Here is a 105,539-nt window from a genome sequence, read left to right on the forward strand (position 1 = left end):
ATAGTAAGCTTAGTGATCAGTGATTGCAGGAAACATAGGAATTGGCCCCTCCTCCCTTTAAGATAGATGGAACCCATATATTTGTGAATGACTTCTACCCTATATTTTGAGGTCACGTGACTTCAATAAACATGTTCTCACAGCCTCTACAGTGCATGGATGGGTTATATTTAGGTATTATTTTGGTAAAGTGACATATGTGGAAATGGGAAATATATGAAAACATTACATGTACATATAGGATTTGTAATAAAAGGTTTATATGAGGTAGGTGTAGAGCCAAGGATTTTTCACTTCCTGTGACAGGGGCTGTGACGTCACTATGGGGCCTTTAGCATTGAATCTATTTATAACCTGTGTGAAAGCGAGGCTTGGTTTTCATCTATAAGCGGTAACATAGGCTGAGCTTGCACACTGAGTTGTATCTGGCCAACTTCAAGAACTTGAAGATAACGTGGCCAACGCGATAACACGCGTAACACATATGAAAACATACCCGTTGAAGAGAGAGTTTGCCCGATGTGATCCAGTAATTGTGTTGGAAACATTATGGTTTCGGGGTATATTATTAGTATATACTTACTCCTTCATCAATTGTGTTTCTCATAATAAAGAAGTTGACATCCCTAAAGTCTCTTCCTTATGTGTATCACTTCTAAGTTCCCTTCAAAGATTTGTACTGAAGATGAGCTTCAAGCTTTTCTTGACTGTCCTATGTATTGAGATCAACGTTTAAGCAAGCACTATATTTCAACGACAAATATGGTATTTTATCTGATGTACAAAAGTACTGTTTTAATGTCAGACTGGGATATAACGGCGAATGCATAACGGTTATAACGAACTGAAAGGGACCACTAATTTTAGTTCGCAATAACCGTTGTTTGTTATAAGCGTACATACAGTATATGCAACAAATGGCCGGGACTAAAAAATAAGTTCGTTATATCAGTCAGTTCGTTTTAAACGATCTTGTTCGTTATAAACGTAGTTTACTGTACCTTAATAAAATATCTGTTTGTCTGTCTGTCTGAGAAAGCGATGCCACGATGCGAGAAAACGATAACACGAGACGGGAACGCGATAACACGATACGAGAAAGCGATGCCACGATGCGAGAAAACGATGACACGAGACGAGAAAGCGTCACAAGGACAAAGCAGTGATTGATATTTTAAGCACCGTGACTCGCGGACGGGGTTCAGAGCTTGACCGCCCGATCAGAATTAGTCTTGGTACCTTTTCTAACCCGGATGGAGGTAACAATGTGGCTTGTTTGAAACAAGATATATGCATGGTGAAGAGACAGAGTGCGATTAAATTGATGACAAAGATGTGTATCTTCTCTGAAGCTCAACACCTGCATTCCCCAGGTTAATTCACAGTAATCGTTCTTGTGCCATATTCAATTAAACCAAGCTCTTATCAGTTATCATAAATACATGTTGATCAGTTTACATGCAAACATACATATTTAACCACGCTTGGGAAAGTGAATAGGATTTAGGTGCGCGCCGTTTCACCAATAAAGAGAACAGTCTGCAAGATAACGGGACGCTCATCTTCACTTTACTCGGTTAAATGAGAGCCATAATCCTAGAGAACAATCGTCGCGAATGGCTGGACGATTGGTAATGCGGCGTTAAACAATTATCACTCAATCACTCCAAATAAATAGATATGTTTATATATTGCAACATCATAAACAAAACACATATAAAACTTGTCATAATTATTTATTCTGTTGTTTGCAATGTATCCAATATTACTACACATAGGAATAAAAAACATTATTAAGGTATGTGGTGTAGCGTAATTCGTTTATTATTTTTCCTTAAGCTAACATAAAGTTGTCATTTGTAGTGAATTCAAAATAAAATCGGTTATTAACTCAATGTGTCAAACAGAGAGGGTCACGCACAGTGAACACATCGTTAAAGCGAACGGAGTGTTTCGATTTATGAAGTATGATCTATATATCAGTACAGAAAAGTACGGTTATAACGAACTCAAAGGGACTACTAATTTTAGTTCGTTATAACCGTAGTTCGTTATAAGCATATATACAGCATAATACAGCAAAATTATCGGGACCAAAAAAGTAGTTCGTTATATCCGTCAGTTCGTTATAAGCGTGTTCGTTATAACCGTAGTTTACTGTAGTTGTAAGGAGACACATGTTATATTTGATGTACCAGACAACAGGTTAAAAAGATGTGCAATTTCGGGAATTCTGATAGTTATTTTTACTGTGGTGTAACATGTTATTTACACGTCAGTGTACGTTTACAAAATCCTTCTAATGATCGTAAGTAGGTAAACCTACAACAGTAAAACATCACCAAATGCAGTCCTTAAGTTCCCCCATAGAGCACATCTATCACATATTCGGGATATGTGTACGCCGACGTCAAAGGTCACCTGCGACGTTGGCCGAACTGGGCCAGGCGTTGCAAGAGATCTGGGCATTCGTCACCACTCGCCCCTTTCCGTAACCTGCAAGAAGACTCGTCCCCCTATCGATGAATGTCATGTGCGAAAATACGACAAACCAATCAGAATGCGCGTATGATTTCAAGTACTTCGTCAAAGAATCCCTCAGAAATAATTTTTGATTTTTCATATGTCTTGCATCTAAAAATATAGCCAAGACACAGTTAAATGTGTTCAATCATACTGTATACTTTCGCACGTCTCGATGTGCTTTAAATGACATCTGAAATATATATAATATATGGGGAAATATATGTGAACCATTACGCAACGAATTGACAATTGTTTTAGTTATGCCCGTTTGCGCTAAGACGGAACCCGGTCGCACAAATGTCCACGAGAGGGGCACGAGTCGCTATTCGCCTTTTCCCGGAATCACGCGAGTTGGTCACGAATCGAGAACTGGGAGATTGATTTGAACTGTGCCTCTCTGTATTAGCAAAAGTTTGACCAATCGTGCGGGCATGATTAAGACATCTCAAAAGTTGATTTTGTTACTGGACACCCCTATAGTCTTTCTAGGTTGTTTGCTTCCTTACAATACACCGTCAACATTTTATGTTGATTGTAAGGTTACACTTCGCTTTTAACCGTATTACAGTTATATTGCAGCTTGTTAGCTTAGGAAAGCCCGAAGTGGTGAAGGTCTCAGACGTTTACCACTTCGGTGAAACCCACGAGCACGGGCATGGTGCTGACAAATCTAGTAACATACTCGGGGTGAACCGGGATTCGAACCCACAATCATAGGTTTCTGGTGTGCCCAAGGGACGCAACAGCGAATCGCGGCGCCTCAGACGACTGGGCCACCCGTGCCCCTTATTATAGATGTATTGTATTTATGGTTCGAGCTTATAGTAGGATCTATTATCGAGCAAAATTATTGTCATTGCCGACCGCCTCCGTGGTCTAGTGGTAGAACGTCCGCCCCTAGAGCGGAAGGTCCGTGGTTCGATCCCCGACCGCGTCGTACCAAAAGACGTTAAAAGATGGTACTTGTTGTTACCCTGCCTGTCAGTCAGTCAGTATACTGTGTCTGAGTGGGGTATTCCCACGTTAAACCCAATTTCACCTCACCTCACCTCATTGCCAAGTCGGTCTAAATAATCCATACGCTGTTGATATGGGTTAACTAATAATATCATGCATCATTTATGAAACAATTTGTAATTATCAATATGATATTAATGATATGAAATTAAAGCTGTAAAGGATACATATATTCGATTATGCAGAAATGGTACGAATATGATATTGACGATGATTATTTATGCAGTTAATACCGGATGTGACAGATGAAATGTATATTTGCAGAATAATTTATTTAAGTTCTATATCATTGAAATATCCAAATGGCTGTACTCATCTAAGCAGATTGTATCGAGTGACTTATATATTTACCGTTGGTGTTCAAGTTCCAAGAAACGTGTATGTTTTAAACATTCACAATGCCGAAAAGCCTTTGAAGAGTTGTAATTGATACGATTTTGTCAATATATAAGTACTTATATATATGCTTTTATTCCGTTATGGAACACTCTCCCAATGTATTATCATATATTTAAATAAAAACAGTTTACCTTATTACTATATTCATAACAACTTGCAAAGAATATGTTTTCAGCAATATCGTTGACAGTTCCACGTGAACTCTGTCCTGTCTTAGTTTAGCAGGTCGGGGCATTGCCATCAACTGATGAGGTGTGAGTGAGTGAGTTGGGTTTAACGCCGCTTTTAACATTATTCCAGTTATATCACGGCGTGTCAGCTTAATGTGGGAGGAAAGCCCGAAGTGATGCAGGTCTCAGACATTTACCACTTCGGTGAAACCCACGAGCACGGGTATAATGCTGACAAACCTAGAAACATAATTGGGGCGAACCGGGATTCGAACCCACAATCATAGGTTTCTGGCGAGCCCAAGGGACGCAACTCTGCACAGCGAATCGCGGCGCCTTAGACGACTGGGCCACCCGTGCCCCCTCAACTGATGAGGAGGTGGACCAAGAGGACACTTTGATAACGTCGATTATTTGCCATTTATAACATGAAATTCTCATCTACAGTTTTGGTTGGGCTTGTCATAGCTATTGTTTGGTTGTTTGTTGTTTAGCGCCGCACTCAGCAACATTCAAACTATATGACGGCGGTCTGTAAATAATCGAGTCTGGACCAGACAGTCCAGTGATTGACATCATGAATATCGATCCACGCAATTCGGATACGATGACATGCATCAACCAAGTCTGCGAGCCTGACCACCCGATCCCGTTAGTCGCCTCTTAGGACAATATAGCTATTGTAGTCTCTGCAGTGCTAGCTGAAGAGAAGATACGTTAACTTTTACATATGTAAGTTTACTGTTACATAAGTGGTGCTTTTGCCTCGTGTTGTTAAAGGGGTGGCCGGGTAGCCTAGTGGTTAAAGCGTTCGCTCGTCACACCGAAGACCCGGGTTCGATTCCCGACATGGGTAATACCGTATAATGAGTGAAGCCCATTTTTTGTGTCCCCCGCCGTGATATTGCTGGAATATTGTTAAAAGCGGCGTAAAACCATACTCACTCACTCACTCATGGTGTTAAACATCTGTTTGTGGGAATTTCGATTCCCCACCTTATTCAACTTACGTTTAGGTATTTACATGTATCTGGTTGCAATGAATGTAACAGGACAAGGTCAGTGTCTGCACTACCTATCGATATTCCAAACCAACAAATATAAAGCTTACAGCATGTATAGGGGAAGTTCTTACGTAAAATTGAAGGAAGATATTAATTGACAAACTGTCTGTCTATACGTTTAAAATTACTATATCCCGTATGCGTACCGTACCTTCGAGTAAATTGAACATGCGACCAAAGGCCTATGTGAGGGTCATGAATGGTATTTGCAATCATTCCGAGTCAAATTGTTATATCAACCTGTATATTGTGTATAATTTTTATTATATACTTCAATTTCGAAGACTGAGTTTTCTGAAGTTGGGAAATGTGATATTTTCATTGCAGTGAACATAACACTTGATATTTCTCGGCAGTGAACATAACACTTGATGTTTCACTGCAGTGAACATTACACTTGATATTTCACTGCAGTGAACATTACACTTGATATTTCACTGCAGTGAACATAACACTTGATGTTTCACTGCAGTGAACATAACACTTGATGTTTCACTGCAGTGAACATAACACTTGATGTTTCTCGGCAGTGAACATAACACTTGATATTTCACTGCAGTGAACATAACACTTGATATTCCACTGCAGTGAACATAACACTTGATATTCCACTGCAGTGAACATAACACTTGATATTCCACTGCAGTGAACATAACACTTGATATTTCTCGGCAGTGAACATAACACTTGATATTTCACTGCAGTGAACATAACACTTGATATTTCTCGGCAGTGAACATAACACTTGATGTTTCACTGCAGTGAACATAACACTTGATGTTTCACTGCAGTGAACATAACACTTGATGTTTCACTGCAGTGAACATAACACTTGATGTTTCTCGGCAGTGAACATAACACTTGATATTTCACTGCAGTGAACATAACACTTGATATTCCACTGCAGTGAACATAACACTTGATATTCCACTGCAGTGAACATAACACTTGATATTCCACTGCAGTGAACATAACACTTGATATTCCACTGCAGTGAACATAACACTTGATATTCCACTGCAGTGAACATAACACTTGATATTTCACTGCAGTGAACATAACACTTGATGTTTCACTGCAGTGAACATAACACTTGATGTTTCTCGGCAGTGAACATAACACTTGATATTCCACTGCAGTGAACATAACACTTGATATTTCACTGCAGTGAACATAACACTTGATGTTTCTCGGCAGTGAACATAACACTTGATATTTCACTGCAGTGAACATAACACTTGATATTCCACTGCAGTGAACATAACACTTGATATTCCACTGCAGTGAACATAACACTTGATATTCCACTGCAGTGAACATAACACTTGATATTTCTCGGCAGTGAACATAACACTTGATATTCCACTGCAGTGAACATAACACTTGATATTCCACTGCAGTGAACATAACACTTGATGTTTCACTGCAGTGAACATAACACTTGATATTTCTCGGCAGTGAACATAACACTTGATATTTCTCGGCAGTGAACATAACACTTGATATTCCACTGCAGTGAACATAACACTTGATATTCCACTGCAGTGAACATAACACTTGATATTCCACTGCAGTGAACATAACACTTGATATTTCTCGGCAGTGAACATAACACTTGATATTCCACTGCAGTGAACATAACACTTGATATTCCACTGCAGTGAACATAACACTTGATGTTTCACTGCAGTGAACATAACACTTGATATTTCTCGGCAGTGAACATAACACTTGATATTTCTCGGCAGTGAACATAACACTTGATATTCCACTGCAGTGAACATAACACTTGATATTCCACTGCAGTGAACATAACACTTGATGTTTCACTGCAGTGAACATAACACTTGATATTCCACTGCAGTGAACATAACACTTGATATTCCACTGCAGTGAACATAACACTTGATATTCCACTGCAGTGAACATAACACTTGATATTCCACTGCAGTGAACATAACACTTGATATTCCACTGCAGTGAACATAACACTTGATATTCCACTGCAGTGAACATAACACTTGATATTCCACTGCAGTGAACATAACACTTGATATTTCTCGGCAGTGAACATAACACTTGATATTCCACTGCAGTGAACATAACACTTGATGTTTCACTGCAGTGAACATAACACTTGATGTTTCTCGGCAGTGAACATAACACTTGATATTCCACTGCAGTGAACATAACACTTGATATTTCACTGCAGTGAACATAACACTTGATGTTTCTCGGCAGTGAACATAACACTTGATATTCCACTGCAGTGAACATAACACTTGATATTCCACTGCAGTGAACATAACACTTGATATTTCACTGCAGTGAACATAACACTTGATGTTTCTCGGCAGTGAACATAACACTTGATATTTCACTGCAGTGAACATAACACTTGATATTCCACTGCAGTGAACATAACACTTGATATTCCACTGCAGTGAACATAACACTTGATATTCCACTGCAGTGAACATAACACTTGATATTTCTCGGCAGTGAACATAACACTTGATATTCCACTGCAGTGAACATAACACTTGATGTTTCACTGCAGTGAACATAACACTTGATGTTTCTCGGCAGTGAACATAACACTTGATATTCCACTGCAGTGAACATAACACTTGATATTTCTCGGCAGTGAACATAACACTTGATGTTTCACTGCAGTGAACATAACACTTGATGTTTCACTGCAGTGAACATAACACTTGATATTTCACTGCAGTGAACATAACACTTGATATTCCACTGCAGTGAACATAACACTTGATATTTCTCGGCAGTGAACATAACACTTGATATTCCACTGCAGTGAACATAACACTTGATGTTTCACTGCAGTGAACATAACACTTGATGTTTCTCGGCAGTGAACATAACACTTGATATTCCACTGCAGTGAACATAACACTTGATATTTCACTGCAGTGAACATAACACTTGATGTTTCTCGGCAGTGAACATAACACTTGATATTTCACTGCAGTGAACATAACACTTGATATTCCACTGCAGTGAACATAACACTTGATATTCCACTGCAGTGAACATAACACTTGATATTCCACTGCAGTGAACATAACACTTGATATTTCTCGGCAGTGAACATAACACTTGATATTCCACTGCAGTGAACATAACACTTGATGTTTCACTGCAGTGAACATAACACTTGATATTCCACTGCAGTGAACATAACACTTGATATTTCTCGGCAGTGAACATAACACTTGATATTCCACTGCAGTGAACATAACACTTGATATTCCACTGCAGTGAACATAACACTTGATATTCCACTACAGTGAACATAACACTTGATATTTCACTGCAGTGAACATAACACTTGATGTTTCTCGGCAGTGAACATAACACTTGATATTCCACTGCAGTGAACATAACACTTGATATTCCACTGCAGTGAACATAACACTTGATATTTCTCGGCAGTGAACATAACACTTGATATTCCACTGCAGTGAACATAACACTTGATATTCCACTGCAGTGAACATAACACTTGATGTTTCACTGCAGTGAACATAACACTTGATATTTCTCGGCAGTGAACATAACACTTGATATTTCTCGGCAGTGAACATAACACTTGATATTCCACTGCAGTGAACATAACACTTGATATTCCACTGCAGTGAACATAACACTTGATATTCCACTGCAGTGAACATAACACTTGATATTTCTCGGCAGTGAACATAACACTTGATATTCCACTGCAGTGAACATAACACTTGATATTCCACTGCAGTGAACATAACACTTGATGTTTCACTGCAGTGAACATAACACTTGATATTTCTCGGCAGTGAACATAACACTTGATATTTCTCGGCAGTGAACATAACACTTGATATTCCACTGCAGTGAACATAACACTTGATATTCCACTGCAGTGAACATAACACTTGATGTTTCACTGCAGTGAACATAACACTTGATATTCCACTGCAGTGAACATAACACTTGATATTCCACTGCAGTGAACATAACACTTGATATTCCACTGCAGTGAACATAACACTTGATATTCCACTGCAGTGAACATAACACTTGATATTCCACTGCAGTGAACATAACACTTGATATTCCACTGCAGTGAACATAACACTTGATATTCCACTGCAGTGAACATAACACTTGATATTTCTCGGCAGTGAACATAACACTTGATATTCCACTGCAGTGAACATAACACTTGATGTTTCACTGCAGTGAACATAACACTTGATGTTTCTCGGCAGTGAACATAACACTTGATATTCCACTGCAGTGAACATAACACTTGATATTTCACTGCAGTGAACATAACACTTGATGTTTCTCGGCAGTGAACATAACACTTGATATTCCACTGCAGTGAACATAACACTTGATATTCCACTGCAGTGAACATAACACTTGATATTTCACTGCAGTGAACATAACACTTGATGTTTCTCGGCAGTGAACATAACACTTGATATTTCACTGCAGTGAACATAACACTTGATATTCCACTGCAGTGAACATAACACTTGATATTCCACTGCAGTGAACATAACACTTGATATTCCACTGCAGTGAACATAACACTTGATATTTCTCGGCAGTGAACATAACACTTGATATTCCACTGCAGTGAACATAACACTTGATGTTTCACTGCAGTGAACATAACACTTGATGTTTCTCGGCAGTGAACATAACACTTGATATTCCACTGCAGTGAACATAACACTTGATATTTCTCGGCAGTGAACATAACACTTGATGTTTCACTGCAGTGAACATAACACTTGATGTTTCACTGCAGTGAACATAACACTTGATATTCCACTGCAGTGAACATAACACTTGATATTCCACTGCAGTGAACATAACACTTGATATTTCACTGCAGTGAACATAACACTTGATATTCCACTGCAGTGAACATAACACTTGATGTTTCTCGGCAGTGAACATAACACTTGATATTTCACTGCAGTGAACATAACACTTGATATTCCACTGCAGTGAACATAACACTTGATATTCCACTGCAGTGAACATAACACTTGATATTCCACTGCAGTGAACATAACACTTGATATTTCTCGGCAGTGAACATAACACTTGATATTCCACTGCAGTGAACATAACACTTGATGTTTCACTGCAGTGAACATAACACTTGATATTCCACTGCAGTGAACATAACACTTGATATTTCTCGGCAGTGAACATAACACTTGATATTCCACTGCAGTGAACATAACACTTGATATTCCACTGCAGTGAACATAACACTTGATATTCCACTACAGTGAACATAACACTTGATATTTCACTGCAGTGAACATAACACTTGATGTTTCTCGGCAGTGAACATAACACTTGATATTTCACTGCAGTGAACATAACACTTGATATTCCACTGCAGTGAACATAACACTTGATATTCCACTGCAGTGAACATAACACTTGATATTCCACTGCAGTGAACATAACACTTGATATTCCACTGCAGTGAACATAACACTTGATATTCCACTGCAGTGAACATAACACTTGATATTCCACTGCAGTGAACATAACACTTGATATTCCACTGCAGTGAACATAACACTTGATATTCCACTGCAGTGAACATAACACTTGATATTCCACTGCAGTGAACATAACACTTGATATTCCACTGCAGTGAACATAACACTTGATATTTCACTGCAGTGAACATAACACTTGATATTCCACTGCAGTGAACATAACACTTGATATTTCACTGCAGTATATTTACAATATGTTCTCACCAATTCGTGAACCGCCCCCGTGGTCTAGTGGTAGAGCGTTCGCCCGCGTCATACCAAAAGACTTTAAATGGTGGTACTTGTTGTTACCCTGCCTGTCGCTCGACTTTAAGGGGCTAAAACAAGGACTGGTCGACTCGGGGTCAGTATACTGTGGGCTAGCGCTATAAATCGGCATTAGTCCGGACTAAAACAAGCAGCCACACACACGTGCATGCACGTCGCCATAAAAGTGCAATAATCTTGGACGCGACGTTAAACCCCATCTCACCTTGTTAAATATTAGGTTTTCTTTGATAAATTCTGAGGGTAAACAGAAGTCGTTCATGTAATGTTATTAGTGGTTCGGAAAACATTGTTACGTAACGCACGTGCAATACGTGCTCGGGCTTGGCTATCGATTGTCACTTGTCGTCTGATGAATAAACGAAGTGGGAAGTTGGCAGGTTTTCTCTTGGCTATTGAAAGAACACAACACGCCTCACTCATCAATTCGTAAGTTCAGCTTTATAATGCTTCATGTCTGCTATATTAGTGATTGTGTGACGCATTGCAATGTCCAATGATCTAAATGTTTCAAAACTTCAATGCACAAACGAGGGATCGTTCCATCCTTGTTTCATGTGTACCTAACCAGTATTTGCATTTGCATGCTATATACACAACACACATAGATGTGGAAACATTTTCACTTAAAATAAACACATGATATACTATTCCTTTGCCCAACACAGACTGATAGCTGTGCTAAACATCTCATACTTCACTTAATGCATGGACCCTATTTAACAAGGCTGACAAGAACAATTTGCTAATGGTGTTTGGTTTGTTGTTTTACGCCGCACTCAGCAATATTCCAGCGAGATGACGGCGGTCTGTAAATAATCGAGTCTGGACCAGACAATCCAGTGATTGATATCCTTTCATGTAGGAGAGCAAAGGTCACTTTGTACAATAAGCTAATTATTTTTAAATAGCCAGGCTTGAAACGATTAATATCAAGTAATATTCATTCCCCCAAAAACATATCTTCACGGACATACAGTGTGGGATGAATTTTAAAATAGTATTTCTTATGTTTCAGGTTCATATAATCTTGTCTGGACAATATTGTGCAAATCCCAGGTTTTTTCTTGTGCTGTATAAGAAGCAAATTGAAAGTGTATTGTTTTTCGAACGAAAATAAATTGCAAAATATTTTTATGTATGTACTTTATATTTGATTACTATGAGTACCTTATTCGTTGTATCAAATCTTTTAACCTGTATCATCCGTAGACTAACATCTAGTCATGCTAAATGCACAAACCCATATTGTAAAATGTGTCAACAAGATCACGTTTTCTTGTTTAATGCCAAGTATACTGGGACTTGCATTTCTCGGTCTCAGTGGTGTCTTTGTGTTGATGAGCTGGTGCACCAACATTTCACGCTTTGAAGACAAGATGTTCTGAGAAAGTTTGGAATGCTTGAGGGTGTTTTTTATATATATCTGGTTCTTCAGATTTCATACTGACTAGAGCTTTCAAAGAGGCAGGTACATACTGTTTATGGCAGTCAGAAGGAAATGTCACCTGAAAATTTGTTCCAACCTTAAGTCAATTCTGCGTTGTGCGTTTAGTTAGCCTTAATGATTCAGAATCAAAATGGCATGTTTCAGCGAAGGTTCAATATCCTTATCAAATTCCAAGTTCAGTTACAGAATTTAAACCAACTTCATGCAGTCTAATATATTCCCCAGATCTGCCTCACGGATTACAGATCTTGCTTCAAATGAATGAATTTTAGTACCAAAAGCTTATACATTCTGTAAAGCATTACGAAAACTGACCAAATAATTATGATATATTGAATATAAATTTACATCAAAAGAAATTTTAACCATTTTGGCGGCCATCTTTGATTTTCTACCACCAGGTGGCATTGCTTAGGTGGATCCATATCCAGAAATGTTTAGAATGGTTCAATGTATAAGTGGGCCAAGTTTGGTGCTTTTAAGCCAAAGTGCACAATTTTTGCCTCAACCGCCCTACTATAAACCAAACTCAATCCCATGTAACTCACAGTGACAATTGGCTCTGTGGTAATATCGAAGAAATGAACTATTTACAGCAATTATTAAAAATAACTAACTAAATGTTTATTCATAAGAACATGAAATAAATACCTCAGGGATCTCTGGTGTTAATCGGTGAACGTATTTCAACATATATATCTCTGTACATTACTCCTTTACATAAACTGATGGTATTGCATTGGCAGTACAATTTTATATCGCAAGCGGTTTAATACTGGTATAGGCATACAGATTGACTGTGACGTGGTTGCATAACCAAACTCATGCACTTTGACATATTTTATGTGTAGTATTATTACTTTAATTAATCAGAATGTGTGCGCGCAAATATAACGTATCCACCACTGTTGAAAAACAAATTCGAGAAGGTGTTAGATCATATGTTCGGGAAGCCGCTAGGTTAACAAAGACACTCTATGTCACATTGTCTTTTGTGATATATATCTCGAAAGGAACATGGCGAGTCTGAAGAAATCTAGACTTGCATGGGATCGTTTGGATAGATGTACTTCACGATTAGACTTACGATTAGTCTATGAAAATATATTATTTTGATAAAAACGATCAATTATATTTGAATAGAAAAGGAGCCCCAGTGAGATGGAAAATTCAGCCTGAACCTGTGGAAAACATGGGCTTGCTTCATTTGGGGCTATTGCATTACAATTAGGGCTGGGCGGAAAGGAACGTGGGACTAACTACTTCACGGTCTGTATTGGAGTTGTGATTTGAGCCATCTGAGACAGCGACTCGACACCTGTTTGCACCCAGCAGATACCTAAAGCTGTAAACATACGATTTTAAAGTTAAAACATGTATCTCGTGTACAAATATGTATTATTTATATATGTGATGATGTAACAGTGTGTCGCCATTGTGTAGCAACTGCAGAAGACGAAAGGTTCTTTTAAAAAATAAAATACAATTTTAAAGAAATGTTTTCAAAGAGTGTAAGTGATAGTCTATATGACTTCACTTGTTCGTGTGCTCTTGTTCTATTCAGCAAACAGTCCAAAGCCCAGACTTAGCAATCTATCCGGTTACACTGGCCCGGGAGTGCCCTGTCGGAATTCTCCTAGACTTGCACAAGTCTTTAAGGCAATAGTTATTACTTTAAATCTAGATCTTAAAGTTCTAGATTATGTAAATAAGAAGAACAAGTTTTCCTTATGAGAGACTGGAGTTATAAGACTTGCCTATTAGGAGGATATAAGTACTACAAATCCATGGACTTCTCTTACAGTACAGCCTTGGAGCAAGGCTAAGAGTCTTCCTTCACGTCGGTTCTCCATGCGATACTGACCCCCTAGTATGCCTCCCGGACCATAGAGAATAAATTTGAAAAGGATGTCCTCTGTTGGAGATGAGTTCCACGATGTCTTGAGATGTGAAGCTCTTCACCAACTGAGGTTATTGAAATATCACCAAGGATTGAATATATCCGCACTTATTGAAATATTCAACGTCCAAATCTGAATAATCTGAAAAACAAAACCAACTCGAAGTTTGCTTAATATTTATTGAACCAAACTAACCATTACATAATAGAAAACATGTGTAACTGTTTCTTCAGCTGTGTATATATTTGCCATTGCAATTACATAATTATACAATTGCCTATGTCCTCTGTTGATGGGTTTGTTGTATAAGAAATTAATGCATCTTGAATCTTGAAGGTTGTACCTTATACATTTCTAAGCGGAGGAATCAATCTCTTATACCCCACCACAACCAAATCAGGCTGACCGTGGATTTCTCAGAGGCAGAATAAATTCCGTATACCCCGTTTCAAAGCAAAAAGCCGGACATAACATAACCTCAGCCCAATCGAACAGCTGTTTTCTATCAATTTTGAATTTGTCTTAATTCTTTTACAATGTCACACTAAAACATGTCCGTAAGATATATTCGTTGTAGCAGGATCACTCGGGGTACATGGGGTTTTATGTGTCCCTCGTTATGTTTAATACCACGAGCCGGAGGCGAGACGCATAGAAAGTACCCCTCGTCACAGGGCCATGGATAGCCATACTATACTGACTGTTCTGATTACATTAAAAATGTAATCAGTACAGTCAGTATAGTATGGCTATCCGTGGCCCTGTGCCCCTCGTGATAGTATATCACATGCGGTTTACATAGACTAACATATAGTCTCTGAAATGAACATATCATACAGAAAAAACAGTTGTTCAGTTATCTTAATAAAAATCTAATAAAAAGGGAGCCCAGTGATTCTCTTCATCTTCGTACTGCAGTAATCTAGACTTGCCAAACATTATAGACTTGCATGGGCTGTAGTTGATATAAATGTATCAGGGTCTGTAAGACAGACTAGCGGTTTACAGTATGTCGCGAGCTCGGCGCCAGGCAGTGGCACACATTTCCTCGCCCTCTCCTCGCCCTCTGGGGATGTAACGAGGTCACAGGTCAGGCATGCACTCGTCAGTTGTCTTATACGGTCAAGAGTAAGATCACTACACTAGAGGCAAGTGGATTGTTTGTTGACCACTGCACTAGAGACATGTGGATTGTTTGTTGACCACTGCACTAGAGGCATGTGGATTGTTTGTTGACCACTGCACTAGAGGCAGGTGGGTTGTTTGTTGACCACTGCATTAGAGGCATGTGGATTGTTTGTTGACCACTGCATTAGAGGCATGTGGATTGTTTGTTGACCACTGCATTAGAGGCATGTGGATTGTTTGTTGACCACTGCACTAGAGGCAGGTGGGTTGTTTGTTGATCACTGCATTAGAGGCATGTGGATTGTTTGTTGACCACTGCATTAGAGGCATGTGGATTGTTTGTTGACCACTGCATTAGAGGCATGTGGATTGTTTGTTGACCACTGCATTAGAGGCATGTGGATTGTTTGTTGACCACTGCACTAGAGGCATGTGGATTGTTTGTTGACCACTGCACTAGAGGCATGTGCATTGTTTGTTGAGGTACTACGTGGTCTGGCCTTATTATTTTTTTATGGAATATGATCAACGCTTTTATGCCTGTAAACCAGCGCGAGCAACAAGCGCCTATAGAAAAGAACTCCCAATAAAACGTTATGGACCTGCAGACGGACTTGTGTTTTCAATTAAAAAAACACAAATAAAAACACCAACTGTTATATATAAGGTGGTTACCGCTTCCTAACTAACACTAACTTAACACATGTCAATTACATGTTCTCAACGCACATGCATTCATAATATTACGGGTGGCACGGGTGGCCCAGTCGTCTAAGGCGCCGCGATTCGCTGTACAGAGTTGCGTCCCTTGGCCTCGCCAGAAACCTATGATTGTGGGTTTGAATCCCGGTTCACCCCGATTATGTTTTTAGATTTGTCAGCACCATACCCGTGCTCGTGGGTTTCACCGAAGTGGTAAACGTCTAAGACCTGCACCACTTCGGGCTTTCCTCCCACATTAAGCTGACACGCCGTGATATAACTGGAATACTGTTAAAAGTGGCGTTAAACCCAACTCACTCACTCACTCACTCTCAACCCACATGCATTTATAATATTACATGAAAATTACGTTTTTGTATTTTCCTGTGATCTGTAATTCCGTGCAAACAAAACCGAGTTATTAAAAAGGAATCCTAACATGCCTCTTATAAACCCATCACCGCTTTACCCTGTATTACATTAGGTTCCTGACAACCTCGTGTCAACCTGGAACCAGATCATCTTCCAAACCCAGGTTTGAAATGGGTCACTTTTTAACTTGCTTTGAGGTTTATCATTTCGATTGTAATACCCAACTGTTACAGTTAACGTTTTATAAACTTGCTTCTTGATATGAACACATTAGTGTTTGATGATTGTTTATAAGTCATAATTTATTTTATATGAAAATTCCGTAACGTGAATCGAACCTGCACCCTCGTATATAAAGTTTTGTAACCCATTTTCCTGGACCATGCATGCACGTGTTTTTTCGCACGCTTTGATCGAATTCCTTTTATACCGCGACACACTGTATTGTTTCACTATAAGGTATGTCGATGTGTTCTTATTTTATTTCTGGTATTTCTTGCATTAAGACGGTTCATAAGTTGGATAAAACACCTTCCTCCGTTTTGGTTGAAAATGTAAAACCTAGATCTCGGGGGATATTATATTTTATGGTTCTTCAAGAAAGATTATCAATAATGGATGGGTGACAACTTCAGCTGCGTGCCGATGTGAGAGTCTAAAGTTCTAATTGACAATAATGCTCCGAGTCAATACATTTTGTTTCACATGTCATTTTCTGTCTTCATGGTTTGGATATTTACAATAACATTACTAAGTAAGGATAAGAATTTATGGATGAACAACTTCTTTATTACAAGCAAGTGCTTGATAACGGTGTTAGAACCTACACCAAAACGACGCTCTTAATTGTAACAAGAGTTTGCCACTAACGTGGCTATATCCCCCGCCCCTGTTGCAGAATTTATGACATAATTAAATCTAAACAAACCATAACCTTTTTTAACCGAGGTGTAAAAAAAAGAAGAGTTTGGAACCTAAGTCCAACTTGCTGCCATGGAAACAATCAGTCTACAGTCTACAATGTTACTGAAGGGGAAAACTTGAATAACAAAAATCTTGGTGCATGAATTTGTTTTGATAACACTGAAGACTAACCGCGCTGTTGACGCATACAGTTGTGCGTAAAGTTGTTTTGATAACACGGTAACCTTCGAACTGCACTGGACCCGTGAAGATTCCGGGGTAGAATAGGTCTTCAGCAACCCATACTTGCCGTAAAAGGCGACTATGCTTGTCGTAAAAGGCGACTAACGGGATCGGGTGGTCAGGCTCGCTGACTTGGTTGATACATGTCATCGATCTTATTTGCGTGGAACGATGCTCATGATATTAATCACTGGATTGTCTGGTCCAGACTCGATTATTTACAGACCGCCGTCATATAGCTGGAATATTGCAGAGTGCGGCGTTAAACAACAAACCAGCCAACCAACCGAACTGCACTGTTGTCGTCTGATAAGAATGTTGATATTATTCTTTAAGAAAATGTTTAAAATATTTTAAATGAAACTCGCTTTTCCTAAATTTGGTCAAATCAAAGTTTTCCAAATGCAAACTGGCTTTAAAATAATGTAAAGTTGTGTTAACTGATCAATTTAGACAATCCTGGCTTAACTCAATTAACAAATCTTCAAAAAGAAAATATTATCGGTGTAAAGAAAACTTGAAAACTGAACCCTATCTGCTGCATTTACCCTTTAATCTACGAAGGTGTTAACAAAAATTAAAACTATAAATCATAGACTCCAAATGGTCGCTGGCAAAATATCCCTATTGAAAATAGAGTCTGTCCTTTATGTAACTTAAACGCTTTCATTTTTTTGCTTGTCCTATTCTAAACGAAGATTGTGTCTTGTACATTCAAAATTATTTCATCACATATCCAAGTATTGAAATGTTTTTCAAATAAACTAATGTCTGAGTACGTCCCCTTATGTAAGAATGCTAAATTTTTATAAAAATGTCAACCCATGTCTCAACACATGTATATAGAAAATGTAAATAGCTGTATGTTTACTATATCACTTAGGATGTTTTTTGTGAATAAACTTTCTGTTCTGTTCTGGCGAAAATACACGACGTCATCTGTATGGTTCCTCTGTCCACAATTGGGAAATTAGGCTTTTTTCAATTACGCACTTCAACGTCTGGAACAACTGACGAATGCAGCATGTCACGTGGGTCAGGGGGGCCACACTTTATCACATGAAGATCCACACCTTATCACGTGAAGATCCACTAATTATCACATGAAGATCAACTAACCCATCACATAAAGATCCACAACTTTTTACATGAAGATCCACACTTTATCACATGAAGATCCATAACTTATCACATGAAGATCCACTAATTATCACATAGAGATTCACAACTTTTCACATGAAGATCCAATAAATATCACATGAAGATCAACAACTTATCACATGAAGATCCATACCTAATCACATGAAAATTCACTAATTATCATATGAAGATCCACTAATTCTCACTTAAAAATCCACAACTTATCACATGAAGATAAACACCTTATGACATGAAGATCCACAACTTACTACACGAAGATCCACAACTTATCACATGGAGATCAACAAATTATCACATAAAGATCCATAACTTATCACATGAAGATCCACATGAGGAAAGCCCGAAGTGATGCAGGTCTGAGACGTTTACCACTTCGGTGAAACCGACGAGCACGGGTATGGTGCTGACAAACCTAGAAAAATAATCGGGGTGAACCGGGATTCGAACCCACAATCATAGGTTTCTGGCGAGCCCAAGGGACGCAACTCTGCACAGCGAATTGCAGCCCCGCCGCCGTTCACTAACAATAGTTTCATCTGTCTCTATGCCAACATTGAGACTATTTATATCACAGGAAAGTTCAATGAAGCTGACAAAGAAACAACCATTGTTCATTGTTTATTGTTCATTGAGCTCCTTGAGCCGGGACCTAAATATACCATAAGCATGACTGAACTGAACTGAACTGAACTGAACTTTATTTCATTCAGGCCACTATCAGCGGTATTAGAGGTACAGCACTGATCAACATATACATCACTATATACAAATGTACTATTGATAGATTACCTAGAAAATGTTACAATATGATGTTATTGTATGAAAAACATGGAATCCGCAATTGGGTATATGATGTAAAGTCGTTATTAAATGATTGCGGCTATGGGTATGTTTGGCATAACCAATGTGTACCAAACAATCCAGATTAATTTTAAGTATCTTTACGCCAAAGACTGAAGGATATATACTTGCAAAAATGGGCATCGCATGTTTTAAGTTCAGAAAAATACAATTATTACAAGCTTTTCAAGACAACAATTTCCCCAGAATACTATTTGTTTGACATCAACTTTAAAAGGTTTAGAATAAGTTTAGCACAATTTAGATGCAGCTCTAATAGACTTAGGATCGAAGTAGGCAGGCATAGAAACATAGACAGAGAATTGAGAATATGTGAGCAATGTGATTTAAATGCGATTGAAGATGAGTTTCATTTTCTGTTAGTTTGTCCAAAATACGACCACCTTAGAAGAAAATATATTGATCTGCCTGGTTATGTACATCCCACTCTACAAAAATTTACAACGATTATGTCAACAACTGATAAAGATACTCTAAAAAATCTATCAATGTTCATTTATCATGCTATGTTAATTAGAATATGACCTGTTAAACGGATCTGTAACCACTCCCGAAAACAGAATTGTACTATGGGACTGAGGCCTTTCAGTATGGAATAAAACTTATCCTATCCTATCCTACCAATACACAATATGTATCAACAGATTTACCGAGCAGTGGCTTCGGTAAATAAAGAAAGGAAATACAGGAAAGGGTTCAGTTTGGATAACTTTCTAAGTGTTCCTAATCGTTTGCTATTAAAAAGCAAATTCATTTTGTACACATTTGGTGTATGTGAAATATTTTCTAATTAGATGTTTTCTCTCATTTTAAAATAGTGGACAGATAAATAGATAGTGGAACTCACCCCTAAATCAAATGATTTACATAATGGACATTTTGACACACAGTGATCAACCAGTGCAGGCAACAGCCACAGATACATCAGGATGGATTCGTTAAAGTATTACAGAGAATGGGCTCACAGTTACTGAAGCAGAGAAAAGGTTAAAAATATTGTATGTGAATTCATCAGTACCAAAGAGTTTTGACTGATGAAGTTAACGAACCCAAATGTTTTTTGTTTGTTTGTTATTGTTTAGATAATAATCATTTTAAACAATTATGATATAAAAAAATCGGTTAATGTAAAGAATAAAACAGCGAGATTTTGCTTGACAACGTAAACACGAGCTCGAGGAAATATTCCCGACAATGAGTGTTTACATTTTCAACCAAAATCATGAAGTGTTGTCCAACTTAGGGTTAGTGAAATTCCAGAATGAATAAAACAAAGTCATTGGGACATATAATAGTGAAACAATAGCGTAGTCGCGATATAAAACGAATTCGATGACAGCTGGCGCTAGAAAGGCAACGTGTTGCATGCAGACAACTGAAGTCAAGAAGAAGTATTTTATTTGTGCTAAGGCCACTGGCCAAAATACAATCCATACATTTGAAATAGTCAGTAACGTTAGATTGAACACTTTAGCATCACCCACACCAGGGTTTGACCTTTTTATCCAAACCCGAGTGTTTTATCTCTCTTTTGAGCCGAAAGAAAAGTCTGACACAACATTTATCAATAATTTTATGTTTCCATCACACGTTCCATGAATCTTAGGAAACGGACGTAAAATATCTCTTACCGGCGTACATGAACTTGTAAAAGAGATTCATAAAAGAACTATGACGTACCAGCGCCTCTGTTGTCTCGTGGTTCAATCAATCAAATGCTACAGGTTAGAACCGAAATATAAGTAATTTAATTTTACATCATTCCGCTATTTCCTTAAGTCAGCATTGTAATGTGTGTGATATGGATTGTGTGTTCATGCACAATAAATCTCTGAGATAGAGGGACTTTCTGTAGAATATCCCTGGGTGAGGGACACTTTCTGTAGAATATCCCTGGGTGAAGCCTACTTTCTGTAGAATATCCCTGGGTGAGGGACACTTTCTGTAGAGTATCCCTGGGTGAAGCCTACTTTCTGTAGAATATCACTGGGTGAGGGACACTTTCTGTAGAATATCCCTGGGTGAAGCCTACTTTCTGTAGAATATCACTGGGCGAGGGGCACTTTCCGTAGAATATCCCTGGGTGAGGGACACTTTCTGTAGAATATCCCTGGGTGAAGCCTACTTTCCGTAGAATATCACTGGGCGAGGGGCACTTTCTGTAGAACATCCCTGGGTGAGGGGCACTTTCCGTAGAATATCCCTGGGTGAGGCCTACTTTCTGTAGAATATCCCTGGGTGAGGCCTACTTTCTGTAGAATATCCCTGGGTGAGGCCTACTTTCTGTAGAATATCCCTGGGTGAGGCCTACTTTCTGTAGAATATCCCTGGGTGAGGGACACTTTCTGTAGAATATCCCTGGGTGAGGCCTACTTTCTGTAGAATATCCCTGGGTGAGGCCTACTTTCTGTAGAATATCCCTGGGTGAGGGGCACTTTCTGTAGAATATCCCTGGGTGAGGCCTACTTTCTGTAGAATATCCCTGGGTGAGGGACAATTCTGTAGAATATCCCAGGGTGAGGGACACCTTCTGTAGAATATCACTGGGTGAGGCCTACTTTCTGTAGAATATCCCTGGGTGAGGCCTACTTCCTGTAGAATATCCCTGGGCGAGGGGCACTTTCTGTAGAATATCCCTGGGTGAGGCCTACTTTCTGTAGAATATCCCTGGGCGAGGGGCACTTTCTGTAGAATATCCCTGGGTGAAGCCTACTTTCTGTGGAATATCCCTGGGTGAGGCCTACTTTCTGTAGAATATCCTTGGGTGAAGCCTACTTTCTGTAGAATATCCCTGGGCGATGGGCACTTTCTGTAGAATATCACTGGGTGAGGCCTACTTTCTATAGAACATCCCTGGGTGAGGGACACTTTCTGTATAATATCACTGGGTGAGGCCTACTTTCTGTAGAATATCCCTGGGTGAGGCCTACTTTCTGTAGAATATCACTGGGCGAGGGGCACTTTCCGTAGAATATCCCCTGGGCGAGGGGCACTTTCTGTAGAATATCCCTGGGTGAAGCCTACTTTCTGTAGAATATCCCTGGGTGAGGCCTACTTTCTGTAGAATATCCCTGGGCGAGGGGCACTTTCTGTAGAATATCCCTGGGCGAGGGGCACTTTCTGTAGAATATCCCTGGGTGAGGCCTACTTTCTGTAGAATATCCCTGGGCGAGGGGCACTTTCCGTAGAATATCCCTGGGCGAGGGGCACTTTCTGTAGAATATCCCTGGGTGAAGCCTACTTTCTGTAGAATATCCCTGGGTGAGGCCTACTTTCTGTAGAATATCACTGGGTGAGGCCTACTTTCTATAGAATATCCCTGGGTGAGGCCTACTTTCTGTAGAATATCACTGGGCGAGGGGCACTTTCTGTAGAATATCACTGGGTGAGGGGCACTTTCTGTAGAATATCCCTGGGTGAGGCCTACATTCTGTAGAATATCACTGGGCGAGGGGCACTTTCCGTAGAATATCCCTGGGCGAGGGGCACTTTCTGTAGAATATCCCTGGGTGAAGCCTACTTTCTGTAGAATATCCCTGGGTGAGGCCTACTTTCTGTAGAATATCCCTGGGTGAGGGGCACTTTCTGTAGAATATCCCTGGGTGAGGCCTACTTTCTGTAGAATATCCCTGGGTGAGGCCTACTTTCTGTAGAATATCCCTGGGTGAGGGACACTTTCTGTAGAATATCACTGGGTGAGGCCTACTTTCTGTAGAATATCCCTGGGTGAGGCCTACTTTCTGTAGAATATCACTGGGCGAGGGGCACTTTCCGTAGAATATCCCTGGGCGAGGGGCACTTTCTGTAGAATATCCCTGGGTGAAGCCTACTTTCTGTAGAATATCCCTGGGTGAGGCCTACTTTCTGTAGAATATCCCTGGGAAGGGGCACTTTCTGTAGAATATCACTGGGTGAGGCCTACTTTCTATAGAATATCCCTGGGTGAGGCCTACTTTCTGTAGAATATCACTGGGCGAGGGGCACTTTCCGTAGAATATCACTGGGTGAGGGGCACTTTCTGTAGAATATCCCTGGGTGAGGCCTACATTCTGTAGAATATCACTGGGCGAGGGGCACTTTCCGTAGAATATCCCTGGGCGAGGGGCACTTTCTGTAGAATATCCCTGGGTGAAGCCTACTTTTTGTAGAATATCCCTGGGTGAGGCCTACTTTCTGTAGAATATCCCTGGGTGAGGGGCACTTTCTGTAGAATATCCCTGGGTGAGGCCTACTTTCTGTAGAATATCCCTGGGTGAGGCCTACTTTCTGTAGAATATCCCTGGGTGAGGGACACTTTCTGTAGAATATCACTGGGTGAGGGCTACTTTCTGTAGAATATCCCTGGGTGAGGCCTACTTTCTGTAGAATATCACTGGGCGAGGGGCACTTTCCGTAGAATATCCCTGGGCGAGGGGCACTTTCTGTAGAATATCCCTGCGTGAAGCCTACTTTCTATAGAATATCCCTGGGTGAGGCCTACTTTCTGTAGAATATCCCTGGGAAGGGGCACTTTCTGTAGAATATCCCTGGGTGAGGGGCACTTTCTGTAGAATACCCCTGGGTGAGGCCTACTTTCTGTAGAATATCACTGGGCGAGGGGCACTTTCCGTAGAATATCCCTGGGCGAGGGGCACTTTCTGTAGAATATCCCTGGGTGAAGCCTACTTTCTGTAGAATATCCCTGGGTGAGGCCTACTTTCTGTAGAATATCCCTGGGTGAGGGGCACTTTCTGTAGAATATCCCTGGCTGAGGGGCACTTTCTGTAGAATATCCCTGGGTGAGGCCTACTTTCTGTAGAATATCACTGGGCGAGGGGCACTTTCCGTAGAATATCCCTGGGCGAGGGGCACTTTCTGTAGAATATCCCTGGGTGAAGCCTACTTTCTGTAGAATATCACTGGGTGAGGGACACTTTCTATAGAATATCCCTGGGTGAAGCCTACTTTCTGTAGAATATCACTGGGTGAGGGGCACTTTCTGTAGAATATCCCTGGGTGAGGCCTACTTTCTGTAGAATATCCCTGGGTGAAGCCTACTTTTTGTAGAATATCCCTGGGTGAGGCCTACTTTCTGTAGAATATCCCTGGGTGAGGGGCACTTTCTGTAGAATATCCCTGGGTGAGGCCTACTTTCTGTAGAATATCCCTGGGTGAGGCCTACTTTCTGTAGAATATCCCTGGGTGAGGGACACTTTCTGTAGAATATCACTGGGTGAGGCCTACTTTCTGTAGAATATCCCTGGGTGAGGCCTACTTTCTGTAGAATATCACTGGGCGAGGGGCACTTTCCGTAGAATATCCCTGGGCGAGGGGCACTTTCTGTAGAATATCCCTGCGTGAAGCCTACTTTCTATAGAATATCCCTGGGTGAGGCCTACTTTCTGTAGAATATCCCTGGGAAGGGGCACTTTCTGTAGAATATCCCTGGGTGAGGGGCACTTTCTGTAGAATACCCCTGGGTGAGGCCTACTTTCTGTAGAATATCACTGGGCGAGGGGCACTTTCCGTAGAATATCCCTGGGCGAGGGGCACTTTCTGTAGAATATCCCTGGGTGAAGCCTACTTTCTGTAGAATATCCCTGGGTGAGGCCTACTTTCTGTAGAATATCCCTGGGTGAGGGGCACTTTCTGTAGAATATCCCTGGCTGAGGGGCACTTTCTGTAGAATATCCCTGGGTGAGGCCTACTTTCTGTAGAATATCACTGGGCGAGGGGCACTTTCCGTAGAATATCCCTGGGCGAGGGGCACTTTCTGTAGAATATCCCTGGGTGAAGCCTACTTTCTGTAGAATATCACTGGGTGAGGGACACTTTCTATAGAATATCCCTGGGTGAAGCCTACTTTCTGTAGAATATCACTGGGTGAGGGGCACTTTCTGTAGAATATCCCTGGGTGAGGCCTACTTTCTGTAGAATATCCCTGGGTGAGGGGCACTTTCTGTAGAATATCCCTGGGTGAGGCCTACTTTCTGTAGAATATCCCTGGGTGAGGGACACTTTCTGTAGAATATCACTGGGTGAGGCCTACTTTCTGTAGAATATCCCTGGGTGAGGCCTACTTTCTGTAGAATATCACTGGGCGAGGGGCACTTTCCGTAGAATATCCCTGGGCGAGGGGCACTTTCTGTAGAATATCCCTGGGTGAAGCCTACTTTCTGTAGAATATCCCTGGGTGAGGCCTACTTTCTGTAGAATATCCCTGGGAAGGGGCACTTTCTGTAGAATATCCCTGGGTGAGGGGCACTTTCTGTAGAATATCCCTGGGTGAGGCCTACTTTCTGTAGAATATCCCTGGGCGAGGGGCACTTTCCGTAGAATATCCCTGGGCGAGGGGCACTTTCTGTAGAATATCCCTGGGTGAAGCCTACTTTCTGTAGAATATCACTGGGTGAGGGACACTTTCTATAGAATATCCCTGGGTGAAGCCTACTTTCTGTAGAATATCACTGGGTGAGGGGTACTTTCTGTAGAATATCACTGGGTGAGGCCTACTTTCTGTAGAATATCCCTGGGTGAGGCCTACTTCCTGTAGAATATCCCTGGGTGAGGGCTACTTTCTGTAGAATATCCCTGGGTGAGGGCTACCTTCTGTAGAATATCCCTGGGTGAGGCCTACTTTCTGTAGAGTATCCCTGGGTGAGGCCTACTTTCTGTAGAATATCACTGGGTGAGGCCTACTTTCTGTAGAATATCCCTGGGTGAGGCCTACTTTCTGTAGAGTATCCCTGGGTGAGGCCTACTTTCTGTAGAATATCCCTGGGTGAGGGACACTTTCTGTAGAATATCCCTGGGTGAGGCCTACTTTCTGTAGAATATCACTGGGCGAGGGGCACTTTCTGTAGAATATCCCTGGGTGAGGGGCACTTTCTGTAGAATATCCCTTGGTGAGGCCTACTTTCTGTAGAATATCACTGGGCGAGGGGCACTTTCCGTAGAATATCCCTGGGCGAGGGGCACTTTCTGTAGAATATCCCTGGGTGAAGCCTACTTTCTGTAGAATATCCCTGGGTGAGGCCTACTTTCTGTTGAATATCCCTGGGTGAGGGACACTTTCTGTAGAATATCCCTGGGTGAGGCCTACTTTCTGTAGAATATCCCTGGGCGAGGGGCACTTTCCGTAGAATATCCCTGGCTGAGGGGCACTTTCTGTAGAATATCCCTGGGTGAGGCCTACTTTCTGTAGAATATCACTGGGCGAGGGGCACTTTCTGTAGAATATCCCTGGGCGAGGGGCACTTTCTGTAGAATATCCCTGGGTGAAGCCTACTTTCTGTAGAATATCACTGGGTGAGGGACACTTTCTATAGAATATCCCTGGGTGAAGCCTACTTTCTGTAGAATATCACTGGGTGAGGGGCACTTTCTGTAGAATATCACTGGGTTAGGCCTACTTTCTGTAGAATATCCCTGGGTGAGGCCTACTTCCTGTAGAATATCACTGGGTGAGGGCTACTTTCTGTAGAATATCCCTGGGTGAGGGCTACTTTCTGTAGAATATCCCTGGGTGAGGCCTACTTTCTGTAGAATATCCATGGGTGAGGCCTACTTTCTGTAGAATATCCCTGGGTGAGGGGCACTTTCCGTAGAATATCCCTAGGTGAGGGTAACTTTCTGTAGAATATCCCTGGGTGAGGCCTACTTTCTGTAGAATATCCCTGGGTGAGGCCTACTTCCTGTAGAATATCCCTGGGTGAGGCCTACTTTCTGTAGAATATCCCTGGGTGAGGCCTACTTTCTGTAGAATATCCCTGGGTGAGGCCTACTTTCTGTAGAATATCCCTGGGTGAGGGTAACTTTCTGTAGAATATCCCTGGGTGAGGGGCACTTTCCGTAGAATATCCCTGGGTGAGGGTAACTTTCTGTAGAATATCCCAGGGTGAGGCCTACTTTCTGTAGAATATCCCTGGGTGAGGCCTACTTTCTGTAGAATATCCCTGGGTGAGGCCTACTTTCTGTAGAATATCCCTGGGTGAGGCCTACTTTCTGTAGAATATCCCTGGGTGAGGCCTACTTTCTGAAGACTATCCCTGGGTGAGGGTAACTTTCTGTAGAATATCCCTGGGTGAGGCCTACTTTCTGTAGAATATCCCTGGGTGAGGCCTACTTTCTGTAGAATATCCCTTGGTGAGGCCTACTTTCTTTAGAATATCACTGGGTGAGGCCTACTTTCTGTAGAGTATCCCTGGGTGAGGCCTACTTTCTGTAGAATATCCCTGGGTGAGGCCTACCTCTGTAGAATATCCCTGGGTGAGGCCTACTTTCTGAAGACTATCCCTGGGTGAGGGTAACTTTCTGTAGAATATCCTGGGTGAGGCCTACTTTCTGTAGAGTATCCCTGGGTGAGGCCTACTTTCTGTAGAATATCCCTGGGTGAGGCCTACTTTCTGTAGAATATCCCCTGGGTGAGGCCTACTTTCTGAAGACTATCCCTGCGTGAGGGTAACTTTCTGTAGAATATCCCTTGGTGAGGCCTACTTTCTGTAGAGTATCCCTGGGTGAGGCCTACTTTCTGTAGAGTATCCCTGGGTGAGGCCTACTTTCTGTAGAATATCCCTGGGTGAGGCCTACTTTCTGTAGAGTATCCCTGGGTGAGGCCTACTTTCTGTAGAATATCCCTGGGTGAGGCCTACTTTCTGTAGAGTATCCCTGGGTGAGGCCTACTTTCTGTAGAATATCCCTGGGTGAGGCCTACTTTCTGTAGAGTATCCCTGGGTGAGGCCTACTTTCTGTAGAATATCCCTGGGTGAGGCCTACTTTCTGAAGACTATCCCTGGGTGAGGGTAACTTTCTGTAGAATATCCCTGGGTGAGGCCTACTTTCTGTAGAGTATCCCTTGGTGAGGCCTACTTTCTGAAGACTATCCCTGGGACAGAGGTGTATTCTATTTCAAGTACCTGCTGATACCTGTCAAACTTCGTATTCCCTGTTTCAACCTTCTTAACCCTATGTCAACCTCCTAATCCACTACCAACCTTATTATCTCATATCAACCTCCTTATCCCCTGTGTCAACCTCCTTATCCCTTGTGTCTAGATTCGTGCCTTCTACGACTGCCTCTGTGTTCTAATGGTAGAGTGTCTGCCGATTCCAGGCCGCATCATAACAAAATGCGTTAAAATGGTACTTGGTGTTACCCTGCCTGCATGCACGTTATTGAACGCGACGTTAAACCCCATTTCAACTCACCTCATATCTCCTGTCAACCTCCCTATCCCATCAACCTCTTTATCCGCCAACAGCCTCCTTATCCGCCATCAGCCTCCTTATCCGCCATCAACCTCCTTATTCTCTGTCTTCCTCCCTATCCCCTGTCTACCTCCTATCCCTTGTCAACCTCCTTATTCCCCGCCAACCTCCTTATTCTCTGTCTACCTCCTATCCCCTGTCAACCTCCTTATTCCCCGCCAACCTCCTTATTCTCTGTCTACCTCCTATCCCTTGTCACCCTCCTTATTCCCCGCCAACCTCCTTATTCTCTGTCTACCTCCCTATCACCCGTCAACCTCCTTATTCCCCGCCAACCTCCTTATTCTCTGTCTACCTCCTATCCCCTGTCAACTTCCTTATTCCCCGCCAACCTCCTTATTCTCTGTCTACCTCCCTATCACCCGTCAACCTCCTTATTCTCTGTCTACCTCCCTATCACCCGTCAACCTCCTTATTCTCTGTCTACCTCCCTATCACCCGTCAACCTCCTTATTCTCTGTCTACCTCCCTATCACCCGTCAACCTCCTTATTCTCTGTCTACCTCCCTATCACCCGTCAACCTCCTTATTCTCTGTCTACCTCCCTATCACCCGTCAACCTCCTTGTCCCTGTCAACCTCCTCATTCTCTGTCTACCTCCCTATCCCCTGTGTCAACCTCCTTATCCGCCATCAACCTCCTTATCAACTTCCCTATTCTCTGTCTATCTCCCTATCCCCTGTCAACCACCTTATCCCCCGTCAACCTCCTTATCCACTGTGTCAAACTATGTGTCTACCCACCCATATGTTCAAGTCAGAGAGACAGTGTGTACAGGTAATAAGGATCTACATGAAATTCTCAATACTCAATTAAGGAAAATGATAATTATATGTGCGTTTGTGCATATGAATCGGAAACGTCTGCTCGTATTGGTAAAATCAAAAGACAATTTGGCCAAGACAATTATCTTAAGCTTCAGATATATCGATGATCTGATATCATTGAATAACGGTCAAATAGCCAATTCCCTTCCACTGATTTACCCACCTAAACTAGAAATACAGGATACCAGTGAAACAGCCTTATCTGTTTCATATTCAGATCTAAGTATAAAGATTGACAAGACACTCTCCTCAAGACTGTATGGTAAGAGAGATGACTTCAACTTTCCAATAGCTAACTTCCCCTTTATGTCGAGAAGTATTCCAACAGCTGAAGCCTTTGGTGTCTACATTTCACGACTTTTGAGGTACAATCGAGCATGCTCTTTCTACCAAGATTTCATAGATGTCATACAACTCTTGATCCAAAGTTGTGTGCTCAAGGTTACAACATTCAAGACCTCAGTAATGCTTTCAAAAAGCAAACCTAAACCTAACATTACTTCGTTTTTGAAATTAGAACTATCAAAACAAATGATGCCAAAACACAAATATAACACTCACCATTATCGCCGTGTACTTGCAAGGAACAGCCTCAAGCAAGTCTGTGGTTATACTGGTTTTACCCCTTTGCCAGATACAACAGTTGCCAGACAGGTCTATAACAGTTGCCATACAGGTCTATAACAGTTGCCAGACAGATCTACAACAGTTGCCAGACAGGTCTATAACAGTTGCCAGACAGGTCTATAACAGTTGTCAGACAGGTCTACAACAGTTGTCAGACAGGTCTACAACAGTTGTCAGACAGGTCTACAACAGTTGCCAGACAGGTCTATAACAGTTGCCAGACAGGTCTATAAAAGTTGTCAGACAGGTCTACAACAGTTGTCAGACAGGTCTACAACAGTTGTCAGACAGGTCTACAACAGTTGCCAGACAGGTCTATAACAGTTGCCAGACAGGCCTATAACAGTTGCCAGACAGGCCTATAACAGTTGCCAGACAGGTCTACAACAGTTGCCAGACAGGTCTACAACAGTTGCCAGACAGGCCTATAACAGTTGCCAGACATGTCTATAACAGTTGCCAGACAGGTCTATAACAGTTGCCAGACAGATCTACAACAGTTGCCAGACAGGTCTATAACAGTTGCCAGACAGGTCTACAACAGTTGCCAGACAGGTCTACAACAGTTGCCAGACAGGTCTATAACAGTTGCCAGACAGGCCTATAACAGTTGCCAGACAGGTCTACAACAGTTGCCATACAGGTCTACAACAGTTGTCAGACAGGTCTACAACAGTTGTCAGACAGGTCTACAACAGTTGCCAGACAGGTCTATAAAAGAAGGCTCTGGTGATAAGCTTGGTCTTCCTGTTGATTGACCAGCCCAGAAATCTCAATTGATAAATAATCAACATAATAATTTATAAATTAAAATTTATTTCAACTTATGCTTGTTCTTATATAAAATTTATCTTTATTAGTGTACATGTACATAGATGGCTTTATATTATATTTTTAAATATGTAACGTTACATTTGTCCATGAGACATTTAGTTTCGTGTAATCTGTATGACACTCGCATTTACAGAGATCCAGACTCAACAATAGTGACGGATAGGCATGTACATACAGGGGGATAAAATGTGAACAGTTTGTAATCAAACACTATGCAGAGACATTGTTACTACAACTGGATGTAGTTTCTTGACAATTATTTTTGTGTGGATTCCGGGTCAGAATAGGTCCGTTGTTTGTCAGAATTGCCGTAAGAGAAGGGGATCGGGAGTTATCCATCTTTAAAAAACGTAGCCGAGAGTCAGTTTTGTTTAACGTCGCAGTTCGCAACTTTCTAGATGGATCATGGCAGACTGAAATCAAGACCAACGATCCACGCTGTCGGGGTCCTATGATACGCATTCAATCAGCGTCACACAGTCTGACCCTGCAGTCCTCACTGTAGTTGACAAGCATGAAACACAGTGACCTCAGAATACCCACAAGTCGCTTGAAGTGTTCATGTGGTCATAGCGTAAGATGAACCTTATCTTGGGCCAAACATGTCTTCTTTTAAAGCCTTTTTTATAATATACCGACCAATGTCAGCAAACATCCCTTCAGCTCTTTTAAGTCTCACCACACCCTCAAACTCGGAAGCCGGCTTCGGGTCGGTCACGTGCACAGCTAACGTGTCTTTCCGCCAATCAAAAGAGTTATTTCCCATATTTCCGGAACTGTCATGCAAATACCCAGACCGCCATGTTGGATGATACGTCGGTCCAAAGGTCAAGACTTGTAAATGAGGATCCACGTGGAGAGACTGGGGATATTTCTCATACACCTTATAGGGCACACACCCCCCGTTATAAATATACAGATAGGGTCGATAGTTCCTCCTATAAGCCCGGAGAAAGTTATACAGGAACTGCGTATTAGGTTTTGCAATGAAGACACCTATATTAAGGGTATCTGGCCAGTCCAATCTCTTCAGCCAGTCTTTGGACAACACGGCGTCATATGAAAGGATGTCATCAGGAATTCTATTGACCCAATACACATCAGGGTCTACGCTTATGCCGCCGTATTTGAGTAAGACGTAAAATTTAGTGATGTCCGATTTATGTTGTGGGAATTGAGTTATGTTTTGGCCGTAGATTTGGTTTGTTGGGTCGGTGTAAGAGAAAGTAACGTTCTCCTCAACCCTTAAATGCTTCCACCACTGACTTGATGGTTCCACATTGCCATGCAATACCACCCGTTCCAAGCCAGCAACATGGAGGCAACTAAGTACACTTAGGTAATGAGAGAACTCAAATTTTCTTGAGTCGTACATGACATAATGAGCAATTCTTGGTGCTAGAAAGGAATGATCTTGTTTTGCCCGTATGGTGTTTGAGACACCGTATGCTGTCTGTCTGACTAATCTTGCGGTCTGATTCGCCGAAGTCCAGACATCTTTAGGAAATATTTCTCCATCAACGCTGACACAGAGACAATGCGTGGGATCACCTTCATATCGGGTTTGAGAACAACAGCTGATTCCACTGATCGAATGCACAGAGTCTGTCAATGCGTGGCTATTCAAACGGTGAATGAAAATATCTTGAACCGTTTCTGTGTCTGACTTTGAGGGGATTTTCAAGATGTCATGCATTTTTGCAGTGACTATAACATTCTCTCCAACATACAACCCTCCCTTCACTGAGAGTGTATCATGTATTGTGTTCGTTCGGAGGCGCTGGCTTAAGGAGCATGGGTGGTTTTCACCCAAGTCATCAAGAACAATGTTTGGAAGGGCCTCGACTAGATCGCCAAGCCAAGTATAATACAAGGAAGTCCGGGGTTTTGATGAGTAATGGATAACGATTGATAACGGTTCGAGAGCTTTCACAACACTAAGCACACTCACATAATGCTGAAACTGAAACGTTTTCTTCTGGCACCAGAAATAATGAACCGTTTCTGCCACCGGATCAGATGTGAGGTCTTCTGCTTGCAAGAGTCCTCTGGAACGTGGAACACTGCTCTCAACACTTGGAATATCAGTCAGTTCGGATACAAACCCATTTTGCCAGAAGTTGAACACAGAAACTGATGCAAACGTCCTTGACTGCATTGTGGAATTATCACGATGCAAGTTAGTAGTTGGAATAAAGTAGATATTCCCCCTCTCCACAATACTTAGATAAGCAATTACCACCAGTCCTGATATGACTGCTAGTAGTAAACTGAATGATTTCAAGAAAAAAATCATGATTGTTCAGGTTGGAAAAACTGATACTTTCTTCATGTGATCTTACACAACTGATACCGTCAGATACAGAATATGCATTGTCTTCAGGTAGCTTGATTGACTAATGCTGATTTGCAGTCTCCTATAAGTGATGCAACAGTCAACTGTCACTATTGACATCCGCACATGCACTGGAGAGTTATATTGCAGCAGCATCTTGGATCACCATCAGCATCACCGGTTTTTACTATGCCTGATACAGATCATATATAATGTAACATCGATCTTCACCTTTTCTCTAATTAATCAATTGCAGGTGGGAGGGGTCAGGTGTGATTGTCACCTATTACACATTATTGATGTCGATTGATGTTAATATCGGAGCACATCTGGTTATCCGAGAAGAAATGGAGAATCCGAAATTGGATTTAGGACTGTGATAAATTGTATTGAATTGATTGTGGAGATTACCAGTTCATCTTCTGGCAGACAAATGACTCACGCATTCAGTGACGCACTGCCAGTCCTTCAACACGAAGACCCATCTTCTCCATGCACAGGTATGGGCCTTTCCGTTTGTTCTGTTATATGAATTCTGGCTAAATTCTTACAAGTACATGGGTCGGTGGGTAGGCTACTGGTTGCATCGTTAGCTTGTCACGCTGAAGGCCCGTGTTCGATTTCCCACATGTGTAAAATATGTCCTGACGTCCAGTTCGTGATATTGCTGAAATATTGCTAAAATATAGTAAAAAATACTCAGTCACTGTGATAGAAGCCAAGTGAAAGAAGCATTTTCCAGGTTTGATTCCTAAAATGAATACGGCGATTAACCAACTACTGCCATTATGCTGGATTAGCCAAAAAGTGGTCTTTGAACAAATTCACTTACTATACATGTTTCTTTCAGGGAATGGCGCATCTCCACATCTGACTCATCGCAAGGGGAACAGAATGAGGTCTTCATCTTATGGCTTCAGGACTGCATGTCTGGTCGTGACAAGCATCCTGCTAATTGCTCTATACATTCGACTACATCTACACTACTCCATGTCAGGATCCCCCATTCCAGTAATGATTGCGAACTCCCTCGATACCTCCGCCAAACCTCGAGACAAATTCCAGCCTCAATGGCACAGCCCCATATACACCGACATTGCTGACATTGATACCACTAGTCAAACATCGACAGAAGATGCAATGACGTCATCTATGACATATGCTTCTCTGTCAGACCATGGAACAATTGCTGATACAAATGCAGAGGTCAGTACGGCAGGAAACGACAGACCGCAGGAGCAGATTCCAAATGGGAACTACATGGCCGGCTCATCGTGGATGCTCGAGCAACCATACCCCGGTCCTCCGTACTTTAACAGTAATCCACGTGAGTTACGCAGTGATCTCGTCCCATCAACTGTCCATTACTTCTGGTGCAAGCAGGGTGTGTTCGAGTTCCAGAACTACTTGAGCGTCCTGAGCGTGGTGAAGGTGCTCCAGCCAATGATGATTATTTTTCATTATACGCATGCCCCGGTTGATGATAACTATTACACCTGGTTCAAAGAACTTCAGGACCACCTGCCAAACTTTGTGCTGGATAGTCTGGGGAAGGACCACATCTGTGTTAATGGATCTCTCAGGATGATCACAGTGTTCGCGACTCTTGTCAAACATGGAGGAATCTTTGTTGGAGAGAACACACTTATTAAGAGATTCACTGCTAACGATTGGGCTGCTCGATCTCTTAAGGCTTTAGTACGACGAGAGAGCTGGGAAGGTCTTCTTTCTGTTACTAAAGGGAAAGGTAATGACACTGACGGTGGCGATCTTGTCTGTTGCCTTAAGGATCAGTACGAAATGTCGTCGGATGATTGCTCGTGTCTTATTTTCACGAACAGTTTTTACCCTAAGGATATATTAATGACAACAAACAAATCAGCTGAACTTTCACGGTTGGTCGCATATGGAACAACGAAAGTGTTAAAACCGATTCAGGATTTCAAAAACCTTGCTCCGCGAATTTCCCATTTCATATGGTTTGGGAACAGGACCTTCGGTTTTTCATATATGCTCAGTGTCCTTGGTTCTCTATACATAGCAGGTATGGATCGAGCGTATTTCCACGGAGACACCAAGCCATCGGGCATATATTGGGATTATCTGGAGAAGGAGCACAACGTCAGCTTTATCTTCATGGATCTTGTCAACACCGTCTACAACCAACATATCCGTATCCCACAACATAGCGCCGACGTGGCCAAGGCATACGTGCTGCTCAAATATGGCGGGGTAACGCATGACCCGGATGTATACTGGGTATCACGAATCCCAGACAGACTATTGGCTTACGACACAGTCCTGAGCTACGATTGGCCAAAGAGAGATTCGTGGCCAGAATCCCTCAATTTAGGAATTGTTATAGCCAAAGCCAATTCAAAATACCTGGCTGCGTTTCTGAGGACATATCGCAGGAATTACTTTTCCTACTGGTGGGACTATAACCCGATACGCATGCCTTACAGAACGTATGAACGCTACCCTGAGACCGTGCATATCTCCCATCGCCTGCAAGTGATGTGCTGGGGAAGAACCTGCCACCCAACATGGGTCCCAGGCTATATACAACCTTTAGAAAATGACGCTATCGGCCACCCCTTTGACTGGAGGAATGATACACTTTCTGTACACATAACATGGCCCAAACCAGTACCACAGTACGCAGACTTTAGAACTATGGAAGAGAGCAGTGGGATGTATTCTGAAATTGGTAGGCTTATTTGTGAAGTCTCTGGGGTCGACAGTAGCACGTTCATGACGACAATTTGACAATACCGCTGCTTTGGTTTCGGGTTAATTATCATTGCCCTCATAGAGATGAACAGGGTAGCTTACAAATTTCTTTTTTGTTGTTTAACGTCGCATATTCCAACTATATGTAAATTTCGACACATCAGATGTGTCTTTAAACAAAAGCAAAGTGAGTAATGGAAATGAGATGATTAACCGATGCTTCATGGCATAGTCCATAATTAAAAACAACAAGTTACCACTATTTCGTTTCTAAAAAGGTAAGAACTCATTTAATAAAAAAGCAGATCAGACAAAAAAGGAAAACCGTCAAAATGGTTTTAAAATCTACACACAATATATGTATCAAATATTGCCGATGCCGCTGAATTCAATCATAAGTGTAATTAGAGAAATTGAGCTGTCCTTCTCAAGTGAAGTGAGGTGAGGTGAGGTGAGGTGAGGTGAGGTGAGGTGAGGTGAGGTGAGGTGAGGTAAGGTGAGGTGAGGTGAGGTGAGGTGAGGTGACTAACATGAATACCCCACTCAGACACAGTATACTGACTCCGAGCAGACCAGTCCTTGTTTTAGCCCCTTAATGCCGAGCACCAGACAGGGTAACAACAAGTACCATCTTTTAACGTCATTGGGTATGACGCAGCAGGGGGTCGAACCCCGGACCTTCCGCTCTCCGGGCGGACGCTCTACCACTGGACCACGGAGGCGGTCACGGGTGGCCCAGTCGTCTAAGGCGCCGCGATTCGCTGTGCAGAGTTGCGTCCCTTGGGCATGCCAGAAACCTATGATTGTGGGTTCGAATCCCGGTTCCCCACGATTATGTTTCTAGGTTTGTCAGCACCATACCCTTGCTCGTGGGTTTCACCGAAGTGGTAAACGTCTGAGACCTGTATCACTCCGGGCTTTCCTCCCACATTAATCTGACTATTATCGGAATATTAGCAGAGTGTGGCGTTAAACAACATACAAACAAACGCAATTGTTAACAATAAAGCATGCTTTTTGCAAGAAATAGTGTTTCTTTTCTATATTATAGTGAATTCGACGGGTGAGTGGATCCTCGTTCAAATGATGAAGAAATATAACCTACCTCAGTTATACAATATGAACGTAAGAAATGCAACATCCAATGTTTCCCCAATAATTGAGCAATGCCTCAAGGAGTGACGGGAGGTCGGAACCGAGTCGTTCATTGTATATCCAAAACACCCTACATGGTCTGGAGTGACATGTTAATATGTGCTAGTTGAGTTGATAACTTTTTAGACCGTTTTTTTATAAGAGATTCCTTCCTCATATCTCTAAAAAACATTCACATTTTTGTATTTGTCACGTTTTTATTTTTGAAGAGGCGACAAACGGGATCGAGTGGTTGATGACTTGGTTGATGCATGTCATCGTATCTCATTTGCGTAGATGGATGCTCATGATGTCAATCACTGGATTGTCTGGTCCAGACTGCATTTTTTACAGACCGCCGTCATATAGCTGGAATATTGTTGAGTGCAGCATTAAACAACAAACAAACAAACAAATCAAACAAAACAAAACGGGAAAAAATTTAACTGGTTTGGAGATTTTTGTTATTTTTGTTTGGTTTATATGTACGGTTTCAATTTATTTTGTTCAAAATGATTGATCTTTTGTAGATTTGTACAATCCAAGAAAATAGACCTTTCGTTTCAAAATGTACACTTATCATAATCAATTTTCCGAATGTTGTTCAGAAATGATATTGTGTTTCATATTCTATGGCTTACTTACTATGTCATATTTCATGCTATTTTATGTGAGTAGACCTGACTCACTGGAAAACACTAGCAAACAGAGTGACTGACTGACATGGATTGTTAAGTGGACGGGGAACGCTACCACCCGAGAACGTGTCAGCACATCAAACAATGTTCAACCATCTGTTGACTCCAGTGGAGGATCTGGACCAGTTCATCAATATCTGATTACCCTAAAGGCAAATTTCAATTTCCCAACAGCCACTCACCACGACGTCTAAACTTCGATTGGCACAGGCTGTGACATCAATAGATTTCAGTTGAAATGGGGCGAATATATTCATTCATATCACATATGGTATTGTTCAAGATGAGCGCGTTAACAAACTCCGTACGTAAACTGTAGGGCGAAAGAAACTCCCAGTTGATTTTATCATATGTTTGATTTTCAATTGAATATATCTTTAAATTAGCGATATTAAATAAAACAATGTACTGGCACTGAAGCAGCAGTCGGAAAATACTTTTATAATGTCTTTCTTTTTAAAAATATAATTGCTTCCGGGGTAGAATAGGTCTTCTGCAACCCATGCTTGCCATAAAAGGCGACTATGCTTATCACTGGATTGTCTGGTCGCGACTCGATTATTTTACAGACCGCCGTCATATAGCTGGAATATTGCTGAGTGCAATACAAACAAACAAACAAACCAAAAAAAAAAATATATATATATAATTGGATTTAAAACTAAAAAAAACAACACAAAAAACAAAACAAAAACAAAAACAACAATTCGGCATAATATACAACTGCTGATGGGTGTCTTGGACATCGTATCTTTGAAAATCTACGAATTTGCTTTTTTCGGCACAGATTTCCAACATTTCAAACAAGGTAGGGGTCATGTGGTTGCAAATTCATTTCTTACCCCAGTCTTCATTGAACCAATTTATTTTTACACAAAATTACCCAGCCACAGATTATTTATTCACAAAGTGTTGCAGGAATGAGCTCGAGTGATGGTTAAATGGACTCTATCAAATTCAACAACATTTGTATTTCTGTTTTCAATTACATAAATAAACAAACTTGCTATACTTTATTTTGCCCTCAGTTTATATAGCGACGAGATCTCCTCGGGAAACAAAAAAAATTCCCCATACTTATGTAAAAAAACAATCTATGTATATGTGTACAAACGGTTGACGACGTCAGTACTATCAACAAGCTTTAAACAAGGTCACCTAGAGTGAGTGAGTGAGTGAGTGAGTGAGTGAGTTGTATGCAGCATTACGTTTGCAATATTCCATCTACATCAGGGCGAGCTGTGAGTAATTAGGGCCTGCCAACTTAATGGTTTCTTAATGTCAAACGATCGAGGAACGCCGACACGCATCTTCCTAACATAGGCTTACGATCATTGTAGAGCTAAGGTGACCGTAACTCCCATACTTTAACATAGGCTTACGATCATCGTAGAGCTAAGGTGATCGTAGCTCTCATACTTTAACATAGGCTTACGATCATCGTAGAGCTAAGGTGATCGTAACTCCCATACTTTAACATAGGCTTACGATCATCGTAGAGCTAAGGTGGTCGTAACTCCCATACTTTAACTTAGGATCACGATCATCATAGAGCGAAGGTGATCGTAACTCCCATACTTTAACAACGGCTTACGATCATCGTAGAGCGAAGGTGATCGTAACTCTCATACTTTAACATAGGCTTACGATCATCGTAGAGCTAAGGTGATCGTAACTCTCATACTTTAACATAGGCTTACGATCATCGTAGAGCTAAGGCACTCTGCATCACAGCGTTCAGCCGATCTTACATTGGTTTGACGCAGTATTTTACCTGTACCTACTTGCTAGAAGAGAATGTATTTTAGACATTTCCTCTTATGAAAAAGCGGGTACATGGAGCTCCGTGTCACACAAACATCTCACAATCCCAGTTCCTTAACTTTACAAGGATCCGCTGGTCATAGGGATCAAATGGTCCCAGATATGACCCATTGATTCATATACTACTGATATAAACATTGTAAACCTGATATAAGATAGACGATGAAACGAAATTGAAGTGCTTTATTATGAAAAAAAGACTGACACTGAAATAGGTTATACTGTCGAGGTAGTGAGTGAGTGAGTGAGTTTGATTTTACGCCGCTTTTAGCAATATTCCAGCAATATCACGGCGGGGGATACCACAAATGGGCTTCACACATTGTACCCATGTCGGGAATCGAACCCGGGTCTTCGGCGTGACGAGCCAACGCTATAACCACTGGGCTACCCGACCGCCCCCTGTCGAGGTAGTAAACTCCACATGAAGAAACAAACACTAGCGAGACCAGGGCCCACTTGCACAAAGCGCTCTTAGCGCTAAGACTATCGTAAGCCTATGTTAAAGTATAAAAGTTGCGCTATCTTAGCGCTAAGATCGCTTTGTGCAGGTGGGCCCAGGACGGAGCTAGATTTAGGTGCTGTGGGGAGCAAACGACCCCTGTCTGCAAAGTACTCCAGACTAATGTAATATTACTGAGGATGAGTAACAGTTTTGAATTATTACTGAATTATTCGTATATGTACCATTTTTAATCTTTTTGGACTCTTAAATAGTCATTTATTCTACTTAGTTATCTTTTACGTTAATCTATTTATGTAAATAAATATATTTCACTTTTTTCCCCAAAAAAACCTGCATTTCATTTATCTACCACCATCTAAATTAACTGAAATAAAAAGTTTAAAAACAATTTCAAAGAAAACAAAACAATTCTTAACGAACAGAATATTTTTTCCGGAGGCAGGACATTGCTATCCGACGATGTGTTGTCACGGATTCAGCTAGCTAAATATGCTCGGAATGCAGGTCCATCTCGCAGTCATTCATTGTGGCTGAGTGAGCGAGCGAAAGGGTTTAACGCCGCCCTGAACAGTAATTTCGGTTATATCACGGCGTGTAATGTTTGATGTCGGAGGAGGGGGCGGTCGGGTAGCCTAGTGGTTAAAGCGTTCGCTCGTCACGCCGAAGACCCGGGTTCGATTCCCAACAAGGGTTCAACGTGCGAAGACCATTTCTGGTGTCCCCCGCACTGATATTGCTGGAATATTGCTAAAGGCGGCGTAAAACCATACTCACTCACTCACTGATGTCGGAGGAATGCCCGAACTTCATGCAAGGTTTAGACGTTTGCCATTGGTGAACGAGCAGGTGTTGTGCTTTACAACCGAGAACATTATCAGAACCAACCGGGATTATGTAGCGAATTGGGCGCGGCGCCACATACGACTGGCCCAGCTGTGACCACGGTTACTTGATGTTGACGTGTCTGCGATAAATCGGGATAGGACTATGCTCCATGTGATCTCGCACTGGGCAACAGAAAGTTGTGCTAGATCCAACAGCATGATTGTAGTAATTGTAAAGCAAGGGTGACGGATCTTCTAATTAAGATGAATTTTGCTACCTCCTTTATTGTTTCAAACAATGTGTTTCAATCAATACAACAATTTACGGTAACGTAGTTCAGAGACCGCACGCACTCACGCACGCACACGCACGCACGCACGCACGCACGCACGCACGCACACATATTTATGGTCTCTGCGTAGTTTAATCCAATGAGGATAAAATACAGACTGAAAAATTCGAATCAATTACCGAAAGCGTTTAATGTCTAAAGCGCACATAAAATGATCAAAGCAAGCTCTCAGTGAGTGAGTGTGTGAGTTTGGTTTTAAGCCGCTTTTAACAGTATTCCAGTTATATCACGGCGTGTCAGCTTAATGTGGGAGGAAAGCCCGAAGTGATGCAGGTCTCAGACGTTTACCACTTCGGTGAAACCCACGAGCAAGGGTAGGGCGCTGACAAACCTAGAAACATAATCGGGGCGAACCGGGATTCGAACCCACAATCATAGGTTTCTGGCGTGCCCAAGGGACGCAACTCTGCACAGCGAATCGCGGCGCCTTAGACGACTGGGCCACCCGTGCCCCCTCTCAGTGAGTGAGTTGATAACCACAGTCTGCTATCTTGTAGTGTTGTCATGGCCACACAGTGGTAAATGTATTTAAACAGCGCAAAAGTCGCAATTTGGACAAGAAGAGGGTCCCCGTGACCGTGAAAATGCACATGTTGCACGTGCATATAAAAATCACGTTGGTGTTACAACAAACATGTATGCACGTTTATAAGGCGCCAAATCCACACCCTACAACATGCTCAAAGCGCTACTTTGCCCCGGTCAACGGATCAGTGTGGGCTCATATTTTCCATTCTCAGCTCCCTGGGGAGAATACAACACAAGCTGCCTTGTGAGGCGCTAGAAGGTTAACAGTTCTCATCCTACCGAGTACCCATTCACTGCTGGGTGAACAGCCAGCCTACACGTTTCGCAGCTGATTTAATGAATGACACTTACATATTCCGGACAACCAATGCTTTTATCATATTACCTTTTTGAAATTGTCGTTTGATTTCCAGATAAACCTTTTGATCGGGAATACTGCATACATCATACCTATCACCCCTGGGGAAAAATGGACTGTTCCGCTAATACATATTCAGAGGAGTCAAATGTTTGGTCTGCGTGTTCTCTTCTGTGTCTAATTATATAAGAGTAAGAATGTCACAAAGCCCGCGCGAGTTCACAACTGTTTGAAAGAGTAGTTCAGTTATATCAAGTGACGATGTCTGAGACACAAGCAAAATAGAATGCATATTCGTGAAAATAGTATGTTTTTCTATCGAATTGTGAATGAGTGAGTTAAAATTTAACGACACATTGGCAATATTTCAGATATTTCACCTCTGATATAGTGAGTGAGTGAGTGAGTATGGTTTTACGCCGCTTTTAGCAATATTCCAGCAATATCACGGCGGGGGACACCAGAAATGGGCTTCACACATTGTACCCATGTCGGGAATCGAACCCGGGTCTTCGGCGTGACGAGCGAACGCTTTAACCACTAGGCTACCCGACCGCCCCCTCTGATATAGCCACTGGATACAAGGAACACGTATATAGAAAGAAACCAGAAAAACATCCAGGTTAGAATTAGTCTCCAGCAACCCATGCTTGTAAGAGGCAACTAGCGCTATCGGGTGGTCAGGCTCGCTGACTTGGTTGATTCATGTCATCGTATCCCATTTGCGTAGATCTATGCTCATGATGTCAATCACTGGATAGTCTGGTACAGACCGCCGTCATATAGCTGAAAATTGCTAACAAGGCGTTGAACAACAAACAAACAAAAAATAAAGAGGATATGTCAAAAGGTAACATTTCTATCCGTAATCGAAGAAAAGATGACGTTTAGGTAAATTAATGAATTTGCAATGTTTTACAAATATTTATTTCGATTTAAGAACATTGAGTTTATGCTACATACTTAAGTTCAGCTATATTTCAATAACCACTTCACAATTAGAAAATAGTATTAAGAAAGTTGGGTATTCATTGACATCTCACAGTGATAGAGAGCCTGCATTTCTAGTTTCAGTAAGTACGGTGATAAAACTGTCAACCTACAAATATACGCCCTACTTGAAATTAACTAAGGACGCCATAGAGTATGGGATTGTACAGCTGTTAAACAATACCCTACACGGGCAAACCTGTTAATTAAGAACCCATGGTCGGGGTAGAGTTGAAAACCCATGCAGCCCTGATACGGAATATTGTGTACGATAAACATATTGGCAAAGCTGCATTAAAATGTTTCTCGGGCCCATTTATTTCAAAAGTGAGGACAGAGGTCTGACTTTTTACAACATTTTTCATCGAAACAGGAGTAATGGGACCATTTCATTTTTTGTCAATCAACAATACCCAGAAGCAGAAGTGGGCACACATCGTCTCGGCTCTTAAATGCAATATCAGTTTGAAGACCGCCTCCGTGGTCCGGGGTTCGATCCCCGGCCGCGTCATACCAAAAGACGTTAAAAGCTGGTACTTGTTGTTACCCTGTCTGGCGCTCGGCATTAAGGGGCTAAAACAAGGACTGGTCGGCTCGGAGTCAGTATACTGTGTCTGAGTGGGGTATTCATGTTAAACTGCGGCATGGTATCTCAGTGAGCTAGCACTATAAATCGGCATCAGTCCGGACTAGTACAAGCAGCCACACACACACATACACACACGTGCATGCACGTCGCTATATAAGTGCAATAATCTTGGACGCGACGTTAAACCCCATTTCACCTCACCTCAAGTTTGAATAACAGTTGCTGCTTACATGACGCGGGAATTTGAAAACTCTTTATATTGGCAATAAGAATGACTGACGCGCCCCGAGAAACATTTCCTAACCTAAAGCAACTCATATTTCATCCGCTATAACCTCTGGTGCTTAGACTGCAGGACAGTAACCGTACTATCATTGTTAACGGGTCAGGGCTTATTTGCAATTCGTTGTAGACATTACAGACTACAGAGAATACTCAATACTCATTTGCAAATCTCATGACCAAACTGTTGTAAACACGTCAATTTTTCCTGCTCGTCAAAATACCACATCCCGGTTATGTGCATCCGTTGGGATGAATCCACAATGGCTATTATTGTGTTGTCAATTACACGGGCCCGTTCTTGCTGATTAGTGATGACAACAATCGATAATGGACCTGTGATTGAAATACATGTTGGTACATGAACGTCATGGAATTGAAAGGATAGAGTTTGCAGATTGCAGAAATATCATGGCGGATTAGCACAATAACTGGTTTCACAATGTGTCTCAATTCGAGAAATACCGCCGTCATATCGCTTCAATATTGCGGCGTTAAACAACAATGTTTGTAAACAAACAAATACACAAACAAACAATCCGAGTAGTCGAAACTGATATGAATGTACCTACTGTAGAACCCCGTTTTCTCGAACTTTGGTGGTCGAGGTTAAACTTCGAGCTATACGTACACTCGAGATAGTGGTTAAAGTTCGAGCTACGCGAACATTCGAGATAACGGGTATAACTAGTAACCGAATCCGGCACAATACGTTTGGGGAATAGATCTTTTCTTAATAGCACTTGTTTCAAACGTTAAAGTCACCATGCAGTAAAAATGAAAATGTTGATACACAGTTTCAAAGTGAAGAGTGTGACTCATTGCTTAACATGCTTTACAAAAACGAACTTCGACATACAAGTACATCATGTTTATGATTATATCGTTACATAGAGAGTAGACTTCGACTGAACCGAAGTTGAGGTAAGAGAGTTAACGTTAGGTGCATATTCAAGACTCATTCGAGTTAACCCATATTTAAAGATGACATGGTTCAAGACAACAAAGGTCGACTATAACTCGAGATGAAAATACTGTATCGGTACTGATTGTGCTCACATACAAATCATGTGTACAGTTGCATTAATCACGCTCCCATCACGAGACTGCAATATAGCGTTGTAACTTGCAAGGGTTGATAAAAATGCAAGTGAAGATTCATTATGAAACAAAATGCCACTTTGTAAATCATGTCAATTCTAGTGTGCATTCATGTTCTAAAAACAATATCTGTAAAGACAACACTTGCTAACGCCAACGAACTGATATATTGTTCACTAGTGCAGTGTTTGCATCAAAAATATAACACGATGCATATCAGGAAACTCGAAGTCAAAGTCTGCTACATTATACCATAGGATAGAAGCATGTCTGGCAAGAGTAAACCTTATTCAAAGGCTAGAACATTTCGCGTGGCCTTGCCCTCTGTTCTGGTTTCTCATCATCCGACAATGAGATGGACTCCGTGGATGTGACCACGGAAGCCAGACTCTCACAGGAGTCCTTGAGGTTAGGGGCAGTGTGAACAGACAAATGCTTCACCCCCGTCACCCCGTCCTTCTCAGCATTCAGGGGAGTTTCAATGGACACCCTGCGGTGTGTCTTATTCGCACGGCGTTTTCTGGGCTTAGCTTTAGGCCTGGTATCGCTGGATTGTCTGTTGAGGGTCTTCTTCGGAAGATCCGGTGCTTCCTCTTTGATGGGTGATTTGGCTAGAAGTAACGACGTGAACGGCGTGCAGTTGTATACGGCATCAGCGGTCAGCTGTGACCCCCTGCGCCCCAGAAGGGAAGGACCATCATCTATAGCCTTCTGTCGCTGAGGTTTGATCCTGTGGCCAGGAACTGACTGAGACTTCTTCTCGATGGACGCCGTTCTGGTGATCGGAACCAACGATCTCGTGGGTCTTGTCGGTGGCGGTAATAGCTTTTTATCAAAGACAGACATTGATTTGGCCTTCGCCAGAGATGTAGCCAGCTTAGCAACTCGGTAGAATTTCGTTTTGGGACGAAGAAATTCAATTGAGGCATGGTCAAACTGTTGTTGCTGAAGCCAGTCTATAGGGAGGAGATTTCTTTCTTTGTCTCGAAGGTTGAGAGAAGCCTTGCCGTGGCTTACAAGCACTTGACAGCACTCCAGATGACCATTGCGAGCCGCAGCGAGAAGGGCTGAGAAGCCTTCATCATTAAAGTGATCCACCTTTAGCCCAAGGCGTCGGAACGTCTGTGTGAGGAGCTTGATGGCCTCGTGCTGCCCGTGTCTGGCCCCGTGGATCAGAGGAGTATCACCTGGAACAGTAAAGACATATCATATTACAAATTCCTACATATCAGCTTCAGCGATGGTGACGGTGATCATTCATAATAAGATTTTTTGTTTGTTGTTTAACGCCGCACTCAGCACTATTCCAGCTATATGACGGTGGTCTGTAAATAATCGAGTCTGGACCAGACAATCCAGTGACTGACATCATGAGCATCGATTCACGCAATTGGGATACGTTGACATGCATCAACCACTTCAGCGAGTCTGACCATCCGAGCCCGTTAATCGCCTCTTACGACAAACATAGTCGCCTCTTTTGTCAAGCATGGGTTGCTGAAGACCTATTCTACCCCGGATCTTCATAAAAAGATTTACAGCTGCAAAGTGTGAAGAGGGAGTACACGTACTGCACCTGTATTGACTATATCATGGGGATCAAAGAACGGGCTGACGATATGAGAGGAATCCAAACTTGACGCTTCAAGCCAAAGCCAAGCTATTGACCGTAAATGACCAAGATGGATGATAATGACAACGGCATCCGATGAGTGAGTGAGTGAATATGGTTTTACGACGCCTTTAGCAATGTTCGAGCAATATCACGGCGGGGGACACCAGAAATGGCTTCACACATTGTACCCATGTGGAGAATCGAACCCGGGCCTCCAGTGTGACAAGCAAACGCTTTCACCACTAGGCTACCCCAGCGCCCTTGACATCCGATGAGAAAGAGGATGGTGATGCGTCAGTGATGGTGTAATGCACGCTAATGAGATGTCAATCCTTTTAAAGACGTAACAAAAAATATATATTCATGACATAAAGATTAAACTACCAACGACTTCCAATCACGTTGTTTCATGCAGTAAACATAAAGTTATCTACTGCCACGAAAATGGACAAGTACATGCACTCTCCAGTTACAGTACAGTTAACTACGGTTATAACGTACTCAAAGGGACTACTAATTTTAGTTCGTTATAACCGTAGTACGTTATAACCGTAGTTCGTTATAAGCATATATACAGCATAACTACAGCAAATAGGCGGGACCAAAAAAGTAAGTTCGTTATATCCGTCAGTTCGTTATAACCGTAGTTTGCTGTATTAAGATTATGCCAAAATGTTCGAAGAATAATTTTATCTTACTCAAGTTGGATTTTAAAATATACACGAAGGTTTATAAATCTAACCCATTACTACCAGACATTTTGCTTAAACAATAGTAAACAGTTTTTTATGAGCTGTCTGTTTACAGATGAGTGTATAGAGTGAAACCTGGTAAGACCGGACAACGTACAGTGGTTCATTACCTCTTGAAAGGCATCGATGCTATAACAGTAGCAGCATTTGAAATATTGCTTTAATGGTTCCATATTAGTCTAAAAGAGAAGAAATCGTATTTTGTAAATTATGTGTGAAACTGTTTTGCAACACTTGTTCAATGTATAATTCGTTCAATGGCTTAAAATGTAAATGATGTAGTTTGTTCAATACGCTTTTAAGGGTCTACCTCTTTCTGTCCCCATAGCTACTTCCTGAGAACGAGGTGAGTTTTATCACTTCAACATGTCTTTCAGTTTGAATGGGGATTGTCTATATTTAAAAAAAATATGCCATTATGAGTAATATCATTCTTATTTTCTGGTTTAAAGATTTTTTGCTCAATTTTAAGTGGTCACTTCGCCTTTAAATTACACAGAATTGATAGATATCGTTATAGTATACAGTGAAGTATATTTTAAGTCATAGTAAACATTACATACCTAATTTGATTTATTCAACCTGCATGCCCGTCATGAAACTGGCGCCATTTTATATGTAATCCGTTCAAAATGGAGGATTTAATTCAAATCTGCTGTTCAGCGATTCCATATCGTGCTGTAACTGGATTTTGAACTAGCTTCCATTTGCATACTCGATGTTCGGGTGAAACAAGATCATTCCTTTTATATTCATCAGTCTCGTCGACCGAGCAACCATACATATCAACTTCTGCGTGTCCCCGTTGTTTTGGATGACGTATTGTAAGGTACGCGCGTGGCTTGTTTAAAGTCTTGATAGACCATTGATTAGGCCTTGGAACCGTTCATGATATACTGCCTAATGCAGTTTTGCTATTTTGAGCCTCTGGACATAAACCTCTATTACAGCAAACCGTTTTAGACATATCTGATGTGTCCACAATGTAAGAAGTAAGGCCCCACTTTGTAGTTCGCTGTAAATTCAAAATGATGATTCAGTGAAGTCAAATTATCTTGAGCATATACGTGATTGTAAACGAAATATGGTAATTTATATCTCGTAATTAGGATGATTATTGGGTTTTCAGAGAGGTGCGATGGTATTTAATTACAAAGATATCAGTGAAAACTAATTGTGGGGTGATGGTAGGGCAAACCAAACTACTACTACTACTACTACTACTACTACTACTACTACTACTACCACCACCGCCGCCGCCGCCGCCGCCGCCGCCACCACCACTACTACTACCACTACTACTACTACTACTACTGGTTGATGCATGTCATCGTATCCCAGCTGCGTGGATCGATGATCATAATGTCAATCACTCGACTGTCTGGTTTGTCTGGTCCAGATTCGATTATTTACAGACCGCCGTCATTTAGCTGTAATATTGCTGAGTGCGGCGTCAAACAAGACATAAACATAAACAAACAAAGTACTACTACTACTACTACTATTAAAGAGAGAATTTAATTATTGTAATAGACATTGCTATGACTATGATTGACATATTATTTTGCACTGTGATTTTTTTATGCCTGACAGAAGTCAGAAGATAAACTTGATGTTGATGTATATGTGAAAATAGATATGCTTGACGATGATGATATGCTTTCGTCTATTTCGGTGCAGATGTTCATGACTTAACTGACGAAATGATTATAATACTTGGGAATATATCAAATTGTCTTTCTGCCACTTTATATGGAATTTTAAGAAATGCCTTATGTATAGCTACTAGACACTTATACCTTACTACTCACAAATTGTACATTGTAAATTGTAAATTTCATCGTAAATCGTCAACTAATCTAATTTATGTATTGTAGTGAGTGAGTGAGTATGGTTTTACGCCGCTCTTAGCAATATTCCAGCAATATCACGGCGGGGGACATCAGAAATGGGCTTCACACATTGTACCAATGTGGGGACTCAAACCCGGGTCTTCGGCGTGACGAACGCTTTAACCACTAGGCTACCCGACCGCTCTATGTACTGTATCTGCCTATGTAAGATCCTCGGATTCAACTCTGGAGGAAATAAAGAAATTCATTCATTCATTCATTCATTCATTCATTCATTCATTCATTCATTCTACTACTCTCCTTCAGACCATCACGACCTGTCTCTCTGTCACAACTGTCACATTAGGAGGCCCAATCAGAATATATCATAACACCCCCCCCCCCCCCCCCCCCCCAATAAAAAAAATAAATAAAAATACTGATTTAATTACGATTTGATTAGTTACCCGAGTCAATGGGACGTAAAGTGTAATATAAGTAGCATTGCCTTTAAAATCGACGGCATCGGGGTCAACGCTGTGGTGGCGGATCAGTACGTTGATGACGTCACAACATCCAACTTCACAGGCGTGACTCAGTGCGGTCCTACCCTTCAGGTCACGACGGTTTACTTCCGGTTCACGGTCCATCAGCATCTCCGTCATATACAGTCTCCTTGAGGGATCCTGATGAAATAACGGATCAGTTTAAGAATAAAGAAACGAATAATCTTTATTTATATAAATAATACTTTTACCACTAAGCTATCCCTCGGTCCTTTAGGGGTGAGAATCTGGTTCATTATCGAACTGTAGATAATAAAAGCGATTGATGCCAAATTAAATTACGCCTAACACTGTGGCCAATGTAATCATGGAATCCCACACAACACTGTGGCCAATGTGACCATGGAATCCCACACAACACTGTGGCCAATGTGACCATGGAATCCCACACAACACTGCGGCCAATGTAACCATGGAATCCCACACAACACTGTGGCCAATGTGACCATGGAATCACACACAACACAATGGCAAATGTTACCATGGAATCCCACAGAACACTGTGGCCAATGTGACCATGGAATCCCACAGAACACTGTGGCCAATGTGACCATGGAATCCCACATAACAGTGTGGCCAATGTGACCATGGAATCCCACACAACACTGTGGCCAATGTGACCATGGAATCACACACAACACTATGGCAAATGTGACCATGGAATCCCACACAGCACTGTGGCCAATGTGACCATGGAAACCCACACAACACTGTGGCCAATGTGACCATGGAATCCCACATAACAGTGTGGCCAATGTGACCATGGAATCCCACACAACACTGTGGCCAATGTGACCATGGAATCCCACACCTAACACTATGGCCAATGTGACCATGGAATCACACCAAACACTATGGCCAGTGTAACCATGGAATAACATCAACCACTGTGGCACATGTAACCATGGAATCCCATATAACACTATGGCCTATGTGACCATGGAATCCCACACAACACTATAGCCAATGTAACCATGGAATTACACCCAACACTATGGCAAATGTAACCATGGAATACACCTGGCAGTATGGCCAATGTTACCATGGAATAACATCCAACACTATGGTCAATGTTACCATGGAATAACACCTAACACTATGGCCAGTGTAACCATGGAATAACATCAACCACTGTGGCACATGTAACCATGGAAGACAACCCAACACTATGGCCAATGTAACCATGGAATCCCATATAACACTGTGGCCAATGTCACCATGAAATCACACCTTACACAGTGACCAATGTAACCATGAGAATAACAACCATCAATGTAGCCAATGTACTAAACCCAACCCCGTTACCAATGTAACCACAGAATACACCTAACACTATGGCCAATGTAACCGTGAAATTAGACCACACTATGGCCAATGTAACCATGGAATAACACCTTACACTGTGGCCAATGTTACCATGGAATAACATCACACACTATGGCTAATGTTACCATGAAATCCCACACACCACTCTGGCCAATGTAACAATGGACTTACACCAAACACACTGACCAATGTAACCATGAGAATAACACCCATATAACACTGTGCCAAATGTAATAAACCCAACACTGTTACTAATGTAACCATGGAATACACCTCATACTGTGGCCAATGTAACCATGGAATTAGACCCAACACTATGGCCAATGTAACCATGGAATAAAACACCAACCACTGTGGCCAATACAATCCAGCGAATAACACCTAATACTATGGCAAATGTAACCATGAAATAAAACCCACCAATGTAGCCATGGAATAACACCTTACACTGTGGCCAATGTTACCATGGAATAACATCACACACTATGGCTAATGTTATCATGAAATCCCACACAACACCCTGGCCAATGTAACAATGGACTTACACCAAACACACTGACCAATGTAACCATGAGAATAACACCCATATAACACTGTGGCCAATGTAATAAACCCAACACTGTTACTAATGTAACCATGGAATAACACCAACCACTGTGGCCAATGTGTAACCATGGAATAACACCTAACACTGTGGCCAATGTAACCATGGTATAACACCTGACACTGTGGCCAATGTAACCATTGAATTACACCTAACACTGTGGCCAATGTAACCATGGTATAACACCTGACACTGTGGCCAATGTAACCATTGAATTACACCTAACACTGTGGCCAATGTAACCATGGTATAACACCTGACACTGTGGCCAATGTAACCATTGAATTACACCTAACACTGTGGCCAATGTAACCATGGTATAACACCTAACACTGTGGCCAATGTAACCATGGAATTACACCAACCACTGTGGCCAATGTAACCATGGAATTACACCCACCAATGTAACCATGGAATTACACCCACCGTGATTTGACAGGCAGCAATAAGTAACGTATGTCCATCCTCGTTACGAGCGGAGTCAAGAGTCTCGTCGGACGCTTCAAGTATGATCCGTGTCTTTTTTATCCGCCCCTCCCGGAGCGCCAGAAACAGACGTTGCTGGTCAGTGAGATCGTCGTCCCGTTTCTTCCTCTCCCCAGCCATGACAAGCGCTGGAAGGAGCAGACGTGGTGGTGACGAGGGTTGCGGAACACTGTTAGATCTAACCAAATACCGTCGTCTTCTCTGTCGTACAGTATACGACGGGAATATAGTATTGATCAATGCCGTGTTGGGAAGAGAAGGATTGTCTTGAAATTAATAAATAGTTCACCAAATCCTTCTCGTCGCAATGCCAATGATATCCTTTGTTGTTGTTGGTAAGGATTCGGCGTATCTTGCAAGTGAATGTATGTTTTGTAATAAAATCCTCAACGGAATCAGATACCGTGACTGGACTGAACTGGTATGTCTGAACGTCTGTGTCCAGTCGGGGTGGAAATCCAGGAATGGTGCTTTTTTTTCTCAAACTGAGAAATCACTTTTCCAAAAGTTTGTGTTTGTGTATAGATCACTGTTGGAGGTGATTAATGGGGGATTTCGTCGACTTTAGGTAAAAAGAATCCTGAAAGACTGTCACTCTTTGCCAAGATGGAATCTTCGTCCTTCGTTACCGTATACTTTCATCATCATCATCATCATCATCATCATCATCATCATCATCAGTTTCACTCACGCTGTAACTGGCAACCTTGTTCCGATCACATTCGCTGAAAAAAATCACCGCACAAGCAAATAATCTATTCTTCCCCAAAAGAAACGCTTGAAAACTAGTTGCTACATTTGAGCGTTGTCCCTGCTGCGTCCGTTGTCTCCAGTACAAGAACAATGTCGTCTGCGCTGTGTCAGAACATCAACCCCTGACGTCAACGATTACTGAACACAGAGCATGTGTGGCCAATTATCACCTAAACAAACACAATCGTTAGCAGCCCCAAGTGTGAGACTCTGGAGACGAGGTCCAAGCTCCACGTTACTCTTCAAATTCGTCAGCCACATACATGAAGGGCGGGAACATCATCCTGATTGCTTCACTCCACTCAACCAGGCGGTTGTGCATGTGACATTCACTCTTGATGCTGCGCCATTTTACACATACGCCATTAAGGGATATTGCGGTCTCAGAGACGTGCCACTCGCTGATTAGTCACGCAAACTAGACGCAATTGGAAGTACTTGGTAGGTGACGTCACTCTGTTTGATATGTCCGACCGACAGATCTGATCATCCAGTCATGTTTGCACTGCTTTCTGGGTCCTCATTTTCAAAAGGTTCATAACTATATTTTACACAATGAGTCTGTTTCATACATACTGGCGATATATGTATATGTGTGTGTGTGTGTGTGTGTGTATATATGTATATATATGTGTAGTCCTGGCGTTCATTAGACTAACATATAGTCTATGAAATCTTTTATTACACAATACATTTATTTCCTCTAAATTTGAACAATTAGTTTTCCCAGGGACCATATACTGGTAGATGGTCTCTGATATTTCTGATACTTATTTCTATGAAGTCTTTTATTACACAATATATTTCTCTCCCTTAAAATTAAAACAATTAATTTATCCTGATGTGGAATAGAGCGGGCTTGACTTGCTTTTATATAAATCTAGATTATTGGGTTTTTTTCATAAAAAAACATTCCACAGTCATGGTGGACGAGGCATTCACTGACGCCGATGACAACGACAAACTGGTTTCTATTAATACTGAGCGTAAAAAGTAAAGCGACGTTAAACCTGTAACGAGTATAGTGAGTGAGTCTGGCAATATCCAAGCAATATCACGGGGGGACACCAGAAATGGGCTTCATACATTGTACCCATGTCGGGATTCGAACCCGGGTCTTCGGCGTGACGAGCAACGTTTTAACCACTAGGCTGCCCGACCGCCCCTTAACGAGTATAGAGTAGTGCGTAGGTCAACAGTGCAGTTGATACTGGCTGCATTCTCTTCCATATTTATTTTGGGTATAAAGTGAAACCTCATCATAATCATTATTATCATCATCATTATCATGATTCAAATTAACAATAAAAGGTATACATCTGTACCTATATGGTGGATAATGTTTAAGTACTGGTCTAACCTAGGGGAAAGGAGAGTTTTAAGCCACTTTCAATAATATTCTAGCGATATCACGGCAAACGTTGTACCCATGTGGTTAGGAAATCGCAAAAGGACTTTGGCGTGACGAGCGAACATTTTAACCACTAGGATACCCATCCACCCCACCCACCCCACCCCTCTTAGAGAAGAACTATGATATACATGTAGCTGGAATATTGATGAGTGCTAAGTTAAACAATAAACAAAGAAACTTAGAGAAGATACAATCTTTTTGATAAAGATTATATAAACGGTATTGAACAGGTATGAATCCCTCTCACAGGGTTCGCAACAACCAATTATCTTTAAACAATCTTTTGATATTCCTCTACATGACCTGAACCCTCGTCATGAATCCACCATGTTTCGCAGTAAAAAAATGAACACGTTACGGATTCGGTATTGCCGCTACAGCAATTGAATCATTTGGGGCTTTTTTTCTCTGCGATGTAATTTTTGAAAAACACAGCATCCACTTTCCAGTGCTTCAGCATCAAGCACCTGCAGCAGCGGAAGACAAAATACACCCCCCCCCCCCCCCCCCCCCCACCACACACACACACACCCCACCACCACCACCTACACACACATGCCTCTCCCCAAAACATCCAGAATGGTACAAGCACCTGCAGCAGCGGAAGACAAAATACGCCCCCCCCCCCCCCCCCCCCCCACATGCCTCTCCCCAAAACATCCAAAATGGTACAAGCACATGCAGCAGCGGAAGACAAAATACGCCCCCCCCCCCCCCCCCCCCCACACACACACACACATGCCTCTCCCAAAAACATCCAATATGGTACACTCACAACAGCACGACGCTTGATGTTAATTACGTCAGGAAACATTAGGTAATACAAGTACGCACTGTACAAATGTACCAGCAGCAGTCTCTGTTTCCTCTAATTGTCACAAAGCATCTGGTCGATACTGCACAATGCATCACACCAGTCGTCCATAGAACGCCGATCGCAATCACAGCCCGCTGAACACAATCATGAGGGAAGAAAGAACATTTCACGACTCCTACACATCAGCGTTTTGTTTACATGATGCTCTTTTTAGGGATCACAACTTCTTTTATATTTTGTAACGATAATTCAGTGCAATTCAACAGTTCCCGGTATTAAAAAACCATGAGAATGCAAGGCCGAGGAGTCTGTATACTACCATTAAATATATTTAGCCAAAGGTAGAAGTCATGAGTCTCCCCCTCCCCCCACCCCCCAAAAAAACAACAACAACAAACAAACAACAACAATCAATCAAACAAAAAAAACAACAAAAAAACTAAACAAAAAAAACCCCGATAACCCTCCCCTTGTGACACTCGCATTAATGGATGACCCTCCTCAAATTCCCGCTGCCCCGACCGGTCCCTAACACGCGGCTAAAAATATCGATGTGAGAGAAATACTATGTGAGGTTACTGAGGGACCGGTTTTTCCCCTGGGTACTTATCCTTGACGGATCAAAGGCGTATCCCGGGATGACCTTGCTGAGTTATGTTTTTGTAAACATCCTCGAGAATTTGAAGCAGGTCTGTTTTCACACCCAAGTGCTCCTCTTCGGGAACGTAGTTGAAAAGTTTGTGAAAATCACGAAGTTGAGTATCAAACTCACATTTTTGTTTGTTTATCAATTGTGAGATATATACTCACCGACAGAAAGAAACGCGAACACCATAGATGTTAGTTCATATATGAAAACTTACTCATATTCAAAAGACATCAGATTGGTTCGATGCACAAACGAACATACTGGTATGTTGGGTGAACCAACGCTCATGAACGCATCACATGTGACGTCATAGATTCATGACTCGAGATGCACCACTTGTCTCGTTGAGGATTAGCGCTTAAAGTTTGGAAATCACGTGCAGGATATCATGTTAAGAATAAAGACATTCTGTGGTAACACTTGACTGATTGTTAGTTTTGCCTTTATTTGGTACACATTTGAAACATCTGTTCTTAACGTATATATTTCTCATATGTTTCACCGAAGTGGTAAAACGTCTTTCCTCCACACATTGAGCTGATACGCCGTGATATAACCGGAATACTGTTAAAAACGGCGTTAAACCCATCTCACTCACTTCTCATATGTTTCTAGAGGTCGCGTTTCTTTTGGCGGTGAGTATATCATGACCTTAGATTTGACTTAGTCAACAAAGCTTCTCCCACTGACGAAACTGCGTTAGGTCCATCTCCATCAGCAACTGCATCCTCCATGTTTTGTTTGTTTGTTGTTTAACGCCACACTCAGCAATACTTCAGCTATATGACGGCGGTCTGTAAATAATCGACTCTGGACCAGACAATCCAGTGTTGGCATCATGAGCATCCATCAACGCAATTGGGATACGATGACATGCATCAACCATGTCAGCGAGCCTGACCACCCGATCCCGTTAGTCGCCTCTTACGACAAGCATAGTCGCTTTTTACGGCAAGTGTGGTTTGCTGAAGACCTATTATACCACGGATATTTTATGCTACAAAAAGTGGCGTAAAACCATACTCATTCACTCACTAAAAGCTAATCGAGCTGCCTTGACACGTTGTTTATTGCGTACACTTCTTATGAACACATGTACCGTCACGTTCAACTTTAATTATCAATAAATTTTAGTTTTACTATTTCAATAACGTTTAAGTATATGTTCTGTTGTGGGAGAATTGTCTAGACGAAATAAAATCTCATTTAAATAATAAATCATTATAATATGTAGATTTAACCAAGCGTTAACAACGTTAATATTTTACATTTGTATAAACTTAATGGTTATGCACGCACTATTATGCATACATGTCCATGTATACTTGCCTCTTGTAACTATGACTAATAACTATAACGAGCTTTGGCAATGCGATATCCGAGACTAGATATACTTTAAATTGATATTAATTATTGATCCTGAAATCAAATCTTTTGCGATGATTCTCACATCAGTATTAGAAGTCAAAACATTACTTTCGATTCCAACGGCCTTATTTTCCTTTCAATATATATATCGTGAATGTAAAACATTACGCACGTATAATAATATAATAATAAAACAGAATTTTGCTGCATATTGCAGGCGTGTTTTGATTTCTAAGGCCGTGGATAGGGGAGGTAACTCTGATTAGAGTCTTCTCGTACGAACCAATCAAATTGCTTTTGTCATTTCGATGACCTCGCATGACCCAAAATGGCAGCATCCATATGAAATATCTAAACCTTACGTGGCACAACCGAAATTCTTTACGTATTTCGCGACCTCACGGCGGATTATCTTCTACAAAACCATCACAACACATTAGTGCAAGACTCCAACACGTGAACATATTGCAACTGTGTGATGTTCAGCATGCGAAACGCATCTTAATGATGCCGACAGTACTCGGCCATCTTCAGTTCGTCTCACATTGAATGGTAAATCATTTGTTTATGTCTGCTTGTAATTGATAATATGGATTAGAGATTTATGTGATTTATGACGATTTATTTCTTTTAGCTTCATTGAGCAGATGTCATTGCAGCTTTGATTTCACGCCTGACGACTTCAATATGTCATTATTATTTTGCCATGAAGTCTAAGTTATAAAAACATCATGGACACGTCCAGACGACAACTGGACCCACTAGTTAGAGCTAAGACGATCGTTGCTCCCATGCTGTAACCAAGGAATCACTATAAGAAGACTGTGCACTAGTTGTATTTACCGCTGTAACATCTGAAGGACCTTTGCCTCGTCATGCATGGTGAATTTCACAGTACCTGCGTACACAGTTGATGTGCATTCGAGCGTGGGGTTGCATTTTTATACTTTTTGTGATATCATATCATCCACGGACAAACCAAATGGTTGGCTAAGGGGTTATGATGAATAGCTTGTGTTGGTGATTGCAATTTAGTATCACTATCATGTGCTCTTTTGGACAATTAGGGTATAAAATACCCTCAAAGTAACATATTTTGTGTTGGTGCATAAGCAGTGCTAAAAAGCTTCATGGTGCAGTGAATATATTGCTGATTGATTTGGATATCCATGAACATCATGCATTGTCTTGGGTGCAATCTCTATAATTAGAACTAAAATGTTAAAAAATAAAAATCATTATATAGGTTTATGTATCATGACATATGTTCATATTTGGATGAGGTATTCTTTGTTCGTTCAGAGTGATTCAAAGGATAAAGAGGTGTCATGAGAAAAAAATATGGATCTACACTTTATAGAATAGCAAATGCATTTCTTTGAGTATCATTGTATTTAACAGTATGTAACACTCGCGGCTACTAGAAAGCTCTACACAATTTATGCATGATTCCTGATGTCCTTTATGACAACAATTAAGAGATAATTAGGCATGGGCACATCAGTTTCATAACAAACTGGGTATTTGGATAATAATAACACTTTTGAAAGTCAATACCCAGGCAATAAGCATGTCAGTCAGTGACTGGTAACTGGTACTATTTGCATATTAAATTTTCAGTTTATTTAGAAGAAGATTATGAAAAGGTAAAAATAGAAGGATGAACAATCATAAAACATGTACAAAATCACACACTGCAGGGTTAGAAACTAACAGTTTTCGTCCACTAGTCCTTATAATAACATACAGCAAAACCCTTAAAAAGGGCAAATTTCTACTTGTCCTTATGATACCTTTACCATTGGGCAGTTTGGCAAGGACTATAGCACTAGTGCCAAATTCTAACGCTGCATTGCATTTCAACAATACCAGAGAATATATGCATGAATTTACGAAAATAATATCACTATCACTATAATACAAAATAAGTCTACCAATAGTAGACATGGTAGAAATATGTCATTTACCATGTTTACACATATTATGTACACAAGTTACATATTTGACTTCATACGTTTCATGGGAGTCGACACGGGTGGCCCAGTCGTCTTAGGCACTGCTATTACATCCCTGCATCACTTCAGGCTTTCGTCCCACATAAGCTGACATGTCGTTATATAAGCTGAATACTGTTAAAAGATTAAGCCAAACTCATTTACTAAATCACATGTTTTAGAAACTTGTATTTTAAAATGCGAGATAGAATTGTATTTTCTTACAAGAAATGACATACAAATGGATAATATTCGCAGATCATTCCTGTAGTACACAGAGTTTGAAAAATCAGTGTCAACTACAACACATGCATCTATAGTTTCACAATCACTGATAGTCTGTCAGACCCTGAAACAAATATATCCAATACAGCCCATGCTAGTCTACATGGTCGAAAATGTTTAGCAAGTCTAGATTACTGCACTATCTGAAAATGAAGAAAGTCTCTGGGCTCCATTATATTTTTTTTATAACTATAATTTAACAACTATTTTTTCTGTAAAATATGTTCATTTCAGAGACTAGATGTTAGTCTAAATCACTGACTGCCGCTGTGTTACCATTTCATCATGTTGCTCCCAACTTATCAAATATATCGCCTGCAAAAATAGCTTTGATATTTGGTAATCTTTAACCATGTCAACAGGGTATCGCAAAACTTTCCAGTGCTGCTAAGGCTATTGTTAGCCAGTCACAGTAGTTTCATGGCGCAAACATTCCAGATTTCCAGTATTGTGAATGAGAAGCTGGAATCATTACCCTATCTTTCTAGGGGGCCTTGTTTTAGCCCCTTAATGCCGAGCGCCAGACAGGGTAACAACAAGTACCATCTTTTAACGTCTTTTGGTATGACGCGGCCGGGGATCGAACCCCGGACCTTCCGCTCTCCGGGCGGACGCTCTACCACTAGACCACGGAGGCGGTCACAGGTGGCCCAGTCATCTAAGGCGCAACGATTCGCTGTGCAAGTTGTGTCCCTTGGGCACGCCAGAAACCTATGATTGTGGGTTCGAATCCTGGTTCTCCCAAATTATGTTTCTAGGTTTGTCAGCACCATACCCGTGCTTGTGGGTTTCACCGAAGTGGTAAACATCTGAGACCTGCATCACTTTCCTCCCACATTAAGCTGACACGCCTTGATATAACTGGAATACTGTAAAATGCGGCGTTAAACCCAACTCACTCACTCACACACGATCTTTCTATCACTGTTTTATCTGGTCTGGACTTTGTTATTTACAAGATGAATTGGGGAAAAATTCTTGACTGCAGCATTCAACTACCTTTACTCATTCTAAAAATACTTCTTTGTACAACTATGTTTGTTTGTTGTTTAATGCCACACTCAGCAATATTCCAGCAATATGATGGCGGTCTGTAAATAATCAAGTCTGGACCAGACAATCCAGTGATTGACATAATGCGTATCGATCTATGCAATTGGGATATGATGACATCCATTATACAAGTCAGCAAGCCTGACCACCAATTCCCTTTTGTCACATTTTATAACCCAGAGTTTTTAGGGGATGTAAAACTTTGTAGATGGTGTAGGGTGGTCGGGTTGCCCAGTTGGTAAATCTTTCGCTCGTCATGCCGAAGACCCGGGTTTGATTCCCGACATGGGTAAAATGTGTGAAGTCCGTTTGTGGTGTCCCCCCACCGTGATATTGCTGGAATATTGCTAACCATACTCACTCTCAAACTCACTTGTAAATGGTGTAGGGTTGAAAGCCAGCCCAGGAACAGCTTATCAATGATAATAGTGGTGATGATGCAATTATTAAGAGGACTACCTTTTTGTTTTGCAGCTACCATATATTATAAGGAGGTGTAATAATCCACGATGAAAGTGACAAGAACTGTACTGATAGTGTGCCTGTTAACTACCTTGCACATCCACATTCAGTTAACTGAAGCTCAGGGTGCACGATCACAAGCTCAGTCAAAACAAACTGGTACGGGAGGAAACAGAGGTAGTTACCATGCAGGGGATGATGAGGAGGACCTTGATGATTATGAAGACCTTGAAGACTTTGAAGAAGGTAGGAAGTCTTTACCTCCCGAGAAGCAGGCTCCAGTAGGTTCCCAATCTGCCTCCCAGTCTTCTTCCCAGTCCTCATCCCAGTCAGATCCCAGACAATCCCAGACTCACCAGGCAGCACAGCATAAACCACCACCTCTACCTCCACCCCATCAACCTCCTCCTGTTCACCAAGCCCATGTCCCTCCATCACAACAACAACCTCATCATGAACCTAGTACACAAGCCCCCAAAGCCCAAAGCCCAGACCAGATAACCAAGGAAGTCCCTCCGGCAAGCCAGGTTTCACCAGACAATGTACAAGGAAGCCCACATTCTTCCTTAGAAAGCTCTCACTCATCCCAAACAGCAGATCGTGCCTCTCAGTCTTCTCAAAGTTCTCATGCTTCTCCTGCCAATCCTGAATCTTCTGGGGGGTTTGAGCCCTCCTCCCACTCCCAACATCCGGACATCCCTCCACATCAGCAGCTCCCCCAGAGTTCTCAGCTCCCAGATGGAGGGCAAGGACAGGAAGATGCTCAGCTTCGACAGGAAGATGGGGCTGGAGTTTCCTCTACACAGGCATTGAGAGCAGGTGAGTTTCATTTTCTCTTTTTAGTATTTTTAAGTTTAAATATAGAGAATATGCTCAAGTGGTGAAGATCATGGCCTGTGTCACTGAGGCCTTTCCTTGCGCAGAAATCATTGTCAAACTGAGCAATGTTGACAGGCCATGTTACTGAACACATTCAAAATGATTTTCAAACAGGCTTTATCATGTTTATAACACAATTAATTCACTCATATTCTTGTTCCCATGCTCTGTTCAGCAAAATGATCAGCAGGTCTTAAAGACATCAATGTAGCTAAACAAGGATGTTTAACCTTTAAGTTGAGGCTGATGTTTATCATGTTTTTGAGCATGGAAACAGTCCTACTTTACACTTGGTAAACTTAACTGTTTTGTTACTTGGATCGCATACTTAGGGGTGAAACAGTACAGGAAGGTCACGATATGATACGTGTCACGATATAGGTCATGATACAATACGTATTATATACTTTTAATCGTGAAATTAATGCGTCTCCAAAAGAATGTGAACGTTGACCCCTAGTTAATAATGCAACTCAATATGAATGCGACATCCCCTCCTCTCAAGCATCAGTGGATTTATGTCTAAAGAAAATGTCCTCTATCAGGTTTACACTTACAGGAGAATCCTCACCCTCATCCAACCTTACATTAATCCAATCACACACCAAATAGCACTGCTCATTAGCGCTGATTAGAGTACTTCCGCTAAAACATTACATGCGCACTGGCTTGTGTCGGCCTTTGACGCAGTCGCAAAGAACAAAGACACCATATTGTGTGGGAGGCGTCTGTCTGGACTTGCAGGTGTGATCAGTGATGACCTAAGTGTGTAGAACTGTTGTCTTGACCCCAGCAGTGACAATTCATAGGATGTAATTAGTGTTTGAATGGCATTGTTTATATACTTGTTACAAGTGCTGCTCAATAAACAGTGATGTGGAATACATAGTTGTTTGTTTTCAGCGTATGTCTGAGTTGGTATTTCTGCTATGCAAAATGTCTTATTGTTGATATAAATGCGTTGTTTAATAATGCGAGCAAAGACCACTCACATTTTTCGCATTTAATTCATGCTTGCGTTTATTTCAAGATTTACAGTATATGTATACTCAGATCGCATAGAACATGTAGAAACTACTTGACAATAAATATTTCAGAGCAGGTTCAAAAAGAAAAGCTAGCTGAAGTGAGTGAGTGAGTTGGGTTTAACGCCGCTTTTAACAGTATTCCATTTATATCGCAGCGTGTCAACTTAATGTGGGTGGAAAGCCTGAAGTGATGCGGGTCTCAGATGTTTACCTCTTTGGTGAAACCCACGTGCACGAGTATAATGCTGACAAACCTAGAATAGAAACAATTGGGGCGAACTGGGATTCCAACCCACAATCATAGGTTTCTGGCGTGCCCAAGGGACACAACTCTGCATAGCGAATCGTGGCGCCTTAGAAAGCTGGGCCACCAGTGACCCCAGCTAGTTGTAGACACATGTTAGTAGCATCTATTTTTAGTAGTGAACTTGAACCGCTAATTACAACACATATTGTGATATTTGACTGACAAAAATGCTGGGAGTGGGGGTAGGCATTAAACAAGTAGTAAGTACGAGGAGCGTTCAATAAATTTTGCAACTTCAATATAAGACCATGTCGCAGAATATCTTTTTCACTTTAATTTTTCAATATAATCTCCATTCACCTCAATACACTTATTCCATTTGTCCTTCAAGCTTTTAATAACACTTTTATAGAAATCCGCAGGTTGGCCCTCTAACCTCGCATCTGTGGCAGCCTTTATGACAGGCTTTATGTCCTCGTCATCCTGGAATCGTCTTCCATGTAGGGTAGATTTCATTTGCCAGAACAGGAAATAGTCACTCGGGCCTAAGTCTGGGCTGTAGGGTGGGTGATTTAACTGTTTGAATCCACATTCACATATGGCGGCCTGTGCAATTCTCGACTTGTGAACCGTAGCATTGTCATGCAAAAGTAGAATACCATGTGTTTACATCCAACAGCGTTTTTGGCGAATAGATTTTCACAATTCTTTCATTACATTAGTATAATACTGTTCATTGACTGTAGTATTTGGTGGCATTTAATCAGTCAGTAAAATGCCTCTTGCATCCCAAAATATGGTGGCCATTACCTTGCAAGCTGATGGTTGAGTGCGAAACTTCCTTGGAGGTGGAGAATTGCTTTCACTGCATGGATTCCAATTTAGTTTCTGGGTCTCAGTGGTGGATCCATGTTTCATCACCTGTCACTAGACGATAAACAAATCTGGCTTCATCAGCAGTATAGAGATCCAGGAGGTTTCGACAACTTTCAGTTCTCTGACGGCGATCTTGATCTCTGAGGTTTCTAGGTACCAATCTTGCAGATACCTTGGACATACCAAGTCATATCAGTCAGACAAAATTCTTCTTTCTATAGCAGCAATGGTTTCCGGTTGGGTGGCATCTGAAGGCCTGCCTGACCTTGGGTCATCGTCTATGGACTCCCTACCCCTTTTAACAATGTTTAAACTGTAGAGACCAACGTCAAACTGTGGAATAGTCAGGAGCATCCTTACCCATCACTTTACACAAGCGATCATGGATTTCTTTTGCTTTGCATCCCTTCTTGGTAAGGAACTTTATTACAACACGTTGTTCATGTTTGAGAGAATTCATGATTGTGACCACCCTTAGGTGAACGATGCCATCATATCTAACTTATTGTTGTGTCTGGAACTTGTTATAACACATGTCAACCTGATGTTATGACTAGTGTCACCATGGTCACACCTGCCACAAGTTCACATTGTTTGTGTAAACACAATGCCCAAGTTGCAAAGCTTATTGAACGCTAATTTTTTGTTTTAGCAAGTGTATCGGTTGTATTGACACAGAAAAAAACATATTGTGTATCGTATCATTGCATAAAAACTCATGGTGCACCGAAGTATCGTTTCACCCCTTATGCATACACAAATAGTAATCATTGACAGTAGGATGTATCCATTAGATAAAACCAACTACAAGCTGAAAGGCCACCAAGCAGCATTGAACAAGTCATTTTACAAGTTAACTGTTAAAAGAGGGCAAGTGTATCGTATAGGTTTTTTTACTTAACAAAAATATGCAAGACAACTGTTCCCATTCCATGAGATGTTCTTATACCATGTACATGATGTATACCTTTCAAATTTTTCAAACTTTTAACATGCTTACACTTTTTAGAAACATGCAGCTGATGCGAAATTGTTTGCCATGCTTGCCACTTGCTTGCAAAGCCTTACATAGCTTAAAAATAACATTTTGTTATTCGTCAGCCAACATCAGCCGACCAGGAATAGAAAAGTACAGAATTCAATTATTCTTTTGTCACTACTTAGAAAATTGGAACAGGTAGATAAGTGATCAATGCATTTGGCTAACATGGCTAATGAAAGATGGTGAGATCATATGTTTATGTTATGCAGTAGTTATGTTTGTGGGAGATTTATATGCTTGCCATGCTTTCTGATTTAATGCTTTATTGAGACAATGGTATTTCTTATGGTTTTAGATCATTTTAATTTTTCGAACATGTCAAAGAGAATTGATAAAAAATAGTATTGACAGGCGGGAATGTGAAGTAAACAATAAGCTGTGCATGATGTGAGCTTTAACAATGTAAATTAATTTCAGTTTAGTTTGTATCAACACCATCATCCCAGGATGTCAGCATGATCAACAGGTTATAAGGATATGTCAGGCACTAACATAAACATGACAAGACTGTTACGACCTCATGTGTAACAAGGTACACACCTAATGTCAATCTTACACATATTAATCATTTTAATGTGAATGTCATCCAGTCAAAGAATCATAGATCAATCAGCATTAGTATGATGATGATGATGATGATGATAATGGTGATGATGAATCCTTGCCCTTGTCTGTAGCACTGGTTTATTTACAAGTAGCACTAATCAAGAAATCATGACGTTCTTGAAGAAAACTAACCATTCATCATTTGATAAGGGTTGCACATCAACTGTCTTCAGATCAGAGGAAGGCACCCAACATGCTCAGCTCACAACAAAGAACGCCGGGCACAGGAACACATAAGCAACCAAAATTCAGCAAATTAAACAATGCAAGGAATCGGCAGAGAATGTCTATTTCACATACCAGTGCTGATTCACTCGATGTTGGATATAAACACAATGAAGCTGAACAGTTGGAACAAGAAATGAGTGAAAAGAGAGAATATGTTCATCCAGTTCAGCACAAACATAATGTTGTTACAAGTCCAAAGAGTCGACAAGAACAAGAGGAATTGGATCGACGAGAACTCGCAAAATCATCTGAGGACATTTCAAAACATCATGATGCAGCAGGTTTGCATAGTAAGCAACAACAGGGTATGCATGACTTTGTGAAGGGAGAAAATTTGAAATGGCAGGCAAACATTAAAGCTATGCAGGGTCCATCTGTGTCACTGCACCAGAGGCAAGGTCAAGTCTACAAGGAAAATCAGAAACATTATGAAGATCCCCCCCAACAGGCTAAACAGGCAGTTCAACAACATGATAATCTCTACAAGAAACAACCTGAAGAACCACTCCAGCAGACCATGTCTCAACATACCCATCGCCATCAAACACATCAACAACAGGGTCTGCTCAGGACTCAAAGTCTGAGGCAAAAACTTCAAGGAAAAGAACAGGCATTCTACAAACACACTGGAAGGACAAACACTGGCACAAAACACTCACAAGGTACCAACACTGGCATACAACACTCACAAGTGACAAACACCGGCATGGAACACGTCCTTGCGACCAACAATGAGATAGAACTCTCACAAGGGACTGACGCTGACATAGAACAACATGGATTTGGTCTGCTTAGGACTCAAAGTCTGAGGCAGAAATTTAAAAAAACCAAACATGCATCATACAAACACTCACAAGGGACCAAATTTGGGAAAGAACACTCTCAAAGAACCAACATTGGCACTGAACACTCACAAGGGACCAACACTGGCATAGAACACTCACAAGGGACCAACTCTGGCATAGAACACTCACAAGGGACCAACACTGGCATAGAACACTCACAAGGGACCAACACTGGCATAGAACACTCACAAGGGACCAACACCGGCATAGAACACTCACAAGGGACCAACACTGGCATAGAACACTTACAAGGGACCAACACTGGCATAGAACACTCACAAGAGACCAATGCTGATATAAAAACAACATGGATTCAGGCCTCAGGTTCTACTCAGGCAACCTTGCATCATACAAGCACAATCACAAGACTGACTTTAAACCTACATGGATGTCTGAAAGCAGACCACAACAATATTAACAACTATCAGACTTTCAACGACATATGTTTATCAGCAAAAGAATATGGTCATTCACAGAATGAGGATGAAAAGATTGAAAAAGGATGCCATCAATAGCCAAAAGAGAAGGGACTATGAACCTCATATGTCTGAAGACCGTTTTCTGTGGGAAGAGGAAGAACAAACAGACACTGTTAATCTATATATTAGTTTTTTTCACAAAATGTTAAACTGACGAGGAAGACAAATTTTACAAATGCAGAATTTCTTTTAGATCTATTCAGACAGGTCATAGAAACAGGGGTGATCCAAAGTCAATAGACACATGTACGTTGACACTGTGGAATGAAGAGACATGGCAGAAGACTTGACTGTCTCCAGTGAGCAGGGGGACTCTGGTCTGACGAGGCAAGAATATGTTTCTGTTACAGATGGCAACATTGAGGATCATGTTTCCAGGACTACCAACATAGATAGTGACAAACCTGACAAAGAAGAACAATGGCCCTATGTTCTTGAAATGAAGAGGCAACAGTATATCGTCATTGAGACTCAGGGGCAGGGTGAGAGACGAAATGAAGTTGAATCAAAGGAGCAAGATGAAGGTCCTCAAGAAACCCTGGAAGAAGTTGAACAACAGACCCTTGAAGAAGATGAACTTCAGATTCTAGAGGAAGATGAACTTGAGACGCTAGAAGAAGATGAAAACCAGGCAGATATGGAAGAATTGCATGATCAGCAGAAAGTAAATCTTATCGAATCTGAAGAAGAAGATGAAGTCAAGGACACTGGCTATATTCCAATAAGGCAGCGGCAGTGGTTTTCTGACACCCTACCACCCAAGTCCTCGAGGACAGCCAAGGACAATTCACAGAAGGTGAAGGTTGAGCATCGACTAGAAAAAACAGCCAAGCCACTCACAGTCGAAAAACTACCCAGGCCTTATGACAGGAAAAGCATGGACATGACCACAGTGAAGCGCATCTACACTACCACAGAGACAACTTCAAAGAAGACTCAACTGCTGTTCAAACCTGATGAGTTTGGATTTGTTAAGATGACAACATACATTCAGAAGATCCTGTCAGATGGAACAGTCCACACTGAGTTCTGGACTGAGGTCGTGGAACACATCCCAGAGCTTGTTACACACAAGGATCAGTTAATCGCAGAAATGGCTCGGCTGAAAGGTGAGGGGACATCTGTGTTGATGGACGTGTCCTGTCTAGCGTAGCAGTTTTGTTGCCTTCCTCACAAACAGATGTTACCGATGTGCTTGTCTCTCTATTCTCAATGTGGAATAAACTCAGGGTTTATTAGATCTTAGACTGACTGGGACCCAAGGTTTGCAGTTCACCTCTTCAACATTGCAGGAGATTTTATGTAAAATAATTACAAGAAGGTTAAAAATGTGTATTGCAAACGTAGCAAGTTGTGCTACTGCTGGTCCCAGGATTTGGTGAAATAAATCCCTGACTCGTTTCACAGTCAGAGCTCTCTCTAGCAAGGACTCCTCTTAACCATAGCAACACTCAATAGGTAGAAAGTAATACAACTAATCATAGTCATGCTAATGGGATGTAGTGTTATAGGATTATAAACAATTAAAATGGAACCTATATGACTATGTGTCTATCATCATGGAACTAACAAGTTTTGAAGTTATTGTGGACTTGCATGCCAGCATGCATGTTGAAACCCGCAATGCAAACACTATCGTTTCATAGCTGCTATGTAGAGTAGGCATAGTGGGAGCTCTGACCTATGTGATCAGTGTTGTGATGATCTATGTCTGCACGAGCCAATGTCATGGTCTATATCTGCACTAGCCAATGTCATGGTCAATGTCTGCACTAGCCAATGTTATGGTCTATATCTGCACTAGCCAATGTCATGGTCAATGTCTGCACTAGCCAATGTCATGGTCTATATCTGCACTAGCCAATGTCATGGTCTATATCTGCACTAGCCAATGTCATGGTCAATGTCTGCACTAGCCAATGTCATGGTCTATATCTGCACTAGCCAATGTCATGGTCAATGTCTGCACTAGCCAATGTCATGGTCTATATCTGCACTAGCCAATGTCATGGTCAATGTCTGCACTAGCCAATGTCTTGGTAAAATTAATGTCTGCAATAACCAATGTCATGGATTTTCTTCACATGCCCAATATCATGATTTTTCTGCACATGCCAATGTCATGATTTTCTTGCAGTATTAATTGAGCTCTTATTGACGTTGGCGATATTAAATGTATTCATTAGTATAGTAGTAATCATTATTTTAATGTTAATTGGTAGTAAAATAGTAGTCAGAATCATTGTAGTACATGTGTATATTGGTTTTCTGGAGTCAGGGTAGTTGAATGGTCTAATAGTAATCTGTACTCATGTTAGTATAATAGTAATCTGTAGTCATCAGCATGATCAGGGATAATTCTAGGGTGGGGCCTTGTGCTTTTAGCCCCTAAATTCGAGAAAAGGCTCACCTTTTCAAATATAATGGGGCATTTTAACATTGTGCTGTGTGGGCAAGTGTGGGTGTACCTTTGGAATACTGGAAATTTTCACATGAAGGGCCCATGTCCAAAAATTCCTAGAGTGAACCCTGAGTCATGGTAGTTGAATGGTCTAATAGTAATCTATAGTTATGTTAGTCTAATAGTAATCTGTAGTTATGTTAGTATAATAGTAATCTGTAGTTATGTTAGTATAATAGTAATCTGTAGTTATGTTAGTATAATAGTAATCTATAGTTATGTTAGTCTAATAGTAATCTGTAGTTATGTTAGTCTAATAGTAATCTGTAGTTTTGTTAGTATAATAGTAATCTGTAGTTGTGTTAGTATATTAGTAATCTGTAGTTGTGTTAGTATATTAGTAATCTGTAATACTAATAGTAGATCAGTGTACCATATATCCATATTGTTATTGTGGTGTTGAGTAAGATGGTGATGTGGTACTATCCATACACTATCCATACACTATCCATATGTATAGTAAGGTCATGATGCTATACATTGATATGTATAATTTGGCATGTTAAGGAGACATACTCCATCTTCAGTGTCAGTGCCAGAGAATAACACGAGACTCAATCAGAAAATTGCTTTAGCAAGCTTGCGACAGTTGAACAAACTATGGCCTGAGAGATATTTTGGCAGATACCATCAGACATTTCTTCATATTTACATCATAGGAAATGACCCCAATGTTTTGCTTATGTATCATTTTGTATCAGTGTATAACCTGATGACACACTGCTTGGTACCTCATACTACATGTGTGATCCATGGATACTACTGTGAGTTGATGCAGGTCTTGTGATGGTACCTTATACTACATGTGTGATCCATGGATACTACAGTGTGTTGATACAGGCCTTGTGATGGTACCTCATACTACATGTGTGATCCATGGATACTACTGTGAGTTGATGCAGGCCTTGTGATGGTACCTCATAGTACATGTGTGATCCATGGATACTACTGTGAGTTGATACAGGCCTTGTTATGGTACCTCATACTACATGTGTGAACCAAGGATACTACAGTGTATCAATACAGGCCTTGTGATGGTACCTCATACTACATGTGTGAACCAAGGATACTACAGTGTATCAATACAGGCCTTGTGATGGTACCTCATACTACATGTGTGAACCATGGATACTACAGTGTATCAATACAGGCCTTGTGATGGTACCTCATACTACATGTGTGATCCATGGATACTACAGTGTATTGAGACAGGCCTTGTGATGGTACCTCATACTACATGTGTGATCCATGGATACTACTGTGAGTCAATACAGGCCTTGAGATGGTACCTCATACTACATGTGTGATCCATGGATACTACTGTGTATCAATACAGGCCTTGTGATGGTACCTCATACTACATGTGTGATCCATGGGTACTCCAGTGTATCAATACAGGCCTTGTAGTGGTACCTTACCACATGTGTGATCCATGGATACTACAGTGTATCAATACAGGCCTTGTAGTGGTACCTTACCACATGTGTGATCCATGGATACTACAGTGTATCGATACAGGCCTTGTAGTGGTACCTTACCACATGTGTGAGCCATGGATACTACAGTGTGTTGATACAGGCCTTGTAGTGGTACCTTACCACATGTGTGATCCATGGATACTACAGTGTATCGATACAGGCCTTGTGGAGGCACTTCATGAATTACTAGCACTGGTTTTTAAAGGAGTCCTCAGAAAACTAAATTGAAAACAAAAATCTAAAACATTTCAGTTTTTTTGTTTCAGATTGACAGTTTTTCACACCATTTTAGGACTTGAAGATTCATAAGTTCTTTGAATAAATCAGCAGAGGAATAATGTTGTAGAAACAGAACACAATTGTTTCATGTGTTTGGGCACTATACCTGGTTTCATCTACTCACAGTGCCTGACGGACGGATCTTTTGGAATGCATTTGCATTTTATTGACTTTGGAGCCATGGGTTTCTAACCCGATGGCGTTTCAGTTGAAACCTCTGTGTCAGAATCAGAATCAGAATCAGTTTCTGCTACCATGGTTACTGATGTTTTTTAACCTTTTCTTGTCATTGGTATACATGGTATAGATGAGAAAGAATGAATCTTCAATTGTGTTCTCTTGGCCATGTTCACTGACCGTCAAACTTAATGCTTAGTAGCAATATTCAATGCTATGCACTAACACTCTTGGGTGAAATGAGTACTCACCTGTGATTGGTCAGATATGTAGCATATTAATGTAGCCTGTCTATTTATAGATATTGGGATTCCCAAAATGTAAATATATTTTTAAAAGAAGGCAGACGTAACTGCAGACTGCAAATAGCTTCAAATAGTTTTCAAGGTGGAAATAGATGTTATTTACAAGCCATAGGGACTGTTATGTTTCAAACAAACTTTCTGTTTCTGAACCAGCTTTTGTTTGGAATGCTGTCAACATTAACTCAGTAAACAAAAGTATTTTGTAGGAATTGTACGTCAAATAGGCAGGATTCCTGCATCATGTGAAATGCTGATATTACATATATGATAACGAGATCTATAATACAACCCGAGGGATGGTACATTGTGTTACATGAAAGACCCGTGGATACTATAGTGTAGGGCCCTTGTGATTGAACATCAAACAACATGCCATAAGCGACACAACATAAGCGACACAACATGCGACACAACATGCGACACAACTGATCCCATTGCAACTACATGGACATCTGCCTTTGGCAGCATCTCTTAAAGCTACAAAACAGATCTCAAACGGAACAACTCATCACACACTTTCAGTACACTGACACTGACTTCATTCAGAACACAAAGACATTATTCAAGAAGGCATACCCTTAGATCTAGGATTATTATTATTATTATTATTATTATTATTAGAAACTGACAGTTTTCGTCCACTAGTCCTTATAATGATAACATATAGCAAAACCCTTAAAAATGGCAATTTTCTACTAGTCCTTATGATACCTTTACCATTGGGCAGTTTGGCAAGGACTTTAGGCATGATAGGACTAGTGCCAATTTCTAACCCTGTTATTATTATTATTATTATTATTATTATTAACACCATGCATGTATTGTCAGTCTTACTGTTGTATTACCTTTGTTTTAGTTGCTAACTGGCATAAACAGTAAAATTAAATGATGACTTCAATGTTTAATAAACACCTGCAGGCCTCAAAGTTTAAATTTTTACCAAGTAGCCACATGGCTACAAGTATTTTTTTCCAGGTAGCCAGTGGTAAAATCAAGAAGTCAAGCCATTATTGTAGGTAGCCAAAGTCATTTGAAATGATCTTTTATCAAATAACTATTACATGTACAAGTCATAGCACTACTCTTGGAATTGTATATTAGTGGAAACTGGACTTGAGTTTTGTTATTTGTGACTCGAACAATGATGCAATTTATGTTACTAGGTTATATAGGTATATCCTTGCTTATCCAATAAACTATCAACTAAAATAAAATACTACTTACATTAGTATTTATGCATTTCGGTTCATTGTTGACTTTAGGAGGAATTATTTGCGAGTACAATTAGTAGCAGATATTTATTTTTGTGTCTACGTATGTGTAGCAATAGAATTTAGTCACCACGAGATATTTTTCAAGGTAGTCATTTGGCTACCTCTGAATTTTAGGCAGTATATAAATTGAAATTTAGGTCGCATTGGCGACTGTTTTAGTCACAACTTTGAGGCCTGACCGGTCTCGGATTTTGCCAAGAAGTGGGACAAGGGTGGCACAGTCGTCTAAGGCATCACAATCCACAGTGTAGTACTGCAGCTATTTTGGGTGCCTATAATCCATGCTTATGGGATTGATTCCCAGATTTGTTCCATGGTTTGTCTGCACCAGTCCATGTTCATGGGTTTCCCCAAATGTGTTGATGCCTGAGACATGACTCACCATCCTGCACATCAAGATGACACACTGAGATGTAGCTGAAACATGGTTCAAAGCATCATCGAACCCAACCCAGTCATTTTATCATGATAGCTCATGGGGCCACGAGTGGCCTCATCTATGGCACTGCAGCTTACTGTGCGGAGATGCATGATGGGAGGACATGATTGAGGGTTTTAATCAGTATGAACCTTGGTTTGTCAACATGAAAACTGTGCTCATGTTTGCGTGGATTCAGGATTTTAATTAAGGAGGGATTCCACTGGGGCCATTTGTATATTAAGTGGCAATTGGGGGTGGTTGGGGGGGGGGGTGTCCACTAGGGCTGCAACGAATACACTGTGAGGCGAATACGATTCGTATCATGTATACAGGGTAACGAATACAAATATTTATTCACAAATAGAAATATTTATTCACCAATACAATAGCAGGTCAGCAGCTGATGTATTATTTATAATAGTTAGTGAAATAATAACAAAATAAATTATGTGACATAGTTTGTTAATTATTAATTTATTATACATTTATATACTACACTTATCCAGGTACTAGAATCTGCTAAAATGCGACAATGACAAGTGACTATAATACTGTCAAATTAAATATAAAAGTGTGTTGTCTTTGAAGAAATCTACGCATATATTAATATGTTCTTATGGATATTTAAAGGATTAGGGTATGTAAATGCACCTGACTGCATATTCATTAGTATTCGATTCTAGTGACCACGAATAACGAATTCAATTCATGAATGGATACGGTTCGATTCACCGAATACACGAGTGAATCGGAACAGCTCTAGTGTCCACCCAAAAGCCTATCCCAAAATATGTATGCCATTTTTAATAATGTCACTTTAACAACCAAGTCAACCTGTTATCAATTTATCATGTTAGGAAATGAGCATTCAAAATGTCATCAGATGTGAAAATGGGGGGTGGTCACCCCCAGAACCCTGAAGTTTACCAGTATAAGACTGGCAGGCTGTAGATAATTTCGAAGCCTGTAAGTGTAGTCAATGCCTCAAATGAGTCACTGTGGGCCTTCCATCTTCTGTGACATGCTATGACAGTGATATCAGTCTGTAATTTTAGCTACTAGTCCGACATTGTTCGAAGCCCGAGTTCAGTAAAATTTGTTTCGGCCTAGTAAGCTTTGCTAATTACAGTCCATACCTTGACACTATCATCTACTGATGTCAAGTGTTTTGTTTGTTTGTTGTTTAACGCCGCACTTAGCAATATTCCAGCTATATGAAGGCGGTCTGTAAATAATGGACCAGACAATCCAGTGATTGATATCATGAGCATCGATGAGCATTGGGATCGATGACATGCAACCAAATCAGCGAACCTGACCACCCGATCCCGTTAGTCGCCTCTTACGACAAGCATAGTCGCAAGCCTGGGTCATGTTTGTGGCACAGACAGATATATGCTGTGACCTGAAAATGTTCATCATCAGCTGTGTAAAGCAACATTCATGCACTACCTTGACTGATAAACATGACTTATACAGATTTCGCTATAGGCACTGTTGTATGAAACACAAGTGTAGCTTGAGCATATTAAAACATACATTAACACTTTTGAGTAACCTCATGACAGTATCCATGGTATTGGTCATTGAAAATACCAGCTCTGTCAGCATGGTGCTGGAGCCAAATGGCATTAGGACATTTACATGATCTTGATAGGACATTCGTCTACGATTACCAAATTTGAAAAAAATCTTTATTAATATGATTTTGGTGTATAATATGTCCTAGAAACTGAACCAATCTAAAATAATCAGGAGTATTACCTAATAACTGAAAAATATCTTATTTTTTACAATCTTTGTCAGTGTCCCTCATTCAGTAGATTTGTTGGGGTTATGGGGGAGCCCTGGTGGCTATGATGTATGATTCCACGTATGGGTGCACATGAAGCCCCTTCTTGGAGTTCCCTGTCATGACGTTTCTAGAATATTGCAGCAAGTTTTGTAAGTATCAATCAGTAGAAAGTGTACAGTGAGACATTAATGAGAAATTCTGAAGAACTAAACCACTAAATCACTCAATTAGTTTGCACGAATCCCTCAATGCATGTTGTGCTAATGACCTAATATACTACTCAAATCAAGTTAAAGAACACCCACAAATGGAAGTGTGTGATGCCATACCCACCAGCCATGACAGATTAACTAGTCATGTGAAAAAATTGGGTGTTCTTTAACTTCTTTTGAGTAATATATATCCAGCAGTGTTTGAAATTAAGGTTCTCCTAGTCAGCGTTAGAAACAAACTGTTTTCGTCCACTAGTCCTCATAATGATAACATATAGCAAAAGCCTTGAAAAGGGCACATTTCAACTAGTCCTTATGATACCTTAACTATTGGGCAGTTTGGCAAGGACTAGAGGACTAGTGCCAATTTCTACCATTGCTAGTGTCCTTGAGGTATTCTGCTGTAGCATTATGATTTAATCCAGCCTAGGGACACCTGAATCTTGATGTATTTCATCAAATCCGTGACAAGGATGCTTAGACTTAACTTCAAACACTGTCATGTATGTTGTAACCATGGTAACCATGGCCATGACGGTAACTGATAATGTATTACAACTTTCAGATGCCTGCATGCCAGTGTGTGGAGTCAGACACTGTGACTATTGAAATATCCCATTCCTCTTACCACCCCACCCCTGTATCTATGGCAGTGTTTTGCTGTGTTTACCCCCGTTGCCTTGTGTGTGTATATCTATAGCAGTGTTATGCTGTGTCTCCTGTCACCTGGGTGCTTCTGTTTCACACAGTGTTTTCCCTGTTTCTCTGTTTCATTGCTGTGTCTTACAAAGGTGTTAATTGTTTTTGCACACAGTATTATTGTAAATCGGCACTGTATTTTATTCCTCACACTCACTCGCTCACTCACTCATGGGTCATTTGTTGAACAGAGAATTCTAATCAAATTATAATTAAAATTAAAATGTTTTAACTATTGAGATTTATACTTACCACATATATATCATGTATATCATAATATTTAATAAATGCTAATTGTACTTCAGTACCTTGTATTATTGATTTCGTCTACCACAGCGTGTGACATTTAAGAATATGGCTGAAAATGGTTTGTGTTAATAGAAGTCCTGGTAGACCAATTCGCTTGACTAAAGACCCACTTGTTTGACTATGGACCCACATGCTTGATGACAGAACTCTGGCTTGACTATAGACCCACTTGTTTGACTAAAGACCAACTTGCTTGACTAAAGACCCACTTGCTTGACTAAAGACCCACTTGATGATAGATCCACTTGCTTGACTATAGACCCACTTGCTTGACGACAGACCAACTCTGTTGATGACAGACCTGCTTGCTTGATGACAGACCTACTTGCGTGATGATAGACCCACTCGATTGATGACAGACCACGTCTTGCTTGATGACAGATCTACTTGCTTGATGACAGAACTACTTGCTTGACAACAGACCCACTTGTTTGACGACAGACCAACTCTGTTGATGACAGGCCTGCTTGCTTGATGACAGACCTACTTGCTTGATGATAGACCCACTTACTTGACGACAGACCAACTCTGTTGATGACAGACTTACTTGCTTTACAACAGACCCACTTGCTTGACGACAGACCAACTCTGTTGATGACAGAACCACTTGCTTGATGACAGGCCCATTTGCTTGACGACAGACCGACTCTGTTGATGACAGACCCACTTGCCTGATGACAGACCGAAATAAAGTTAACTGACTTTGTCGTGTCTTGATGTTTGCAACAGCTTATACACATCCTTGGATATGATAACAGGTTTTCCATTATCTTCTGTGACCATTTAGTAAAATAAAATAACAGGAGAATCTGTTAAAGGAATTGGTATTGCACATTTTCTTATATCCTGGGCCAACTCAAAATACCATAAACTCTATGTCTTCCACTGATGTCACACGCTGTACTGGCAGTCAGCGATCTGGTCATCGGCCAGTACAGCTTGTGAGATGAAATATCCATTTGCCATTTGTCAATGAATATTGTTTGCAGTCTTTATACATGTATTTCAAGTTAATATATGTAAATATGTTGTCCTAAGTGTCACCAGTGATGATGGCAGCATTGTTCTCTTGATGCTCCCAGTACAAAGATTAAATTGAATAAGAAGAAAACAACTCATCATTAACTTCATGGATGTTTATTAATCATCTTGAACATCATCTTGTAAAATGATCTTCATAAAAGCGTTCAATAATTCAATGAATTAGTACCTTTTTATCTTCCTACCAGTTGAGCACAACCTCTCTCCAACATGTTTTTTACCCATTGAACAATGTTGAATCTCCTACTTTGTCTTTGACAACTGCAATATGTCCATGGGTTGGGAATATGTTAATTTTTTAAGTCTTCTTTTATCATCATCATGAATTGATTAATCCCTCACCAAGTCTGAAGAGTTGGAAAATAATAATTCATATTTGGTATGTTATTAAATCATGTTACAGCAATCAATTTTGAGATATCTGCTGGAAAATACGCAAGAGTTGTATGTTCCAAGCGTTTTCTGAAGGTTAGGCCTAGGACTAATTACCCTGATAAATCATGTTTATGGACGTCAGATATTGTTTTTGCTGTATCAATATGTTTGCTCTTGATTGCACACACTAATGTGTCTCCATAACCATGGTAACCAATAACATATGGCAGATTGCTTAATCTGGAAAAAAATATCAACCTAGTTCGGCATGTCCAAGAAACTTGCTCCACTAGCATGACTGGGAAGACGTTAGAAGTAGTTGTATGTCTGCCAGCAGTATATTGATTGGCTGTGTGCAGGCACAGACAGTGTAAGCTATCAAACAGTAATTAATCCATCTGTACATGGTGGTGATAATGAAATACCTTGCTTCTTAATGGAAAAAAACAAATTGCTTGTGTTGGCAGATGAGGAAGATGAGGATCTGCCTGAAGAAGAGCCTTTAGTGGAAATTGAACTTACACCAGAAGAGAAAGAAGGTAAGGGAAATAACTCTTTGTATGTGTTTCTATATATCTGTTGCTTTTGGGGTTGGTCCTGATGCATTAATATCCTATAATGTTTACCATGCGTTTTATCCATTGATCTTCTGGGTAGATTTGTCTGCAGTTTCCTGTGCTTGTAAGCTGGGTGGGTGGTCAGTAGGGCTAAAACAATATCCCGGGACACTGATGCATCGCGATTCACTCCATACGATACGGTGCGCGATTTGTGAGATTCTGTATCTCGATTTTTCAAGATAAACTTTTATCACAGATACAATTTAAATGTGTTTTAAATGAATTTCAAATTCGAAACGAGTCATAAAAACGTAGGGACTATATAATTTTCGCTACACACACGTACGTCTTTGAAAATACAGCGGCTATGCTAGCTTTGTATATCAGTAGCAGTTCAAGCTTTCTGATTGGCTGAGCGGTCTCGAACTCAAACATATCAGAAAAAGCAGACATTCGTCCTTTGCTAGAGAAACCACCAGGGACTTACTGTGAAAATGGCAAGTTACTAGTACTTATGTCTCTTATCTTCTCTAATCACTATGTGTATCGTAGGGTATCGAGATACGTGTTGAATCGTGATGTAAGTATCGAGATAGTATCGTATCATGACCTAGGTGTGTCGTTGCAGCCCTAGTGGTCAAGCTTCGTGATTAATGGTGTGGGGTGTTGCTCATTATATCAACCATTGGTTTGTCTGGTCGAGACTTTCATTTACTTTACCATGCTGTTTGATTTCTGAAAACAGTCTAATTAGGAAGGTGTACTTGGAATTAGGGCAGAGTTGTGTCCCTTGGGTGGTATTCAAGTTGTGGGTTTGGAACCCAAATGAACCTAGGTAGGTTCTGATTGTGGGTCTTTGTCCTCTTGGCTGAAACTGACCCAACAATATGTGCCTGGGCCTTGTTCCACAAATCGATCCTGGCGCTACGACCATCATATCAACCATAAGTCTATCTCAAAGTATGGCAATTAGCATGATTAGGATCACCTTAGTGCTAAGATTGCTTTGTGGAATGGGGCCTGGATGCTCCTGTGACATTATATTCAACATAAGGCTTAACAAAATAATAGTCTTGGTTCTCAGACACCCTGCATCATCCTAAAGTTCGCTGCTCTTTTCGTATTTATTTCCATTTTAAAAAAAACAAACCCCAAAACCTTAAATATTACAAGTCCAATGGTAGTCAAAAACTGTATTCCAGTATTTTACTCAAGGAATACATTTATGTAGGAGGCCCTTTCCCAGGTTGATTGTACACAACTGTTTTTTTGGTTACAAACTAGTTGAGTTACAACAACAAAAACACAAAAAACTGCCCACCCACACTATATTTTCAAAAGCTATTGCCTGAGAACTAATTCTGTTATTTTATAAGCCTTATGGATTATTGATGACCAGCAGTTTGCCTGATCCAAGTGCAGATTGTTTTACAGGTTCTCCTAATGTAGTTGCGAATGTGATATTACTGTTAACACACAACATGGAATAGAAACACTCACTCTAACAGCTAATGTCTTTCAATCAATGTGATAAGCAAGACCTGCTTCAATTGTTCATATATGATGAAGGGAAGATTTCTTTTTCTGTGAAGCAACTGTTTCTATAATTGCTCATTCAGTTCAAATCAACTTTCTTTCATTACATTCATTTTCAAGACAGCTGTGATAACAAAGTATGTTATGCTTCCTGGGGTTTGTGGTTGTATGAAACTGAACTGAAGACAAATAGGAAAACTCTTCTATCAAAAACATTCTCTTGGATTTGTTTTCAGCTGAAGAAATGTACCAGCAAGGTCAAGCTTTGATCAATGGCACATTCTCAAAGGACTACACACGGTGAGTCTACAGTTCCCCATGCTTGTCATAAGTCCACAGTTCCACATGCTTGTCATAAGTCTACAGTTCCCATGCTTGTCATAAGTCTACAGTTCCCCATGCTTGTCATAAGTCTACAGTTCCCCATGCTTGTCATAAGTCTACAGTTCCCCATGCTTGTCATAAGTCTACAGTTCCCCATGCTTGTCATAAGTGTGTAGTTCCCCATGCTTGTCATAAGTCTACAGTTGCCCATGCTTGTCATAAGTCTACAGTTCCCCATGCTTGTCATAAGTCTACAGTTCCACATGCTTGTCATAAGTCTACAGTTTCCCATGCTTGTCATAAGTCTACAGTTCCCCATGCTGGTCATAAGTCTACAGTTCCCCATGCTTGTCATAAGTCTACAGTTCCCCGTGCTTGTCATAAGTCTACAGTTCCCCATGCTTGTCATAAGTCTACAGTTCCCCATGCTTGTCATAAGTCTACAGTTCCCCATGCTGGTCATAAGTCTACAGTTCCCCATGCTTGTCATAAGTCTACAGTTCCCCATGCTTGTCATAAGTCTACAGTTCCCCATGCTTGTCATAAGTCTACAGTTATGAATGATTCATAAAACAACATGCACTCACTCACTCACTCACTCACTCACTCACTCACTCGTCCATGCCAGGGATTCCCTTCAAAAGCCTGAAGGAGCGAAGGTGCAACTATAGTATCACAAAACACTTTAACCAGAATCAATTTTTGCAATCGTTGCACAAGTAAGCATGGTTAGGGTAGTGTTTCAACCATCAGTAGTAAGTGATCAACTAAAGTCTGCATCTTTCGTCTCTAGTCCAAAGCCCGAGACTAGTAAATTTCTGGGCACACTTATACAAAGCAATTTAGCGCGATGACTATTGTAGCTGCCATACTCTAATGTAGATTTAGGATAATCGTGCTAAGATCATTTTGTGCAAGCTGGCCCTGGTCTAGTAAGATCAGCTTATACTAGGCCATATGCTAATGCTAAAATCTACTGACCCGTGAAGATGCAGGTAGAGAAAAGGTCTTCAGCAACCCATGTTTGCCGCACTATGCTTGTTGTTAGATGCAACTAACGGGATCAGGTGGTCAGGCTTGCTGACTTGGTTGATTCATGTCATCGTATCCCAGCTGCGTAGATCGATGCTCATCATGTCGATCACTGAATTATCTGGTCCAGACTCGATTATTTACAGAATGCGGTCATATAGCTGGAATATTGCGGAGTGCGGCATTAAACAACAAACAAACAGAGTGAAAATACTGCCATAATTCAAGTTTGGCTAGTTCACTAAAGTTTTTTGTCACAGACTTCGTCCAAATATCAACAGCAAATACCCAGTAGTTGTTGTCAGAGATACCAGACTGGGAGCCATTGTGATGGGACATTACTTTACGGGGGGAATCAGCAGGAATGAATGCCTCTTGGCAGTCAACTGGGTGTCGAGTAGTGGCTAAAGTGCTTGTCAGGCCGAAGACCCTGGTTCGATTCCCGTCATGGGTACAACATGTGAGGCCCATTTCTGGTCTTCCCCGCAGTGATGTTGCTGGAATATTGCTAAAAATGGCGTAAAACCATACTCACTCACTTGGCAGTCAACATATATATAATTTTGAAATGTGAGTTCCCCATTCAGAGATGCAACTTAACCCGAAACATTTACGTGTCCGTTTTGTCATACCATATATGGACACCAGCTAAAAAACATGAAGTTCTAGTCCTTGCGATACCTTACTATGAGAGAAACTAATTATGACTAGTGGGCAGGTCCAGTATGCACCCCAGTCATTCATTGTTTTCTATTTACTTCTAATTACACTAATATACTGTCAAAGCCTTTTGCATACTTAAACTAGTATTGTCTTCCAACAATTACAGTGATCTGACAAATGTGAATTTCAGAGCATACATCCATTTCCTGAAAGCTGCCCAGAAGAACCACACAAAGTCATTGGAGCAGGTCGCTTTTGGCCATCTGTTCGGGGACTACCTGCCTCACAATCTGTCCCGAGCCAAGGAGATATTCGAAGACCTGTCTCAGAGGGGGTCCCCTACAGGCCAGTTGGTAGGTTGAAGTGGATGCCACACTTGGCTAGTGTTCCTCAGGGCAAATATTGATACTTATAATGGATCAGACAGACAATATGGGTGATGATGGTTAGCACTTAGAGGGACCACCTTGGAAAAAGGACTGTTTTTAAGTCATCAAGTCAAACAGGACCCATGTATTCATATATATCTTACACTGTTACATGATGCAGCATTAGAAATTGGCACGAGTCCTATAGTCCTTGTCAAACTGGCCAATAGTTAAGATATCATAAGGATTTGCAGAAATTTGCTCTTTTTAAGGGTTTTGCTATATGTTATCATTATAAGGACTAGTGGCGAAAACTGTTAGTTTCTACCGCTGTGATTGTAAAATATAAAGGAACATGTAACAGTGTGGTAGAATTAGTGGTGGGACGATACACTGATGCATCGGAGGATCGCAATTTTTTTCTTCTTGATACAAGTATCGATCACAGTCGCCACAAAGTAAAAAATATTGATTCTTACTGACAGTGTTAATTTTAATAACTGTTACATCAAACACCAGTTAGTAGTGAAAACATAAATATCTTCATCCATTGTGACATACATGACACTGCAATCTGTAAATCGTCAATGTGCATTGAAAAAAATGGCTTAGGGGCCACAGAAAAGAGCACATGCAAGTATTGTGATACTAATCGGACCGCACAGTTGGTGTATCGCCCCTGCCCTAAGAAGAATAATGCTTCATGAGTCTTCATTTAAGTGAGGGGCGGTGGGGTTAAAATATTCGCTCTTCAAGGGCGGACTCGATTACCCACATGGGTACAATGTGTGAAGCCCATTTTCTTGTGTCTCCCCTCGTGATATTGCTGGAATATTGCTAAAAGTGGCGTAAAACCATACTCACTCACTCTTTTAAAAGTTGCCTGTGAAGATCCGGGTCAGAATAGCTCTTCAGCAACCCATGCTTGCCGTAAGAGGCGACTACCGGGATTGGGTGGTCAGGCTCGCTGTCTTGGTTGATGCATGTCATCTTATCCCAATTGCATGGGTCAGTGCTCATGATATCAATCAATGGATTGTCTGGTCCAGACTCAAATATTTACAGACCACCATCATATAGCTGGAATATTGCTGAGTGCGGAGTTAAACAACAAACAAAACAAACAACTTTACAAAGTGTGCCAGCCAAGTCCGTGAAGTCAGAAGCAATAGACGTTATCTTTTGCTGATGTTTTATTACTCAACAGACTCTGACTGCATGAGATTATACCACTCTCTGTGATGGTCCTGGTTTGTCAAGACTTGATGGAGTACATCTCAGTGTGATGCTCCTGCCTTACTACAGTGTAAAACAATACACAAACTGTTCTGTTCCACAATAATTTTGTCCTACTTGACAACTCTCCTTCTCTCTGCTCTAGGGTCTTGGCTTCCTGTACAGTGCGGGGCTTGGTGTCAATTCAACTCAAGCGAGGGTAGGTTACCACATGTATACACATACAGAGAAACATTGGTAGTCCACAAAACCCGTGCTCTCCATTATTGTTGGGAATGTACCAGTGTCCTCTAGTTCTGAGACAAGTACAAATCAGGAAGGACTACTGTATTCGATGTCGTAAGCTACCCATTCTAAAATGAACCCGTGAAGATTTGGGGGTAGAATAGGTCTTCAGCAACCCATGCTTGCCATAAAAGGTTACTATGCTTGTCGTAAAAGGCGACTAACGGGATCGGGTGGTCAGGCTCACTGACTTGGTTGATACATGTCATCAATCCCAATTGCGTGGATCGATGCTCATGATATCAATCACTGGATTGTCTGGTCCAGACTCGATTATTTACTGACCGCCGTCATATAGCTGGAATATTGCTGAGTGCAGCGTTAAACAACAAACCAACCAACCAACCAACCAACCATTCTAAACTGTGCCCCCTGATCAACATTAAGACCAGTCTGTAAGTAATCTTCATAAGCATCTCATACTTATCTGAAGATTTATCTGAGTATTCATATTTTCTTGTGTATATTACAATTTTTTTCACAGAAAACACAGCAGGGTGGTATGGGTATATATTTATGTAGTTACTATAATCAAAAATGTTTTAGTCTATTTTGAAGTTTGAACTTTTATTTGTTCTCTACCGCTTGATCTCTGACATATTTATACCCCTTTGTCAATTTTCTATACATCCTGGGCATTTATTACAGTGAATACAGTACTTGTTTTCTCTCCCAATCTTGTTACCGTATTCGACGTAATAAGCACCCCGCTCTAATAAGTGCCCACGGTGACATATGCTGATACATTGGCTGGTGAACAATCCCAATTAGCACCCCTTCCGATTGATCAATGTACACAAGACTTATTTATTCGCATATAATACACACTTGTGTGCTATATGCACCCTTATGTGCAATAAAATTCTGGAAAAATATATCTGTTGTCCATAAACATTTCAGGGTGTCAGCTTAACCATGAAATATATCTTTCAACTCTGTTTTTTCACCAAAATAATATTCTAATAAGAGCCCCATAGCTCTAATTTTGAGAGCGCCCTGGGCGCTTATTACGTCAAATACAGTACATGATTTTAGCCACAAGTCTGAATGAGCTGTGGACTATTTGATGTAATGATTGGTATCAATGCACGTGGCGGAGGGAACATTATTGCTTATCCATGATTTGTTTATCTGGAAACTAGTTAACATGTAGGATTTCACTTTGGTTAACATTCTAAAGAAACCATGATTACCGACTGAACTTCGCTACCCTGACAATCCACAAAAGAAACCTAAATTGGACCACATTCAGTTTTGAATATGGCATTAATAATTATTAGTGGTCTGTTTTAGAGCTTCTGGCAGACAATAAAACCATCAGCAGTAGCTGAAAAATATTGTGTATGTAGAAACAGGCATGCTAGGTGTAAATTTCTTTGTTTAAATAACTACACAAGATACAAACTGGAACTAAATTATATTATTATTGTTTCTTCAGTCTCTGATCTACTTCACTTTCGGAGCTCTGGGCGGGGACCCAATGGCGCAGATGGCAATGGTGAGATGATCAGAACAATTTGTCACTACATACAGTTTTCAATATTTTCAGGTTTTTGCACCATGGATTAAATTATCATAACGTTGTTGTGACAAATAGATGTCACCTAAGACTTTAGTTATTCAGCCTTCCATACTGTACCCATAATTTTGATTTTTTTCTATATTTGAGGCATCCATTTATATAGTGCTGTACTCCATGCATAAGCATGCTCTAAGCACTTAGACATTATAACCCTGGTCAATGGATCCGTGTGCACTCAACAATCTTTCTCAGCTCCTTGGGGAGTATACAACCCTGTTAGGCGCTGAAAGGTTAACAGCATCATATAGAGGTTGGTTTGACGTGTGTTGATGTGTGCAGGGTTACCGCTACTGGGCAGGAGTTGGAGTGGAGGCCAAGTGTGAGTCCGCCCTCACCCACTACAAGAAGGTGGCCAGCACAGGTGAGTTCCACCACAACAAAGACAGTTTCGTTATGGTTTGGGACCCGTGAAGATCCGGGGTAGAATGGGTCATCAGCATCCCATGCTTGCCGTAAAAGGCGGCTATGCTTGTCATAAGAGGTGACTAATGGGATCGGGTGGTCAGGCTCGCTGACTTGGTTGATGCATGACATCGATCCCAATTCTGTGGATTGATGCTCATGGTATCAATCACTGGATTGTCTGGTCCAGACTCGATTATTTACAGACCACCATCATATAGCTGGAATATTGCTGAGTGCGGCGTTAAACAGCAATCAAACAATCAATCAAACAATCAATCAAACAAACAAACAAACAAACAAACAAAAAAATCTGTATGGTTTGGAAATACACAAATTGTGACAAACTACTGATACGTTAGCATAATGGACAGGATAGTAATGACCTCAATCTCTGTTGGGGTAATAACTGGGGATATAAGTGATGTTGAGACTATCGTGATATATTATTTGAGATGGTAGTAACATTGGGGTTTCGAAAATTTGGGAGCTAAAATAAGGCTGTGATATTTTTAGCTTTTGTTTCTTCAGTTAATGTAATGTTTGATTTTAGACTTGTGTGAATCTATTCTAGATATACTGTGTTATTAATTTACTGTACACACTGCAGAGTGAAAGAAATATTGACAGGTTATAGTGAAGTTTATATGTGCTTCATTTGAAACATTGCTATGAAAAGCTTCTTCAACCACTGCACATAATCTGCCATGTAACTAACTAAGCCTACGCTTCGAAACATTTTTGACAAATTCTCGATAACAAATTTGAAACCTGAACAAAACAACATTCTTGAATGGCTAATAGATGGTCAAGATTGTATGGATTCAGTTGTTAAGCCCGCAACTATCGTTCGGAATACCCCGTGTTAAAGTTTACGAGGTTGCATGATTAGAAACTCACATTCCGACTGTCACTTTCATGATCCGGTAAGCGACGCTCTGATTGGTCGGATGAAAGGTCATTCTGACGTGACCCCTTATGGGATGTCCTCAGATCTTTGTTTAGCAATAGCGAGAACTAAGATCTGATGTTAATGAGATTGGAAAAGGTCCTCACCAACCTATGCTGTTTGTAAGAAGTGACTAAATGGATTGGTTGGTCTGGCTTGGTGACTTGATTGTGTGTCATCTTACCCAACGGCAAGGATTGTTAATCAGAATATCAGTCACCAGATTGTTTGGTCCAGAAACGATATTTAAGGGCTGCCGTTACATAGCTAGAATATTGCGGAGTGTGGCGCTAAACAACAAACTGATCCTCCTGTTGTGTTGACAGTGGCAGACAGTGTGTCTCTGTCAGGTGGCCCCACCGTGCAGCGTGTCCGTCTCCAGGAGGAGAGTGAGAGTCAGACAGGCAACAGCCCCCTGCTGGATGATGACCTCTTGCAGTACTACCACTTCCTGGCCGACAAGGGTGATGTCCAGGCACAGGTCAGTCTTCAGTTCAAAATACCCCATGAGGCCTCCAGGACAGACTAGATCCCTAAACTCCAGTCTTTAGTTCCAAATAATCCACGGGGACTCCAGGACAGACTAGATCCCCAGACTCCAGTCTTTAGTTCCAAATATCCTATGGGGACTCCAGGACAGACTAGATCCCTAGACTCCAGTCTTTAGTTCCAAATACTCCACCGGGACTCCAGGACAGACTAGATCCCCAGTCTCCAGTCTTTTGTTCCAAATATCCCAGGGGGACTCCAGGACAGACTAGATCCCCAGTCTCCAGTCTTTTGTTCCAAATATCCCAGGGGGACTCCAGGACAAACAAGATGTCACACCATGATGGCTTTAATAATTGCTCATGCCATCAGTCACTGGGTGCAGACTCTTGCTGAAATATTTCTTCTGCCAGCTCAGAAGGAGATCACTTACTCCATTGTCTTGAGACAGTGGTTCTTCCTTTTAACATATACCAATGCCAGGGGAGATAATCTTTCCAGGATAACCTTCAACACAAATACAATTTTCGGTATATATCTGTTTTGCATGACAAGGCAAGATAATAATTAAGTAAATAATGTTACGTTTGAGATATAATAAAATTTTATTTTAAATTATTATTCTGAGAAAGGTCGTTTGTCACTAAATTCATGAGCGATATCAAGAGTTCTCATAGATTTGACCCGTGAAGATTCCGGGGTAGAATAGGTCTTCAGCAACCCATGCTTGCCGTAAAAGGTGACTATGCTTGATGCATGTCATCGTATCCCAATTGTGTGGATCGATGCTCATGATATCAATCACTGGATTGTCTGGTCAAGACTCGATTATTTACAGACCGCTGTCATATAGCTGGAATATTGCTGAGTGCGGCGTTAAACAACAAAGCAACCAACCAAAAAGCAATCTCATAGATTTTCTAAAAGTTGAATAGCCTGTTAACAGAAAATGTTTCTAAGTTATTTTCATCCCACCCAACTCACAGTGTTGTAGTGTTCCTGTTGTGTACACCCTCTGTACAGTACTGTGGTATCTCCATGTTGTACACAGTACTGTACTTACACCTACTGTACTTATTCCAGGTTGTGCTAGGACAGCTGTACTACCAGGGAGGTCGAGGAGTGGCCATCAACCATGAGGTAGGTCAGCACCAGGATTTGCCAGAGTTGCATCACATGTTACAATTTCGTACATTTGTCCTTGTTGTGACGCCATCTTTTTAGCTCACCTGGGTTTTGCCTAACTAATTTTGTTCTAATGAATAGTTTGTCACCATTTAGCAAAGCATCCTTCATGGTACAGTACTGCTGTCTTCTAGTGTCATCTATGTATTTTATGCACATCCCCTTTCTGTTTCCACAGCAGGCTCTGCAGTACTTCCTGATGGCAGCCGAGTCGGGGAATGCCAACGCTCTAGCCTACCTGGGCAAGGTACACTTCACAAGCATACACATGCCCTGTATAATCCCCTGCAAAGGAGTGGAATTGGGATATAGAAATGATTGCTGTCTGTACATTTGGGCCGTTATGATTCACTCGCGTATTCGGTGAATCCAACCGTATCTATTCATGAATTGAATTCGTAATTCGTGGCCACTAGAATAGAATATATATGAATATACAATCATGTGCATGTACATACCCTGTACCTAAAACATCCATAAGAACATATGATATGCATAGATTTCTTTAAAGACAACACTGTTATAATATTTAATTTGACAGGAATTTGGTCACTGGTCATTGTAGCATTTGAGCAGAGACTAAGACTAAGTACCTGGACAAGTGCAGTATATAAATGTATGATATAGATAATTAACAAACCACGTCAAATAACTTATGTTGTTAATGTTTCACTGAATATAACAAATAATTCATCAACTGCTGACTTATTATTGTATTCGTGAATTAATATTCGCCTCATAGGTTATTTGTTGCAGCCCTACCGTACATACTTCTGTACTTCCGTCCATCCGTCCGTGCTGTTTTTATTTTCGGAACAGAACTCAAAATCCATGAGAGATATCTTAACATAACTTGGCACATAGATAGGTCTAGTGATGAACTGGTGCCTTTTGATAGTTTGGGACTTTTGAAAAATGTATTTTTCGAGTTTCCATGGCAACGACTTTGACTGAGACTTAAAATGGTGGTAGTGCTCGTGGAGGGCAAATGCCCTGCACACAACCAGATATGTCATATTATATGAGTATTTCATGCTTGTTCTTCATGGAATTATTAAAAGACTGAAAGTATCACATGCTAAACTCTGTTATAGGACATGTTGGGACAAGTGTGATCTCACTGCACAGGGACAAAGCTGAGGCTTAAAAAAATAAAAGAATTGGTTCTCAGGCAATGACTTTAGAAGATATAGTGCGTATGGACGGTGTTTTTTGTGTTTTTTTGCTTTCCAAACTAGTGTGTAACAAAATAAACAGTTGTGTACCATCAACCTGGGAAAGGGCCTCCCTACATAAACAAGTATACAAACTCCTATTGCCGCCATAACAATAACACGAGATGTGCAGTAAAGCAGTGCACATGTAAAGGGAAGTAACTGTGTGCTATATTGGATGGCATTGTTTTTAAGTATTAGGATTTTAATATTTTTTTGAAAATGGAAAAAAACCCGAAACGTGCGGCAGACTTTATGATGCGGGCGGTGCCTGAGAACCAAGACTATTATGTTTTTTGGCCTAAGACTTACTTCCATTGTCATCATTGGTGTAAGATAAATTATGAGCTATTCGATATTGAATTTGACTATTTTTTTAATGAGAGCCATGCTTTCAATTGACATAATGTGAAAATAGCCATAACTCTGTGATATGAGGCCTCTGATTGGTTGTTATGTTCAGACACACTCAAGTCGTGTTATTGATTGATTTTTGTGGTGCAGACAGGGAACTTATTGCATGTGCACTGATATTACTTTGGAACTCAAACATGTTGAAGATACTTTATTGTAATGTTGAAATTACTTTTTTTTGCACCACTGATTACTTCAAAGCTTCAATTAAGGTTGGCATCTCTGCCATTGTTGACAAGTACTAGACAGTATGTTGCCTCAATACTGGTTATTGAGCCATTGGTGACAAGTACTACAGAGTATGTGGCCTCAATACTGGTTATTGAGCCATTGGTGACAAGTACTACACAGTATGTGGCCTCAATACTGGTTATTGAGCCATTGGTGACAAGTACTAGACAGTATGTAGTCCCAGTATTAGTGTATTGAGCCATTGTGACAAGTACTACACAGTATGTGGTCCCAGTATTAGTGTATTGAGCCATTGTGACAAGTACTAGACAGTATGTGGTCCCAGTATTAGTGTATTGAGCCATTGTGACAAGTACTAGACAGTATGTGGTCCCAGTATTAGTGTATTGAGCCATTGTGACAAGTACTACACAGTATGTGGTCCCAGTATTAGTGTATTGAGCCATTGTGACAAGTACTACACAGTATGTGGTCCCAGTATTAGTGTATTGAGCCATTGTGACAAGTACTAGACAGTATGTGGTCCCAGTATTAGTGTATTGAGCCATTGTGACAAGTACTACACAGTATGTGGTCCCAGTATTAGTGTATTGAGCCATTGTGACAAGCACTACACAGTTTGTGGCCCCAGTATTAGTGTATTGAGCCATTGTGACAAGCACTACACAGTATGTGGTCCCAGTATTAGTGTATTGAGCCATTGTGACAAGCACTACACAGTATGTGGCCCCAGTATTAGTGTATTGAGCCATTGTGACAAGCACTACAAAGTATGTGGCCCCAGTATTAGTGTATTGAGCCATTGTGACAAGCACTACACAGTTTGTGGTCCCAGTATTAGTGTATTGAGCCATTGTGACAAGCACTACACAGTTTGTGGTCCCAGTATTAGTGTATTGAGCCATTGTGACAAGCACCAGACAGTATGTGGTCCCAGTATTAGTGTATTGAGCTATTGTTGACAAGCACTACACAGTATGTGGTCCCAGTATGAGTGTATTGAGCCATTGTGACAAGCAATACACAGTATGTAATCCCTGGTGTGTTACAGATGTACACAGAGGGGAGCCCGGTGGTGAAGCAGAACAACATGACAGCCTTCCACTACTTCAAGAACGCTGCAGACAAGGTAACGCCACACTTCAAACTCTTGAAAACACAATGAAAGACCCAGAAATATTGTCAACGAAACAACCCTGTGTGGCCTTGGGTTACACTTGTTCACAGCCAACATTTTATTGTTTGTCGTAAGAGGCGACAATAGGGATCAGGTAGTCAGCCATGGCGACTTGGTTGATTGCATGTTGTTGTACTGTGATAGCAGTCTGTCGTTGCTCATGATATCAACCACTGTTATTTTCTGGGCCAGTCTTGATTACTTACAAGCTGTTATGACACTTATCAATAATTTGGTGATACATTATTTGCAGTAACTATTAGGTTTTTACTCTTTCTACTTTCAATCAGGTGTGATCAATGGCACAGAATAATAGTATGATTTTGAACTTTGGTTTTCAAACTTTGGATGTTCTATCCTGAACATTCGTGTGCATTCTATGAAGGACCATGGGGATCATGTATGAACAGTTTCATTTACGAATAAATAACTATATTCCTCTCATATCTGACATGTTACCATGGTTACGCAAAAATGAAACTTAAATGATTGATTTCTATTTTCTTTACATATGGATACTGTTGTTAGACTTAGTGACTTGGTTGATAGCGTGTCATGTTGACTCGATGGTAGGACCACTGCTCACAATATCTATCACTGGATTGTCTGGTCCAGAGTAAATTATTTGGAATACTGAGTGTGGCGATAAACAACAAACAAACATATGGACCAAATTGTAAGAGAAGAGTTCTGTGTAAGCTCACACTAAATGAATCCCTGTGACTGTTTGTTTGACAGGGCAACCCCGTGGGACAGACTGGCCTTGGCTTGATGTATATGAACGGCATGGGGGTGGAGAAGGTAAGAGACTCCGTCCCTCACCATGTGCTACCTGGGGGACTTCTGTTAAACGCAGTCCCAGAAATATTGTCTGGATTGTAAATTACATGTATCCGCAGATTCAAATACCACAGGAGAAGGCCATTGTATGCCTCACAACCTCCTGAGGCAAGGGCGTTAACGTAATATGAAATCCAGTTTCCACTTTCCACCTTTGCCAAACTAGGATGGAATTTCAGGGCTCGATCGTAGCGCCACCAGTGGCTATTACGCGTTATGTCCCTTCTATGTCCCTCCTATTGACCAATCAGATTCCACCGCTCATATCACTTGCATTTGCTTCAAACAAAACAGCTGCGCCCAGTCAAGATGATCTGATTGATAGTCAAGATCCAGTTGAAATCCATGTTGTCTACGAACTGGATATTTAGTTAGTGCAGCCAACATGTAACTCCGGAATTCCAGCCTAGTTCGGCAAGGGTGGAAACTGGATCTCCATCATGTTTATAGTCAGTAATTCCCTTGCCTCTGGAAGATGGGTACCTCATGATCCCCCTTTTGTTACAGACACTGGGTTATTATGTATTAATGTTAGCAGATGAAATGTTTGTAAACAGAATGTGACATGTGTGCCACTTGTGCAGGACTTGACGAAGGCAGTGAGATTCTTCACCATGGCAGCAGACCAGGGCTGGGTGGATGGACAACTGCAGCTGGGAATCATGCACTTCAGTAAGTTGATAAGACGCCTCCCTCTCCTCCCTCTCTCTCTCTTCCCCCTCCCTCCCTCCCTCTCACTCTGTCTCTCTCTCCCTCTCTTCTACCTCCCTCTCTTCTACCTCCCTCCCTCCCCCCTCCCTCCCTCCCTCTCCCTCCCTCCCTCCCTCCCTTCTCTCTCTCTCTCTCTCTCTTGCCCCTATCTCTCTCTTTTTCTCTCTCTCACTCTCTCTCTCGCTCTCTCTCCAATTCCGGTGTACCAATTTTGACATGGGCAGTAGAAAGTTTCATGTCTGTCTGTCCTGTGTGCAGGTGGTCTGGGTGTGAGACGAGACTACAAGCTGGCGGTGAAGTATTTTAACCTAGCGTCACAAGGTGGCCATGTCCTGGCGTACTACAACCTGGCACAGATGCATGCTACAGGGACGGGTGTGCTGCGCAACTGCCACACCGCTGTCGAGGTGAGTCACACAATTCACCTACACTACTGACCAGGTTTAGATGGTAGATAAGCCGAAGTTATTGAGAGCGCTGGCTTAAAAGATTGATAATCGGAATTATCGTCGATGGGAGGAAATATTAATGATAATGGATATGAAAATTGCGCATCGATAATATCTTACATGAACAATTGCGATGAAATAAAGTTACTAAATTTACTGACACTTGTTATTATCAATCATGTCAATTGCCAAAGACGGAAAGCAACTGTTTTTGTTAGAACACAAATGTCCACAGAGTATTCCATGCATGAATGTGTCGTAAGTGTGTTGAATTCTATCGGATTTTTTGTATATTTGCTGAAAGTTACTTCTCCGATATTTATCGATAAGTGATCAATATTTAGTCAACGATTATTGATATCTATGTTGAGTATCGATAGACAGCCCTAGTTATTGATATGTTGTTTGAAAACCCTGTGGTACACGATGTATGTGACATTATGTTGAGTAAACTATGATTGCAGCTTTTCAAGAACGTTGCTGAGCGAGGCCGATGGTCGGAGATGCTGATGGATGCTCATCGCCTGTACAAAGAAGGACAAGTAGATGCCTCTCTCATCAAGTACACCTTCCTGGCAGAGCTTGGGTATGAAGTAGCACAGTCCAACGTCGCCTACATTCTCGATAATGGTAAGTGGAATAATAATACAAGACATTTTCTTATCTAATTGGTAAATTTACACAAACTGATAATTCTTACCTCATGGGTTTTGCCTTCAAGAAATTCATGCTTATCATAAAGCCAACTTATGTGGTGATCAGGGCCAACTTGTGCAAAGCGATCTTAGCGCTAAGATGATCGTAACTCCCATACTTTAACATAGGCTTATGATAATCTTAGCACTAAGATGGCTTTGTGCAAGTGCACCCAGGTGCAGGAGTGGTTCCATGATTTGTGAAGGGGTGGGGTGTAAGGGATGGGTCAGATCTGGTGCTGGGGGTGCACATGACACAAGACACGATGTTAACAAAGCCAATGACAGAGGGACTGACACAGGGTAACATGTAGAATACCGAAAAAAATGGTTGTGCACCCCTTTCTGGATCTGACAGTAACAGGCAATAGTTTGAGGACAAGTGAGCATACCTTGTTCGGGTATGTCCTTTTCGTCCTGATAAATTACTATGACATGCTTACTATCTGTCTCAGATCTCAGAGCACAGCAAAAGACTCCGTTTCCGAAAAATAGCACATGTTTTTCCAGAGAAAAGTTTTCACTTTTCACTTAAGGCCAATGTCCCAGACATATTGAGGTACTTTCATCTCAAGCAACATTGTTGTATAGAGTGTATTGGTCAGAGTACATTATCATATAATTGTACTACACATGACACCAACACCAAATGGACCAGGTCCTTTAGCCGTGCTCTAATAATTGCTAGATGTGATTTGTACTTGGATGGATGACCACCACAGAATTCTCTGCAGCTGAAGTAAAACCAACTTAGGCATACAATGTCATTCCAGTCTTTACTTTTGTGTTTCTTGCAATTGCTTTACTTAAAGGATGTTGTTTCCAGGTGAGAGTAAACTGTTTGAGGATTTTGAAGTACACCAGAGGGCGCTGTTACAGTACACACGGGCTGCATCTCAAGGTAGGCTGTCTTCACTGTATCTTTACAGATGCTCTCTACATGATTTGTTGGTTGGTTGGTTGTTTAACGCCGCACTCAGCAATATTCCAGCTACATGACGGCAATCTGTAAATTACCGAGTCTGGACCAGACAATCCAGTGATTGACATCATGAGCATCGATCCACGCAATTGGGATATGGTAACATGCATCAATGAAGTCAGCCAGCCTGACCACCCGATAACATGGGTTGCTGAAGACCTATTCTAACCTTGATCTTCTGAGGCTGAGAAACTACAATTACTATTAGACATATTTATCATATTTACAGGCTACCATTATATAGCTGGTATATTGCCACGGCTTGCACAGGCTTGAAAAGGTCTTGAGTTTTTCTAACCAATTCCTCTCTTCTGTAAATGACCTAAAAATGTAACTTTTCATACTTTGAAAAAACCCTAGTTCAGATGTGTTTAAGACCGTCTGGACTTGTTTACCTCAGGGTTATCTCCCTTCCAATGATTGCATGCTTCTGTCAGTCGATTATCCAGACGGTATAACAAGTGCAGAACGTACGATCTTTGCATGACCTTGAGAATGCTTCAAATTTTGTAATTAAAATATTTTATGAACATTGATTGCTGACTTTAGCATTAAGAACCATTGACTCACTCACACAAAGAAAAACTGTACTTTTTTGTCATGGTCACAATCAAGTACCAGGTCGTGACCATGTGGTGTTCCAGGTTAGGATAGGCACTTGGCCTGTTATAAGGGGCAACTAAATCATGTAAATAATATGGCTGATCAACTTGCCGATGACGTGTCATACCCTGACGGCATGGGACAACACTGATAATGTCAGTCACTGGTTTGAATGGCCCAGACTGCTGCTTTAAGATAAATTCCACAGACTTTTGGTTACCATGGTGTTTCTGCTGCAGGTTCTACATGGGCCAGAGTGAGGATGGGGGACTACCACTACTATGGGTTCGGGACAGACATCGACTATGAGTCGGCAGCCAACCACTACCGCGTGGCCTCCGAGCAGCAGCACAGTGCGCAGGCCATGTTCAACCTGGGCTACATGCACGAGAGAGGCCTTGGACTCCGACAGGTACAGTAGCCTTCAGTGTCAGTGTTGGGAAGACATTAAACACTCAATCTCATTAAGATCAGATCTTAGTTTTCGCTACCGCTAAACAAAGATCTGAGGACATCCCATCACGGGTCACGTCAGAATGACCTTTCGCGAAATTTGACCGGCCAATGAAATGACTGACAAGAAATCGACATTGGCCAATCGAAAGGCAGCTTTCTCCAGCTTTGCGACACTAGTTTCAAACTGGCGACTACGCTTCAAAACATATTTTGACAAATTCTTGGTAAAAAAATTTAAAACTGTTAAGAAGAACATTATGGAATGTCTTATAGATGGCATAGATTGTATGGATATAATCATAAAACCTGTTACTGTTGTTCGGAATACCCCGTGTTAAATGTATCATGGTTGCATGATTAGAAAACACATCCCGACTATCGCTTTCATGATCTGGTAAGCGACGCTCTGATTGGTTGGATGAAAGGTCGTTCTGACGTGGCCCCTAATGGGATGTCCTCAGATCTTTGTTTAGCGATAGCGAGAACTAAGACCTGATTTTAATGAGATTGTTAAACACTTGACAGCAGTGTTCGAAAAATTACTGCTTGCCTGCCTGCCCACCTGCCTGCGTCTTGTAACTTTTTGGTCGGGCTGCATGAAATTTTCCTCCACCTGCCTGACTGTTTGGCAGATAGTTTTAAGACTCCTCGTAGATTCTCAAGCAATTGTTTGCATTATTTCAACTAAATCAAGATGTGAATTGTCTCTTACTTTTCGCGAGTTTTAATGTTTGAATATGGGCAGGTAACTTTGAAGATGGGCAGGTGACATTTATGGGAGTATTATGTCGTATTTGGTTTTAAGATTACTTGTATTTCAAACACTGCTTGACAGACAGAACGTTTCAGATAATTAACAGGTATATGTACAGCATGCATGTCCAACTTTCATGTGTAATCTCTAAAACATGCTGATTAAATCATGGTCAGGTGCTCTGAGTGTTCCTACAGGAAACTAGGTGGACTCTTGTGTCTGTTGATAAAGATTCACTGATAGATTTATCACAGCACAAATATGTGGCCCTATTACACAAGTCAGTGCACTCATGAATGTCCAGAATTCGTCACAGTCGAATGTCTTGAATGAGGTATTTGCTCCGTTTTTGAATCCTGAAAACAGTGTTGGAAGCAGACAGAAAACTTGTTTTTATGAATACCAAGGGAGGTCACTCTATTTACAAGCTACTGAGGGAGTACAGTGTTTGACACTGACCAAAATTTGTCAGTGGCCAAAGGACCAGTACCCCAAAAATTGGTCCTGTTGATCTCTACTAGACAGGGGGTGTAGAGTTTAGTCGTTCAAACTGAAATTACTTTGTTCGTCCCCAAAATAACACTAGACTACGGACCACCATTTATTGAATTTTACTGTTCCTTAAGAAAATATACTAGACACGGACCAGTGGACCAGTGTTAGTGTCGAGCAATAAGATAACTTGACATGTAAGGAGTGCCTCAGTTGACTGCCACTAACAAACATCAGAAACAAACTCACAATACATCTTCTGCCACATTGCAATATATATGTGTGTTTATTTCCCCACACAGGCTTTTTATCTTGTGACTGATTTGGCTTAACGAATTATGTCCAACACACTCAATGACTGTGACATGTAAAGATGTTTTTTAGATTATATAATTGTACTTCAGGATGTTCATCTGGCAAAACGCTTCTATGACCTGGCAGCAGAGACGAGCATGGACGCCCAGGTACCAGTAACCCTGGCACTTGTCAAACTTGGACTCTTCTACGGCTTTGATGTCTTCAACAAAGAGGTGAGGTTAACTTGTGGCCACATCATGGGGGGAGAAGGGAGCCTTTAGCCTCGACTCTTGTTACTGTCTTTTGCAATGACAGTTGACCTTGAATAGTCTGGAGTACCTACCTGCACTTCAAATATGAAAATGTCTTTTCTTATCAGTAACATTTTAATATGGGTTAAAGGCCATTTAGAAATTAGAATAGGGCTATTTGTTGTGTAATTTAACTTGCAGGGTTGAGAGTAGGAACAATGTTTCTTTCATCGTGTACTTTTGACGTGTGAATAAAAGAATTGATAAATGTCTTGCAGTCATTACAGATGATGTGTCACTCACACTAGACTAAACACACTTTGTGATAGTGAAAAATATTAATGAGCATGATTAGTGTGGAGAAAAAGACTCATTGAAAAAACTGCATATCTGATTTTGCACCTTTAAAGTTACGGATTTGATCTATACCTGATTATTGACTCTAAAGTTACGCTAATTCCACAGTGAGTTTGTGACAGGATGGTATCATTTTCTTCAAAAGGTTTATGAACATGAAACCTTGTTACAATTGATGTATTGTTCAGGCTGAAATTGAAGCATTGTTCTGGCTGAAATTGAAGTATAGTTCTGGCTGAAATTGAAGTGTTGTTCAGCCGAAATTGAAGTATTGTTAGGCTGAAATTGAAGTATTGTTCAGGCTGAAATTGATATATTGTTCAGGCTGAAATTGTGGTATTGTTAGGTGGAAATTGATGTACTGTTCAGGCTGAAATTGATGTATTGTTAGGTGGAAATTGATGTACTGTTCAGGCTGAAATTGATGTACTGTTCAGGCTGATATTGATGTATTGTTCAGGCTGAAATTGATGTACTGTTCAGGTGGAAATTGATGTACTGTTCAGGCTGAAATTGATGTTTAGTAAACATGGGCACATTTGAACGAAATCACTTATCCAGGGTGACACCACATATTGGAGACACTGATGTTTCAGGTGGATGACCGTAAATGCCTCTGGAGGATATTATATTTGTCAGGTTGTTACTGTGAGATGCTGGTGTTTCAGATTGAGTATTACCAAGGTATATTCGCCCGCCTGGACCCGCGGTTGTACCTGGGGCCTGATTGGGATCTCTACATCATCACGCTTCTGTCTCTGGTTCTTGGACTTCTTATTTTACTACGGCGCGCCAGGTAACACAGCGAAGGGGCAACTCGTTGACACGGATATCTGTAAATTTACATTTTTGTACATTGTAAATAAATGTAAATACTGCCATAGTAATTAATTAAAGATTTTATTGTTTTACAAGATTTGCTCTGTCAAGCGAGATTATTTTATTTATTCCTGATCACACATCTTGCTTTTTTAGTTCTTAAGTATTACCTTATATAATTATGCAGAAAAAACACAATTTTTTTTTTTTTTTTTCCTGGATATTTAATGCATTAACTATTGTTAACTATTGTCAATGAACGGAACATTTATGCTGTAATGCATCAATCCTTTGATAATCCGGGGTGTAGGGGAGAGGGAACTGGGTGGCCAAGATTTTGTATTGAAATTAGATATTTTTTCAGCTACAGCTACAAAGCCCGATATTTTTTTATGTTGAAACAATGTCATTTTCTAAAGGCATTTCTTTTTTCAACAGTCTGAAGAATAATTATTTTTTTGAGGAATTTTGGGGGCACAATTTATTTTGTTTGATAAAATCACAGCCCCCACCTCCCCACACACAGACAAAATATCAAATGGTCTGTCCCTAAGTAACTGTGAGAAATAAATTAAAGTATGACATTCCTAGTAATTAAAAGAGAAAAGCGCAGATCGCTTTATTGTTTATGTATTTGGCAGCTGATCATGCTGGTAACTTCTCGTGTTGGGTTCGTACTCAGTCTTGATTGTGGTGATGAGTTGTAGATTGGGAATACTGTAAATCTTGAAATTAACGCGAGCGTGAATTAAATGCGAAAAATGCGAGTGGTCTTTGCTCGCATTATTAAACAACGCATTTATATCAACAATAAGATATTTTGGACAGCAGAAATACCAACTCAGACATATGCTGAAAACAAACAACTATGTATTCCACATCACACCTGCAAGTCCAGACAGACGCCACCAACGCAACACGGTGTCTTTGTTCTTTGCGACTGCGTCAAAGGCCGACACGAGCCAGCGTGCATGTATTGTTTTAGCGGAAGTATTCTAATCAGTGCTAATGAGCGGTGCTATTTGGTGTGTGATTGGATTAATGTAAGGTTGGATGAGGATGAGGATTCTCCTGTAAACCTGACAGAGGACATTTTCTTTAGATATAAATCCACTGATGCTTGAGAGGAGGGGGCTGTCGCATTCATATTGAGTTGCATTATTGACTAGGGGCCAGCAGTCGCATTCTTTTAGAGACGCATTAATTTCACGATTTACAGTGTTCAATCGCAGCAGTTGTCGACCTAGTGTGAAGTAAAGTCCTCTGATCATCCCTTGCCTTTCCTTTTGATGGGATTATATTTATTTTATTTAATTATTGCAGTTTGTATTGTATGTTTCCTTTATCTGGGTGTACAAACTAGAACACATGTTGAGGAATAAGATTGATATGTGATGATAAATATTGATTTAATGGCGTTTTGTCATTATGATACGAAAATGATGAAGTTGAGTGAACATAGTGTAATTGGGATGGAAAAAACGCTGTTATTTGCACTGGTATTTGGACAGGTGTCCTTTCTGTGTATGTGTTCATCCTGTTAAAAGTTTTTTATTTTTTTTTTGCCTTTAAGCTGAAAAGCATGTTTCCATGAAGGTGTACTGTGTAATTGATCCTGTGTATTGTCACACAATTGTATGTGTATATGTTGAATGAATTGTAGACATGAGTTGTTAAGGATAGCTGAATGTTTCATGGTTTTCAGAATTCATTTATCGTCAACACTACTTAGGTTTTGTGTACACTACACTCATCCCCAATACATACGTCCAATTACCGGTGTAGTGTCTAATAAGGGAGAACCCTCCACCAACCCACAAACCCTGAAAATCAAATGGTTTCTCCCTAACCAACTAATCAAGACACGACTTTGTTCAAGTGAGTGGGAGGGCGGTCGGGTAGCCTTGATGTTAAAGCGTTTGCTCGTCAGGCTGAAGACCCTGGTTTGATTCCTGACTTGGGTACAATATGTGAAGCCCATTTGCTGTGTCCCCTGCCTTGATATTCCTGGAATATTGCTAAAAGTGGCATAAAACCATACTCACTCAGTGCATAGCCAAACGTGAGATTGGCATCATAGCCTTTCAGTCATCTTCAGTAGCATGCTCATTCACTCAAATGAGTCGGAAACAACCGAGTTGCATAGCCCAACGTGAGATTGGCATCGTAGCCTTTCAGTCATCTTCAATAGCATGCTCATTCACTCAAATGAGTCGGAAACAACCGAGTTGCATAGCCCAACGTGAGATTGGCATCATAGCCTTTCAGTCATCTTCAATAGCATGCTCATTCACTCAAATGAGTCGGAAACAACCGGGTTGCATAGCCCAACGTGAGATCGGTATCGTAGCCTTTGTCATCTTCAATAGTATGCTCATTCACTCAAATGAGTCGGAAACAACCGGGTTGCATAGCCCAACGTGAGATTGGCATCGTAGCCTTTCAGTCGTCTTCAATAGCATGCAATGGTAGGATTCCGAAAAAGCATGCATTATAAACGGCCTCATTCCATTATGTGACTAAAAGTAGACCCTTCACTATTACACCGCAGAGTGGCCGTATGTATTCACAGGTGAAGGAAGAACATAGTTTACTTGTATACAAGCCCATGCGGTATTGACATACAGAGATGTAACTTTTTGCCTTGCTTGCTTTTGTTTCACTCTTCATCATTTTCACCTATTGTAACTACGACTTGATCGTTTAATCAGTTTCAAGTCTGTCATAATGGAGTTTTGTCTGTGAGGATGTATGGATTAACATGGAAAACTTACAGATGTACCCTCACTGTATGGAAGTTGTGTGTGTGTATGATATAAAAATGAAACAGAATGTTTATTTGGAATGACGTGTCTTGTCTTTTGTTGCAATGACGGATTGGATTTGGTATTGAAGAACTGGGTTTGCGAAGCACACATCACCTAAATGTACTGTATATTGATCATGTTGATGTGAACCACACGTACATCTTGGGACTGAAAAGAGTATTAATCCTGATGCCAGTTTATGTCAAAATAATTGGCGACGTATTGGGCATGGATGGTATGCTCAAAGTGCATGATAGTATTTCGGGGTCGAACAATTCTGTTTGTATTCCATATACATTCTCAGCTCCTTGGGAATCAGACAACCCAAGCTGTGCCTACCTGGCAATCATTGGCTGCTGGGGGAACAGAGCCATTTTTCAAAGGAAAGTCACTTGCAGAGAAAGACTAACATGTTTTAGTCGGACCTGACTAGTATCCAAGGATCTCTCAGGAGTCCAGCTTGTGTGTCAAGCTATGCCAGCACTGCATATCCTTGACTGATTTGTGACCTGTGGTGTAGCCCAGTGGTTAAAGTGTTTTCTCGCCATTCCAACTATTAGACTTGATGCCCTCATTGGTACAATTGTGGACCGCCTCCGTGGTCTAGTGGTAGAGCGTCCGCCCGGAAAGCGGAAGATCAGGGGTTCGATCCCCGACCGCGTCATACCAAACGACGTTAAAAGATGGTACTTGTTATCCTGTCTGGCGCTCGGCATTAAGGGGCTAATACAAGGACTGGTCGGCTCGGAGTCCGTATACTGTGTCTGAGTGGGGTATTCATGTTAAACTGCCGCATGGTTTCTCAGTGAGCGAGCACTATAAATCGGGATCAGTGCGGACTAGTACAAGCAGCCACACAAACACACACACGTACATGCACGTCGCTATATAAGTGCAATAATCTTGGACGCGACCTTAAACCAAATTTCACCTTACCTCACCTCACCTCAGGAGTCTAGCTTGTGTGTCAAGCTATGCCAGCATTGATGCCCTCATTGGTACAATGGTGAACCCTGATCTTTGATTCCCCCATGTTATGGCAGGAAAATGTTAAACTCCTTCAAACTCCTTCAAATGTTACAGGAGCCTTTTGTATGCGGGGATCATATGCTACTCAAAGTTTGCTTAAGATATAGAAATCATCCAACAAATATAGATTGAAATATCCCGGTACCCAATGATTGGGGCCGCGATTCGCTGTGCAGAGTTGCGTCCCTTGAGCACGCCAGAAACCTATGAATGTGGGTTCGAATCCCGGTTCGTCCCGATTATGTTTCTAGGTTTGTCAGCACAATACCCGTGCTCGTGGGTTTCACCGAAGTGGTAAACGTCTGAGACCCGCATCACTTCGGGCTTTCCTCCCACATGACACGCCGCGATATAACTGGAATACTGTTAAAAGCCGCGTTAAACCTAACTCACTCACCCACTCAATGATTGGGTTACTCCTATAGGACCTCAGTTTCATGATGAATGGACAGGCATGCAGTCATGGATATGAGGTGCTTGAAAACATGTGCTTTGATGTATCGTGACAGAATCATTGCACATTATCAAAGAGCTCAACAACATTCTACTAAGGATTGCAACAACTGAATGCACTTAAGCCCCCAAGACATTGTTTGACGATTGAAGAATTAAGCAGATGCATAGGCATGCTAGAAGCTTGGTCAATACAACCTTACGTTGCAAACGTCCTTTGTGTGATCGGCAGGGCATGGAATCGATACCGGACGTTTGGATCACCTACCCAGCGATATGCAGGTGAACAGCGTCCCACCACACAGATTTGATCAGATTCTCTTATTTTGACAGCTTGATCTGACTGATTGTTGGTCACGTGTTGTTTCTTCGCATTGTGTGGCACATGACAACAGACTTTTGTTTATTAATCATGTCTTCACCAATACTGTCTTTGGCTAGTTTAACAGATGCACACAGTTTTTGACATATTACCTATTATAGTGAGTGAGTGGGTATGGTTTTACACCGCTTTGAGCAATATTTGCGCAATATCATGGTGTGGGACACGAGAAATGGTCCTCACACATTGTACACATGCTGGGAATCGAACCAAGGGCTTCGGCGCTTCAATCACTAGGCTACCTGATTGCCCCTGTTGCCAATTATAAGTGGTGATCCTTAGCAAACTTTGAGTAGTGTATATGCAGACAAACCGACATACAATTGTATCTGCAAGGCTAGCCGAGACTGAACATGTAGGTGCACCTTTGTAATCCGTGTTATCCTCTCATTTGGTATGACCACAGGTTCAAATCCCGACATGGGTACAATGTGTGAAGTCCATTTCTGGCGTCCCTAGCGGTGACATTGCTGGAATATTGCTAAAAGCCGCGTAAAACCATACTCACTCATTTGGTATGTCATGTACTGTATTTATAGAAAAGAGTAAGACATGAAATTTTGTATACCTTGTGTTGCCTTCACAGAAAACAAATTACAGTAAACTATGGTTATAACGAACTCAAAGGGACCACTAATTTTAGTTCGTAATAGCCGTAGTTCGTTATAAGCATATATACAGCATATACACAACAAATGGCCGGGACTAAAAACTAAGTTCGTTATATCGATCAGTTCGTTATAAGCGTGTTCGTTATAAACGTAGTTTACTGTATATTCTTAAGATCATCGTCTTTAAACCAATCTCACTGAAAACAGATCTTAGTGCTCACGACTAACTCACCGCCCCTTCAAGGAAGACATCGGCCTCAATCCCCATGTACTGAGGCCCAGTCAAACATTATCTTAAAGGCCGATAAACAACATGACACAATTAGTTCTTATAACGTATTTAATTCACACAAAATAATCAATAAACAAAACAAGGTTTTTATGCTTCATTGGAGACAAAG

General features: G+C 41.0%; 3 protein-coding genes across 7 annotated transcripts; 1 reads left to right on the top strand and 2 right to left on the bottom strand.

The window, feature by feature from the left end:
- Positions 1–31,655: 31,655 nt before the first annotated feature.
- On the bottom strand, positions 31,656–33,453 carry LOC125384330. The gene is made up of 2 exons (XM_048403311.1): positions 33,105–33,453; positions 31,656–32,693 (listed from the first exon to the last, which is right to left on the bottom strand). Exons 1-2 carry the CDS (start codon positions 33,451–33,453, stop codon positions 31,882–31,884), a joined length of 1,161 nt encoding a protein of 386 aa, XP_048259268.1. The 3' UTR covers positions 31,656–31,881.
- Positions 33,454–44,230: 10,777 nt separating this feature from the next.
- Positions 44,231–53,689, bottom strand: LOC124131783 (ankyrin repeat domain-containing protein 50-like). The gene is made up of 3 exons (XM_046495248.2): positions 52,632–53,689; positions 50,218–50,395; positions 44,231–46,697 (listed from the first exon to the last, which is right to left on the bottom strand). Exons 1-3 carry the CDS (start codon positions 52,809–52,811, stop codon positions 45,808–45,810), a joined length of 1,248 nt encoding a protein of 415 aa, XP_046351204.2. The 5' UTR covers positions 52,812–53,689; the 3' UTR covers positions 44,231–45,807.
- Positions 53,690–58,001: 4,312 nt separating this feature from the next.
- LOC124131782 (protein sel-1 homolog 1-like) lies at positions 58,002–102,701 on the top strand. Of its 5 annotated transcripts, none has more exons than XR_007223252.1 (22): positions 58,002–58,244; positions 61,499–62,305; positions 68,067–68,825; positions 79,010–79,081; positions 80,875–80,938; positions 82,848–83,010; positions 84,407–84,460; positions 85,985–86,044; positions 86,408–86,489; positions 87,806–87,960; positions 89,052–89,108; positions 89,332–89,400; positions 92,025–92,102; positions 92,889–92,951; positions 93,575–93,662; positions 93,960–94,108; positions 94,615–94,780; positions 95,672–95,746; positions 96,670–96,842; positions 98,537–98,662; positions 99,706–101,904; positions 101,995–102,701. XR_007223252.1 is itself a non-coding variant. In XM_048403635.1 (21 exons), exons 2-21 carry the CDS (start codon positions 61,534–61,536, stop codon positions 99,835–99,837), a joined length of 3,357 nt encoding a protein of 1,118 aa, XP_048259592.1. In that variant the 5' UTR covers positions 58,002–58,244; positions 61,499–61,533; the 3' UTR covers positions 99,838–102,701. The 5 variants fall into 5 exon arrangements, 3 of the variants coding, with proteins under 3 accessions (XP_048259592.1, XP_048259593.1, XP_048259594.1); XR_007223253.1 differs by having other exon boundaries at positions 102,085–102,701; XM_048403635.1 differs by having other exon boundaries at positions 99,706–102,701.
- The last annotated feature ends 2,838 nt before the right edge of the window (positions 102,702–105,539 follow it).

The sequence above is a fragment of the Haliotis rufescens genome, unplaced genomic scaffold (genome assembly GCF_023055435.1).
Source record: "Haliotis rufescens isolate VD_foot unplaced genomic scaffold, xgHalRufe1.0.p SCAF_3, whole genome shotgun sequence".
NCBI lineage: Eukaryota > Metazoa > Mollusca > Gastropoda > Lepetellida > Haliotidae > Haliotis > Haliotis rufescens.

What these genes read in the sequence shown, in the direction of transcription:
- LOC125384330 (XM_048403311.1), bottom strand. Translation starts at nt 33,453, where the DNA reads ATGCAGTCAAGGACGTTTGCATCAGTTTCTGTGTTCAACTTCTGGCAA. An exon ending in CATTGTTCTTGATGACTTGG is followed by an intron (nt 32,694 to 33,104) that starts GTGAAAACCACC and finishes ATTCCTTTCTAG; the next exon opens with CACCAAGAATTGCTCATTAT.
- LOC124131783 (XM_046495248.2), bottom strand. Translation starts at nt 52,811, where the DNA reads ATGGCTGGGGAGAGGAAGAAACGGGACGACGATCTCACTGACCAGCAA. An exon ending in TTGCTGCCTGTCAAATCACG is followed by an intron (nt 50,396 to 52,631) that starts GTGGGTGTAATT and finishes TTATTTCATCAG; the next exon opens with GATCCCTCAAGGAGACTGTA. An exon ending in CGATGCCGTCGATTTTAAAG is followed by an intron (nt 46,698 to 50,217) that starts GCAATGCTACTT and finishes TTACTGTTCCAG; the next exon opens with GTGATACTCCTCTGATCCAC.
- LOC124131782 (XM_048403635.1), top strand. Translation starts at nt 61,534, where the DNA reads ATGAAAGTGACAAGAACTGTACTGATAGTGTGCCTGTTAACTACCTTG. An exon ending in AGGGTGATGTCCAGGCACAG is followed by an intron (nt 87,961 to 89,051) that starts GTCAGTCTTCAG and finishes TACTTATTCCAG; the next exon opens with GTTGTGCTAGGACAGCTGTA. An exon ending in GCTGGGAATCATGCACTTCA is followed by an intron (nt 93,663 to 93,959) that starts GTAAGTTGATAA and finishes TCCTGTGTGCAG; the next exon opens with GTGGTCTGGGTGTGAGACGA.